The sequence below is a fragment of the Oenanthe melanoleuca genome, chromosome Z, assembly GCF_029582105.1.
Source record: "Oenanthe melanoleuca isolate GR-GAL-2019-014 chromosome Z, OMel1.0, whole genome shotgun sequence".
Taxonomy (NCBI): Eukaryota; Metazoa; Chordata; class Aves; order Passeriformes; family Muscicapidae; genus Oenanthe; species Oenanthe melanoleuca.
The window spans coordinates 7668366-7805301 of NC_079362.1; the positions used below are offsets into that span (position 1 = coordinate 7668366).

At 49.7% G+C, this 136936-nt stretch overlaps 11 protein-coding genes across 15 annotated transcripts; 5 read left to right on the plus strand and 6 right to left on the minus strand.

The window, feature by feature from the left end:
* Positions 1-4968: 4968 nt before the first annotated feature.
* Positions 4969-10833, plus strand: ANKRD34B (ankyrin repeat domain 34B). Its single transcript, XM_056513285.1, has one exon. It carries the CDS (start codon positions 5674-5676, stop codon positions 7153-7155), a length of 1482 nt encoding a protein of 493 aa, XP_056369260.1. The 5' UTR covers positions 4969-5673; the 3' UTR covers positions 7156-10833.
* Positions 10834-12460: 1627 nt separating this feature from the next.
* Positions 12461-22156, minus strand: FAM151B (family with sequence similarity 151 member B). 3 transcript variants are annotated; one of them, XM_056513291.1, is made up of 6 exons: positions 22093-22156; positions 21426-21551; positions 20321-20477; positions 16947-17155; positions 15491-15626; positions 12461-13869 (listed from the first exon to the last, which is right to left on the minus strand). In XM_056513291.1, exons 1-6 carry the CDS (start codon positions 22109-22111, stop codon positions 13716-13718), a joined length of 801 nt encoding a protein of 266 aa, XP_056369266.1. In that variant the 5' UTR covers positions 22112-22156; the 3' UTR covers positions 12461-13715. The 3 variants fall into 3 exon arrangements, with proteins under 3 accessions (XP_056369266.1, XP_056369265.1, XP_056369267.1); XM_056513290.1 differs by lacking the exon at positions 22093-22156 and having other exon boundaries at positions 21426-21881; XM_056513292.1 differs by lacking the exons at positions 15491-15626; positions 22093-22156 and having other exon boundaries at positions 21426-21892.
* A 746-nt stretch (positions 22157-22902) lies between these two features.
* On the minus strand, positions 22903-46826 carry ZFYVE16 (zinc finger FYVE-type containing 16). 2 transcript variants are annotated; one of them, XM_056513277.1, is made up of 19 exons: positions 46750-46816; positions 42113-42273; positions 40661-40769; positions 38320-40478; positions 35952-36048; positions 34911-35087; positions 33983-34131; positions 31774-32140; positions 31084-31206; positions 30835-30990; positions 30021-30245; positions 29119-29201; positions 27554-27658; positions 26968-27118; positions 26708-26788; positions 26007-26169; positions 25509-25614; positions 24944-25108; positions 22903-24680 (listed from the first exon to the last, which is right to left on the minus strand). In XM_056513277.1, exons 3-19 carry the CDS (start codon positions 40728-40730, stop codon positions 24519-24521), a joined length of 4539 nt encoding a protein of 1512 aa, XP_056369252.1. In that variant the 5' UTR covers positions 40731-40769; positions 42113-42273; positions 46750-46816; the 3' UTR covers positions 22903-24518. The 2 variants fall into 2 exon arrangements, with proteins under 2 accessions (XP_056369252.1, XP_056369251.1); XM_056513276.1 differs by lacking the exon at positions 42113-42273 and having other exon boundaries at positions 46750-46826.
* A 1001-nt stretch (positions 46827-47827) lies between these two features.
* CCDC125 (coiled-coil domain containing 125) lies at positions 47828-58175 on the minus strand. The gene is made up of 12 exons (XM_056513286.1): positions 58062-58175; positions 57497-57884; positions 56361-56419; positions 55639-55725; positions 54700-54777; positions 54087-54172; positions 52420-52502; positions 51788-51903; positions 51203-51310; positions 50069-50240; positions 48965-49098; positions 47828-48125 (listed from the first exon to the last, which is right to left on the minus strand). The coding sequence occupies exons 2-12, from the start codon at positions 57765-57767 to the stop codon at positions 47850-47852; spliced, it is 1470 nt and encodes a 489-aa protein (XP_056369261.1). The 5' UTR covers positions 57768-57884; positions 58062-58175; the 3' UTR covers positions 47828-47849.
* Positions 58176-58790: 615 nt separating this feature from the next.
* On the minus strand, positions 58791-61787 carry AK6 (adenylate kinase 6). The gene is made up of 5 exons (XM_056513298.1): positions 61705-61787; positions 61117-61209; positions 60394-60452; positions 60169-60314; positions 58791-59607 (listed from the first exon to the last, which is right to left on the minus strand). Exons 1-5 carry the CDS (start codon positions 61730-61732, stop codon positions 59418-59420), a joined length of 516 nt encoding a protein of 171 aa, XP_056369273.1. The 5' UTR covers positions 61733-61787; the 3' UTR covers positions 58791-59417.
* RAD17 (RAD17 checkpoint clamp loader component) lies at positions 61784-76344 on the plus strand. 2 transcript variants are annotated; one of them, XM_056513282.1, is made up of 16 exons: positions 61784-62100; positions 64008-64283; positions 64944-65027; positions 65738-65894; positions 66378-66514; positions 67632-67684; positions 67788-67913; positions 67999-68068; positions 68680-68791; positions 70741-70935; positions 71364-71449; positions 71718-71864; positions 72292-72438; positions 73170-73290; positions 74147-74204; positions 75231-76344. In XM_056513282.1, the coding sequence occupies exons 1-16, from the start codon at positions 62068-62070 to the stop codon at positions 75418-75420; spliced, it is 1992 nt and encodes a 663-aa protein (XP_056369257.1). In that variant the 5' UTR covers positions 61784-62067; the 3' UTR covers positions 75421-76344. The 2 variants fall into 2 exon arrangements, with proteins under 2 accessions (XP_056369257.1, XP_056369259.1); XM_056513284.1 differs by lacking the exons at positions 61784-62100; positions 64008-64283; positions 64944-65027 and having other exon boundaries at positions 65820-65894; positions 66365-66514; positions 75231-75975.
* Positions 76345-80197: 3853 nt separating this feature from the next.
* On the plus strand, positions 80198-82131 carry EXOSC5 (exosome component 5). The gene is made up of 6 exons (XM_056513296.1): positions 80198-80346; positions 80632-80745; positions 81389-81510; positions 81591-81731; positions 81798-81887; positions 81967-82131. Exons 1-6 carry the CDS (start codon positions 80241-80243, stop codon positions 82057-82059), a joined length of 666 nt encoding a protein of 221 aa, XP_056369271.1. The 5' UTR covers positions 80198-80240; the 3' UTR covers positions 82060-82131.
* Positions 82132-84137: 2006 nt separating this feature from the next.
* On the plus strand, positions 84138-85823 carry EMC4 (ER membrane protein complex subunit 4). The gene is made up of 5 exons (XM_056513297.1): positions 84138-84253; positions 84331-84430; positions 84765-84918; positions 85482-85642; positions 85744-85823. The coding sequence occupies exons 1-5, from the start codon at positions 84177-84179 to the stop codon at positions 85777-85779; spliced, it is 528 nt and encodes a 175-aa protein (XP_056369272.1). The 5' UTR covers positions 84138-84176; the 3' UTR covers positions 85780-85823.
* Positions 85824-89114: 3291 nt separating this feature from the next.
* On the minus strand, positions 89115-90504 carry TOMM5 (translocase of outer mitochondrial membrane 5). The gene is made up of 2 exons (XM_056513299.1): positions 90283-90504; positions 89115-89510 (listed from the first exon to the last, which is right to left on the minus strand). Exons 1-2 carry the CDS (start codon positions 90401-90403, stop codon positions 89476-89478), a joined length of 156 nt encoding a protein of 51 aa, XP_056369274.1. The 5' UTR covers positions 90404-90504; the 3' UTR covers positions 89115-89475.
* A 16633-nt stretch (positions 90505-107137) lies between these two features.
* Positions 107138-128958, plus strand: FRMPD1 (FERM and PDZ domain containing 1). The gene is given in 17 exon segments (XM_056513278.1): positions 107138-107262; positions 107664-107818; positions 109459-109561; positions 109643-109688; positions 110664-110771; positions 115322-115376; positions 115379-115413; positions 115604-115699; positions 117177-117302; positions 119770-119889; positions 120935-121071; positions 122068-122194; positions 122426-122521; positions 123880-124062; positions 124439-124586; positions 124869-125453; positions 126824-128958. Coding segments are annotated over 17 exon segments (4380 nt in total).
* Positions 128959-130314: 1356 nt separating this feature from the next.
* On the minus strand, positions 130315-133785 carry TRMT10B (tRNA methyltransferase 10B). Its single transcript, XM_056513289.1, has 7 exons — positions 133385-133785; positions 132955-133233; positions 132638-132790; positions 132211-132289; positions 131855-131922; positions 131619-131742; positions 130315-130975 (listed from the first exon to the last, which is right to left on the minus strand). The coding sequence occupies exons 1-7, from the start codon at positions 133535-133537 to the stop codon at positions 130782-130784; spliced, it is 1050 nt and encodes a 349-aa protein (XP_056369264.1). The 5' UTR covers positions 133538-133785; the 3' UTR covers positions 130315-130781.
* Positions 133786-136936: the final 3151 nt, after the last annotated feature.

Below are 136936 nucleotides of genomic sequence, written 5' to 3' on the forward strand. Positions count from 1 at the left end.
ATCTAATTATCTTCATAAAAGTGTTTTTCCAAGAGCTGGTTTGATACACTGATTTTTTTGGGGTTTTTTTTGGTCAATGATTCATGTTGGCTATCAAGCTCAACAGCACAATGCAGGCAAGGATGGAAGGAGGAATAAGAAAGGGGACATTTAGAGCTGCAAGAACTACAGAAGTGGTACTGTTTCAGCAGCAAGAGTGCTGGTATATACACAAGTGTACACTGCCTCTCCATCTCACAGAATTAACCCAACAACAGGACTGTGAAGAGCAGTAAACTCCTGAAGAGTGGGTGCTCAGTACACATGCCTTTCTGAGGCTGCATGGCAAAGAGAATTAAGAGTGTGGATGAGGTATAGAGGTAAAGAAAACAAAGATAATTAGAAGCTTGCCACAGGCAAAAAAAAACCCCAAAACATCTGTGGACATTCTCCCAACTTAGTTTTTGAAAGAGAAGGTTAAAGACTAACTGAGGAACCTGCCCTTGGTATGTTGTTTGTCTTAGTGGCTTATTCATACAATTTATCCAGCTCTTAGTCATGACGGTTTCTCATTGATCCTGACGTGCACTTCTAAAAAATAGCAAGGCACAAATCCCCTTTGCCTTGCTCCTGGAACCTTCTGTGTGCTGTGATGCCGAAATCAGTGCAGTGCAGCTGAGGCTGTGCTGTGCCTGGCTGCTCGCTCGGGGCCGTGCTGGCTGTTTGTCTGCCAGGTTAGCCTCACCTCCGTGCGGGCTGCTGCGCTCACCTGGTGTTCCTGGCCACACACCCTGCCAGTGTCACTGCGAGAAATGCCCTCCTGGGCACCGTCTGCAGTGCTGTGGCTCACAGGTGTGGGAGAGGGCACAGCACCGCCGGCACCCAGCGGCTGAGGAGCAGCGCAGGGCGGCCGTGGAGGCGTCGGGCTGGCCGCTCCAAGGGGCAGCCCTGCCTCAGCAGCCCGCAGGCCTGCCATGAGCACAGCGGCCCAGGCCATCTGGACTTCTGCCAGGACAGTCCACAGCAGCTCTGTCAGGAGTGGAGAGGCTCAGCCAGCTGCTCCCGGAGGAGGGAATGCCCAGAAGGGGCCTCACTGCTGCACACCAACACCTGCGAGGAGAAGGCGAACGCGGCATCCTTCCCAGCAGCGCCCGGTGACAGCGCCAGGGCCAGCAAACCGAATTAAGGCTTTCCCTCTGCATCCCAGGAAAGCCTTTTCCACTGTGAGGAAGGTTGTGGAGTCTCTACCCTTGGAGACATTAACTAAGTGGTGGGGGTGTTCTGGCTGTTCCTGGGGGATCAGGAGGCTTGGACTGGATGACCTCCAGAGATCCCCTCCAGCCTTAACCAGACTGCGTTTTTGTGAAGGTGTCCTAAGCTTGCATGGAAACCCACAAGAGTCTTTGACCATATTAACCAGGAATTACTGCAAAGTCAAGCTTGGTCACATCTGAGAGAAGCATCTCAGCTTCCTCTCAGCCCTCTGCAGTCCTTGCCCCGTGGCTGGAGGCAGCGTGGTGGTGAGGAAGGTCTCGGGTGTGTTCCGTGGGATCACAAAGTACAGCCAGGGGCTGCCTGTGTCCGGAGCGCCGGGGAGCCAGCGGAGCTGCTGCGGGCCGGGGCCGCGGGTGAGAGGGGCTGTGGTGTTGTGGGGCTGAGGGGCTGAGGGGCGGTGGGGCTGAGGGGCCGTGGGGCTGTGGGGCCGTGGGGCGGTGGGGCTGAGGGGTGGTGGGGCCGAAGGGCGGTGGGGCTGTGGGGCCGAGGGGCCGAAGGGCGGTGGGGCTGTGGGGCCGAGGGGCCGAGGGGCGGTGGGGCTGAGGGGCTGAGGGGCGGTGGGGCCGAGGGGCAGTGGGACTGTGGGGCTGTGGGGCCGTGGGGCCGTGGGGCTGAGGGGCCGAGGGGCTGAGGGGCGGTGGGAGCAGGAGGGGCGCAGGTGTGAGGGCACGGGGCACGACAGGAGGGCTGGGGGGTAAGAGCGGAGTGTGTGGGATGTGAAGGGCCTGTGGGTCTGAGCAGTGCGAGCAGGGAGAAGGGTGTGAGGGGTCTGGGGGAGATCTCGGGTGTGAGGGGTGTGGATATAGGGGAGGTGAGGGGGAGCAGGGTAGGCACCTGTGGAGGTGTGAGGGGACACACGGAATGTGAGGAGTATTTGGGGTGTTGAGGTGTTTGGGGACACACCAGGCCTGTGGGATGTGAGGGGTGTGAGGGGTACTTTGGGGTGCTGGGCTGTGAGGGGTACTTTGGGGTGCTGGTGTGAGGGGTATTTTGGAGTAAGGGGTATTTGAGGTGTGTGGGGTTCTTTGGGATGCCGGTGTGAGGGCGCCGCGGGGCCGGCTATGGGTCGGGCTGTGGTTCTGGCTGTGTGTCCGGCTGTGGGGCCGGGCTGTGGATCCAGCTGTGGGTCTGGTTGTGGGGCCGGCTTGGGGCCGGCTGTGGTTCTGGCTGTGGGTCGGGCTGTGGATCCTGCTGTGGGTCCGGCTGTGGGTCGGGCTGTGGGTCGGGCTTGGGTCCGGCTGTGGGTCCCTCTGTGGATCCAGCTGTGGGGCCGCTGTGGGTCCGGCTGTGGGTCCCTCTGTGGGGCCGCCGTGGGGCCGCCCCGCCCCGCCGCAGCCCCGCCGGCGGGGGCGCGGGCCGGGCCCGAGGGGCCGGGCCGGGGGTGGGGGCTGCGGGCCGCGGCGGTGCCGAGCCCGAGGGCGGTGCCGGGGGCGGCGCTCGGTGTCCCGGCGTTGCCGAGTGTCCCGGTGTCGCTCGCGCCGCCGGGAGCGCCAGCAGCGGCGGCTCCGTCCCGGGAGCAGAGCGGGCGAGCGGCGCTGCCGCCGGCAGCCACGGCGCGCGGGTAAAGTATTCAAACTAATTCTCACAGCCTTCATCCGGTGCTGCTCATCTGCTGCTCTGTGTGCTGCTGTCACTTCGCCGCGGAGAACTTTGCGGTCCTCGCTTTTCCCTTTAGAGCCGTCAGGTTGCAAGTTGTGGAGGAAACTTTGGGGTGGTGGTAGAGGAGCTCTGGCAGCGCTGGAATGGTAATTATTTTAAATCAAAAGTAGCTCGTATGTGGTAAATTTGAGCTAGGAAAAGTACTCCGACTGATTTTGCCAGGCTTAATGTGTATATGTAGAATCATAAAAATACCTAAATGTTTATGCTCTTTTAGTGTGTAAGCACGTCTTTTTTCCGAGATGAGAATCAATGACAATTTTACTGGAATGACTCTAGACTCTCTAAACACGGCTGTGAGAGCTCGTTTAACTATGAGGGTGCTGAGGCACGGAGGGCAGGGAATCTGGCTCTCACATCGAATAGGTGAGGAATACTTTGCAAGAACTCCTTCAATCGTATCATGCATTCATGACACTGTTGCCTTTGTTTATTTGTTATAACATCGATGGGCTCTTTCTCCCTCAGTGCTGTGATTAGGCTATTAGATTCAAAATCAGGTTTTCATGAGGTGCCTGGTGCTATTTTGCCTCAGAGTACTTTCCGGGACAATATTACTGCTTGAAAACAAAACTAAGCACTTTCTAGATGGAAAGCACAGTGGAGCAGTATTATTTGTACAAGAATAAGAGGAATTGGTGGGTCGTCTGACAGACCAGTCTAGGATTCAGTGTCACACACTGAGTTCCATAAGTTCCTCATTCCTCAAACTGCTTTAAAGCTCGAAGCTGTTTCAAAGTTTACCTTCACAGGTGAGAGGCAACGGTGTCAGTCAGTCCCGATAACTGAGGAACTCATGGAGTGCTTCTGACAGAGCAGTTAATTACATGTGGGAACGCTGTATAATCCCATCTGTTCAGCACCGATCTGCCATGAATTATCCAATAATTTACTGTTCTAGGGAGTCTGCCTGACCTGTGGTCTTTCACTCAAGAAAGCCAGCTGTGGGGTTTTGGGAGCAGGCTGCACCCAGTGCAGGTGTGATCCGATACACAGATGAAGTTGTGGCTGTCATCCAGCACCTGCCAGTGTGTTCTGCATGATGCTGTTCCACTTGTCAATCTGTAACACTTTCTTTTGATTGCGCAGTATCTGATTTTGAAGTATTTGTGGCTTTCTCTTCCCCATTTCATCTTGTCCTCACTTTTCTCTGCACAGAAACATCTCAGGCTTTCTCCAGGCAAGTCCATACCTGCCAACACCATTTACTCCTAACTTTCAAACTTCAACCATTGTCTTAGGTCAGCCCTCCACTCTCAGATCAACAGTCCTGCTGAAGTCGGTGGAAACAGCAAATTTAAGCAGCAGGAGGGGTTAGATGAGATGTCAGAGAAGCAGCTTCACCTTTAGCCCGGACCTGCTGCACCACTCCAGGTAGCATTATTCTCTTCTCATGCCTGTTAAATATTTAATGTTCTTTTGGTCATAAAAGGTGTTTCTAGAGATGAAGAGGTTTATGTAATAAGAGCTATATGCTGTCACTTAAGTAAAGGGAGCAGTTATGTATCAGAGGAGCTTTAGATAAATAGGAAAGAAATGTAAAGTCACCAATAACTTGCAGGGAGGTTAAAACCAGGGGAGAACATTATCAACATTCCAGCATGTGTGTTATCTATCAGATATTTCTCTGCAGTTTCCTCCTGGAAACCTAAATGCAGAGATTAATTGGATACTTTTATAAAAGACTTTGCAATAATCTTGAATACATTACTTGTCAAAAGTACGCATAAAAATCATAGTAATGATTTGCACTTCAGTGAAAGCTGGGATAGACAGTAGTGAGTCCTGTACTTTCAGCATAATGGAGCGAATCCTTAAAGTAATTTTGACACAGTTACCTTTTAAAAATATGTTATTAGGCAGAGGGGTGAAAAAAACCAGTCCACCAATCAAAGTCAGATTTCCTCCCCAGATTTCCAGGGAGAAAATGTGACTCTTTTTTTTTTGCTTGTTGGACTTTTGAAACAAAGTATATCAAGATCATCCCTCGATTTTGGTATTCAGAGTAAAATGGAATGAGATTTCTGCTTTTCAGTTAATCACCAGACCATTACTAGTGTCTTCAGTGATGAATAAAAATGATTAATTAATTTATTTTACAGCTCAACCCGTTAAACACTTTTATTTCTTTACAAATACATTGTAAATAAATGAATGTAATAATTTAATGCATATCCAATCTTGTATTGAAATAATATTGCTCTGCCAATTATTAAAGACTGTGTTGGTTGTTTTTTCTCTAAAGGTTTTCCACACAGGTAAGCAAGCTCATACAAGACATAGAAGAAGTTTTAGTTGCATGTCTGCAGGTATACATTCATATAAGACCTTATGTTATTTGTGCCACAAAACAACAAAATTATGCGCTTAATTTTTTTGTCTGAAACCTTCTGTTTCTCTTTGATGCTGTCAAATGTTTCTTTTTTTGTAGAGCTGGTACTGTCTGCTCAGGCAGAGGACTGTGTAAAGGACAGTCAAAAAGTGAGAAGGTGACAGTCATGCTTTAATCTTTCATAAATGCTGTAATTATATTGAAGTATTTTTAAAGTGCTTAATACATTTTCTGTAAGTCTAAAGGGTGGGAAAACCTTTTTTCTTTTCTTCCCTTTCTAGTTTGTTTTTTTTTTTCCACAAAATACGAGGGTATTTACAGGAGCAATTAGCACAGTAAAATCCCTTTTTTTTTCCCCTCCCTCCTTCCTTGTCTTTCGGCGGGGCCCGTGTGGTTTGTGGGGCAGGAGCAGGTGGGCAGAGCGGAGGATGGAGGGGGTGGACGTGCCGCCCGAGGGCTACTCGCTGATCAAAGCCGTGTACCAGCGGCGCCTGCGGCTCACCCGGCTGCTGATCGACGGCGGGGCCTACGTCAACGAGAGCAACAGCCGCGGCGAGACCCCGCTGATGATCGCCTGCATGACCAAGCACGCCGACCTGCAGAGCGCCAGCAAGGCCAGGATGGTCAAATACCTGCTGGACAACAAGGCCGACCCCAACATCCAGGACAAGTCCGGCAAGACGGCGCTGATGCACGCGTGCCTGGAGAAGGCGGGCCCCGAGGTGGTGTCGCTGCTGCTGATGAGCGGGGCCGACCCCAGCCTGCCCGACCACGCCAACTGCTCTGCCCTGGTGTACGCCATCAACGCCGCCGACAGGGACACCCTGGAGCTGCTGCTCAAGGCCTGCAAGGCTCGCGGCAAGGAGGTGATCATCATCACCACCGACAAGTCCACCTCGGGGAGGCAGAAAACAAAGCAGTACCTGAACGTGCCGCCTCCGGACCTGGAGGAGTGCATTTCCCCAGCCGATTGCACCTCCCCGTCAGAAATAGAGCCGGACGAGGGTCCGGAGGACCCGTTCAGCTTTAAGGAGCTGTACGGTGGGCAGCAGGCGGACAGCTCCTCTGAACGAGTGCCGCTGATGAGCAAAGCCAGCTCCACACCAGCACGGTTCAAGCTGACACAGGTGCTGCACTGTGATCCCTGGCTGAAGTGCTGTCCGCCAGTGTTCCAGCAGAGGAAAATGGCTTCTCCTCACGAGCTTCAGGGCAGCAGTCCCATAGAAGAGCTCTCCTGTAAAGCCACTGGCCTTGACTTGTGCACGTGTGTCACCGGCAGTCACGACAGCAGAGACAAGAAAGACTCTGCTCAGGTGCAGAAGACCTCTGATCAAACCTTGTCAAGGAAAGCATTACGTGATGCAGTAAACTATCAGACTCATTTCATTGAAGAGAAACACAACCCCAGTGAGATTCCCATGGGCATGGATGCCAGTTTGGGACAAATCAGCTTACTTTCCAATTTTGGCAGTCTTATCAAGAAAGGAAGTGGAGAACAAAATTACAACATCTCCAGTTCTCAGTTAACTAACAGTCTAATTCCTGCTGCTGATACAAAAGGCAGTAAGTCACCCAAAGTAAATAGGGAGATTCTTCCTACATACCAGACTTTGTTACCAAGCCCCAGAAGAGCTCTGGAGATGACTCCTGTTTCTCCGAGAGGCAGGAGGGCTCCTCTGGAGGGGGAGAGCTCGGGAGCCTTAGCGCTGGATCAGACCAGGCCAGGTTTCCTGCCACCACTGAGTGCGAACCCCCGGCCCCCAGGCCCAGAGCTCACTGTCATAAACACAGTTTCTGGAATGATCTCTTATGGACAAACTCACTTAGTGCCACCCGGATCTGCTTTCCCTAAGGGGACCAAAGACACGAATCTGATGCGGAGGAGGCCCTATGAGCAGATAACAGTCTAAGCAGATTCAGCAATTACTGCGTTTTTAACAGGAGAGCAAAGGGGATATTTGTAAATATTCACCGCAGTCATTGACTGTTATGGTATGTATCACAAAATAGAGCAGGTCTGTGATGTTACGTAATGTCTGCCTCAGGACGAGTGGAATAGCTCAGGAACTAGATGAGAAGACATACTTACCTAGTGAGGCTGTCTTCTGCAAGCTAAGGAAGGTTTATTTTGCTGGTTTTGTAAAGTTTTCAACTTGCCTGTGGCAGACCGAACCCACAACGGTCCATAAGCATTGCAGTTTTCATTGTAGGTTGTAAATACCACCCCCCTAATTTCCCCAGACACACACATTTTCCCATTTCAGCACCCGGACAGGCGTGCACGGAGTTTGCGAGTCTGAAGCATTGGACTGTGATGCTGGACAGCAGACCGGCTCTGTCCAGGTTGTACATATGCAGAACCCCAGAGACAGCAGTGGGGCGGTGGCGGCAGGAGCCAGCGGCAGTGTCTGCTGGCCCCAGCAGCCCCACGGCGAGCGAGCAGACACGTCGGAGCTGCAGAGCTGTGCTGCCCACGGGCTCACAGCCGCGGCTGGCGCTGCAGCCACGGCCGGGCGGCGCTGCCGGGAGCCCGCGTGTGCCACAGGCCAGCCCGGACCGCGCTGGCCCCAGGCACTGCACAGCGCGGGCTGCCCCAGCTGCAGCCCCTGAAATCCCTTCGGAAGAGCAAGGTGCGGCACAGCCTGCACCTGACCGGGCTCCGCTGCTCCCTGCGGCTCGGGAGGCCCCAAAAAGAGACCCCCGGGCCAGGCTGGAGCAATCTGCCCCCAGTCAGAGCCCTTCTCAGTGGGGTACAGACACCGGGACACACCCGTGAGCAGGGGCACTTCACACACAGACACAGACACGAACACACACACACACACACACACACACACAAACACACAGACACACACACGCACACACACACACACACAGACAGACACACACAGCTTGAGAAGCGGGGCAGGGCTCTGCCCTGCTCAGACCTATAAAACATAACAGCTATGGGGAAGTCGGGGCACTGGCACAGTTTTCCCAGAGGAGCTGTGGCTGCCCCGTCCCTGGGAGTGTTTCAGACCAGGCTGGACACTTGGCCTGGTCTTGTGGAAGGTGTCCCTGCCGGGGCAGGGGGCTCAGAATGAGACAGGCTTTTATTTCACATGGTTTCCAACCCAAACCAGTCTGTGATGGGTGAGTCTAATACAGAACTCACCTGGGCGATGGAAACCCACCTTTTGCCTAATTTGAAGCAGAGGACTCAATTTCCCACCAGTGGGAAGCAGTCCTCTGCAGCCTCCAAGCTACTGCGTATTTTTAAGTATCTCTATCTAAAAATCTTTCCTTTAGTGTCTTGTGACTCCAAGTATCTCCTTTGTCTTTGTGTGCATCCCATAGATGCTGGATTTCTGCTACTGCATTTAGCATTTAGATCTCATCTTCTAAATTTTGAGAAAAAGTGAATGTGTTCTGTTTGGTTGTAATTTACAGCAATTAGTTGTATTGAAATTGTGTCTGTGTAATGTGAATTTCAGTATACTGAATTTAAGTGGTTTTTTCCTGAAAATACTCAGTGGGTACTACCTGTCTTGTTGCAGCTTCAGTCAAAGTCCACCAAATCTGGCATTGGCTAACAAAAGCCTGTAATGTTATTTAGCTTTGCACTTAGTAGGAGACAATTTAACGGGGATCTTAACCTTAAAACAGTGCTACGGGGATCTTAAATATAAACCAACTTAAGGAGGATTGGGGACATAAGACAATTTGAAGGGGATCACAAACATACAAATATTTAATGGGGATCATCACCATAAAACAATTTAATGGGGATTCTAAACATTACACCATTTAAAGGGGATTCTACATACATACTCTCTGTAAATAACTTTTTGGGAGTATTTCTTTCCATTCAGGTTCTGCCTTTTCCTTCAGATTTTCCTGGATCAGACCCTGTGTACACCAGGTTAAAAAAAAAGATTATGTGGACATATTTTTATGATACAGAAATTATGTGGAACAACATATGTCAGTATTAATTGAATACAAATTAGTCCCTACACAGAAAACACTTTCCAAATGTTTTCATGATAGTATAAAAGGAAATGGCAAATTCTCATCTGTTCATCTCATAGTGAAGTTAAATATTTGAAGGGGAAAATAGATCTTTAAAAAAACACAAATTATTTTTTAGAAGACATTGACTATGACCAGGTGTTCTAACTGGTATCTTTGCTGAGGGTATAAAGCCCAATTTATGCTGTTTTAATTTTAAAATTATGTACATGGGACTGTGGGTCCCTTAAATGAAACCTTAATTTTTCTATGAAAAGCTCAGACAATGGAGGGAAGGGACAAGTGTCTTGTAAAGGGAAGTTTTTTGGTAGTGTTACCAGTATTTTGTGATTAATTGTGATGCAAACTAGTGTGAAGCGTTCATATTATTGCTTGTGTTACTGTTACAAGTGACCTTCAAATGAAAAAGCTTTGTTCTCCTGTTGTTGTTCTGCTGAATAAATAAAAGATATTTTTTCCCCCTCAGAGGGAACATGGAAATAAGCACATGCTTTTATTCACTACTCAGGAAATGATGAGTCATTGCGAAAGGTACTCACTCAGAAGTGTTTCTCAGGCTGCCTCTGTAGAAGAAAATGGGAGCAGTTACATCGATTTAATCCAATACAGCTAAATTTGTCCCAAGTACGGTGTGAGAGAGGCTCTTTCCACCTGCAGGAAGCTTCCTGTGGTTGCACTTGTGGAGCAGAGATGCACTTGTGCTGTCTCTGAAGCCGTAATCCATGACATCACCCGCCACGGCGCGGTCAGCCCGACCCCGGCTCGGTGCTGACCCGGCTCCAAAGGAGCCCTGCCAGGTGTCCCTGCGCGACACGGTGACACCAGCCACGGCCACAAAGGGTCTCAAGCCTCACCCGCCTGGTCTGCAGAGGGAAACAACCCGGGCTTCTCCCCGAGCCTTCATCCTCTCTGCAATATGCTGTGAAAGCAACTTCAAAACAAACAGTGGTGGCTTCACAAGAAGCAGTGATTATGTAAGAACTCCCATTATTTCGGTTTAAGGGATTTAAGAACAGCAAGTCACCACACAAAAACGTCGTAAACTAGCAGTTTTCAAGGTTGTGTTTAAGGTGCAACCTTCAAAATACAGGCTTCAAAATGTCTTTCCCTGCACATTTAATTTGGTTTTGCTCTTAAGGAGTAATTGCTTTGTTTTGATCTTTGTCTTTTACAGTTACACAGCACTTCCAAAAGAATATTGCCATAATTTGATGCAGCTATACAAGAAAAACTATGTAAGCACAAAATTTCCTTTTTTTCCTCATCAATCCCATGTAGGACCTTTATCTCTCTGCCTGTGATATACTGCAGAACTAATTACTTTTCCAACTGAACAAAGGGATTTATAAATACAGATTCCAGCATTTTCACTGGGAAGTATTACTGGCACTGCACTAACTGCAAGGAGAGCAGATTTCTTAAGGAAACACCTTTAGAAAGCTCATGGGGGTTTTCAGAGTCAAAGGGATAAAATTCCAGTTGTCATCACTACATATTCCAATGAAAGACCCAGCTGATAATCCTCTTGGAACAACAACAGGTTTTTACTCCTGTACACAAGTTGGCCTCTTTTGTAAAAAGCCCCTCAACATACACACACACACACACATACACACACACATATATGTATATGTATAAATATGCAAAATCCCTGTTTCTCAGCAGCACCTGTTACCTGAGCCAGGCATATCCTGGACTGATGACGCAGGCAGCTGCAGATCTCATGTTAATCCAGGGGTTTTGTCTCAAAATTTAAGTCCAGCTATTTAAAAATTATGTTGCGACCTTATGCTGAACACCAGAGATGCTTCCTAGAAATGTGCACAGGGCTATTTATTCCCAAGTTCCTGAAACCCAGACACAGAGGCATGCTGAGGAACTGCAGTGAATTCCTGTATTTTTCCCCGAAAGCATCAGCAATTTTGAACACTTTATGTGTGTTTCACAGACGGAGTGAGTTACAGCCTGCTTTCTCTCAAAAACATGTCGACTTTAAAATATAAACCTGACCTGTACATGTATTTTAAAAACACATGAATGGGAGCACCTTTTAAAAACTTGGGCAGATCCCCAGTGAGATTATGAACCTGTGCCTGCTCTTCTCTACAAGGAGAGAAAACGCAACCAGGCAGTGGAACCAACACTGACAGAAAGGATCACTGGAAAAGTCAAGGGAATCAAGGGAATTAGGCCAAAAAACCTGTAAAAGTATTATTTCAAGGGAATTCAAGGAATCAAAATACAACAACAAATACAAAACACAACTGGCTTTCAATTAAAATGTCAAGAAATTACATATTTTGGCTAGAAAAAAGATCTCTAATTAACATACGGTTATGGATCAATAAATCTTTCTTTAAAAAATTCTCCAAACAGTTCCTCCTACTGTAATGTGTCTTACTACATTAGTACCTTTACCATTATTAAAAGAATTAGTCTGAAAATTGAAAGACATTTTTAATCAAAAACTTCCAGAGGAACACTGAAATCTATGGAAAAGCCCTCGTCTTTCTTGGATATAACGTAGGGTACAATTAATGTGCTCCAACAGGCTCTCCCTAACCATTTTAAAACAAAGATTTTTAATTCCTGTATTTTTTCCTTAAAGTAAACAATAGGGCCATTTAATCACCACATTACTAAATGAGTTCCAAAGACCCTCAGCATCATTTCAGCTTTGAGGGTATGAATTGAAAAAAATTATTTGTGTGTTGGTTTTTATTTCAGTTAGTTTAGGAAATGTGTAATGTGTTTGCTGAACATGGAGAAGGGGAGAACATCAGATGGAGACTCATGTTTGGAAAATGTGTCTTTGGGGCACTGCATTTGATTCCAGAGCACATTTAAATTACAGAAACCTTGGACAATATCCACTAGGATGCTCCCCTGTCATGCATGGCGGGACACAATCACAACTCTCCTCTGCACCATGTTACCTATTTACTAATATCCTTCAAATTCAGAGAAATACAAGGCTTGAAACTGCAGTCAATTACAAATGGCTCTGCAGTACAAAAGCAGCAGATCCCTGAAATAAAGTAAAAGAAAAAATATCAAAATAAAAGACAGCTACAGCTGGAACAACAGAGACCTGCTGTTCCCACCAGAATAAAGACCTGACTTCTTCTGTCCTTTACTGTCTCACTGCTGGCCCCACAGCAACACGTTTTATTTTAGGAGAGCATTTGAATAAACACAGAGAAACAGAATCAAATTAATTTATTTATGTGCAAGTCAGCCTCGACTGATATAAACAACTTCACAGGGGACTAGCAAAGATCCATAGGTAAAAATTACATGCAGAAATTAATATATATAGGATTATCCATACTGAATAATCAAATTCAGCACACAGCCGTTTCCTGGTAATCCAGATGATGTGTTCTTTTAATTTAACTGATTATCCCTGTTTACTGACATCCACAGATATTGCTCAGACACACTTATTCCTTAAAAATATTTCTGGCAGCTGCTGATTTTTTTAACCTAATGGTTTAATGAGTTTTAACAAATCCCAGTACTTCAGGTGGGAACTGGTAAGTGGGAAGATTTCTAAATGACAGAAAAATGTGTCCCTGTGGTTCCCAAAGAGACCTACCACTGAGAGATGAAATCCTGCAAATCAATGAATGCAACTGCCTGCAACAAACCACAATTGAGAAATGAATCATTTCTCCCAACTCACTGCAGCAATCACACAGGCAAGCCTGACCCTTTGGTGGTTACTGCCACTCACTTCTCCTGGAGCTGCAAATTAGATCAAGTACTCTGTTCAGCTATCCCAAGTATAATCAGCTAGTTTTCTTCCTTATGGGGAAAAATACTTCTTAATTTTAGCCATGCACACCTGAGCAGATGACCAAAAAGAAGAAGTTCTACCCCTCAATAACAGAAAACAATTATTAGATAAATCTCTCAAAGGAGCTGTGGGTAACATAAAGGAGTCTTGAATTTTAACGTGAAGTCATCATAATTCAAGATTTAGGATTAAGAAATGTAACTAACTTTTGTATCACAGCTATACCAATGCCATGTAAGAACCAAAAATTACTATTATTTACTATATAATTTACTAGCAGCCTGTTGAATACTGTGTACAGTGCCTGAGTTAACAAAATTCCCACAGGAGCCATGTGAGAGGAACAGGAAAAGGAGGACAAGAAGTTGGCAAAGTAGTGCCTCTCAGGGCATTAGTTTTTATTGAAAAGCTAAAATGCCCTTTGTGATGGTGGGAGAAATCTTTGATTTTTCCTGAAGCGTCTGTGGTGTCTGGCAGAAGCAAAAACCTGACATTTCTATTTGAGAGGCCTCAAACACGAAAACTCCTCCAATAACCACAGGTGTGCTCAACATGGTCCTTCTGACAAGGAAAATGCATTTCCTTGAACAAAAATATCCTCATATTTAAAGGGGTTAGCAACATAAAGCATTACAGGGTCAGGCATTGCCTGCTTTGCATTTAACATTCTATTCCAATGGCTTTCTTGAATTCAGAATTTTGAGGCTCAAAAATATCATAATAAACCCTACTTTTATCAAAGTTTTCTCGGATGAGAAGCAAGTCTTCTACAGAATACACGTCCTCCTTTCCTGCCCAAACAGTGAGGCTGTATCTATGTCCAGAAAAAGGGAGAAAACAAACAAAACAAAGAGAGAGAGTAAGTTAGGACAAAGCATGTAAGCCAGAAAGACATTGCACTAATAGGCTCCTAAAAACACTCAGGATTACAGCATCCTAATTTTAGAAATGTAATTAAATACAAACAACTGCACCCCCATACCAATAGATCTGTGATTGTTCTGCCAAACCTTGGAAGGAGTTACATAAAAAACCTCAGGTAAATACCCAGCAAAGAAATTTACCAGACTGAGCATTTAAGGTTTGATAAAGTAATCAATAGGCACAAGCTGAGCCTCAAAACAGGAAATATGATGCAACCCCAGACGCAGGTGACTGTCGTGCTCTGTGCTTTGTCACATCTCTCTAAAGATGCTATCTAACTCAATCCTCATTAATTGCACAGAACTTCTCAAAAAACACCGAAATGCCCCAAAGCATTACTCAGTTAAAGCATTAATTCCTCATCCTCCACATGACATATCCTTAGTTTTCTCCCTCTGTTTAATAAAATTGTATTAATTTTAAAAATGGGTAAATCAGAATTCAGTTGTATGTGAACAAAACTGGCTCAGGAATTACTGTCTTCTAATCATGTCACTGAGAAACCCCCTTGAGTTTTATGCTGAGGTAAAAGAGAAAATCCTACTATTTCAGTGGGAATAATGTTTCTATCCGATGATATTTGAGGCTGGCACAATCCATCAGACATATTCTTAGTGCAATAATATTTTAGAACACACTTCCCAGTTTAAACAGCTTACTTCTAATTTCCATCTTGAGTCTTCATCCATAAAAAAGAATATCAGCACTTCATTTGTCCACCCTGTTGTTTCTAAATAATTAGAAATTTTTCAGAGACTCTCCTAAGTTCTCTGTTTTGGGCTCTGACCTTGGTTGGAACAATTTTATTAAACCCTGGGCAGGCAGACCAGGTGAAAAAGATGAGTAAACGGCAATATGTGGGAAGCCGATTATATTCTCATTCTATTACATGTGAATAATTTTTATAATGAAATGATTAGGAGTTTGTAAGAACGATTTTTAAAGGAAAATGTAAGTTGGTGTATGAAAACCACTGAATACATTTCAAGTGCCTCAGCAAAATTAATTAGCTAGGAGGGAAACACCTGACTTCCAATCTAACAATCAGCTTTGACATTTTTCAGGAGACACTGCTACAAGAAATATAAATAGTGAATCCAATACAGAGTCTTTGGACTGGATGAATTCCCAATTGCAACATCAAACTATTTAGTCTATTTAAATACAATCATCTCAGGAAATGTTTGCAGCAGAACTGGATTACACACCTACGCACCATTTACAAGTCCTTACAGTGGGTAATGAAGATTCTGGAATTTAACTACTTTATGGAAATTAATAGCAACCACTTGTGTTTGAGGACTCAAACTTTGGAGAACTGAGGGAAATAAAGTGCTGAGAGAAGAAGCATTTCCAGTGCTGCTGGATGAGCACGGGCACAGGACCCTGCTGTGTTTGACTCGAGCAGGCTCATGTTGGTCAGGACAGGTGAGGGCTGAGGGCTGGCACTGACCTGAGGGATGGTGGAAGGAGCAGCCCCAGGTGTGGGTTCTGGAGGAGGCAGCACTGACCTGTGTGACTGCTGCAGCAGCCACTGGAGCTGCGGGATGGAGCCGGGCAGCAGCGCCGCTCTGACGGCGAAGGTCACGGGCTGGGACAGGGGGTGGCACAGCTGGGACATCTCCTGCACCATGGGCCACTGGTAGCCTGGGGACACACAGGGCACTCAGAGCCTCCGACTCACAGCCCTGGGGAGCCCCATGTCCCCCCTGAAACACCAAACCAGCACACAAAATGTATGTCTGCCCTTTCTCTAACAAGCTCTGCTGCCACTGACTTCAACATGCCCTACTTTAACACTGTCAGAGACCCTTCAAAAATAAAAACATGAAAGAAAAATTAGGACAAAAAGCTAAATTGATCCACTAGGAATGAAGTCATACACTAATCAACACACACAGAAAAAAGCATTCTGTGCCTAAAAATGCTAAAATCAAGCAATCTAAAATACTGAAAGTGCTTTTGCTGAGATTTTTACAAGGACTGGAGCTATTTCAAACTACACCCAACTGCTCTTTTGTTTCTACAGACTATGGAGATCCTATAACACCAGTTTATAACTTTTTTCTCAATTATTCATATGGAATGTAGTGACTACAAAGAGTAAAAAAGCACTAAAAATTGAAAAAAAAAAGTTCTGTCAGGCAAGCAGCAACTTCTAGGTGAAATCATTCAAATGAGCTGGTTTTCTCTAGTTTTATAGTAGAACCTTACTTTGTATTTCCATAAACTGAAATTTAGAATGAAGATAAAATGAAATTTGTTTTCACATGCTACCCAGTATTTCTAATGCATTTTCCAGCAATTTCTTCCTGCACTGAAAATACTTGGGAGAAAGCACTGAACAGTTTAATACAATTACAGTTGATCATGTAACAAAATATTAGATCTTGCTAATGAGTAAGTGGCAATGGGAATGGTGTACAATCCTACCATGGTGGCCCCAGACAATACTGGAGGGGACTCAGCTTCTCATAATGAGAATTGCAAGAGGAAGCTGGTGAAAAAGAACCTATCATCATGAAAATTGGAAGCTTTACTGCAAAAATTCAAGTATGGAAGAGAAATGAAATGACAAAGATAAGGCTGACCAACAATTTGATTTCAGTGATTATAAAAAGCAGAGACAAAAGTTTCACATTTTCAGCTGATCTGTTTTTCCTCAGGACACGTGCCAGGATTCCAATCACCGAGCCAACACTCTCAGGATTCAGGGAGCCCTCCCTGAAACACAGGCTAAGGAGCTTGTCCCTCACAAGTGCTCAGCAGGTGAGAAGCAGTTGAGGTACAAACCAGCTGATTTTAAGAAGGGGTTTTCACCCAGCTGTGCTGCAGCACTGGACAGATTGCTGGACAGAGCTCAGCTCAGCGCAGGACAGGCTCCACAATCCCCGCCACCGCCAGCCCGGGGTGCCCTGGGGCTGCTGCCAGCTGCACACACCTGGAAGCCAAGGAGCCCCGCCTTACCTTGCCCTGGGTGGCGGGCCGTGGTCCAGCCCAGGGACAGGGTGGCGCCGGGGCAGGCCGAGGTGACGGCGCGCAGGAAGGCGGGGGCGTCCAGCGGCGCGCAGGTCCCGCGGGGCCCGGGCAGCACGTCCCCGTTCAGCCACACGGGCCGGGCCAGGGGCTGCCCCAGCCGCCCCAGCAGCTCCAGAGAGGGTCCCACGGCATCCAGGCTGTGCAGGGACACAGGGCAGGGTCACAGGATGGCAGTGTCCCTGCCGTGTCACCCCCACTGCCAGCTGCTGACTTCTCCTGCAGGAGCAAACCTGTAGGAGTCAGTGAGTCAGGGGTGTCTCTGAATTCTTCAGAGAGAAATCAGAGTGCAGGGGTTGAATTAAAGCCTTTGGATGCACTGAACTACATTAAGCCACTCACATATAAAGTAGACATTTAAGTAGAAGTAAGTCAGTAATTTCAGTGTGAGCTCTAATGCTTTTAGTTTCAAATGCCACAGTAGCAGTGAGAGTTCTAGTGAAGGTTAACAAACACACTGATATCTGCAGTGGAGGCTGCAGGCCCACAGTTGTAGACAGGACTTAGACATTACAGAGCTACAGTAAGAATATTGCTGACATTTCTTAAATGAACAAGATAGGTTGTATGCATAGTTTATATGTAACCTGGTGTGCTAAGAAACTACAATTCTAACAGGTTAAGGAGTGGTGGTCTGAGTTTGCACCTTAGCTTGTTGGAAAAATCCTGTATAAGAGTTGGTACTGGGGAGAGTTGGTGCTTTTAGCCTTTGTCTTTTGTCAGGGCTTCTGGCCATCTGCTTATTGCTGCTGCTTTGCCATTGCTTTTTGCGACTGATGTGCTTTGTAACAAGCTGTGCTTTGTAACAAATAACCTTTTTAACTATTAGCTGCTTTGCTTTTTTAGAGACTACCTGACAAAGTTTGTGCCAAGAGCACAGGAGGTTGTAACTTCACACAAACCCCAACTCACAGCCCTGCTCCCAGCCCCTCCTGCCTCACCTCAGCGCCCCCGACCTTGCCAGCTCTTCACCTGAGAAGGGTTTTAACAAAGGAAGCCACTGCAGTCTCTAACATCTGTGTTTCACCAGACCTGAAAGCCACAAATGCCGTGAATTCAGTCCCAAGAGTGAAAGTCATCTCTCCCCAGCTTAGCCATGCTCAAAGTGCCAGAGATTTTACCACTATGTCAGATCCAGACTCAAAGTTACCTTCACATCCCTGCAAGGTGGTGCACCTGCACCAGCAGAATAAAAATCCCAACGTGGACTAATTTCAGGCAATTAGAAGAGAGAAAAGGCACCCACTTGAACATTTAATGCCTGGCTGTGTTTCTTCCCACAGCTCCAAAGTGTGGCAGCACACAGAAGCCTGTCCAATGATCATCTGTCAGCTAATTATTAAATTGTTAAATATGAGATGGCATCACTTAAGGAGCCAGTGCAGACTCCCTGTGAGAATTTAACAAAATTTGTGGTCACATATTCTTACTGTCCTGTCAACCAAAAGAAAAAGAACAACCTGCTATTTTCTAACTCTAGCCTACCAAAACTTTCAAAGTACTGTGAGGGAAAGGAGAAGGGGAACAAAGGGGAAAAGAAATGAACACCAAGAAAATCTTCTGTCACAGCCATTAATTAATGCACCATGTAACATCAAGGAATTTAACATCACTATGGTCAGATTTTTTGAATTAGGTTAGTCCTAAAATCAAGAACTAGCTGCTTGTCTTCTTTCCTCTGTAAAGTCACTTCGTGTATTTTGCCTCTTGTGCTGTTGGGAAAGCTGCACAGAGGCAGGAATTCCACTCACTGGAGATGAGCTCAAGTTCTCTAGGAGAAACGCCAGTGCTGGCTAGTGTTTGTTAATGTGTGGGCTTCAGCATTTCTCACACTGTCTGGGCCCAGAACAGTTTGTATCCTCACATTTGCACAGGACTGTCAGGGCCAGCGGAAAGCCTTCCTCTGTACAGCAAAGTACAAGGTAATGCAGTGAGAAAAAAGCCCAAAGCAAAACAGCAACACAGGGGAAAAAAACAAAAACAAAAACAAAAAAACCCAAAAACCCCACCAAAAAAAACCACAAAAAACCAACCAACCAACCAAAAAAAAATCCCAAAGCAAAAAACAACAACCAAAAATCCCAACCCCAAAAACCAGAGGCCCTGGAGAGCACTGGGTTTGTTGGGCAGCATTTAGAAAATTCAGACACTGATGACTTCATGTAAAATGACTTTGGCATTTCTGAAGTGGGACACTGAAGACCTTTTGCAAATACATTAATTTCAGATGCCAAAGCCAGCAGGAAATGCAATTATGTGGTCAATCAAGCTGATAGAGCAGAGATATAAAAAGTAGATTTTTACAGGACATTGAAATCTCCAAAACTTCAGCAATGGCATCCAAATAAATATTATCCAAAGGAACATCAAATTCTGTTATTACTTATTTGACTCTATCTGCTCTGTGTGATGTATTTTTAAATGCTTTTATACAATCAGCTTATATAATGCAATATACTTTTAAAAGCTTTTTTGAATCACTGCACTGTCAGGCTGTAAACTCTTTTTGAAAAAAATCAAAGGTAGGTAATTTAAAATTAATTTAAACAATAATTAAAACAGAGGAAAAACCCCACCCAAACTCACAAGAAATAAGCCCAAACAAATGCCTACTGCTCATTTTTCCCTTCTCTGCCCAGAGGACACACACAGATCCTGTGACAATAAAAGGATTTAGCCTGCCCACGTTTTTTACTTTCATGACCTTTCACATGAAAACCATGACTGTGTTACACAGAACGACAGGAATAAATCACATTTTACAGCTATCCTGTGGGGTTTTTTTGCATTTCTACAGAGTACTTAATCACTGATGAAGCTCTTTGTAAGTTGCTGCCAAAACAGACTGAGCACATGGAACTTCAGACAAAGCCAGAGTTAGGAGCTGAAGGGGTGCATGTCTGGAAATCACAGCTCATTTCAAACTCTTTCAGGGCAATCTCATGGAGTTTTCAGGTGTGGTTTCCATTGGAGAAATGAAACAGCTAATGATTCAAACTGAGAATGAGCCTCTGAACAGTTTTTTAGTCAGGCCAGAGAAAGGAGCCTTCCAGAGAGGCACCTTCCTGATGGCAAAGCTCTGCTGTCATTACCTAATAGAATAAAAATAGAAAAAAAATCATTATTTGTAGTTCAAAACGCTTTTAAAGGCTTGGTTCTTGCCATGCTTTTGAGAATTGTGGACTATGTTTCCATATGGATTATGCTTCTGAACTGCACAGTGAGGAGGAGCCTGGCTGAGGATCACCTGCAGAACTGTAACAGGTAAGAATGCAAACAACGAAACAACCTTTTTGTTGAGATACCTCTTGAAGTCCAGCTTGATGCCTTTATCGGTGCTGGCCATGCATGCCAGCCACTCCTGCAGGGTAATGTCGCTGTCAGTGTCCGGGGGGTGAGCCAGGATGGGGTCCCCGTGCCCGCCCCGCAGCAGAACATCCACCTCCACCATGTGCACGTCACCTGGGCGTGGACAAATTACACCTCAGCTGTCAGTGCTTCAGGGCAGCAACCACCCACCGAGTCTGCCTGCACCAGCCCCAGCAGCCTTGCTCCAACGGTAACTGCTGTCTGTCACACAAAAGATGCAATTTTGGGGGGTCTTCAGCCACTAAACTCTTTGCAACCAACAACCACGTGAAATTTGATCTTTGAGAGTGCATTTGGGCAAGCAACCACACGGGTTTTTATCTTCATGGGAGCAGAAAAACAGACATCGAACACGTGAATCCACTCTTACTGAATTTCAGATCTTTTCCTCTTTTCCTGACAAAGGATTTAATGCTGGCAAAGCCTGGGCATTCCCCTTGACTCGTGGCCAAAACTGACCAGGAGAATGCTAGCTCACACTCAAGAAGGGCAAAGAGGGATCTTGTGAGTGCTCAGGCTCATGAAAACATCTTTATATCATGAATCTGAGCAGTGCTACCAGCTTTGCAGAGAATCCAATACACACTGAAGACTAAAATACGAATGAATGAATGAAGAAAAGAGCTTGTGGTGGTATTCAAGATAAAGGATATTATATATAAATTTATACAAGTATGTATTTGTCAAATATTTACACAAATTTACACACAAATTTGCATGCAATTCACAGTTGTCCAAGCTGGTGCACCAGGGCCCCTCTGGCTCTGCACAGAAGGGAAGAGCCAGATTTGGGATCTGCTCCCAGGGAACAGGGACAGGAGGAGAGGGAACGGCCTCAGGCTGGGCCAGGGGAGGCTCCGGGTGGATTTTGGGGAAATTCTACCCTGGAATGGGCTGTCCAGGTCTGGCAGGGCTGCACAGGACAGCGGAGGCGGCCCCATCCCCGGAGGGATTTAACAGCCGTGGGGATCCTGGAGGAGAGAGGGGACGAGGAGGAGGAAGAGGAGGAAGGGGAAGAGGAAGGGGAATGTCCGCACTCACTGCGCGCGGCCTCCGCCGCCCGGGCGCGGCTGTTGGCGGCGTGGAACCAGCGCACGGCGGCGCCGTCCCTGGCCCCGATGCTGCCGCTGCGCAGGAAGTGATCCACGGGCCACTCGCTCCAGGAGCCTGGGGGGACAGGCCGGGACACGGCGGGGACACGGCGGGAGCCTTCAGCGCGGCCCGCCCGCCGGCACTGCCCCGGCAAAGCCGGCATAGCCCCGGCACAGCTCCCACAGCCCTCACAGCCCTCACAGCCCCTATGGCCACGGCACAGCCCCGGCACACCCGGCATAGCCCGCACAGCCCTCAGAGCCCCCATGGCTCCCACAGCCCTCATGGCCCTGGGACAGCCCTCCCCAGCCCCTCATGGCCCTGGCACAACCCTCACAGCCTCCATAGCCCTTTCCAGCCCCGACAAACCCAGCACAGCCCTCACAACTCTCACAGCTCCCACAGCCCCCATGGCCGCGGCAGAGCTCTCACAGCCCCCAAAGCCCTCACAGCCCTGGCACAACCCTCACAGCCAGCCCTCACAGCCCCCAAAACCCCGGCACAGCCTCTCACAGCCAGCCCTCACGGCAGCGGCACAGCCCTCCCCAGCCCTGGCAAACCCAGCACAGCCCCTCACAGCCCCTCACAGCCCCCCACAGCCCCGGCCCCGGCTCACCCCGCGGCCCGCCCGCCATGGCGCGGCCCCGGCCCGCCCCGCTGAGGGCTGGTCCCGCCGCCTTCGCGCCGGGCGGGGCCGGGCCGCGGCACGACGGGGCGTGTGTCAAAATGATCCCCAGTTGGGATGCCTGTCAGGCATCAAGCGTAATCGGCAAGGAAAGGGCTGGTCCGTGGGACAGGCAGGGTCCGCAGTCACCGCGGAACCCGAGCGGTGTAGGGCGGGCTGTGGCCAGGGCAGGCTCAGGGTGGACACCGGCAGGAATTTCCCCATGGAAAGGATGCTCAGGGGCTGTCCAGCGGCTTTGGAGTGCCCATCCCTGGAGGTGTCCGAGAAATTTCTGGAGGAGGCACTCAGTGGGAACACTGTGGGGACCAGGGAGAGCTGGGACTCCGTGGGCTGGGAAGGATTTTCCATCTTAATGATTAATTCGTGACTGTGTGTGAAATCAGGACGTTGGTGTACATGCATTCCAAGTACGCAAACGTGTGCAGGTCTGGGCTCACAGATCTGGGGGCAATCCCTGCTCACTGAACACAGGAACAGATGGGGCAGGGACCAGCTCTGCCTTTCTGTAAGGAGTGTAAATCAGGGCAGGATAACTGGGGTAACTGGGATAACTGGGACAGTGGGGTGTGCTGAGCACCCTGAGCACCCAGGCCTGCCCAGCACTGACAGACACCCAGCAGCACACTGAGGGATGAATCCAGTTTTGGGGCAACATCAGGAGTCCCAGACAGCTGCAGAGACAGGACACACACATTCCAAATCTGTCTTTGCTAGTTTCATTACAAATAAAGAGGCCGACGGTCGCAAGCACTGTAGTTAACTTTATTGATCATTACTGAAAAGGAGTTAGTAGAGGTTAAGTGCCAAGAGGCAGCTGTTCCTTCAGGTGCCCTGGCCCTGTCACAAACCCAAAACACCGTTCAGCCTCTTGCTGGGCTCCCTCGAGGGCCTGGGTACAGCTTGTTTTCAACAAAAACACGTTTTGTTTGTACTGTGTGTGCGTTCAGCCCTTCTTCTCACAGCAGCTTCTCAGGAGAAGTCAGCACAGCAGCTTCTCTCAGGAGAAGCTGAAATGCAGCTCAGTTCCATCCAGGGTAAGATGTCAATGCCTGAGCCCTTCTAGGACTGGAGTGTTAAAGCACAGATAACAGCAGAGCAGATTAGGTTAAATTACAAATTGTTTTTGATACAAAAACATAAAATATCCCCTATTAGCATCAAGAAGGCATCCAAGTTTTAATACTCTCATTATAAAATTGTACCAGCATTTTTACTGAAAACAATATAGATCTTGTATATATTTAGTTTTGGTTCTGTTCTTGACAAGCAGTTGTGTGGCTGCTACCAAATTCCAACTGCAGTTCAATGAACCTCAGTACAAATCACATGCATCACAAATACATAAATAGATCTAAATGACCCAGTATCAAAAATACATCCTATGCAAGAACCTCAGGTATACTAAAAATCCCAGAACAGTTTGGGTTGGAAGGGACCTTAAAGAGTTCCAACCCCACCTGCCACAGGCAGGGACACCTTCCACTAGAATCAACCTGTTCGTGAAAATTCAGACTTAATACATCTGTTCTCCCTGAAAGCAAAGGTGGCTACTAAAATGTGGCAAAAGCAGTAGACAGGAGCAGAAAAAATACTGCAGAATTCTTGTCTTATTGCTACATGTAGATTACATGAAGGGTAATCTGTTTTTTCCTAATCCTTGAAAGGTCAAATTGTATATGGAATTCTGAACAGAGAGTAAAGAAAAAAGCACTTTTTATAAAAATAGCATCCATTTAAGTTAGATAAATCCTTATAAATACAAGAAAGAAAACAGTTACTCTATAAAATATTAATTGAGAGCATATGTTCCTGCAGCACCAGCATCACATCCCCAGGTTAAAGACCTCAGTGAAGTGTTTGTCCACACACCCAGAGTGTTCCCCCTGCACTTCCAGAGGTGCCCTGGCACACGGGGCGCCAGGTCTGAGCCCCCTGAGGAAAGGAATCAGCTTTGGGCCAGCCCTGCTCCAGTGCTCAGCTCTTGCAGGGGGAAGCATCTGCAGAGATCACAGAACCCCAGCAACTTTAGTTACACACTAATGTGAGGGTAAGAGGCAAGATCCTATGACTTGGAGTTACACCACACCTACCAAGTGCTACAACTGTGTGAGGAGTAACAAAACCTGCACTCTCCTGCACCTGTATTAAGTGTAAACTTTCAGAACTTCATGACACAAACTACAACTGTTTTGTGGCAGAGGAACCAGAGAGGATCTGAGGGGCTTTAAAAAAAAACAACTGTTTGAAAAGCTATTAAAACATAACAGGTTTAGAAACTTTAACATTTTTAGTGTTTGTAGCATTACAACTTTGGTGTTCAGATCTAGCAAATCAGTATATGCATGAAATCAGCCTCATCAAAGCAGGTGCTCTATAATGAAAAATACTAATTCCATTTTCAGTGGTAGAGCTGCAGGGTCTGACATTCCACCGTGAATCACAGGAATCAGAGCACTGTCCAAGTCATTCAGGTAGTTCTGTGGAAGAAGGTGCCCTCCAGATCCTGCTAAGTATTCAACCTGGGAGGGAAACATATTGACATTAATTAACACTTTTTGCATTAACATAACTGCAGAAAGTGCTGTATCACAGTAAAATAATATTTCAGCTACCAAGAAGTGAGAAATTGATGACTAAGGCAGCTTCTTCCCCAAATGTCATCCTCAACCTGGAGCTTGGGTAGGGAAAAACTCTCGAAATATTCACTGAGAGATCCAAGGTACTTAGAAGGCAAGATACTTCAGTGGAAATGGAGTGTTTGCAATAAAAGTTGAAAGCTTACCATGTCTGAGTCAATGGAAACTCTGAGTCCTATCTTATTCATCCCGTTATTTTTCAAGGTTTTAAGGTGAGGGCAAAGAGCAGTGCTGCAGGCAATGGCAATCTCTTTTGCAAACTGGTGGGCAACAGCACCGGATAGTTCATGATCCTTTACAAAATAGTAAACCTGAGACCAGAGAAAGGGAAGGGCATCAGCAGCCTAGTACATCCCAAAGTTAGAAAACAGAGTAGTTCAGGTTCACCTAACACCAAACAGGGCAGGCTTTGATGCTTGTCTGCTGGGAAAGCACCCAAGTATTTCATGCACATAATCAAAATCCTTCAGGAACCACGGGAATGCCTGCTTTAGGCATTTACAGAGCTGTCCCTGCTAACAGACTATAGTCTTCTTCAGAGAAGAATGGTAAGTCTGTAAACTCACCAAGGAGCTGCACAGAACATTCTGCCTGGTAGGGTGGCTACATGTAAAATCAGCTCATTTTAATAGTATTACTTAGAATCATCACATCATCACTTAAATACTCAAAAAGTGCAAAAGAAGCTCAAGAATGATAAAATGCACTAACCTCAGTGCACTTCATAACTTTTCCCTCTCTTTCAAAGTCTTTGTATTGTGGTGCTTTTTCACTCTGAGTTCCTTCCATTGATTTTCCATCAACTGGGCTTAAAATTCTATGGAAAACAATAGTATGATTAGTAATTTAAACAACATTTATAGTTTAGATACAGTAACTTCCATGAAAAAATATTTACCCATCCTTTAAAGCTATTTAAACATCTTCACAACAAAATACAATTCAGGACTTGCACTAGGAAAATACAGATGGTACAAAAAGAAATATCCTAAACAGGGAACTAACAGCATTAATAGAAGCCTAATCTTGCAGGTTTAAGACTATAACAGGTTTAAGACACTATGAACACTATGAATAGTGTTTAAGACACTACATACCAAAGATAATGTCAAAACAATACTTCAGAATAATTTCAAGAAACTAAAGGCAGATATTTGAACACTGAGAGTAAGAATTCTCTCAGATGTTTGACTGTGGTAGTACATTTACCCTTGGTTTGTTTTCTCTTCATTTTCTACCCAGCAAATATCTACATATTCTTTCACATCCCCTGCATCCATTTTTCCACAGGTTATTTTGAAGTCCTTCTTGTCTCTTAATGCCTGACGTAGGCTTTCCATTGTTTCTCGTGTTATTTGTACCATAAGTCCATCTAGAAGAAAACCAGTTAAAATTCCTCATTATCCACAGGAAAAGCAGCAAACTTTTTATAGAATCTTGGCCTAAATTCTACTGAGACCAGCCATCTCCTACAACTAATTAATAAATGCATAAAATGCACAAATGTACTCCATCCCCCACCTACAGCACTAAATGTTACATGAAAGAGGAAGAAAACATTTTTTGTCAACAGAACACAAACTAAAAGATCATTTTAAAGTTAATTTTGAAATAATTTTTTTGCATATATGTGCCAATATACTTATTTCAGCAATATGGCAATGAAAATAGTTCCATAAAGGAAAAGACCTGCACTGATTAAACCGAGTTTAAATTTTAATGTTTTAAAACAAGTAGGTGAACTATCATGTATTTTTATACAGCATTTGTTTGCAATAGGTTTCATACAAAATTTTAAAACCTGAAAATAAATGTTTTGCTTACTGAAGCATGAAGCCCTTACACTAGACTGCTGCTACTTTTTTTTCTTCATTTAGTCTCTTAAGAGGAGAACAGAACAAAATTCTTACCTTCAACTATACTGGATTTAGCTAAAAATCCTGAAGATGTTTTTAAGGCTCCATTAAACACCACAAAACTTGCACCTGTAACTAGAAAAAGCAGAAGGAAGTAAGCACCACTTCGTGTCACTCCAGTTGCAACTGACATTAAACCTGCACTCCTCTTAAAACACAATTTAATGTAACACCAGAGATGCATTTCCTGTGCAACCTAACACTGAATGTCCATTTCTGCTGTAGAAAGTGATTTTTGTCCCCAGACCTCTTACCTTTCCTGGGCTGTCCTGTGGCACTGATAGCCTGTGTGTGATAGAGGCCCTGCTTGTTCTGCACACACACCAGGTGAGAATCTGCTTCGGTGTTGAAACTTGCTCCAATGCTAATTACATATTCATTAGAGGAATTGATCACCCTCATCACCTGCCAACACAAAATTTGTCAACACACTGATAAATTTCACTAAGAAAGGTTTGGTTGTTGTTTGTTTGTGTTTTTTATTTTTTTTTAATTACTAAGCAAAACATCATCAGAAGAAACCTGTAGGAAAGAATGTTTGAAAACACAAGCTGAGAGGTGCTGAAGAAACTGCTAATCTTTCAGTTTCTTCAAAACTGAAAGAAGAAACTATCTTAAATCTCCTATCCTAAATCTCCACTGCTCATTATCCACTTTCCAGCTATCAAAGAAGGAAGCGTGTGCTCATGTAATTGCATGCCCTTCCCATTACACATTTAGGTCAGTATAAAGTTCAGAGAGGGTTTATTCAAAGAACTGATTGTAGAGGTGTGACTGGTATGATACAAAAAATGAAGACCAAAGCAGCTTGGATTACAAAGCTAAGGTGGGTGTACTCACCTCATTATACTTCCTTAGAGGTATTTTAATACAGCTTCTACCCATTTCCACATGAACAAACAGGTTGTCTATGGTATGCAATGTATACTGGTAATTTCTAAGGTCCTATAACAGACAAAGTATTTATGTTAGCAGACAATTAAGTATTATTTTCTTATCTTTTCCTTACCTTCATCACTTAGATGAAGGTACTCTAAATATATCTATAGGACTTCTAAAAAACAGCAATAATAAGAGTGGCTGAAGACTCAGGGATCCCTTTTTGCCACTGGGTGTGTGTGACAGGCACCTCAGTGAATATATTGACAAATCCACAGCACTGACAAATTATCTCTATTAACCAATGCATTATTAACTCTATGGCTGCTTCACACACATTAGAATCCCAGCATTTTAGGGAAAGGAAAACTTCAACATCCTCCCTCTGATAGAAAAGTGAAGCATGGAAGCCACTACAGATGAGTTTGTTTCCAGACTCACAGCCTGTCCCCTACAGCTCTAACTTGCTGATTTACAGATTGAACACTGCACAGTTTCTTAGCCCTTTCTGTGACAGAAGTAATCACCCATCTCCTCATCCACTTCTGCAAAATTCTGTTTATTTCCACAACATCAGGAATGAAATGGTCTCATTTGCTTTTACTGGAATAAAAGTATAAAGAGGCTTTTTTCATCTGCACAGAAGCCCCACTCAGCAGCAGGCTGCCCAAAGTCTGAGGGTGCACTGGCACATCTCAGTGAGGCTGGGAGCTGGCTCATGAATTACAGTGTGACTCCTACAGCAAGAGGAAATCTGCTGTTCTTAGATTCACCTCCTCCAGCTGGTTCCTTACACAGTGCTCTGCACACCTGTGCTGGCAAAAAGGAAAAGGGGGGCAAAGACTGCAGTTTCATCTCAGCTATGATGGTCCTGAGACCCAGAGAGGATCCAGTGATTGCCTAAATGAGACCTGTTCTGCTTTCCACATCCTTGCCCTGAATGTTGGATGGAAAGAGCTAGAAGCTCTATCTAAGTATCAGAAGAGGAAGGTTACTGGTCAGGAACACAGGCTTACTGCAATCTGAAATCAAATTATTTGGGCAACACAGGGAAAGCTTCCACAGGGAATGGCATGAATTCCAGACTTGATTTATGATTTTGCCAAAAAGTCCTTCACAGTCAAGATGAATAACTGTGGCAAAGTTAAGTTTGTCTGATAAAGAAATTACTACTGCAGTTAGTCCATAGCATCTGCCTATCAACCGTTTCTTCACATTTAAAATTGTCACATTTAAGAGAAGAATCCCTGTACCACTGTGCTCAGAAGTGAAAAATGCACCTGAACAATGGTGACTACCAGCATCAATGCAAATCCAACATCTCCTCACTCATTAAAAGCCTTTTTCCACCACCAGAACTAGAGCATAACAATACAAGGTGGAACAAACAGCTTTTTGAACTCCCGCACCAGTTTTAAGTATGAAGAACACAAACATTAGCTGTGCTTTCAAGACTCAGAATTTGTTTGGAGGATACTTTATTTCTGATTACAACAGGAAGGGAGGATAATAAAGCATTTACTCACAACAAGTAGATTCATAATCGTGTGTCCAATGTCTCCAAAGAGCGGCTTCCGGTGCCTGACACTTACCACAGGAGTTGGATAGGCTAGGAAGAAAAAAGGTCATGTTTACCTGTCAACAACTCTAAAACTCGCTATTCCAAGTCATTTTACAGTTTTTTTCAGCTATAATCTGTCTCTAAATTTTAACATCTGACCAGCCAGAGGAAGCGGAGCCCCTCTCTAACTCTCAGCCACTCTGTGGTTCCCCCCCGGCCCCTCCATGGTTATATTTGACAAAATTGGTTTAAAAAACAAAACACAGCAAATGGTTTGGTAAAAGAAAGAACAACAACAAAGCAGCTGTCACCCTTGTTATCACCAGACAGGATGTGGCTGGTAGAGGTCCACCATGGGCTCCAAAAACCCATGAACAAGTGACAGGTACATGTTTACAGACTTGCAGCTTCTACAAGGGGGGCGTACAGCCTTTTTACATGCTTAGATGTTTCCAATGTATTATTAAGTTATCTTTAAAAGTAATCAATATCTTTCTTCAGTTTATGAAACAGTAGTATTTTGCCAATATACTTAACTCAAATAATTTAATTGAAATAATCATTGTATCAGAGTTGTAAACTGGGCTTGTGAACATCTCTTCAAACCTTTCTCCTACAACCAAAAAAAAAATCTTTATATTTCACTGTCAATTTTGGTTTCTTAGCTTTCTCATCAGCTAAGGAAAAAAAAAAATCAAGGAAGTCTAGCAGGACAATGAACCATGTGGCTCTGCATGTTGGGCTTATACAAGTGTAATATAAAACACTGCAAAGATTATTTTAAAATAGCTTGCTTGTCTAAAAACCACTTGTATTTTCCAAAGGGAACTTGACATTTTGTACAGCTAGTGAGCCATTAAAACTCACCCCCATATTCTGCTCCCAGTCTCAGCATCAAACGGATTGGAAACACTTTTGCCCAGGGTATTTCCAGCTTATGGATAAGAATGCCATAAAGAAAAGGGTTATCTGGTAGAATCTGATCATCAAGTTTCTGAAAAGTTGGTGAAACAAACAGGAATCCTCCGTGCTCTTTGCTGCTGAGAAAGTTTTCTGTAAAAGTAATGTTCTCCATATTTTTTATGAACCTTCCTGCAGAAAGAGGAATGGAGAGTGTTTACAGATCTGGGTCAGTCACACTTCAGTGCCAAGAGAGCTGCTCTAGGCAGTGATCTCTGAAAGACTTGCAAGCCCACCACTTATCTCACAATTTTCCTGAATTCTGTCAGGCACCTAAACCCACAGAACAAGAACTCACAGATAATAAATCACTCTGATTATGAAACTAAGTTTCTCACACAAGTGCCAAAAGTCCTAAAAACATCAATTGATGAGTTTTGATCAACAGACCTAAAATATTTACATTTATGAGCACTTTACTTCTACAAATGAAGTGCCAAGTGTCCTAAAAAAAACACAGACTTAAGGGCTCATACCCAGAATCTCCACTGCAATATGATTAAACAACAAAACAACCCTGCAAACAGGATATTTACAGAAGTATATGAAACAAAAATAAATTCTTTTGTTTCTGTTATTTAGAACTCTAGTCTAACACTGCAAGCTCTTTCAACAGAATCATTACACAAATAATTCCGGAAAAATTACCTATCAACTTTAGGTTTTAAAGATCAGCAAGATTACACCACACAAGAAAAAGTTAGACATTAAAATGACACACCTTTCATTGCATCTTTATAGATGTCAAGAAATAATTTGAATATTTCACTAGGGAAAACATCTTCATCTGGCAAACGCTGCAACAGAATGACAATTTCTGCCTGACCCAAACCATGCAGTCCATTTGTTGAGAAGCACCAGCACTTTTCTGAGGAATCTTTAAAAAGATAAGATACCACAGTAATGCTGTTTTACGGACAGAAGAAAAAAAAGGCTTGATTTAATGGAAAAGAAAATGTGCAATACTTACATGTTATTAGCTTCACATTGACAAGCAAGTTTGCATTTAGAATAAAAGTCAATGGGTTAGGACCTCCTTCCCCAAGCAGCAAGGTGACCTTTTGGTGAAATGGGTGGTCCTCCACCAGAAGATCTACATAAATTAACACATGATTTGGTTCAATATACCAGCCAATGACCAAACAGAGAATCAGTTCTTTATGACAGTCATCCCATCCTCCTACCCTGGTCATTATTCCCAAGATTTGAATAGCTACAGATCAACCAGGGAACAGCTTACCCTAAGATTCAAGGAACATACAGAACTGAAGCAGAAGCTTCTAACAAAGATCAAACCAGGGCCACTGTTCCTTTAGAAACCCCTGAACATGTGCTGACTCTTCATCCATACCCTGATTCTGTCAGGTACCTCTCATGAGCACAGCCACCACCATATTGCCATTAAGGTACTGATCTTGTTAAAAATGCACAGCAATTACCCAACAACTGATTTTTTAACAAATTAATTACATGAAAATTATATTAAAATACAAATTGCATGCACATGTGTGTGTATTTACAAATCTGGGATAGTGGTAGATGTCCCTGCCCATGGCAGGGGGTGGAACTGGATAAGCTTTAATGTCCCTTCCAACCCAAACGATTCTAGGATTCTGTGAGTAAATATTAACAATTCTCTCAAAATGTTACCCCATTTTACCTTTCCCTCTTTCACCCAGTGCAAGCAGAAGTGGTGGCAGCTGATCACCATCAGGAAGAAGGCTGATCTCTCGTGGCACCCAGTTTTCCACCCCACACAGTGCTCTGTAACTTGAAGCAGTGACAGGCACACCCTGTGTGCTCTGCTCCACTGAACTGGGACTGCTCTCCTCAGCTGCTGCAGGGGAACACTCTTCACCTCCAGATTTGTAACCAGGTGCCACCTCACTCTGGCCTGGAGTGGCTTGCTGTGTGCTATCTGAAGGAACAGAAGGATGTAATTCCTCCATTCTTGGAATCTTATCTATTTCTTCCTTCAGTTTTTGATTTACATCAGTTATCAGGTCATCTTCCTCTGGGTTTGCAGCCTGTGAAGAAGAAATAATAAAAAAAGTCTACACTATCTCATTACCAGGTAAATTCCATTATTAGCATTCTAGAGGCAAAAAGAGAAAGAAATCTATCACAAAAGTTGAGAATACATTTCCTCCTAACAGGAAAGCCAGCAAATCTATCCTGGATCGTCCTTTTTTTTTTTTTTTTTTAGGAGTTACACAGTGAAGATGCACAGTTAATTTATTTGTTTGGTAACACAAACTGGATCAGCAGTTGAGCACTGCAAGCATATTTCTACTCTATTTCTACTATTCTACTAATAGCTGAATGTAGCTTTGCTCATCCTGATTAATTTCTAGCTTGGAGTCCAACCCAAGCTGCTCCCCCAGAAGGACAGATATAAGCCATGAGCACAGGCATGGTGGGATGTCAGCTGCCACAGAACAATAAAATGAAAAAACCAACACCTCAAGACCCCTCCAACAAAAACAGAGATGCACATTATCTTCCTTTAGACTTGCATCCTATATCTAGAGGGAAGACTTTGTCCAAACAAAAAACACCCGACACCTTTATGCTTGCCTTGTAGCAGTTCCCCTGGTGTCCCATCAGCTTCCAGCAAATCCTCCATCTAACAAATATGCTGCCACAAAATAAAAATAAAAAAAAAAACAAAAAACCACCGACCCCAAAGGGAAGACTCCACAAAAACACAGACAAAAACATAGCTAAATTGGCTAATAATAAACCTCTTCCCTGAATCTGCTTGCTGGTGTATCACATCACTTGGCATTTTTGCCCTTCACAGCACCCTGTGGTAGCACTTTCAGGATTTTGCCTCTGCTTCAGAGATGCACTGTGCTGGTTTTGTCTGGGTTCTGAGGCTGTACAGAACTATCAACTAATTCCACTCACTTTGTCAATGCTGCTTTTAGTTTTAGGCATTGCTCATCTTCTGCATGTGCAAATACCCTACTCTTTCCCCAAAATGAGAAACAGGCTATATCTCTTGATTACTCCAACTCTTTTTGATTTGATTACTACAGTTCTTCATGAGTAAAAACTGGTTTAAACTCTATACACTTGATAAATCTTCAAATCATCTATAAACAAATAATGATCTGGTTTTTTTAGCTTTAACAATTTATTTTAAAAACTCTTGTGTGCTGTGAGAATAATGGAATTTATGTTATTACTTGAGACAGCGTTTCAGTGCTATGTTTTATCTTAAAAAGGTTTCACCTGAGGAACATCTCTAAGCCTTTCCACAGCAAACTTACACCTCTTCTTTGGACTTTCCTTTTAAAATGCAATTCATTCAACAGTATGCATGTGACTCATGATAAAAAAAAAATCCCCCTCTCAATTCAATATTAGTTCACACTAGAAGCAATACACAGATTTTGTTGCACCCTATGATGTAGTATTGCAGGGCACTAAGCAATTTGGTTACTCTAATCCATCAGGAAAACTACAGAAGGCCACCGGAAATAGAAACAACCAACCACAAATTTGTACTGTAAGCACATTGCTAATGACAGGCTTAAAAACTGTGGCTGAGATCACCTTCACAAAAGTGGTTCATCAAAAAAAAAATTTTTGTACAAAAAAAATTTCTTTGGCCAATTTTCAGCCACACCAGTTTGGAAGTTCACCTCAAACCAAACAAGGCTTTCCTTTGAAAGCTTTGCTCAAATTGAAAATTACTTCAGTGTTTTCCATCCGAGGACTTCATGGCCCTTCACAGCAGTACTCAAATACTGTCTCAGGTTGCAGAGGCTGTGAATCAGAAGCCATGGTGCGTAAAGGGCCCCATCAGTGGCTAGCCAAGGTCTCCCACAGGTAACTGGTATCTGAACCATCCCGACTCCCACCTTGGGTGTCTGCGGCAGCTCTGGGGTCACGGGGCTGCAGTCCTGAGACCTCTTGGCTCCTGAGGACAGCTTTGCTGTGTCTGCCACCTCCCCGTTGGGCAAAATGCCATCTGCAAACCAAACCCTCTTCTGCTCTCTGGGGCACAGCCCTGCAACAGGGTGAAACAACAACTCCACGTTACCGCACTGCTCCAACGTGTGAAAGGACAGAAATGAAACCCCTTCTCCCATGTACACAGAATCTTTTACTGGAACGAAGCACAGGCAGAGGCTGACATTAGCCAGTCAGTAGTGAAGCAAATACATGCAACAAAACCTCTCACTTGCAGAGGAAGCTGCCTTGCTACAGTGAAATCTATCAATTCACGTTACTGAAGGCTGTGTTTCAATCTTCCCTCTGTAGTGATGTAAGAATGAAAAACGTATCACAACCAAAAGATTAAATATATTCTAAAAATCTTGATTTATCACTTTGTTTAAAAATGTGTTTTTTTTGAAGAAGGCCAGATGTCTAATAAAAGGGGAACAAAGACACTAGCTAGCCACTAATAATTTGTATTTACAGAGAGAATGAACCTTTGCTCCTCCCTTTTAACATCCCCCTGAACTGCTACTTTTTGTTTAAACTCCAAGACTGGCAGTCCAACACAAGCCAGAGATCTCCCAAAACATGTAAAAATTATAAAAATAACAGCTCCACAAAAAGATTTACAATATAAACAGAGAGGGCAATGAAGAAAGTAACATCCACAGTTCATAAACGGAGATTTAGTGCCAGCTTGGGCCTGGCACAAAAACTGGGAAGTGAAAGTGTTTCCATGCAGAGTGTTCCTCTTTCACACAGAAAACACCAGCCATAAATCCCAGACATGATAAGCAGCTCATTCCAAAGAGACTCTCAAGTGTTAGACATATTTAGCATCTGTACCTTCAGGACCAGGCTGTTTAAGGGCTGAGGTAGGCAACAGTGCAGAGGGTGAAGGAGAGCTGGCACCAGCTGGCACCTGGCCTTCCTCCACAGGTGGAACAGCAGAAGAATGTTCAGAGGAAACACTGGAATTGGGGACAGGACCAGTTGGACTCATCATCCTTTCAAATGCCTGTGCTAAAATAATGTGGTTAGTTTTTAAGATCTCACAATTGATTAAACTTCATTTGCAGAGCAGTACTGTGGGTGGGTGGGGGTTTTTTTGGCAGAGGCAATGCACAGTTTGTGATCTAGCTATGAAAAATAAACACTCACACTGTTGTATGGAAGAAAATTTAGATTTGTTTTCTACCTGCATAATTGCCTCATTTCTCATGAGAGAAAGAGACCTCCTGGCAGCATTGCAGTGACTACACCACTGTGACCCCCAACCCTTGGGGCAAACACATCTGGTCAGACTGAAATCCACTCAGGTGGCCTATTAAAAATCTGACATGTTTTCAACTTGTTATTTACATACTCATCAACAGACCTCAATTGTTCCTCCTGATGTTTTCACAAGCATCCATGCTTAGCCTCCAGTTAAGAAAAGGTTACCTGATGAGTCATTTACTGCAGCCCTGGTAAGTGACTTGTAAAAACACCAGGACAGGAAGCAACATAAAGTGGGCAAACAACATGTGAGAACAAGCAGGGATGTGGCCTTTAAACACGCAGAGGGCTACTGTGGAGGGAGGATAACTTCTGCTAGATTCCTGACACAGGTGACTCAACACGATAAATTGCATTCTTCTAAAACGTCCCATTTAGTCCTAGAGAGTTAAAAACTACTTTCATTTTATTTTTTAATAGAAAAAACAACCAACTTGAGAGTCAAAGTTCAAAATGAGAACTGGAATCCAACTAAGATACAATTATTATCTTTATCCCTCCATCTCAGAAAGAGGAAAACCCACACCAATTAATGAAGCTCCCCCAAACGAACAAAGGTAAAAGAGATACTTCAATTATTACTGCAATTACTAAAAAAAATCTCTTTACCTTTATTAATATCATCATAACAACCAGTGCAGACTCTTGCTTCTTTCTCCATGTACTGCAGTTTGCATTTTCGTTTGCAACAGCTACCACAAAAAACCTGAATCAGAAAAGGATTGCATTAAATATTATAGACACATTGCACAGTGAATAGGAAACTCTTCCAAAAAATACACTTGCTTCATTCTAAACCATCTGCAGCCTTGTATTCACATCTGTATCTTGATCCCTGACAAAGAAATCCTCAGGAAAAAACAAAACAAAACAAAACAAAACAAAAAAAAACCACAAAAAAAAAAAAACAAAAAAAAAAACCCAAAAAAAAAAAAACCAAAAAAAAACAACAGAGAACAAAACCCACAATATATACCCAGAAGAAAGCAGCAGAATGGAGGACCCAACTGAAATTATATTAAAATTCTTAGTTGGAGTGGTAAAAAGAATTTCAGGTTGCACCACCTACCCCAAAATCACTCCTGGTTTTGGTGTAAAATTTTGTAAGCATTTTACATTAACCACCAGTGCTTGGGCCAAGGGCTGAGGCACAGATTTGCTGTGGTGTTTAGGAGCAGCTCTGCAGCACCGTGAGCTCTCAGCAAGCTGCTCTCAGCCTGTCACACACCCCAAGCTGCCTCTCCCCCTGGGCACAGCAGAGCTCTCTCTGCTCCAGGCTGCTGGGGCAGGCTGGCTCACTGCTGAGGCTCTCAGAGGCTCTCCTGCTCCCTTAGCAAGAACAAGCAGTGCTGCCTGCATGGGACAAGTTCCCTTCAGACAAGTATTTTCAGAGAACACTGCTTGGGAAGAAAGGAATATGCTCTTCTATTCCAACAGCATCTATATCCTGTCTATTTTTGAGCAGAAACAGAGGGAAAAGTGTGTCTTATTAGCCTGGACAACTTCTACACAATCCCTTTCAAAGAATTATGTCTTTAGAATAGCTGGTGTTTTGCAAGAGTTGCCATAAATATCTGGAGCTTTTGTCATTTTCCCCTTATGCTCTCAAGGATGATCTGCAAGTTTTTAATGAATCACACCATTCTTGGGTATATGCAGACTCTGGAGCATTTACAGAACGTGCTCTGAAACCCCTAAAGATCTCCTCTACTCCTAATTGCTCCAATCCAGAAAAACAAAGTTGATCAAGGGAGGGGGGGAGGAAATCCCAAACAGTAATGAAACAGGAAAAAAAAAAGTTATTGCAATGAACTCCTCTAAGCTGTAAAAGCAGAGATTGATCAGTGTAATATGAGCTAAAAAAAGGAACTATTCCAGCTGCTTCTGGATTAGTGCCACAGGTAATCCACCTCAAGAGGAAACACGCATGCTCAGTACATGTTAAGAATGGAACTGATGAGGACTAATTGCTAATCCATTATAATCCACTTCAGGGCTTCAAATGGCAAGCAGCACAATCCCCTGCCAGGAGTATTCTCCTCATACCCTTGGTGACACTGGGACCTGAGGGGATTGCACGAGGATTAATCCTAATGCACCCAAAAGGTGAAGGCAAACTTGGAGTGAACAGCAGGCTGTGGAGCAAACAGGCAGGTCCAGGTTGAGCCAGGAAGAAGGGTACCACAGGAAGAGACAAACACCTGGACAATGGAACTGCAAAGCTGTTTGGGTTTGTGAGGCTGCAGGTGGGAGAGAAAACAGGGAGCATTAACTGCACACTGCCCTCCAGCACAGAAGCCAGAGTCCACAAGTGTTGCTATCTTCATTGATAAAAAAGAGAAAGGATCATGGGAATCCATACAATTGTCTTCTAGAACATCCACAGAGGACAATTGTGCATTCCTACTAGTTTTCCCAACAACAGCTTCACAAGGAATGTCTTATTTGGGACAGCTAAACACACTGGAAGACAGATTTGGACCATAAATCCTTTTGCATTGGTACTGCTGCTACAGCTCCTGAAAGAACATAATCCCTTCAGGTTTGTGGGCAGAGCTATAATCACTAGTAAAACCATTGGATTCTTATCATCACCACCTCAATTTTCTAAAACATAAATACTTAAAAAAATGATTAACAATTCAATATGATTATGATGAAGTAGTCCATCATCTCATCTCCCCTACTCTATGCAAAGCACATCAGCCTAGACAGTAATGGCAGGTAAGAACATACTTAAGTACTCCCCTTTAATCACAATTTCCACAAAAAAGGTCATACGTTTCTTAATTAACATCAGTCTTTCCCAACAGTCTTTAGGTTCCTATGGAGGGAAAATAAAAACTGGTCCTTGTTAAATGAAGTACTTTGAGCCTGGAAAACTTCACAATATTCTTTCCCTTCTCAATCTTGGCTGTACCTATATGAAAATCCCCATTTCCTGCCAGCAGCACAGGACCCCTCTGCAGGAACTCACCTTGCCACAGGCTCGGCAGTGGTGTCGTCTCTTGGTGAAGGTGAACTTGGCCTGGCAGCTCATGCAGTTGGGTGCCTCAGAGTCTGGGACCCACAGGGGCTGTTTCCACGACAGAGCTGGAGGAGTTCTACGTGATCCGGCGTTTTCAGATGTTTGATTTCCTCCAGCTTCACAGCTGCTTTCCCCAGCGTCAGAATTGTTACCAGAATTTACACTGATGCCTGAGAGGGGAGCTTCTGCAGTAACAGAACCAGATTCCTGGTTTTCTCTTTCAGGCTCACTTGTTCTATTCAGTTGTTTCTGACCAGCAGCTCCTTGGGAAAGGTCAAGCAACTGCTTTGGTCTCGCACCTTTAATACAAACATCTGAAGCTAGAGCTCCACTGCCACTCTCAGTCACGCCCTGACCATGAGACATGCTGACTTTTGCTGCAGCTTCCACTTCATTGTCAGGAACAGATGCTTTAAGGTTACTATTAATGCTCATTATCTCCTCCACTTTTGTTTGCACAAGCTCTTCACTGACCTCCATGAAAACCAGGTTGTTCAGATCTGTTAAATCCCCACCATCTGCATCAGCTTCCATCAAGTTACCATCACTGTCTGATGACTTCAACACACTGGACTGCAGACTTTGTCCATACAAGAAATCATCAAGCTCAGCGTCGCTTATTAGAATATCACTTTTAATAACATTCTCCTCAACAGTAAAGTCAGCCATAACAGAGCTCATGCTCTCATCATAAAAGGTGTCTACACCAACACCGTATGGCTCAGCTCCAAGATCTAGAAAAGCTTTGATTTGCTGAGAATCACCATCATCAGTTACGTTCTCAGTACTGTACTTCTCTCCACCGCTACCTTTTTCTGCAATGCCTTCATGGATTTCAGCTAAATCTTCCTGCTCATGCCAGTTAGTACTTTCACAGGATTCCCTGCCAGGGAGATGAGCTTTAGACTCTCCAGCATGAATAGCTACAGTATCACTAATAACCTCGGCCACTGCATTCTGAGGTAGAGGATTAACCTTTTCTTCTGTTACAACTAATGAACCACACATGGACACAGGAAGGGAAAGACAAGACAGAGATGTCTGGACATCCTCAGCTGACATACACGAACTGGAAACACTGCTTACTATCTCACTGCTGCTTACTCTCTCACTGCTATTAAGTTCTTCACTATCTACATTATCTTCTGCGCCTTTATTTTCCAATTCTGCTTCAGCTCCTATCTGACACGAGGAGCCTGGTAAGACACCATTTCCAGGTGATGCTGCATTGCTGTTGTGCAAGAGTTGCCTCTTTGGCAGATCTGAAGGCATGGAATCAGCATGACTCCCATCATTTGGGTCTACCTTTCCTACGGCGTTTCCTCCGCACACTTCTGTGCTTGCTGCAGAGCATGCACTGTCATCTTGTGGTGCAAAAGGCAGTTTTTCACAGGCTTTCTCATCTTTGGGACTGTGTGCACTCCAACTCTGTGGTGCTACAGTGACACATTCAGTATCCAGGGCAGCAGTTTGTTCAGGGTGGTCAAGTACTTCATTGCACTTCACAGGTTCTGTCCTGTGTGGATCATCACACAGACCCAGGACAGCTCCTGCAGTGTAACACTCTGATTTTAAAGCCAAATTATTACTTTGCTCTGTTGTAAGATGCCCTGAATCTTGTAGCACTGAGTCCCCATCACTGTGCTTGGTGCTGGCAGCCCCAGAGCAGCCAGGTGATGCCACACAAGCAGGAACAGGGACACAGGACACGCCACAGCCAGCTTGGCTGCACTGCAGGTGATCCGGCTGCAGCTTCTGAGCCCCCTCAGCAGCAGCCACCGAGTGCATTAAATTCGCTGTGTCACTGACGAGATCACACACAGGAATGCTGCACCTCCCCAGCTTCAAAGACTGAGTTTCACTGAGGGGACCACTGTCCACAGTGGACAAAAGGTCAGGTCCAGCCACACCCTTCTCTCTGGGTGGTGAGTAACTGAGCACGTCGACTGTGCCTGCAGAGGCACAGAGAGAGCTCTGCTCTGGGGCAGGACATCTGACAGGATCCTCTGGCTGCCCTGCTCTGGGGTCTGCATGCTCCAAGCAATCCAGGACTGAAGAAAGCTTTGAGTCATATGGATTTTGAGGTGTTCTGAAGCACTCACATTCATCTATTTTAAGCAAGAAGAGATCAAAAGCAAAGTTTATAAGACTCCTCTCTTCCACAGAGCACTCCCTCTCAACCCCATCTATTCATCAATACAAGCTTTTACTTAGCAGATGCTACTTTCAAACACCATGGTAACAGTCATTTGACCGTGTACTTCCACGAAAAGGCAGCGCAGAAACCAACCTGTATTCTGCTCAAATTCATCAAGCAGTTTGTCCAAGTCACAGACTGCAGCTTTAAAGTAACTGTCCATTCTAGTCACAGTTCGAGTGAAGCTTTAGCCTTCTTAAACCTACAGAGAAAAACACAGCATTTAATTCAAAGCATTTTATGTTTACAAAGCCCAAGGGTTCATATTAGACAGCAGTTCATATGAGGTTGTGGTTTTTTTTTAATTTATTAATACTTTGTTCTCCCTCTTGTAAACAAGCCCTAAGCACAAACAGGGCTGCAGCCTCTAAGTATTCTGGATATTCTCAGTGTAGTCAGCACTATGAGCAATACACCCCCAAATTCACTTCAAATTGCAAAATTGAGGCTACTTATCAATAAAAAAAAGGCATCTGAAGGTATCTGCTTTGGCAGTACAATGTCAGCAAGTTTAAAACCAGAAGGAATATTAGGATATTCTAGTCTGACCCCATAAACATTTTACACCACACAGTTCACAGGCAAAAAATAAAATAGGTCATTATTACCTTTCAACACAACAGAACTGTGTAAATAATATTAATTAAAAATCCAACATTTCTGTTCTACACAAAACACATAAACAACTATACTTCTGAGATCCCAAGAACATAAAACTCTTACTATAGACTTACCAGCTCACCAGAAAGCTATTTATTAATCAATCACATTCCCCACTGCAGAACACCCCAGTTTATTTGTTTAATGAACCTTTCCAGACACTCAATTTTATGCCTTTTTGGTCACTCAGAATTGCTTTCCAACTGCACATCTTTTTTAATGGCTGAACAGCCATACAGTGGAACTGCCTATCAAAAATCAATATTTACAGTTCCTCTGAGCAAACTGGAGGGACTGAGATCCATTTATTCTAATGCCTGTGAACTACACCTGCAGAGAGCTGTCTAGTTTTCCTTCTGCTTTTACCTGTGCATTTAGCCTGACTGCACACACTACCCCAACCCAACTGGTAGTACTGTCCAGTCTTTCTCCTAAAAGACTTAGAGCTCAAACAAACACTTAAATCCTCTCACACCACCCAGGCCACCCTGCTGCTGGAGACCTAGATTTTATGCCTTACTTCCCCCGCTAAGCTCTAAGGTTTTCCCTCCCTGAAGAGTCCAGATCAGGAGCTTCAACCTGTACTAATATGTAACCGTTCACCACATGTGATGCAATTATTTACCACATTCATATGCACGGAACAAGAGCACTTTAAGGCAATGAGCAGTTCAAACAGAGGCTTGCAAAAGCATAAGGAAGGTGGAACACACACACAGCAATGCAGAACTCTGTGCCCATACACAAAAATGGACACTGAATAGACTCTGTTTTGATATCCATGGCCATTAGAGACAGCCAAGGTTGTGAGGCTGCACTCTAACACAAGTCTAGAGGGCTCAAAGAGCAGCAAGCCCAGACTCAGTGCCCCTTCTCCTCATCCACCTGAACACAGCTCTTCCCTGAAACAATCACGACCTCCTGGCAAGGGGGGATGCAACAACATGAACTGGAAGTTATTCCAATTAAGAACCTTACACGATTAACAGCTTTTGGTGATTCACTGAAAGACATCAAAGTGCAGATCCCGTCCCTAAAGCACGTACCTGTGGACAGTCAATAGCCAGACAGACCGCATAAACAAGAAATATTGAAGGTTACAAGAAAAGGGGCCATCAGAAGATGCTTAATGCTGATCTGTGCTCTCTGTAGGTATTTATTATACAACCTCACCCCGTATCACAGATATCAATAACAGACACCAATAAGAACCAAAACCTTTCTCCATTTAAAAAAAAAAAAACCACAGAGGAGAACTAATTACTTCCTCTACCTTTGTCTTTAATTAAAAGGCCTAGAGAATATTAATTGTGTTCCACTCCTGAGAGACACATACAACAAATTCTGATTTAAGCATAAGGGTATTATTAGAATACAACACTATCTATTATTAGATTATAATGCTAATTAGAAGGGTGCATTGATGCTGGACAGTGTTGGCCCACTAAAGTCTACAAAAAAAGGAAGAACTCAATGAAAAGAACTAAAATCATATGCCAATATTTACATCTATTTAATACAGATTAACTCACTTCTACAGGGAGCTCAGAAAACTATCATACCTCAGTCTACCAACCCAGCAACATTGCTTTGTTTAGTTAAATCTATTTTTTAAATAAAATTATTATTTGACTTCATAAAGTATTTTGAATAACCTACCCTTGAAAAAGCAGCATATGTTATTCCAAATTTCATTACTCTTTCCTCAAATTTTCATAGGTTTTCATCTTTTCTACAGTGTGCCTACAAGCAAAAACCTGAAACCCACAACAAAATCGAAACCCCCAAAACAGGGCAGACCAGCAGTAATCCCTTGTCCCCCTTGCACCTCTCTGTCCTGACTCCAAGTGCCTGCATCACCAAAGAATTGTAAGAGCCTTCTATTTTCTCCTGTTTCAAATCCTCTTTCAGCAAGAGGAAGAAGTTGTATTTTCTGCTGCCTGGGTTTGCCCGCAGCCTGTCCCAACGTTTACATTAAGGGATTAAAACTTATGAAAAAGCTCTGGTGACACATTTTTATTAAATGGCTGCTTGTTTCCCCAAGGGAAGGGTCTGCAGGAACCATGTGCTTCAGCAAACTGCATTTATTCTGAGCATATTCTTTTAAGACCTACACTTGTAACAAAAGATTTACACTATACTTTAACTATCAGAAACCAGGAGCACCACTGCTGTATACAATTTTTTAGGCACAACTGTTGTTTTCTGAATATGTTTTGTAGGACTCTGAATGCAGTCTAAACTGGCCACAGATCAGTATTTTTTAAAATAAACTTAATGCTTATAACTTTATCTGAGGCAACAAGTCTCTGATAGTGCAAGGAGACATACAACTTAAGGCTCTCACCAGCTCCATTTTATAGATTTTTTAAAAACTTTTAAATTATATTTAAATCACTGTCTGTTAAAGACCATATGCTTTCAGATAAAGATAGATTAAATATTCATGTAGGAGAAGACTTGAAGATAAAATAGCAGTCCATCTCAAAATAATAACCAAAGCACAAAAGGTACTACAAAAAACTGCAGAGTGGACATGTCACTTCTCCAGATAAACCTTTGTTGTCTCCCTAAACAAACTCATCTTAGATCTCCAAAAAATGGTCTGACACACTCCCCACACAGAGCTGAGAAGCAGAGGCAATAGTTCTACCACGTTAAAACTGTTAACTATTAACTGTGGAATGCAAACCCTGGTATCTCGATGACTGCACTGCCCGCAAGTGTGACAGGGCGTTTAAAAACACTTCACGGACCTCAACACTTCTTTCATGTCCTTCATACATTACTTATCCCTCCTAACATAGCAGGCACATATTCCAGAGTTCAGAACCAACATTCTACTGGGGATTTCTCAGCACACTCTTATTCAAAGGAGAAAGATAACACAAGGCTGCTGGGACACTGAGTGGCCAACTTACAGGATGGATTTTTTCCAGATGGGTTTTTTTTCCAGATACACTCTATAAATGGAGACAGCTAGCAGCTTTCACTGGTGATAACTTGTAAAACAGAACAGACTATTAAATATTAACACCTGACCAATTCAAGGTCTGAAGCCAAGCTACCTTTTGATATCTAAGAAGCTCTGAAAACCATTCTCTGTAGTGTTCACGCACAACTGCAGTCTTTCTGCTCGCTGCACAGTCACCTTGTTTCAGCTCCATCACCGTGTTTAATCATTACATTCAGCCTGAGCAGAAAGCTGCACTAAGGATTGTAAGAGGATTGAAATGGTTTTTTCCACCTTTCCACCCCAGCAACTGCCACAAGCAGAACAAAACCTACAATTTAAACCCAACCACTGAGCACTAAGTTCACAGTGAAATGCTCATGGAGTAGCATGCCCTTCTCTCACACTAAGGGTGATGCCACGATGACTTTTGCCTTTTCTTTTCATATACCCTTCATAAATTCTCAGTACCCTTAACATACATACTAGTAATTCTTTAAGCCTAGAATCTTAACATAATCCTGGTATTCTACTGAGCCAAAAGACCAAGCATCCTAAAAGCCTCACAGTTTGAAGCCAGAAAACCTTACAGTATCTTGAGAAACCAAGACCCCCACTAAAACACATCCTGTAAACTAAGGTCAGACCCATCTAAGAAAAAATACTTTAAAATAAAAAAAAAAAAAAACCACACTAATTATTTAAACATCTCATTGAAATATCTTTGTTAAATATACTAATTTACAAAATCTATAAAATTGTATACACCATCTACCATGTGTATGCACTTTGGCATGTTCCACTGCAACAAATTGCTACACCATAAAAATCCTTATTAAATACCAAAATAAAATCCCGTTTATCCCTTACCCATGTCTAACTCTTAATTCTAAGGCCAAGGAAAAGGCATCAAGGGTACTGAAGGAATTAATTACTAGCTTTTTCCTCCTCAGCACCCCCAATGCCCCAACACCCACACACAGGCCTGAAGCACTGCAGACAAAAAGTTTAAGGGAGCAGCTGCTCACAGAGCTCATCAGCAATCAACCTGATGGAGAAGTTCAGTACAACTGAACAAACACTGTGAGAAAAATTTAAATAAAACCAAAAATTATTCCCACTGAGCAAAACAACCTATTGTCCAAACCAAAAGCTGAGGTGGCTGCTGCCACAGCAAGTTTAGGAGCTGAATCATAGGGGAAGACAAAAGCTGCAGAAGTTTTCAGACAAATAAGGACAAGCTTACAGGACACAGCACAGCAAATTGTCTTGTTTGAAGAGTGCCATTCCGTTAGTTTAACACAGGCTCTTCAGAAGGACTGAACTCCACCAGAAGTGAGATGACATTACCACCCTCACAGCTCCATCCCACAACAGCCTCTGAGCATTTTCGTTCATTTGTCCATCCTGCTCCTCTGAACTGAGAGCAGCGTTACTCACATCACTCAGAGAATCCCAGAATCCCTGAGTTATAGGATTGGAAGGGACCTGTGTGGAGCTCAGCCAGCCCATCCCCGTGCCCAGGCAGGTCCCTGCAGCGGTGACACAGGAGCGTGTCCAGCCGGGCTGGGGTGGCTGCACACAGGGACACTCCAGCCCCCCCTGGGCAGCTGTTCCAGGGCTCTGCCCCTCCATGCACACAGGTTCTTCCTCCTGCTGGGCTGCAGCTGCCTGGCCTTTATTTTATGGCCACTGCTGCTGTGCTGGCACTGGCAGCACCGGGCAGAGCCCGGCCGCATCCTCTGGCAGCCCTGGAGGTGTTTGTACGGGCTGAGGGGATCCCCTCTCACCTTCCCTTCTCCAGCCTGAGCAGCCCAGCTCCCAAAGGCTGTGCCCAGCACAGAGATGCTGCAGAGCCCAGATCATCTCTGGGCGCTCCCCTGGATCCTGCCCAGCAGATTCTTCTCTTTCCTCTGCCATGAATCCCAGAATTGGACACAGTAAACTGGAGCCAGCTGTGATTCCCAGCAGTGTCGGGCACACCAGTGGTACCAGCTGGGGAGGGACTGGCCAGCAGCCCTACACACACTGACCACTTGTGCCACCACCGCCTCTGACAGCACTGGTGACTCGTGACACAAAACGGGCCTGGAGAATGGCCTGGCAGATCGCTCCCCAGCGGAAACCAGCACTCCCTCGACATCCCATTTCCTCAGACTGGCATTTATCAGTGACCGAGGATCGTGTCACAGCGCCCCGGCCACAGAGCACTGACCTGGCTGTGGCAGCCAGCCGGACCCTCTGCCCTACTCCCTGGAACGTGTCAGTGACCAGCTCTCTGCCATTACTGCTCCTATCTAAACACACTCAAAATGTTTTACACTCTGCTCATGCCCGTAAGTGTGCAGTGTAAGATTGTCCATTACACCCTATATACCATATATGTATTCTATATAACCTATAAAATAATCTCATATATTTTATTTTATATACTATATATTCTCCACATACCCTACATAACACTCTTTGTATATATACTATACTGTATATACCGTATATATAGACAAATGGAACAGCAGTAAGCAATAATATCACTAACACCCCCAAACCTCCGGGGGCAAACACCCACCCAGGCAGCCTCAGCCAGAGGTCAGACACCCACAGCCGCGTCGCCCCGACCTCACCCGGCCGGTTCGGGGCCGTCTCCCCTCAGGGCCCGCCCCGGCCCCGCCGGCGGCTCCGGGCGGCGGCCTCGACCCTCCGCTGCGCGCCACGCGCCTGCGCGGCCACACCCGCGCGTGACGTCACCACGACCGCGCCCATCCCCACCCTGCGCGTGCGCTTCCCGCCACGGCCGGAGTGGGGCGCAGCCGGGAGAGGGGCGGGGCCACACGTCTGACGGACAGCGTGAGGGGGGGCGTGGCACCAGGAAATGGGCGGAGCTGTGTTTGTGATTGACAGCGCAGGAAGGCGGAGACGCAGACCGAACTCAATCCGGGAGGGGCGGGGCCTGGGGAAGGGGCGGGGCCTCTCGTGCAGGACACACCCCCTGCTTTGTCCCGCGCCCCGCCGGCAGGGGGTGCTGCTCCCTTCCGTGTCACGTGATGTCACACCCTTAGACCCCCCGCAGTGACGTCACTGCTGTTCCATCAGCCCCCTCAGGCCCTGCTCCCTGTCTGTTCCGGTGACATCACACTCCTCACAGTGACGTCACTGCTGCTCCATCAGCTTCCCCCTCAGGCCCTGTCTGTCCCAGTGACATCACACCCTCACAGTGACATCACTGCTGCTCCACTAGCACCCCTCAGGCCCTGTATGTCCCAGTGACATCACACCCTCACAGTGACATCTCGGCTGCTCCATCAGCTTCCCCCTCAGGCTCCGCTCCCAGTCTGTCCCAGTGACATCACACCCCCGCAGTGACATCACTCCTGCTTCACCAGCCCCCCTCAGACCTGTCCCGGTGACATCACACCCTCACAGTGACATCACTGCTGCTCCACCAGCACCCCTTAGGCCCTGATCCCTGTCTGTTCCGGTGACATCACACCTGCACATTGTCATCGCTCTCCCCTGGCACTGGACACCATGGGCTCGGGGCAGGCTGGGCAGCCAGCACACCCTTCCCTGGTGGAACTGCCGAATGCTGCCCCTCTCCCCTTGGGGCTGTGCCATCAGCCCCACAGCGGCGCCATCACAGCACAGTTCCTGGTTTCCACGAGAAGTTCTTTATGACAAACCACGCCGCCCCTCCAGCGAGAGCTCACACAGCCCCTCACGGGGCCCGAGCGCCGAGGGCCAGGAGCGCGGCCTGCGGAGCCGCGTGCAGGGCAGGCCGGGAGCACAGCTCGGCGCCGTGAGGTGATGGCCGTCGGCCTGAGGGGCGGCCGGGGGGCTCAGGGCTCCGAGTGGACACTGTCCTGCCGTGTCCTGGGCCTCGGCCGCCCGCGCCAGCATGTAGCTGACCTTGCGCTGGTGCGCCAAGGCCTCCTCCTTGTCGTTCACCTTCAACAGAAAGGAGAGCGGCCATCGGTCAGCTCAGGGGTGCACACCCAGTGTTATATATGTGATTCGTGATAATTAAATTGTAACTGTATTAGCAAAATCGTTGCTTTATATTTAATATAAAAATTGTATTTAATTGTTATAAAGCAAAAAGGTGAGGTGGTTAAACAAAGCAGATTGAATCATGCTCCAGATGTCAGGTGGCAGAAAGGATAGGAAGAGTATAGATCTAAGAACAAAATCTAGAAATAAAACTTTCAACCTTGAGTTGGGCCAAAGCATTGGACACTGGACTAAGGCCTGTTGTGGGAACATATATTTAATTATATAACTTTAAGCTCAGTGTGCCTGCGCTACCTGCGAGGTCACAAAGCGAACACTGAGGAAGACCCAGAGCCTTCATCGGAAACAAGACCCCGAAAGGAGGAGAGACCCCCGATCACTGCTGCAGCATGTGCAACACAACACAGTGACGTAGATTTTAGGAATAGAAACTAGGAGGAGCTTTCTAGAGATTCTGTATTAATATGCATTAGTAAACAGTATATAAGTGAGATTTGTTGCTTGACTGATTTGATACAGTGAGAGGAATGGCCCTGCCCGTACCCCTGGTCGGTTTTGCTCATGCTTTATTCAAACCTCAAACCTCAATTCTATACTAGATACTGCCAAATTTTGTATCAGTGTAACTAATATACTTTGACTGCATTCATTTATATACAATTGCTGCTAAATTTAACCTCGTTGTTCCAATTAATTGGACAAATCGAACATATCCAAAATCCATTTATAACACCCGGCAAATGTGCACGTTCCGCGGAGTGGAACCAGATACTGACCAGATCTATCAGCATCCGCAGGATTTCGTGGGGATTGTCCAGCTTCTCCACCTTCCTGCAGTCCCCATCTGACGACAGCAGGCTGGACAGTTTCCGCCCCAGGTTGTTCTTGTTCCCCAGGAGCTTGACGCGCTCTGAGGAAAACAGAAACGCATCAACTGCAGAATTGTTCAGGAAGGGAAAAACGACTTTGGGATAAAGTAAACCGGGATCTGGACAATCCCAAAAAGGGCAGTGCAAGCTGCAGCTTCTCCCTCTGCATGGGACATGGCAGCACTACTCTTGCTGTCACATAAAGGCTACACAGACCTTACATGTGGGAACTTGAGAATTCCTTTCACTCTACAGAAAATACACTTTTGGCACCCTAGTTAAACAGTAATTCATGGTCATTTGTTTACAATAGGTAAGTAGCTTTAAAAAACCCAAAGATTCACTGATGCATGCCACTTACAAATTTGTAGGATTTCCAGAAATTATAAAATACATTAAAATTATGGAACATATATGCCAGGTAGAGGAGCCTGAAAGCAGTGGTGTCAGCACAGGGGAAACAGCTGCTCAACGTTATGCTGTTGTAGTGCTACACCCCAGGAGTGCCCAAGGAATCTAGGAGATACACCACATTTCTGAGCCTGGCAGCTACTGGCCAATGGCCAAAATAAATATATTATGCCATTCTTAAAGTCTGCAGTAGTTTCCATCATGATGTAAGCACTTAAATACTTCTCTTTATCTTTTATTTTTAAAGAATAAAAGATTATTAGAATTATTCCTACTTTACAGATTAGAATTCTTCCTCTTTTACACAGGGCTTTGTAACTCCGTATCAGTGTAAGGACACTAATAAACACTAATAAAGCATAAAAAAGGCTAAAAATGTTTAAAGAAAATGAGACAAAAAATCTAGTACTCCATTCATGGAATGGCCTGGGTTAGATGAAACCTTAAAGTTCATTTTGTTCCACAACTTCCACTAGACTTCAATACCCCATTTGGAGCTAAAAAAGCTCCAACTATACTTTTTTTTTTTTTGCACAGGGAGAGGAGCTCCTGCTGCCTCCTGTGCCAGCCAGCCCCCAGACACACAGACTGCCCAGCTACCAGTGCCTCGCAGGCGTCTCCAGTTTGCAAATCTGGTTTCCTTCTTCACGTTTATCACTTCTGCCAGCCTCAGGGCCTGGTCCTTCCTCTGCATCAGCTGCTGCTCAAATGCAATTCTGAAGGCATCTGCCATGATGTATGCTTCATCCTTACTCTTCTTCAGATTTTCAGTCTGGTTTTAATTCAGGGAAAATTTAAAGCATATTAGCTAATTTAGAAGTAAAAGCAGATTTAAAATTAATACTAAGACACAGACATCTTGCAAGTATATATAACCAAGGAAATAGCAGGAACCAAAGAGTTTCCTGACATGTAAATAAACATATTTTGAAATGTGTATTGAAGTCCTTACTCTTCATTGTCTGCACATGTTCACACCCCCAGCCAACTACACAATCATCTCTGTGTATTTATTTATCTCTGCACATGTACAAGAGCTTGAGGAGGGAAATCATGTCACATTACATTTGGGCCAGGAAAAAAAGGAGCAAGAGATGGAATCCATATCAATGATGATAAGGGCCAGGCCAGAACCTATTTTCAAAACCAGTTAGTCACCTGGAAGTTCTGCAGCAGGACCACAAGGATGGCTACCACATTTGCAGAGTCAAATACAAATTAGAAGAAAAATTTTAATCTGCACAATTTCACTAAATAGAAAAAAATTGGAGCTTGGAATTCCTGTCATTGATTCAAGTGTGAGGTAAACAGGTATTTTCCAGCTTGCTGACTGAGCTGGGTGAGCAGGCTGTGGGTGCAGATGCCAGCACGAGGGAGGGGTGAAAGGCACTGCCAGGAAGGAAGGAAAAGGTTCAGTGCCAGTCCACATGCACAGTGTGCACATTCATGCAGGGCATACATTTAGGCTGTGTTCTTTTTTTCCAGATTAAAACATACAGGGAGAAGGGAAAATGATGCAAAAATTACTTTCTTTTAACTAGTAAAGCTGAGTAGATATAATCACAATTTTTTCTACCAGCAAAAATCATGGCATTGTAAGCATCACAAACAAACTCTGCACTATTTCTGAGATCAGTTGTGAGTTTGTGTAAGCAGGGTTTGGGTGTCCCTGGCTTTGTCAGGATTGGTGCAGGAGCACCCCCTCCCTGTCCCCACCCAGCCAGGCCATGTCACCTCTTGCTTGAGCTGCAGGAGCTGCTTCCGAGTGAGAGCTGCCACTCTGGCACAGGGACAGGGCTGCCCCTCAGCAGGACTGCAGGTGCAGGCTCCCAGCACGGCCAGCTGAAAACCCAAAACAAAGCACGGGTCAGGAGCTGCCAGCACTGACCCACCCTGAAAGCACACGGGGAGCAGGAGCAGGAGGCTGCTGAGTCACACGGAGAGGTGTGTTCTCAGGTGGGTGTGCCACACCCTGCAGCCCTCACCTGTGCTCAGCACAGGAACACACCTATCCTCACCTAATCCTCACCCAGGACACTGCTGTGCCCAATAAAGCACGAGGAAGCAGCGTTTAAGTGCTAGGAAGAATAAAAATAAGCCTGTGAAATACAGCCTGATGCCTCCTTCTGTCTGATCTTTCTTTGCAAGGCGCACCAGGAAGAACAACACTGATTAACAGACACTGATTAAAGGCATGTGCTAATTAGCTAAAAATAGGTTCAAATGAAGGGATATGTAATGAGCAGTGATTTCTCTCTATGTATTTTGAATACATATCTCTGAAGCAGCCATTTGGAAAAACACATAGGCAATACTTACTTCAAGACCTGTAAAATCAGTAACGTCACTTTTGTTCAACGACATATTCTCCTGAAAAACTTTCTGCTGTTTCACATCCAGCATTGCAAGGAATTCCAAGCACTGCTGGTTCAGGGCTACAAAATAAAAAACAGAAAGAGATTACAAAACCCTGCTGTCCCGATTTCTTAATTCCTGAGTTCAACTACACCCGAATGAAGCAGTTTTACAGTTCAAGCATCGGTTTGGGAACAAGATGAGAGTGTAGAAGTAGAAACTCATATCCCAGTTGTTCCTCCTTCTGTGTTCTCCCAGAAGTAATGACCCACTTAGAGAGAGACCATTTCCTGTATTGCTCTGCCTCAGGACTGAGTGCTCATCTCTTTGTACACTTGCAAGTCAGGCAGCCTCTCATTCAGAACAGCACAACACTGGGGAAGTAATTATTTAAGTCAGCTGTTTTAAAGCTTTTTTGAAGGCAAAAATAAAGGAAAGGGACTGCTTTCCAGTTTAATTTCCATGCTTCTGCATATCCACTGAGATCAGCTTCCAGTAACAAGACACTGATCCCCACAAGAAGTTTCCATCACAGCTAAATCCTTAATTATTCCTGGAAAACAGTGTATTCAGAGGAATAACTGCTGCTGGCTTACTTGCATTTTCAGCTTTAAGTGTTTTAACTTCTTCTGTCCTCAGCTTCAATGCTTCTTTAAGAGCTGCATTTTCACAGTATATCCTGAAGAAGTTAGAAAATAGCTTTATTTTATTTTTAAAAAACATTTTAAGTAGGCAATCAATAATTTAAAAAATAACCTGCTAAAGCATGGTATCTAATATTTCTGCAAATTAAAATTATGATTACTTAAAAGATGGAATTAAAAAAATCAAAAGTGAAAGGAGTACTAGCTATAAATTAAAAAATGTCACATGTAAGTAGGCAGTGCCCACACCTTTAAAAAAAGATGACTTTAAGTGCCACAATTCCATTAAAAATGCAAAGAAATTGGTAAATATGAACTCTGAAACACTTGCTAGAAATTTCTTACTTCCTTGAAGGAACAAAACTGCTATTAGAGGTGTGACAGCTCTTGTCTGTAAACTTCCTATAGTCTGAATCCTGTTTTCAAGAACAGCTGTGCCTTCAGGTGCTGCAAGGTGAGAGCACACAATATGCACTGGTAATGCATTTTTCCTTGAAGTATTTCCCTCTTGAACAGAACAGAGGCAATCTGACGTCCTAAATGTCACAGCAATACAATTTGTTTGGTGCAAATGCAGCCTAGTCTGAACTATTCCACTCAGAAAAAAACAATGGAAAATGCACATTCTTCTTGTCCTGCTGCCTCAGATGCCAGAAAACCATCAGAAAAATATGAGATGTTTCACAAAGCAGGCTGTCAGTTTTCTGAAGTTGTGTCTGTACCTTCCATCAGTCAACACCAGTTTTGTGGCTCCAAACTGCCCAGCCACACTTCCAACCTACTCAGACAGGAAAGCCAGGCAGCTTTTCAAGAGGCACCCCTTGACAAATGCACCTACGGAATGGTTTGTAAGCTTTTGGCTTATTCTTTGATTGGAAGTGGAAACATATTTAAATAAAAGCATATGCTGAATTGTTAAAACAACAGCAATAATAATAATAAAAAATAATGACAATAACAGCTCCTCTGGGCAGGCTTCAGAGACACAATTTCCACATGTAGATGAGTGACTCTGCTGGCCCCATTTCTCAAGGTCTGTTATGTATTATCAGTTTAGTGCCTCTGGCACATTCTGCTTGCCCAACCACACCTGCTGTCCACCCAGAGTGACTCTTATTTAACAAAGAACCTCTTGATCAGCCTCTCTCTAAAGCACTGTATTTTACCTGCACTCATGCCCAGATGTACAGTGCAGGACAATAAAGAAATTATTAACCAGGAAATTACATTTCCACATGCATGCATATACCATTATTTTCCCTGCCTCATCTACAGTTAAGGTAAATAAGGATAATGAGTCCCCAGCTGGCTAAGGTCATATGATGAAATAAAACTCAGCCTAGCAAAGCCAGCCTACAGACGCCTTAAAAAAAAAGAAGAAAAAGAAAGGTCAGGACAATAGATCTAGAAGTTTTAACTGAAAAATACAAATGTGACTAGTGTGAAAAATCAAAATCTTCCAGAATTCAGAAGGGAATTGGGAAAATGCAAAACCCTCAAAGAACCTAAGGAAGCAAGTTTGGAACACAAAACAGATGGCACAGAGCACTCAGTGCAATTAAAAAAAAAAAAAAAAATCAAACAAAAACCCCAGTAATACACAATGTAAGTCAAATTACCTGTCATATTTTTCTGTCCAGGTGTCTTCTATGTTTTTAAATCTGTCCTGGTCAAATTCAATCTCCCATTGCAAGATATTTATTTCCTGTGGAAACAAAACAAACTTGCAGCAGCTGATTTGAGGGTTCCCATCAGAAGGATGCCAGGGGTGCTGGGTTTGGCAGAGAGCTCAGTGACAATCTGTGACACTGCTAACAGCAAATTTGGTAAAAACCAACGTGTTTTAACAAGGGAGCTCAACACCACCTCCCTCCTCCTGCACACCTTCCCCACCCAAACTGGGCACCCATTTCTCAGAGGCCCTGGGAAGCCTCAGCTGAACACTGAGGAGCTGTGCAGCTCACTCTGAGCACCTGAAACCCACAACAAACACCAACTGAAAGTACAGGAAGAGCTCTGGCAATTTTCTGATATTCCCATTATAGCATGAAAACCAAAATAGATCAAAAGAGTGATAAATTAGTACTTCCCTTCCTACTGAAAAGGAGCAGGAATTCCCTTCACAAAACCCCTGGAATTAATGTCAGGCATACCCTGGTTTAAATAAACAGCCTGATAACCCCTGTGTAATAGCCATGGGCTTCTCTGTGAGAAGGAAGCTCCCACACTCACCTTCTCTAGAGTCCTCTTCTCTTCCTCACTTTTCTGAAGCATTGCTTTTGTATGGCTCGTGGCTTTATCAAACACTGCCTGCAAAATTAGCAAACAACCAAACCAAACCCCAAAATGCAGCTCTGTCAAATACTGTGATTAATTTTCAATTAGTTTTCAGTTTCACATATGGAGATGTTCACTTCCATAGTTAAACAGCAGCGTGCAGAGTTTCAAACACCAGCAACTTGCTTGTGAGCCCCAGAGGGTTCTGATCTCAAGTCTAACTTGGATAACAAACTTGTGCTTCAGTCCCATAACCTCTGGTACTGACAGTGTAGCATCATTTAACCCAAAATCATGTTTTCTCCAGGGCTAGTGCAGGAAATCACATCTCAAAAAGCTGGGTCACAACACCCCTAAGCTCTGATCCAGGCCTGACTTGCTACAAATATGTGAGGGTAGAAACTAGACAACTAGAAATGGGTTATGTAAGTAGGCTAAATCCCAGGAACTGATTTTCAGCAGAATTTGTTATGAAAGAGAATAAAAATACTACAAACAAAAGAATGACCTGACATTTTAAGGCACAACTGTCCTCTGGGTCAGCAGGTGGAGGAGTTAACATACTCATGCTTTGCAGCAGGATTCCAAGCACTGGCAAAATCTTCATTATAAGGGACTGGAAAAAGGCCCTAATTTTATATTTAGTACATAAATCCTCAAGGATCCTCAAAGGTAAAATTATAAGAATTGCTACAACGGTAAATTCCTCTTAAATAACACACTAGCTCCAGCAAATTGCAGAGGCAAGTCCTTAGACACCTGCAGACTCAATGATTCAAATTACACCCCTGGGAAGGCTGTAAGGTTTTTGAGGTTCTGGTGAGGACCAGCAGAGGATTTTGTCTGTATTCCTTGCTACCACCCAGTACCAAGTGATTTCTGAGCAGCTCCTACCATGCTCTGCAGGATTCTTAGGGCTTCATCCTTTCCTTCAAGCTGTCTTCGAGATGCTTCAAGCTCAACTTTCAAATTTTCAAGTTCCTGAAGTAAAACAAAGTGGATACACTGAGTAAAAGCCAAGGTAATCCTGTTAAGATTCAACTGTAAAACCAATGCAAATTTGTCCTCCTCAAAAAACAAACCTCTGTTTTACCTGTGTGATGTTCTTTCATGGGCTCACCTGAGGTTAAAGAACACAGGGCAGAGGGAATCTGTATTTTTACAGCTGAAGCTGTAAAATTTTACAGCTGTTGGCTGTCATGCCGACACCTCAACACATTTAACCACAGAAAAATCAAAATGGACTGTTCACTACCTTTCAACAAAAAGGCAGACTAAATATCCAAAGGCTGTTTACCCTGCAGACTCTCAAGACCCAAAGCTTAATAAAACATAAATATCTACCAGGAAAGTACAGCAACACCGACAATATTCTCTACATCTTTAAAAATACTTTTTTGCTCCCTCAAAAAAAAAACCACAAACAAACAACACCCCCCAGAATATAAAATCCATGTCACTACGATTTCCTGGCATAAAACTTAATGAAGTTCCCAGGTGCCATTTCAGTTTTGAGAAACTGGGTCCATCCAAGTCTCTCAGCATGCCAAGATCCTCCTGCTACATTGAAAGGAAATGCAGAATTGGAGAGCAGCACCCTGGGCACTGTTACCAACCTCCAGAGCTTCCTGAAGTTGTTGCTTTAGTTCTTCATCTGACACTTCAGTCCTAGATTCTGTGGGATTAATAGAGGATACTAAATTATAAGATATCGTGATATTTAAAGAAAAAAAAGAAAGTGAGGATTTTACCCTCAAAACAGGTAACATCCAAAGGTGGATTTTCATCTTTGTGCTGTGGGGTTTTTTTCCTTGTGTTGCTAATAAACAGATTTTAAAAACACATCAACTCAAACTTCAAACACGTGGCTTTACAGCTAAAGAAGTGAAATGGGGGGGAAATGTCTGTTGTAAACAGACATAAAGCAAAGGCAAACATTTTATAACTTCCTTTAAAATAAAGCCAACAAAATTGCCATCTTGATTAGAAAAAAAAAATTTTTTTAGATTCTTTTCTGATTGCAACTTTTCAGCATCCACAGTCAAAACAACAGGCAGCACTATTTAGTAGTAGGGGCAATTTTCAAGAGACAGAGATAATTCAGCTTTCTGTGGAAAGGATAATGGGGAATTGTTTAAAGGAGGGAAATAAGCAAGTTACACAAAAATACCTCAGTCAAAATATTAGAAATTGACAGGAAAGCAGTTGGACTGTAATGAACAGCACTCCCTACACTTGATTGTTTTTAAAGCAGCATTGCCTTCACAAAAAGGAAGATGAATGCCAATGCAGGTTCTAAAAATTACTTCCTAACCCCTAAAGTAAGCCAATTCACTAATTTCAACTAAAGGGCAAGTAAGATTTTGAATATTTAGCTACAAACTTTAGATGTCACTTTAGGAAGACTTCAACTTACTCAAGCAAAGCAGAATCCAAGCAGTGTCACTCAATTTCACACACCTATTCCTACCTAGGTGCTCCCACCACGGGAACTCTGCTAAATGTCCCTTTTAAATGCAAAATTAAACACTTCAAACTGGACATTTTACACTAGGAGTGGTCACTGAGAAGCAGTTTTGCTGCTCATGTTCTGGCAGGAAGGTGGAGGATCCCAGCAGGCACTGAGCCCTCCCGCGATTTGGGCAAGTGGTTTGGATTAAACTTGATGGCACTTTGCGAGGCAGCTGAACGGCTCACTTCCACTAATAAAACTTTTCTTAGGGTGAATAATTAGGTTCCGAATTGCTCTTACCACAGCTATTCTGCCGTGTGGAGCTAGAGGCAGGTTTTTTGAGGGATCCCTCGTAAAAGCTGTTTCGCTTTGGAGCAGGAAGAGCCGCAGCATCGCTTTCTCCTGCTGCCTTTGCTGACAGGGGGGAATTACAGGTCTTTCCGGATCCCTTCCTAGATCTAACCGAATAGTAACTTTGTAAGTTCTCCCCTTCATAAACACCTCCCGGTCTTCTCCCAAGTCCGTTTCCCAAGTCGCCGCATGTCATGTCATCCTCTTCTGCTTCCTCCATCTTCTCCTTCTGGTTCTTCTCGGGTTTTTGGTTGGTTTGGAGTTTTTTTCCTGACTGAGGGCCCCTCAAGCCCCTCACCTACCGGCAAACAGCGCCTCCCGCAAGCCTGGATTCTCCCTGAAAAACAGGAAAGCAGTTTACAGCAGCAGGACGAGACCCGAGCGGGGAGCGCTCCGCCGGGAAACCGGGGCTGCCCAAATCGCCGCGATGAGACCCCGGCCCGGGGGGCACCTCGGGGACACCCCTGGGGACACCCCTGGGGACACCCCCGGGTCCCCCGAGCCCCCGACCCACCTGCGCTCCCGCCGCGGGCTGCTCCGGGAGCGGCTCCAGGGACGGGCGTGTTTATTCCTGTTTTTTTTTTTGCACCGCAGCCCCGTGCCCAGCACAGCCCGGACGGCGTGGGAGCACCAGCTGGGGGGAGCAGGCGTGGCCACTCCACGTTTCAGCAGGGACATCCCACACAACACCTTCCACCTGTTTCCTGCTCCAGCCCAACCCGCCACAATGCCCGGGACAATTCTCCAAGGAAACACTCAATTTTTCACCATTTTGGTTTATAATATCATCAAACTTCTGTTGCAGTATTGTTCCACAAGTGTCACAAAAAAAAAAAAAAAAAAAAAATAGCAAAAAAAACCCCAACAGCAAATTTGGAATAAAAAATAAAGTTGTGTGTAACAACACTCCTCACAACAGAATTTTTCAAGAAAGTTGTTTTACTATCCAAACTCATGTATACAAAGGGTTCAGAAGCAAGCACTTCCTGCAGAAGCGTTCATAAAAAGAAAGTTTTTCTTTCCAAGCAGCTTTTCTCTGAAGAAAGGTTTTCTCTTCCTTGTGCAGCCCTGCCCCCCTGGGGCCCGGGCTTTAACAGCAATCAGAACAATCCCTGTTTTATCAGTGGCCACCCTCAGGATCACTGCAGGTCTACCCTGACAAGAGATGGATGCATTTCCTGGCTAATCTTGCAGTGATGTACACATTCCATGACTGGGACAGAGGATGGGCAAGACAGAGAAAAAAGGAAAAATAAACTTTATTGTTACACACACCAGACCAGGGCTCACACAACCGATGTTTCCTTACACATGAAGGAATCCCCAAAGCTCCGTGCAATCATTTTACAGCAACTCTCACATCACTTCTTTTCCCTCCAAGGCAAAGGACTCACCTCCACCTGTACCAAACCCTCTCACTGATGACCCCCACACGCCCAAGGCCACAGTGGAGTGCAGCAGGGTTTGGTACCACAACTCAGCATCAAACCAGCTCCTTTCCAGGACACTGTTCCACCCTCTGGAAATCAAAGCACCTCAACTGCCACCTGTTAGCAGCTCTTAACAGTTTTCATGCAGGGAATTCATGGTTTGGTTTTAATTGTAAGGTCCAAGGAATTCTCAGTCAGTGAACACAGCTCCTGCTACTCAGGACAACCATCTATTTTCATCCTTTCAGTCACTTGTATCAGTTCTCCTGTTGTTTCTCAGGGTGCTGTTACAAATCCTCACAACCTGGCTATTCCAAAGCTTCTTCTACTCCCCAGCCAGTTACAACAAAATTTATGTTCATTTATAATACAAGAATTATGAATATCATTTATTAAACCCTCCCTCCCAAGAGATCCAGCAGTTACTGTTTCACCAAAAGTCAGTTGTTGTCCTTCATCCATTGCTCAATCCATTGCATAATTTGATCCAAATTCCTCTCTAGGTCCTCTGGAGTGTTGCTGGGTAACTGATGTACAATTTCCTTTTTATATGACAACACAGCTTCCTCATATAGAGTCTGAAAAATTTCACACTGAATGTTGTCCTGCAGCTTCTTCCCCGTGTAGCCCCTAGAGAACAAGAGCACCAAGAGGCAGTCTGAGGCACAGAGAAAACAGAGATGTTTTTTTGAAAATCAGTGACTTATGCCCTAAGTGAAGTTCCACTGATGCCTGGATAGGCTCCCTGGAGCAGAGGCTGGACAGAGTTAAAGGAATAAAGCAGGGATTTATTAAAAGCCCTTCCAAGGATTCACCTGGGGCAGTGCAAGAACCTGGTGGCTACACCCAAGAGGGACCCCAGGTCACAAATTTTCACACTTTTATCAGTTTGGGTCCATTTCCACATTGGGGTTAATTGTCCAATTCCAGCTCCAAGTTCTGCAGTCCCACCCTCCCAGATTCTCTCCTCCATTCTCTCTGTTTGCACTTTTTGGGGCTGGAGCTGCAGCGTGTCCTTGGTTCTGGGCTGAAAAAGGATTGTTTGGTGTGCCTGAGCTGGGAGGAGAAATTGCTGACAATTTATATGGAGTTCAGAGTTACTAATGCAGTGCAGAGTCTGGAAATTGTGAAAGCTAACCCTCAAGGCATCCCCAGAGGAGCACCCCAGGGTCCTGCAGCCCAGAGACACACCTGCTCTCCAGCCTGTCGTACAGACACGAGTTGTCCGTGCGCAGCACAAACACGATGTGGAACCAGCGCTCGGGGAAGAAGTCGCAGCCGTGGTAATCCACAATCACCCCTCCCTCGCTCATCCTGTCCTCCAGCTCGTCCACCACCTGCACCACAGCACACAGGGCAGGCTCAGAGGCACTGCCCAGCCAGAACACACGGGGCTGGCTCCAGGGCGGCGCTTACCCTGTCCTCATCCAAGATGGGGCAGTCGTACTCCTCGTCAAAGCCCTCATACAGCTCTCCTGCAGCACAGACAGTTCACATGTTTGTGGGCAGCACAGCACCACCACAATCAACTTACCACAGTTAATTCACATTGTTATGCTTGTCTCAGGAGATTGCAGGCAAAAGGCAGAATTCAGGGTAGGGAACATTTTGCTTACAAACCCCTGTAAGGATAAGTTTGTTATTTATTACTTAGCACCAAGTGTGCTGCTACAGACAAGCTTGCTGAAGTAAATTCATTTAATACACAGAATCACAGAATAGGTTGGGTTGGAGGGATTTTAAATCCCACACAGTCCCACCCCTGCCATGGCAGGGACACTTCCACTGTCCCCAGTGTCCAGCCTGGCCCTGGGCACTGCAGGGATCCAGGGGCAGCCACAGCTGCTCTGGGCACCCTGTGCCAGCCCTGCCCACCCTGCCAGGAACAATTCCTGCCCAAATCCCACCCAGCCCTGCCTCTGGCAGTGGGAGCCATTCCCTGTGTCCTACATCCCTTGTCCCCAGTCCCTCTCCAGCTCTCCTGGAGCCCCTTTAGGCTCTGGAAGGGGCTCTGAGCTCTCCAGCCCCCTCCTCTCCAGCTGCACCCCCAGCTGTCCCAGCCACCAGGCAGCTGTGCACCCAGCAGCAGTCACACCGAGCAGCGTGTCCCCGTGCCCGGGGGCAGCTGTGACACAGCACCTTCCCGGGCCAGGTCCCCCACGTTGACGTAGCTCAGCCCTGCTCTGGACGCCAGCTCCTTTCCCAGCGTGGTTTTCCCGACTCCCGGCGTGCCTGCAGACCAAACCCACAGAAAAAGGTAAGGGGAGAGCTGGCGTGTCCCCTCAGGCACCCCAGCCAGGTGAACGGGAACCTTCTAACAGATCACATTGGAGAGTTCATGGGATGGAAAGGGGGAAAAAAGCTGCAGGACAAAGAGAAACAGGCGGGGGGAGCGGAACAGGAGAACAGGGAGAGAACTCTGAATTGTGCAGCAATGTCACTCACGCCGCGAGGGTTCGAAGGGAAATCTCCATTCACTTGAAAACCCTCGGGTAAAACGAAGGAGCCCCACGTTCTCATGAAGGAGTGGAGCTGCAAAACCACCCCGAGCTGGGACCCCACAGCCAGATCAGCCAGGCTGCCCCTCACAACCTAAACCACCCCGGGCTGTGATGGGGCGCGGCCCCAGACCCCAAAATCCCCCCAGGCTGGTCTCCCCACGCCCCGAATCCCCCCGGGCTTGTCCTCACAGCGCCCTGCGCGGGACGGCGCCGCCGCGGTGCCTACCGGTGATCAGCACGTTCGGCCGCCTCATGGCCGCCGCCCGGCGCCGCGGACACACGTGTGCGGGGGCCTTCCCCGCCGCGGCGCGCAATGATGGCGTCACCGCGCTGCCCGGCGCGGCGCGGACAGCTAAGAGCCGGCGGAGACGAAGGGCCCCTCAGCGCCGTGTGAGGGGACGCGGCCCGGCCGGGACCGGGCGCCGAGCGCTGTCCGAGACCCCCCGAGCACCGCGTCACACCGAGAGTCACACCGCGGCTCTCCCTTCCCCCGGAGCACCGAGGCACGCAGAGTCCCGCCAGGCCCTGCACCGGATCTCCGCCTGGGCCCGGCGGGGCTCCGCAGGCGGAGGGCTCCCCCCGGCCCAGCATGTCCGGCAGCGGCCCGGGAAGGCCGGCGGAGGTGGGTCCGGGGCTCTCGGCAGCCCAGTCGTTTATCCTTCTCCAGTGGGAGTTGTTCTGAATTTTACTAAGAGAGAGATTTGGTTTGGTGTCACTGCTGTGGAAGGGACCCGCGCTTTCACGGGGGTCTTGCAGGTGACTGTATAAATTCGCAGCCTGTGTGGCAGTAGCGGTGCCGGTGCCGCCGCTCTGTCACGGGCACGGTGCGAGCGTCAGAATTTGTCAGAGAAACTCCCGCTGCGTCACAAGGTGCAGGAGGGAAAAAACCTCCCGTAGTCCCGCAGAGTCCCTCAGAGAGGGGTGTGGGTGCAGCTGGGTCCGGTCCGAGCCCCAGAGCTGGCTCGTGTGGACAGGATTGTACAGATGTCACTGAACCTCCCATGGCCTTGGCCTGCGGGATTGAGAAGGCCAAACCAGATACGTTTATGCAAAATGTGTTTAATAATGGTTTGACAAAGAGATCTTAATCAGAATTATTCACTGCACAACGCAGGCAGTATAATCACTGCTATAGTGCAGTGTGGAGCAATAGCTGAAATGTGAATATGCTTACATGAACGGTGGAAATATAAAGTAAAGGCTGGCTTTGATGACCTTGGAGGCATTTTCCAGCCTATTCTAATGATTCTGTGATTCCTAACATGGAGGTAATCATATTAAAGCCAGCAAAAACAATTACAGGATGGAGATTGGTGTTACTCACCCAGGCTGTGTGCATTGGGCTCAGCCTCGAGTGCTGACCTTGAGATCACATCATCCCCACTGCAGGAGGAATCCCCACACCCCCAGTGAGGGAGATGTCAGGAGATGCTGCCACTAAAATTTGGGACAGTGCTTTTCCAGTCTGAAGTGCTGCCCTGTCAGCCAGATGTGCCAGCTGAGCAGCTCTGCACAGGTTCTCAGTGCTGGCACTTGCTTGTTCCTTTCTCTGGGGATTTTCCCAGCTCTGCCACAGCTTCAGCTCCCTCCCAGGGTGTTGAGCTTTGGGGTGGTGGAGTCAGGCTGGTTTCAGCATTATTCACCCCAAAAGCAGCCTGACCCTCTCCTTCATTTCCCACTGGGGTTTGCAAACAGAGCCTTGCTGGAGTTCCAGGCAGAGGCTCCTGCCACCTCCAGCTCTCATGCCCTGTCTGCCAGCACTCTGCTGTGCTGGTTCAGAGTTTCACAGCCCTTTTGGGGGTGCTGTGTCTGTGCTGTCACTCACATGGTCACCGAGGCACCCAGCCTGTTACCCCACACCGAGGGGCTGCCCCGGGACCCCTGTGGTGTTATGTGGGGATGAGTCTGCTGGGATGTTCTCTAATCCAGAATTAAATCCTGGTGCTGTGGCCAGCATTGTTCTGTGTCCTGGCATAGACTCTGGTTCAGCCTGGCTGCCCAGAGCAGCTGATTTTAGTGTGCTGCCCCAATAACTGTCCTCTGCCATCTGCTTCTAACTTTTATGCACAAATGATTGCATTGTAAATATTTTTGAAAAGTGACACTGAAAACTACAGAGAGACAGCGTGAATGTTACCATCTTGTAAAAATGGCCTGAGTAAGCTGACACTGCTTTTCCATTCTTTTTTAATTCTTTAGGTTAGATGTGTGTTTGTGGAGTTATGAACTTGTTCTGATTCACCAATTTGCTGCAAAATGCTCCTGGCACAATGATGCAGTTTGGCTTTTTTTTTCACACAGAAGAGTCACAGAACCCCAGGTCCATGAAACCACCCAGTGCCATCCCTGCCATGGCAATGACACCTTCCACTGTCCCAGGGTGCTCCAACCCCAATGTCCAGCCTGGCCTTGACTGCCAGGCATGGGGCACTGTACACTTGTTAAAATCTCCCATTTCCTAGGGGCAGCTGTGCCCAGCCGAGGGGAGGAGAGCACTGCATTCCTACCCAGACATTTGTGTTCCTGCAGGTGGCAGAGTGGCTGGCACGTCCGTTCGATGACTTGCTTGGAAGCACAGGCACTGCCCCCTGCGCAGTTGCTGCGAGGAGAGGCGGCTCTGGCAGAAGCCGTCGGCAGGAGCAGAGAGCCCCGAGCCCCGGGGCGGAGAGCGGCAAGGCCGCAGCTCCTCCCAGGAAAAGAACAAAGCTCTGCGCCGTGGATCCGCCCCGTGCCAAGCCCGGGCGGAGGCGGAGCCAGGCCCGGGAGGAGCTGCCGTGGGTGGAGAGATACCGACCCGAAGCCCAGGTGGGAGAGCTGCTCCAGGGCCGTCACGGGGACGTGCCTCTGTCCACAGCCTGCACCCTCCAGGCTCTCACCAAACCCTGTCTGGTGAAGCACAAGGCTTCTGGGTTGTTGATTCTCTGTGAATGCTTATTGATTCACTGCCAGACTCCAAAGAGCACTTTTTCTGTAGGACACACACGTTCCCCCAGGTTTCCTGAGCAGGAAAAGCTGCTCAGGAAATGCTGTTTCCTGTCAGCCCACTTGTAAACTCTTGAACCTGTTACTGAATTCCAGACACAGCCAATATTCCAAGCACTGGGGAACCCAGCTGTGTGGGATTTGCAGAAGTTCCAAAAATCTCTGCCAGTATTCAAATAAAAAAAGTAAAAAGGACTAGCTGCTGCAATAGTTATGAAGTATCCTGACTCAGACAAGACTGTAGGGTTACTACTTAAAGAATAATAAATAGCTTATTATGCCCTGACTGCAAAGAATGGAAAACTGAGGTGATTGTCCTTAACTGTGGCATTAATTCTGCACAGCATACATGTAACTGCAGCACACACCAGCATGCCTGTTGATGTTTTACCCAGCATTTGCTCTATTCTTTAATTTCATCATTGGAAACCAGGAGTTTAAGAGTTTAATTTATAACTTTCACGTATTTTAACCTTGTTTCAGAATGATCTTGCGGTGCAGAAGAAGAAGATTGAGGAAGTTGAAACCTGGTTAAAAAAGCATATATTTCAGAGGCAGCCAAAGCAGGTAAACTTGCTAAAATGAGCAACTGGAGGCATTTAACCGCACAAACAAGCTGAATACAATTTCAAGTTCACAGAAGAGCCTCAGCTGAGAGAGATATTGATTGTGTATCTTCTTCATTGTAAAAAATAGTCAAAAGACATTGGTTAGAGCTTTTATATTTATTTTGGGTTTATGCTCATAAGAGGTACATTCTGATTCTGCTCAGAATGCAGCACAATCAGAAAACAGAAATAGTGTTTTCTGGCACCCAGTCATAAATCACAACTCTTCAGTTTGTGCTTGAAGCTGCATTTTGTCTCTGCCTGGTTAATTTTTAAGTCTTGTGACAAACTTCCAGTTGCACTGAGCTGGTATAAGGATGGTGAGGATGTTTATAATTTTGGTTGGTAAGAGGCATTCTCAGACACAAATTGCCAGCCTTGCCTCGTGTTTTGCAGAGCTGGTTCTCCAGGTGAGTGTCTGTTGTGTTGGCAGTCACGTGCAGTTCATTTACCAGAGGCATTAGGAACAGAGCAAGGCTCTCAGAGTCCTGGCCTGGTTCTCTCTGAGTATTCAGCAGATAAATTAACAACACAAAGTGTGTGGCTGGGGTTTCACTGGGAGAGAGGATCTAGAGAAACTACAGGAGAAATTCAACCAGTATTCATCCTTAGCCATCTGTCAGTCTTTATTTGTCACAGTTGTGATTATGTTTTGTATCTCTGTGTCAGGGTGGCTCTGTCTTGCTGCTGACTGGCCCTCCTGGCTGTGGAAAAACTGCAACTCTGCAAATTCTAGCCAGAGATCTTGGCCTTCAGGTGCAAGAATGGACCAACCCTCTCTCTTTAGACTTCACAAAGGAGGATTTGAGAAATATGTTTGGCCATGGTAAGTATGTTGAGGGCTTTTCTTTTTATCCTTTTACCTCCCAGTTACTCTTGTGGGTTTTCTATCTTGTAGTTTTGCTTCATTTCTATCTATCACGTATGAAAACAGATCCACATCCATGTAAGTCCATACCTTAATGTTTATTGAGCATCTTCCTGTTGCTTTTATCTGGAAAGGGATTTAGTTTTTTTTTTTTACAGTGTTTAGTCCAAAGTAATTGACAATTCAAATCAGCATAGAGAGCTCTGTAATAGCCTGAATGTAATTTGAACCAAATAAATGAAAGCAGGTAACTATCTTTGTCTGCGTCCTCAGTTGAATCACCCCCCTTTAAAAATTCTCCTGTGTTTGTCACATGTTTGCCAAAGGGCTTGTTCAGTTTTGCTGTCAGAAAATAGCACGGGTGGGTTTTGGTTTGGTGGGGTTTTATATTTTACTTGGTATAATATAGAATACCTATTTTTAATTAGTTTTCTTTTTCAGACTCAAATTTTCATACGTTTCCGAGTCAGGCCCAAGCAGCTCTCTTTCAAGATTTTCTATTAAGAGCAAATAAATATAACAAACTTCAGATGCTTGGGGAGTCCTCAGAAAGTGATAAAAAGCTTATTCTTATTGAAGTAAGTGAAAACCTGTGAAATGTTGTGTTTAAAACAGTACCTTTTGTTGTAATTCTGACATGCTGACTAGCTAGATATTAGATTGGTGTTTCCCAAAGTTAGTCTGCTTTACTGCAGATGAGATCTTCATTCCTTTTGTGTCTCTACAGCAGTCTAGAGCCACAGCCTACCTGTAGTTAGTTATGCCACAGAAGCAAGTAGTCAGGCAGAAATGGGAGTCTGGTTTGGGCACAGAAATATATAACAGAGTATCAAAAAATAGAGCAAACAGTATTGAGAAGTCATTCCCATGTTTCTGGATGATTAAGTTTATAGAAATGTGTATGTGTATAAACAGGAAAAGTGGAAAACACACCACTATTCCTATTCTTTAACGATGCAAGAGAGTGTAGGGGACACATGAGAATGAACACAAGCAGGAACAGTTGAAATTTAGCACTTTCTCACTGATTTTACACAGGTGGAGGTGTTCAGGGCACAGGTGTGAATGGAGGGTTTGTGGCCAGGTACAGGACAAGGTTTTATCTGTACTTTTGTAAAGTGTGTATAATAGCAATTTCTTTCTGAACTTTTCAATACTTTTCATGAGAGAAATTTTAGAAGTTGGTAGTGATTTTCTGTAAACTTTCAAGACCAAAACAGACAGAAATTCTGGCAGGGTAATGCAGTGTGCTGTGGACTTTAGGAAACAGAGTCTCATGAGAGAGTCTCATGACTCTTGTCTTTAAAAAGTCACCTTCTTCACATCCTGTCACACTTGACATGGGTGTCCTGCCTCTCTTCCTTAAGGGATCTGCTTCTTGGAGTGTTTGTCCTCCGGGTAAAATTCTTTTTCAAGGCAGTGTGGTCCCCCAAGGCTGTGCCTTGGGAAACTGAGACAGCAAGAAAACAATTATTTGTAGGCTGTCATTTTCCCTGATGAGACATGCTGTGCTTTGGGTTTGTTTCCCCTACTGCTCCTCTGGCTGACTCCAGTGTTAGCTGTGTTTAAATGTAGCTGGCAGCAAGCAAACCAGGAGTTACAAACGTGTGGCAATGCAGTATACCACGACAGTCAGTCGGTGGAAGAGAATATTTACATCTGAGTGTAATGACTGCAGCTCTTTGTTTTGGACAGGATATTCCTAACCAATTCTACCGAGATCCTGGCAGCCTCCATGAAATCCTCAGGTCAGTGACAAATAAGCTGTTAGTTGTTAGCAACTTGCAGAGCTGGAGTTTGCTGTTCATCATTGCTGATCATCATTGTTCATTTTGGTGTTTTGCGATGCAGGAGTTTCGTTCGTATGAGCAGGTGCCCCCTGGTTTTTATAGTCTCAGATAACTTCAGTGGAGACAGCAACCAGAGGTCACTATTCCCCCCAGAAATTGTAGAGGAGTTGTGTATATTCAATATTAGGTAAGACCTTCTATCTCATTAAAATACGGCTCAAATAGCTGAGAGCTTAGAAACTAATTTATACTTTTTTAATGAAATTCAACAGTTTCAAGCCCATTGCACCAACAAATATGATGAAAGTTCTCAATCGAATAGCTGCAGCAGAAGCCAGTATGGTAAGTTGGCAAAGCTCATAACTTCTGTGCAGTGCATGGACCATATACAAATATATTGTTTTTGTTACTGTATTTGATCTTTGATAGCAGAGCCCCACATCTCCCCAAAGAAAAAATAAGATTTTCCCTGGGGGACACAGAAAGCAAGGAACAAGCTGGACAGACACCTTGTTTTGAAGATTAGTTTCACTTAATCTGTGGTCCAAATCTGCAAAATTGCTTCTGGAAATTACTCTGGTTATTACAGTAACTATAAAAATGAAGCAAATAATAGGAAGAGATGTAATCTTTTGTGTATCCAGCAGGGCCAGAAGAGGTCATGAACATAAATCCTGTGTTATTCCTGAACTGTTTTGATTACAAGCAAATATCATATCGGGTGACACCTTGCAAGGAGTTGTGTGCATTTTTCTCTTTAATATTCTTATATAAATGGTGACAGTGTGCTTAAATGGATTAGATTTTTTAAAGTTCACAGTATTCTGTGATTTGAGCACAGGGTGGATACTCGTACCTGTTCATGGTGTGTGTGAGAGGTAGGTTCCCAGAGCCATATTCAAATACTTCTTTTCCTGCTCTTCCGTTGCTTTAAATGCTGTTTTTCCTTGTAGAGCAGAGAGAAGAATTACGCTTTTGATAGAGCTTCTCTGGAGTTGCTTTGCAGAGGTTGTTCAGGTGACATAAGAAGTGCAATAAACAGCCTTCAGTTTTCCTCTATGAAAGGTAAAAATTAAGGTTTTGTTAAGTGAAGTGATATTTTGGCCATTTTTGCTGAAAACATGTTCTGTTCACAGTTGCAGCACAGATGGGTGAGTTGGAAAAACATTCTTGACATGCTTCTGTGGAGCAGGAATAAACACAGGGCGTGTGGGGGCGTGAGTGGGGCTCAGCTGGTGCAGGCTGGGGTTCAACCATGGCATGTGTGCGTGTGCTGATGTCATTTGATGAAATGCTGTGTTTGCTGTTCAAAGTTTCTACCATTCAGCCTTAGTTTGAAGGGGATGCTTTCATTGCTTGGTTTTTGCATTTCCCAAACTCCTTATTTCAGGAGCATTTTACAAGTCATAATTGTTAAGGAACCAGTGCATATGAGTTGCATTTTTAAAAGCAGTACTCTGGCATGTGTTGTTCATTCTCAGGACTGTGAAATTAAATTAAATGTTAATCATTGAACCAAAGGAAACAGGCTCATCAGTTTTCTTCTGCTGTATGTGGTACAGCTAGTAATGGTATTGTTTCTGTCACTTTTTTTTTTCCTCCCATTTGCTTTGCAAATAGAAAATGTGCTCATGGAATACAAAAATTTAAGGTAGTTTCAAGTTCATTTTTTAAGAGGGAATGTTATTTGTACTTTGAGCTTTAGGGTATACTGAAAGTAGCTGGGCAGTGTTAGTTATATTACAGAAGGCAGGAAGTGAAGTTTTTCATTTAACTTGCACAGTTTGAAGGTCAATTATTCTGGTGATGCCTTCAGGTGTACCAAGCTTGGATTGTTCTGTGTGAATCAGAAAAACAGAAGATTGCTGTCAGTGTGGTGATTGTGCCATTAGTATGAGTGGATATTAGATTGGTGATATCTGAGAAGAGCATGCTGGACACATCCTCCAGAAAATCTAAATAATGTTAAAATAACCAGTGTGCGTAATTTGTAATAAGTTACCTTGGAGAAATGTAAAACTATGAGAGTTAGAACTGGGGAGAATACAGAGGGATATGACTTTAGAGCTTCTTGTGTGTGGACTATGGGAATCACAGCACACTGAACATTCCCCTTGCACATTTTCTCTAACACTGAGAAGGTATTTGAACAGAGCATCTTTAGCTGTGCAGGTGTTCCAGTGAGGTGAATGATTGGCCCCATCTCCTTGCTGGTCTCCTGAGCATGCAGCATTTGTTTTTATGTAGCTAAAGTATGTTTCTTCCTGTGTGTGTCTATGTAAGCACAATTGATACTTTCACTTTGTAACGCTGTTAATGGGTGGAATGGATCCGTGGTAATTGTGGGAGAAAAGAAAAATAAATACCGGAAGGATAATTTAGTTCAGTAAGAAACATTCAAATGCCACAAAATGAAATTGAGGGTGAAACCTTTCAAATTTTTTAACTTAGAGTAAAATAAGGGTTTTATTTCATGAAGCTCAAAACTTTGTGGAAGATAGTAGGCAGTTGGAAGAATCACCTAAATGAAAGGTTTTCTTTGCCACTTTATATTTGGGAAGTTATTGTACAGATAGTGCCAGTAGAAGACAAAATTTAAAGTAAACAGGATATAACTGAAATAACAGGATGTAATTGAAATATAATTTACATACTTTTGTACGTGTTCTTTATAAACATGAAATTCTAAATGTGGTCAAGTGGGGAATGCATCAGAGCTAGAAGGGATAAACCTGAATGCTTTTTTCAAAGACAGCTATTTATTGTTCAGGAAAGTACTTGGTACCTCAGCTGTGGCTTAAGGGACAGAAGTGGAATGAAGCTAATGAAAGATACTAATTTAGATGACTAGATTGTGTTCCTAATAAATAATTGTGCTCCCATTTTATATAGTCTCCTCTGTTCCTTTTTTTAGTACTGTTTGTTCATACAGAACATCAGCAGTAGCAGTATAATAGAAAACTTCTGCAGAATCATGTACTCTGTCTTGATTTTATTTTTTATTTTATTGATAGACTGCTCATTGGAGAAAGAATTTTGGTCGAAGAAGAAGAAGAGTAGTTCCACAATAAAATGTGAGGAAGCAGGGGTATCCAAAGTAAGAAAGAAAAGTAAATGTGATACCTCGGAATACGAGATACAAGCTATTGGTGGCAAGGACGCATCCATTTTTCTTTTCCATGCTCTGGGGAAAATTATTTATTGCAAAAGTAAGAAAACTTTTATTTATTCTCTGCTTCAAAGTGGTCAAAGCATGTCAGCTGCTACTTATCTGAAGTAAGGCTTCAGGTGGCCTCTGTCTGGATGTTTTGCCAGTAACAGCAGTATAAAATCAGATAAATCAGGGTCCCTAATGCCACTGGCTGTGCATATTTTGATAGTAATTCACAATACTGGCTCCCAAACCAACTGAGGAGAAGTAGTGAGGTGAGGGAATACAAAAACAATTTGATTAGATTTGTTATGTGAAGCTTATTGCACTAATTGTGTGTTGATGACTGTGTGATATTGACTGTCATAATTAAGTACCTGTGCCTGTCCCAGAATGGAAAATGCTATAATTTAGGTACTGATGGAGCTGAGAGTTGGTAAGAACATTTCTGAAGATGAAGACTAAAGCCTGTGCAATTCTTTTCAGGAGAAGCAGTGTCAGAAGCAGAGTGCCCTCAGCTGCCTGCTCACCTGTCGGAGCACCACCGGGACACCTTGCTCATCCAGCCCGAGGTGAATCCATCCTGCAGTGGCTCCACGAGTTCAGCTGGTCCGGGGTGATTGGTGCAAATCCTTAATCACAGGGGTTTTGTCACTGGTCTTAGCTGGTGTGCATTCAGCCTGAGTTAGAGAATCACTCGTCTGGAAGGGAGCACAGGGGCATTGCTTGTGTCTGGGCATTGCTGCACAGACCTTGTGTTCCAGCTCCCTGACCTAGATGTGTCACAGGATCCTTCTCCTTACCCACCTGTAAAATCCAAACTTTTCTTCTTCCTAACAGGATATTGTGGAAAAATCACATATGTCTGGAAGCATGTTCAATCTATACCTTCACCAGAACTACGTGGACTTTTTTTCTGATATAGATGATGTAGTGAGAGCTAGTGAATACTTGAGCACTGCTGATGTCCTTTGTAGTAACTGGAGTGTAAGTGTCATCTCTTTACAGGCACACACTTGTTTTTGAGTACTTTGACATTGAGCCTCTTGACTTTTTGCCGCATTTTGGAAAGTTTGCTGCAAACTTGGGGTGTGAGTGACATGAATTGTAAATTAATTCCAAAGTACATCAGTGGCAGAAAAGATGCATAGCCAAAGTTTTGTCCAGTTTTGACAGCATTTTATTGTAGTGGGTTGTAGTGTTTGTAGGATACTCTACAAAGTAGTTTTGAGTAGAATATGTTTGTGCTGAGAAGGAATCCAACTGTTCCTTTTTTTCTCAGCTGCTTGGAATGCAAGTTTTGCAGCAATCTAGACTTTAAAGTGGTGTGCATGTTGTGCCAGTGCAGCTGCTGAGTGTGTTTCAGTGCAGATGAGCTGCTTGGAGGTCACAAAATGCCCCATTTCTCTCTCAGACACGGCCTGTGATGGAGAGCTACAGTGCCTCCGTGGCTACCCGGGGGGTGATCCACTCCAACACGTCCAGAGCCTCTGCCCAGCAGCAGGGGGGCATGGGGTTCCGACCCTTGCATAAACCCCAGTGGTTTTTGATCCATAAAAAGGTAAATCATTGATTTTATTTCTTCTTAGTTGTCTTTTCTCCTAAGGTGTGACTGTTGAGTAGTACGGGTGAAATTGGATCACACTGCTAAACTTGTCAAACACCCTATTTTGAGATAATCTGGTTCTATAAGGCACTTGCTGGAAGAGCAGTTTGCATCACTGCTTTAATGTAAAAATAAATTGCAGGCCTCAGACAGAGTCTGATGTCTGTGTCCAAGCTGGCATGTTCCTGGGAAGGTCTTAACCCTAAATTAATAGAGAGACGGTTAGAGTTGGAATACTGTTAAGTATTTCTAGAATTGAGTTTGGTTTTGTCCAGTTTGAAGCACATTGAACTGTTGTATAAGTGTAAGAAATTTCTGCTGTTAGGTTTATGTGTTTATCAGAAATAACAGGTGATACATACAGCAGGTCTTGGCATTTTTTTACATTTGCACTAATATGTTGGCAAAAAGCATTGGCCTGGGTGGGCTGGGAATTCTGTAATCAAGGAATAGGTTTGGTTTATTTTAATTTTAATGTGCAGTAAAAGGCAAAGGTGAAAGATTCCACCATTTTTATGATTGGCGTGGTAACTGCTTGCCTTTTGTGTATCTGGTCTCATTTTTCAGTAGCTCCCTGTGGCAGACAGGAATAAAGTCTTGTTATATGGTACAAAACATTTACATTCATAATGGTTTACCAGTTTTTTTTTACTTGTGGTTCCCTCCCCACTTCCCAACTCTTACAGTATCAGGAAAACTGCCTTGCTGCAAAATCTCTGTTTTCAAGCTTCTGTTTACCACCTGAGTGCCTTCAGACAGAGCTACTGCCTTATCTTGCTATGTTAGCAAACCCAATGAGAAACCAAGGTAAGATGGGTCAAGGTAACTCTTGATCTTGTGTTCTTTTTACAACTGAAACATCCTGACAAATTTCATCAGCCAAAAGGTCAATACTGTTTATACTTCTGCCTCAGTATAAAACAATCTCCTGATAAATGTTATGTAGGTAATACCCAAAGATGCTTCTAGTACCACAGCCAAAATTAAAGCTGCCCTGGTGGGTTGGTCAAACTTTAGTGATTAAGGTGCTCTCTAGGCTTAGGGCTTTTATTTTATAGTGCTGGAGGATTTGATAAGAAGAGTTAAGGAAACCTAGTAGGCAATATTGACTAGATTTCATTGCTTGCTGATCCCTTTCCAGTAACAGCAACAGACTTGTAACACCTCAAAAAGCCTTTCACAGATGAAAGAAGCAAAATTCAAGTTTGAAGTGCATTAAAAATTAAGTTAAATCTGAGATAATCCACTAGCAAACCAGTCATGCAGCAAAACTTACTTTGTGTGATACATGATGCAAAAATTAGTATTTGGAGATCTAGGTCACTTATACTGTTTTTAATTGTTACTAATAAAAAGTATCATGTCTTAACTAAGGCCTTGGTAACAGGATAAGTGAATTTTGTAGGCTGTGGGATAATAGCTCTACATGACAAATACACGGGATGAATGTCAGGGATTTGAATTTTGTCTGTAGGCCATCAATAAATGTGTTGTGGTAAATTGGAACAGTTTGGAAAACAGTTACATGCATGGTGTTTTGCTATGTAAAATATTTTAAATATATAAAGGAATACTCAACTTTTTATTGTTTATTTTCCTGTATGTTCAACTGCCTGTTTGTTATGATCTACCTAATATGATAGTGGTGGTTCTTTGTTCTTAGCTCAGATTGCTTTTATCCAAGACGTGGGGAGGCTGCCACTGAAAAGACATTTTGGGAGGTAAGCTGAACTTCAGCCTGCAGTTAGAAAAGTGAGACTGTGTCATATGTGAAAGGGAAGAACCCTTTCATTAAGTAAGTCTGTGATGTGACATTCAAAGACAAATTCAAAGTATTTTTAAACGATTATTAAATGAGCTATTTAATCTAAAATTGGATAGCTGCACTGGTTTAATCTTGTAGAAGTTTTGCCTATAAGGTTACTTAGAGTAAACCTTGGCTCAGAATGCATGTTTTTTTGTCAGGCTATAGCTACTGATTGCTGAAAACCCAGGGCTTTTCCTGTGAGACTGCAGTGGCCTCCTCACAGGCTGGGTGTGCAGCCAGAGGGGTGACATGGCATGAGGAGTTCTGTTCTGACTCTTGTGAGCCCTCTGAATCAGAGCCCTCATTTACCCCAGCAGAGCCTCACTTACACTTTATAGCTGTGATGCCTCTGGAATTTAAAAGGTGTTTTATTAATTGGTGTGTTTGTAGCAAAGAATCAAGTTCACAGCACACTGAGACAAACTGTCATCTCCTAGCCAGGACATAGTTTGTTATGAGGCATCTGACACAGCATCTCCTACTTGTCCCTGGTGCTGCTGCTGAGTTAAACTGGATTTCCAAGCTGTATTTCCAAGAACCACCCTGTTCCCCAGCTGTTGTATGAAAACTCATTTTGGTTGTTAGGGAGGAAGGAGAGGGTTCCTAAGGGGTGTATTTCTTTGTAATCCCCCTGGTCTGCGCCACTAGGTGATTAATTGTAACTCCTCATCCCTTTTAAGTTTTCCTGCAGCATGCCAGTGGATACTGACATTTTGCATCTGCAGTAGTAAGTCGGTGGGGTGTCACAATGTCTGCTCTGAGGGGCGATTCCTGCTGCAAACACTGTCATCCTTTTCCATCTGTTCAGTGTGCAGCAGTAGAGAGAAATGCGGGTGTTTGCTTCCCGGGGGTGCTGGCAGAGAATACAGTGTGTTACTGAGCAGTCCCTGCAGGAGGCTGTCCGAGCCCCTGCCGCGGTGACCGCTCTGCTGCTCCGCAGGCTGCGGCTGGAAGCGCTGGGCGACAAGGAGCCCGGGCTGCCGGAGCTGCTCCCGGGGGACGATGGCGAGGGGCCGCCCTCCAGCCAGTCCAGCGGCAGCGACCTGCCCGGCAGCCAGCCGCAGCCCATCGCGGCGCAGGCCGTGCTGGAGGAGGAGGAGCTGCGGATCGAGGAGTACGACAGTGACTGAGAGAGGGGGCACGCCTCTGCCGTGCCGCGGGGATCCGGGCGCTGCAGGGCGAGCGAGCTCTGCCCAGCAGCGTGCCGAGCCGTGCTGGGCTGGGAGCCCAGGCCGGAGCTGCGTGAGCAGCCTCAGCAGGGCCAGCCTCAGCCCAGCGCTAAGCTACAAGCTATTTCCTGAGCCATGAAACCGCCTCAGGGCGGTCACAAGAGAGAAATAAAGGACTGAAATCAGTTTGAAAGAGACTACAGTCTCTGAGCAGTCTCAGTCTTAAATTATTTTTATGTTTACACATTTTAATGTACTTGGCAATTGTGCAGTGTGTTTCCTGAGGACACATTACATAAGTTGTCAGCATTTTAAGGGTTTATTAAAATTCACACTTGCAAAAAACCTGCTCTTTGGACGTTTAGCCCTTCTGGAAAGAAGAGGCTGAAAATTACACCTGAAAATCTGATGTCCCATACTCGTGATGTTAAGAAAACTACTGTAGCAACTGTTTTGTATTCTGACTTACAGAAATAAATAAGAATTTCATGTCTTTATACAACTAATGTTGTATCATGGATTATTTTGTATTCCTCTTGGAAAGATATTTTCATACCTTTTAGAGGGGAGAAGGCAGCAATTAAGCAGAAGTTATACTTTGTAGGAGGTTAAATGTGTAATGTGAAGTCTTTCTCCTTGGCTGGCAGTTGTGCTTGGGGAAACACTGATCCTATGTTTGGTAACTGACACCTGATGGAGTGCTGTGGTTACACAGCAGGGAGGAAAACAAGTCAAACAGCTCTATGTTGCACATTTGCATTTCTGTATTGCTTGCAGCCAGTTTAATGAGGGAAAACACGTGTTTATCCACCCTGACCTTGGATTAATGCTATTAAAGAGTCTGCATCTGTCCTCTCTCAAGGGACAGGTGTAGTCTTTTCATCTACACCTATTGCTTGATTTTGAAGGGGGACATTTCTAAGTCTAAAATTCTGTTGGAGCTGTAGTCATCAAATCAGCAAATCAGAATGTCTTTGGCTGTTCATGACCATTAACCCTTTTCCTCCTCCCCAGGGTGCTTTGGATGGGGTGCCTCCAGCACAAGAAACAACAAGGCACAAAATACTGTTTTTTATCTTGCAAGCACACCCCCACCCTCCCTTGTTGTATCTTTTCAGCTTTCTTTACAGTAGCACCAGGTAACTGCAGCTGCTGTGTTGGCCTTTTCCTTGTTGGGGCAGAATTCAGTGCTCACCTGGCCAATTCCTCCTGACACCAGGAGCTGCAGCTTGCAGAGCTATTGAGCAAAACCTTTGTCACATGAAAACACACCTGGGCACTCACACAAAACCCCCATTATTCTGTTTGGAGCCTGAATGTTTGGCAGTGCTAGTGCTGCCCCACGAAAGGCAGTGTCCAGTTAACACCACGCCAGGTGAGGCTGAGGTCAGGGCTGGCAGCACAAGAACCAGTGTCAGTGCAGCCCCCTGCCATTTTGGCTCCCTCAGCACTGTGCAGCTCACAAGGTGGGGAAAGAAGAGAACTGGGCTTCAGGCAGGGGTGAAAGGGACCTGGGGGTGCTGGTCAGCAGCAACTGGACATGTGCCAGCAGGGTGGCCAGGGGGCCAGGAAAGCCAGCAGCATCCTGGCCTGGATCAGGAACGGTGTGGCCAGCAGGAGCAGGGCACTGGTTCTTCCCCGTACTCAGCACTGGTCACCTTCAGTGCTCTGTCCAGTTCTGGGCACCCCAATTTGGGATAGACATAAAGGGTAGGGCATGTCCAGAGGAGGGCAGCGAGGCTGGTGAGGGGTCTGGAGCACAAGTGCTGTGAGGAGCAGCTGGGGGAGCTGGGGATGTTTATCCTGCAGAAAAGGAGACTCAGGGGAGACCTCATCACTCTCTGCAGCCCCTGACAGGAGGGTGCAGCCAGGGGGGTCAGGCTGTGCCCCTGGAACCACTGACAGAACCAGGGGACACAGCCCCAAGCTGTGCAGGGGAAGGTCAGGTTGGACATCAGGAAAAATTCTTCACAGCAAGTGACTGGGCACTGGGTTGGGGAGGAGGAGTCACCGTCCCTGCAGGGGATTGAAAACAGACTGGATGTGGCACTGAGTGCCTTGGTTCAGTTGGTGAGGAGCTGTCAGGTCAGGCGTTGGACTTGATGGTCCCAAAGGTCTTTTCCTGGCTCATTCTGTGATTTTGGAGCATCCCCAGAAGAAGGGCATGTTTTCCCAGTGTGATTGGAGAGCTGAAGCTGCTCTGTGTGCCCTTGGGGAGCCCCATGGCTCATGCTGGAACCACCCAGCCCTGTCTCCATGTGAAGCTGTGACTGGGGTGGGCTCGGGGCTGGCAGTCCCCACCAGGCTCTCTCTCACAGGGTTGGGAACAAGACACACAGCAGGGCTGCAGGTGGCTGAGAGCAGCATGGAAACACAACAGCTGAACAGAAGACGCAGTATTTTCCTTGTTCCCCTGAGGCCTTGTGGGGGCCATTGTCCTGCTGTGATGTCACCTCCCCGCTTGTATTAGGCACTGGCAGGGCCAGCGTGACTCCAGCCTGGGCTGCTGCCAAGCGAGGCTGTGAGGCCTGGGGAGTGGAGCCGTGTCCGGGGCTGGGGGCTGCCACTGGGGATTCCCTGGAGCATCGTGCTGAGCCCTGCCCGGTGCGGGCGGCCGGCAGTGCCGGCAGCACTGGAGGTGAGCTCCGCGGGGAGCTCCGTGTTCAGCACAGAGTGCCTGCGGGGCGGGGAGCGGGGCTCGGGGAGCAGGGAGGGTGTTCTCGAGGGGTCTGCGCCTCTCTTCCTCCCCTCCGTGCCCCAGTGGCCACGGCCTCTCTCCATTCTGCAGCGCTTCGGAAGCGCTGCAGAGCCACAGGACCAACGAGGCTGGAAGAGACCTCGGAGATCTGCGAGCCCCGCACCACCTGCAGCGCCAGCAATGGGGAGCCTGCTGTCCCTGTCCCCGCCCGCGGCCCCGCCGGGCGACAGCAAAGCCACGCAGACCGAGTGGAACTGCCCCGTGTGCCACACGGTGCACAGCGACACGGCCGCCGTGCCCTGCGGCCACCAGTTCTGCCTGGGCTGCCTGCTGCGCCACTCGGCCAGCAGCCCCACGTGCCCGCAGTGCGGCAGCCCCGTGCTCAGCGCCCGCTTCTCGGCGGCGGGCGGCAGCGATGTCCTGCAGTGCATCCTGACGCCGGGCGGGCAGCCGCCGCAGCCGCACAGCTGGGCGCGCAGGGCGCTGTTCCACCTGGTCTACACGCGGCCGCCGCCCGCGCCGCCCGCGCCGCCCGCGCCGCCGCGCCCCGAGCCCGCCGAGCGGTTCCCGGCCGAGCTGTGGGCCGAGCTGCTGCACGGCCGCGAGCAGCTGCTGGACCCGGTGCGGCCGTGGCTGCGGCAGAGCCTGGACGCCATCTACGGCCCGCAGTGGTGGGAGGCGCGGCAGGTGGAGAGCATCGCGCTGTCCACGCTGTGCATCTGCGGCCCGGACCGGGAGGGGCTCACGCACATGCTGCAGGGCTACCTGGGCGAGTACACGGCGCCGCTGATCCACGGGCTGATCCACGTCACCGTGCGCCGCTGCAGGGACGTCTGGCTGCAGCGGCGAGCCCAGGCTGCCCCCGAGGAGCAGGGCGAGCGGGGCGAGAGCCCCAGCGAGCCAGAGCCCGCCCCGCCAGAGCAGTACGAGCCCCGGGCCTGGCTGGAGCAGCACCAGCCCTGGGCCGGAGCAGAGCAGCACCAGCACCAGCACCAGCCCCGGGCCGCGCCGCTGGAGAACGCGCCGGCTCCGGGTCCGTCCGCGCCCCGGCGGGGCAGGAGCCCCCGGCCCCGGGCCACCCGCCGCTGTCAGAGGAGGAGGGCCGACAAAAGCCGGAACCCTTGGATGGTCAGAAGGAGAAAACCAAGGAGGAAATAAAAGGCTGTTTCCTTGGCACAGTCTCGCTCTCCCTTCTCCTGGGCGCCTTTCCACCTACAGCCCGGGAGATCCTGCGTGCGGGAGTGACTCCCAAGTGCTCGTGTATAGAAAGATTGCCGTGTCCTGTTTTGCCAGAACTTCCCATTTCCTTTCAGAACCCTTCAGTCAACACGTTGTTGACATCTCTCAATTTTTGTGACGGGAGATCATCAGTCCTTTCCAAGCAGGCAGCTGGGAATTGTCCAGGAGCTCTTGTGGGGGCAGGAAAGCCCAAAGGGCCAAAGATGCTGTCCCCGGGTCGCTGCCACAGTGAGGCAGCCCCTGCTCGGGTGTGGGGCTTACAGGTGCCCTGGGCAGCTCCCACGTGGATGGGCACTCTCAGGAAAATTAATCCACAACACCAGAGCTTTATATCCATAAAGGAGACAGAGGAATCCTTTTACTTTATTCCAGTAAAGGAGAGGCCATGGGGCATCCCCTGGGATATCTCAGATTTTTGGAGGCTGCAGCCTCCTTTTATCCCAATTTCCCTCTCTCTTTCCCCATTGCTGAGGCACTTGAGCTGCACAGACTGCCCAAACACCTGATACCTGAGATTCCCTCCAGTGTACAACCCTCCCTTTTCATTTTTAATTCTTATAGAATAAATGGTTTTCCCCCATTTCTTCTTTCATCTTTCGATATCCAATTTAATTTATCAGCAAACCTACAGTTTGTTTGTAAAGGCAAATCTCCTTTCCCATTCACCAATCAGTGGAATCCATCCCCTTGTTCCTGCCTGTTCCCTCGTGTCCCCTCCCTCAGCCGCGATTCCGGCCTCATGTCCTGAGGGGGGCGGACCAGTCGCGACTCCCGGCGCTGATTGGCTGTCGCGTGGCCCGGAAGCGGAAGCGACGTTGGCGGCGGGAGCGGAACGGCGGCGGTAATGGCGGTGGAGCTGGAGGCGGCGGGCGGGCAGTGCCGGCTGCGGCCCTTCTCCTGCGAGCTGGGGCTGCTCTCGCGGCCCGACGGCTCGGCTGCCTTCCTGCAGGGTCTGTAGGGCTCCCATCCTCGGGGCTCCCCATCCCGTCCCGTGAGGCCCCCTTCCCGGGCTCCCCTTCTTTCCTTCCCAACCTTCCTCTCCCGAGACTCCTTCCCAGCCCGTGTAGGCTCCGCTTCGCGGGGCTTCTCATTCCTTCCCAGCCATTCCTGCACGTCTGTGGTGCTGCCCGTCCCAGGTCTCCCATTCTGTGCTTCCCGGAGCTCCCGTTCTCCCCTGGCCGGGTTCCGCAGGGTTCCCGGGTCTCCTCACCGTGACCTCTCCTGTCTGTCCCCAGGTGACACCTCGGTGCTGGCGGGGCTGTACGGCCCGGCGGAGGCCAAGGTCAGCAAGGAGCTGCCGGACCGGGCGGCGCTGGAGGTGCTGCTGCGCCCCAAGGTGGGGCTGCCAGGTGGGGACCCACTGTCCTGTCCCTGCCCCAAAACGGGTTCTTTCCCCCAGAGTTGAGGTGTTTGCTTTATTTAAAGTCTGTATCTACATTTTTCTGGGTGGCAAATCTACAAATCCGGCACAACCCAACTCCTTCATTATGTATACATTTTAGCGAACAAAGGATTGGTGTTCATTGGCTACAGTTACCCAGTTCTGTCATTAATTAGTGCTCTCCCTGCTGCTGGGTAACGATTCCCTCTGTGCTCCCATCCCCACTAGTGCCCTGCTCAGTCTGTCCCTGCTGTGGGTCACTGTTCCTGGGGTCACTGCCAGGCCCTGCCCTGCTGCAGTCGCTGTTCCCAGCCCAGCCCAGCTCGGTTACTGAGCTGCCTTGAGGAGTTGTGCCCAATGTCCCTGTGGCCCCTCAGTCCTGCCCTGCCCGTGTCCAGTGCCAGGGAATCCCTCTGGACATCCCCCAGGCCACTGCAGCCCGGCCAGCCCTGGCCCTGACCAGGATTTGTGCTCCCAAGGCCTGGGCACACTGAGAGCTCGCTGGCTGCTCGGTTTCAGGGTTAAATCTCCTCTCCTGAGGCCCAAAGTGCCCAAAGCTCAAAGGCCAGAGGGGGTTCCTGGGGAGCTGAGACGCTCTCCTCGTTGTGCAGGCGTGCTGGAGCGCAGCAGGGAGCAGCTGCTGCGGCAGACGTGCGAGGCCGTGGTGCTGGGGGTGCTGCACCCGCGCACCGCCATCTCCCTGGTGCTGCAGGTGCTCAGCGACGCTGGCTCTGTATCCTTCCCTTTGTGGGGTGGCTCTGGGGGGTCTGGGGCAGGGGGCTCGGGGCTGTTGGGTCCCTTGACACGCCCCAGCTGCTGTCCTGCTGCCTGAACGCCGCCTGCATGGCGCTGCTGGATGCGGGGCTGCCCCTCGCCGCCCTCTTCTGTGGGGTCACCTGCGCCCTGCAGCCCGACGGCACCATCCTGCTGGACCCCACAGCCCGCCAGGAGCAGGTGAGCCCTGGGGGGAGAGCAGCTCTGGGTGTGCCCTCCGAGCCCCCCTGACCCATGTCCCCGCAGGAGGCCCGCGCCATCCTCAGCTTCGCCATCGCCAGCAGCGACAGGAAGGTGCTGATGGCCACCACCAAGGGCAGCTGCTCCGTGGAGGAGGTGAGCAACTCCCCAGGGGGGTTTGGGGTGTGGGATTCCCTCACAGGTCCTAACAGGACCCTTCTCCCTGCTCGTGCAGATGCAGCAGTGCCTGGCCGCAGCCCAGCGCGCTGCCGACACCATCTTCCAGTTCTACCGCGACTCCGTGCGCCGCCGCTACTCCAAGTCCTGAGCTGGGCACTCCCCGCGGGCAGCTGGACTGCCTGCACCCCCTGCACTCAGTAAAGGACTGTTTTCCCCTCCACTCTGCCTCCTGAGTCCATCCAGAGCTGTGGGGTCTCCTGAGAGGGGCACAGTGACCGGCCTGGGGATAGTGTTGGAATCTGCTGGCTCCAGGGCAGGGTGGGGACATGGGCATGGCTGGGGCATGGTGCTGGTGGGACACCCCACATGCTGCTTCCTGGGGTGACAAACGTGCTGTGAATTACCAAAATAAGAGTTTTGGTCTAATACCAACACTCAACTGTGACAGACAAGACTCTCTAACAATTCAAAGTTACAAAGCGTGTGTTTATTCAGCGCTGGGCAGCAGTGAGGTAATCCTCTGATACACACTGCAAAATCACAGGTGATCACAGAATCTATTTACTGACAAAGGATTCAAACAAATACATATTCATAATAACAGCCCCTCCCATGTCCCCTTCCTATGGTAATTAGCTAGAATAGCTATTAAGCATTGATTGACTTCTTAAATTAAGTCTGGGGTCGTTTTTGTGGGGAGGGGTCTTAAAAGGAGGAAGTAAGGGGAGTCTTTCTCACGTAAGCTCTTGACCTTTTCTATCAATGACAATACAAATGATTTCTGGGGATAGTCCAATTTCCCAAAGAATGGGTTTCTGGTTGCATTGTCCATGTTCCTTTGGATCTGCTCACTAGTTTCGTCTTTTCCCATTGTAAGCACAGCTGGACAAACATGAAATGACAGACAATCAATTATTTAAGTTTCAGATAACTACTCCTTTCTAAGTTTTAATTATTTTCAGCAAGGTAACTAAAATAGTAATTTTCTAAGATTAGTGTTCTACTGGTACACCAAACATGGCGGCTGCCGGGGTGTCACACGCGTGCAGGTACACCAAACATGGCGGCTCCTGCGGGGCCACACATGTGCTAGTACGCTCAAGATGGCGGCGCAGCCGGTGAAGAGGTTCTGACGCCCCGCTGTGACCTTCCGAGCATAGCGGCGTCACCCTCGGCCCCACGCGGTGACGTACTTCTTGTCCCCCTGGGCGGGGCTTGAGGCTCCGCGACCAATAGGAAGGCGGTATTGGGTGGGTCACGTGGTGTAAGGGGCGGTGCTAGCGTGTCTCGCCGCGCAAGAGCGATGGATGTGCGCGGGGGAGGATGGGGAATCAATGAGTAGGGGCAGTGTGGGCGCGGGGGGCAATTTCGGGGGGAAATGGGGGCAATAACGGCTCCGAAGGGAGGCTACAGCGGCCACCAGTGGGGGATATGGGCCGGGATAGCGGGGTTCGATGGGATTTTGGGCTCCGTGATGGGGGGACAATTAAGGGTGCAATGGGGGGGGTTCTGAAAGACGTGAAATGGGGCCGGTACTAGCGGGGGAAGCCCCTAACAAATAAAAAATATTTTAAAAAACTAATTTTAAAAACAAACAAACCTACACGAACTGTTATAAATGAGCGCAATGGGCCATTAAAGATCAAATAACAATTTAAAAGATTTATTGGTTACAGAAAGCAAAAGCAAATTCAGCGCGCTGGACAGCAGGGGAGTCTCCACTCCACCACCTGCTGCACCCACCCCCCCTTAGTCTGTTCCTTTTAAGCTGTTAGGTTTTTGGGTGACGTGCTCCTCCTTTAGTAATTCTGCGCATGCTCCTCCAGTTGCTAGGGGGTCTTTTTCTGCCTTCTGGTGGTCGGGGGATGAGGGCGAGTAGTCTTCCTCAGCCACTGACTCCTTTCTTGGCACTTAAAACAATATGTGATTATGCAAGCAAAAGCAGAACACATTTTGTCTTTTTACTTTAAGGCCTATCAAGCAGAGCAAAACTATTAACAAGTTCTAGCGATATCTTTTTCAAGGTCTGTCTGTCAGAGGATCAAAGCAAAACAATTAACATCCTGGCCTCATAAGTCTTGGCAAAATTCCTTCAATGTCAGGGAGCGAACAAAAGGCTCGTTATTTATTACACGAACCATGCCTCCCGCACTACGAAAATCCTCATTACACCCAGAAAAACGAACCAGGGGAAACGGGGGGGCGGGGTCTTTACGTGCCCCGCACGTGACCACGCACGCACACCCCACGTGACGCGGCGCAGACATGGCGGCGGCGGCGGCGGCGCTCCGCAGCCGGCGGTTCAAGTGGTCGCTGGACCTGGGGGCGGCACCGGGGGGACGGTGAGGCGCGGGGGCGGGGGGGCACGGGGCGGCCGGGGCGCCGAGACCTCCGCGCTCACCCGCCCCGCTGTCCCCAGGCCCCGCGGAGCCGCCGAGGGCCGCGGCCCGCTCGGCTTCGCTGACCGGCAGCTGGGGGAGGGCGGCGTCCACGAGAGCGACAAGATCCTCATGGAGAAGGTGTGAGGGGTGGGGGGGTGTGCTGTGGCCCCGCACGGCACGGACCGCTCTGCAGGAGTGGTCACTGCCCACCGGGGTGGTCCCTGGCCCGGTATCCCCAGATCCCGGGTCCCCAGAGTATCCCTGGCCCAGACACCCCGGGCAGCTGCAGGGGCTGGACCTACCTCAGGCCCCCCGTGGGTCCCCCGCACCCGGCTCCCTGCGGGGGTGGTCCTTGCCCCGGGTCCCTGTGGTGCTCCCCCGGCCCCGGGCACGCATGAGGGGTGGTCCCCGCCCTGGTTTCCCCCCAAATGCCGGGTCCCCATGCGCCACACCTGGCCCCCTGTTGTTGCAGCGCTGCTGGGACGTGGCTCTGGCGCCGCTGAAGCAGATCCCCATGAACCTGTTCATCATGTACATGGCTGGCAACACCATCTCCATCTTCCCGGCCATGATGGTCTGCATGATGGGCTGGCGCCCGCTGCAGGCCCTCATGTCCCTTTCTGCCAGTGAGTGCAGCCCCCGTGCAGGGACAGTCCCCTGGGTGTCCCACAGCCCCAAGGTCCTCTTGAATTCCCACAGCTCCCTGAGACTCCACACAACCCCACAGCACCCCCAGGTGTCCCCACAGCTCCTTAGGTGTCCCCACAGGCCCCCCCAGGTGTCCCCACAGCCCCCCCAGGTGATCTCACAGCCCCCCCAGGTGTCCCCACAGCCCCCCCCAGGTGATCCCACAGCCCCCCAGGTGTCCCCACAGCCCCCCCCAGGTGATCCCACAGCCCCCCCAGGTGTCCCCACAGCCCCCCCAGGTGTCCCCACAGCCCCCCCAGGTGTCCCCACAGCCCCCCAGGTGTCCCCACAGCCCCCCCAGGTGTCCCCACAGCCCCCCAGGTGTCCCCACAACCCCCCCAGGTCTCCCATGGACACTCAGATGTCTCCCACAGCCCCACAGCCATCTCTACATCATTCCCCCTTGCCCAGCCCTCTCCCTGTGGTGCTCCCCACCTCTCACAGCCCCTGTGCCGGCTCTGGGGGTCACTGTCAGGACCCCAGTCCCCTCTGTCCCCCCCAGCACTGAAGGCCCTGGAGAGCTCAAGCCGGCGGGCACTGCAGGGTCTGGTGTTCCTGGTGGGCAACGGGCTGGGGCTGGCACTGGCCCTCTACAAGTGCCAGGCCATGGGGCTGCTGCCCACCCGCCCCTCCGACTGGCTGGCCTTTGTCACGCCCCCTCAGGTGAGCCTGGGGTCCTGGGGCACCCCACAGAGTCGGGGGTCCTGGGGTGTCACACACCCGGGTCCCCCCACTCACCCCTCCTCTCTCCCCTCTCTTGGCAGCGGATGGAATTCACTGGGGGGGGCCTGATCTTGTGACCCCCTGCGCCCACCCACCAATAAAGGCATTGGCAGGATGGTGACATCGTTTCTGGGGGGATTCTGAGGGTCTGGGGACTCAGCCCAAGGCAGCACTGGGGTGGGGTGAACCAAAAAATGTTTATTGGGCTGTACTGGGACCACTGGGAGTGCACTGGGAGCGTTGGGACCTGCAGTGGGAGCACTGGGAGGTTTGGGGCCTGTACTGGGACGTGCACCGGAGCTACACTCAGAGCCACATTGGGGGCCATACTGGGAACACCGGGAATATACTTGTGGAGAGCCTCAGCCTGAGGCTGGCTCTGTACTGGAAGCCCTGGGTTCATACTGGGAACACTGGGGATCATGTCAGGATCCTGATTTGACTATAGGTCATGCTGGTGTCATACTGAGATCCTGCTTGAGGAGCTGTGGCTCACTGGCATTGTACTGGGAGTGCTCGTGGTGCACTGGGCACATACTGGGACATACTGAAACTGTGGCAGCCCCTACTGGGATTGTGCCAGAAGACCTGTGGTGAAGGCCAGTATTGCACTGGGAGCACTGGGCCTACATTGGGATGGTGCAGGGTGTGACCACCTTGCTGGTTTCTGCCACATTTCACCATTTTAGTTCGGTAGTTTCCCCTTCTGATTGTTTTTCTCACCATTTCTTGCCCATTTGTGCCTCATTTTTGTCCTCTTCCCTTGTTCTTTCATACTTTTCTCCCTCCCTTTTTCAGTAATTTCTTCCACTGTTGCTCCCAGTAGGCCCAAACCTCTGCTCTCCAGTATGGACCAGTGCCTCCCAGTATAGCCTCGTGCCCTCTGCAGGACTCTGAGTGTGACCCAGGACTCCAGGATGGTCATCATGGCCCAGAGCCCAATCCCAGAGTATCCCACCAGCTCCCAGTGCCTTTCCACACCACCCCAGCTGCACTGGGGGCCTGGGATGGGGCAGGGCCTCCTCCTGGTGCAGCCAGTGGGAACATGATGGATGTCACAGCTCCCTCAGCTGAGCTGGCTGTGGCATGTCCCGGGGTGTCCCTGGGCATGGTGACCCCAAGCACAGCATTTCCCACGCCACACCTCCCACGTGAGGCCCCCACACCTTTCCCAATGTCCTCCCACAGACTCATCCACTTTGGAAAATCCCTCCCAGCCCATGCAGTCCCAGCTGTTCCTGATCCCCACCTTGTCCCCAGCCCAGAGCTCTCAGTGCCACCTCCAGGTGACACCTCCAGGGATGGGCACTGCAAACCTCCCTGGGCACTTGCAATCCCTGAGCTCCCTTTCCATGGGGAAATTCCTGCTGCTGCCCAACTTGAGCTCCTTTACCCAGCCTGAGCTGTTCCCTCTCCTGTCCCTGTTCCTGGAGCAGATCCCAAATCTCCCTTGCTGTCCCCTGCTGCTACCAGCAATCATTAAAAATAAACTCCCTAACAGCAGTGCAGCAGGAAGCAGCAGCCATTCTTCATCCAGCTGGGGGCATGAGGGGCTGTCTCCTCTGAAATTTTGTGCAAGCTGACCACAAGAAAGGCTGCTGATCCCAGGCTGTGTTTTACATGCACGTTCGCAGGTTTTCCCAGAACAAACACATATGTGGTAACTATTTCCCTGGAGTCATTAACACACCTTCCCTCTCACCAGCACATGCATTCTCCTGGCCCAGGGGTGTCTTTAGTGGCCTCTGATGTGACCTCACAGCACTCAGTGAACCGGTGCCCAGGTAGGAGAAAGGCTGACATAGGTGGCTTAGCTCATTAATTTGTGAGGCTTTGAATCAATGAAGTGTAGTTTCTTAATCCTTTCCTTGGTTAATGTTTATTGTACTTTTGATTGTGCACTTGCACAGTCTAACGATTTTGCTAAATGATCATTGTATTAACTCACCAGGTGCAATCAAGTTTTCAGCTGGCAACATTGTCAGGTAGTTGTGCAGAGCCACAAGGGCCCCCTGAGCCTCCTTTTCTCCAGGCTGAGCCCCTTCCAGCTCCCTCAGGAATTCTGCAGCCCCTTCCCAGCCCCATTCCCTTCCCTGGACACTGCAGCCCCTCGGGCTCCTGCCTGACCTGAGCTGGACACAGCCTGGAGATGGAGCCCAGCAGTGCCAGCACAGGGACAGTCCCTGCCCTGCCCTGCTGGCCACCCTGTCCCTGACACAGCCCAGGGGCCACTGGCCTTCTTGGCCACCTGGAGTCATGTCCATGAGCCACAGCTCTGGTCATTCCTGGTAACTTTCCCTGTCTTCCCAGCTGTAGTGGCTGCCTGCTCCAGCTGTGTCTCCAGGGACACTGCACACCAATGCCAGTTGGAGGGTCTCCTTCCCCGGGTCTGCCCCATTCCCCAAAGCTCCTGCTGGAGCTCAGACACCACTGATCATCCTGGCACAGCAGTGGGGCAGGCACAGCAGGTGACAAAGTCCCTGGGAATGACACAGCCTGCCCAGGGAAGGAACCCCTGTTAGCAAAACCAGCAGCCTGTAAGGCAAGGAGACACAAATGTGGGTTACAAGGGGGCAGTTTGTGAAGAGATGCCTGGCTAGTGCTGTAGAATCATGTAGAGCTTCCCTGCTGGCAGGTGCACAGAACTGGGATGGCTGGATCATTTGTGAGAGCACCTCCAGCTGCTCTGGGGAGTGCCTGGGGATCCCACATGGATCCCATGTGGATCTCACAAGGATCTGGCCTTGTGCTGGACCTGGGAACACCTTTGAATTGTTTTACCTCCTTTCTCCAAAGTCAGTGTGTAACCCTTACACCACAGCCAGACCATCAGAGCCCTGACCCTGCTGTCAGGACTGTCCCCAGCATTAGGACCAGGACTTGGCATGGACATCCCTGGGCCAGAACAGAAGGAAAATTCCTCTTCTGAGACAAGAAGGGGAAAAGCATCTTCCTCCCTTTAGCCACCAGGTCAGCTGAGCTGAGAATGGCCTGGATTTCATTTCCCAGGGGGATCCAGAGCCACATGTGGATGGCTAATTTTCCTGAATACAGAAGGCACCTGCTCCCAAATTAACACCCTGTTCTCAAACGTGAGCTGCACTTCCAGGACCCCCTGGCCCGGGGCTGAGGCCCCACCCATGGGCCAAGGACAGATCCCCCTGTTCCCGGGCCAGGCAGAGCTGGGAGGCACCCAGAGCTGCCCTGGTGTTGCATTATCTTTCTCACCACTCCTACAGCCTTAAAATGCAATACTGGCACTGCTCTGTGTTCTGGCTCCCTGTGGGAAACACATCCCACCCTCCCTGCCAGGAGTGGTAAGCTCAGGGTAGCACCCAGGGAAATCATCCCAGCCCACTCCATCTCACCGAGTGATTATGATCAAATATAAAATGTGACCAGGGCGCAGAGACACAGCTGCTCTCCCGTTTATTTGATGTCAAACTGTTTGTGAGCTGGGTGCAGGGCAGACCGGACATTGCACAGGGACAGGTGGGGGGTGGGCAGCACATGGACAGGGGCTTTGTTCACAGCACAGGGAATGTTCTGTCACGAGTCACTGCCTGACCACACTGCTGAGCATTGCACGGCCAGAATCTGCTGCAGGGCCCAGGGGTGCTGTCCATGCTGCCAGCCTGGCGGTCACTCCGGCTGGACGTGCCGGGCTGAGGCGTTTGGAGCCATCTGGCTGCCTCTGACACCACATCTGGGTAGCACCCGGGGGAGAGCAGCTGCAGCTCGATCCGCAGGCTGGGGCACTGGGCCCCCAGGGGTCATATACTGTCCAGCTTCTTGAGCACGAAGGGAGCTGAGGGAGAAAACAAAGCGAAGTTGAACACGGGCGGCGCGAGACTGCAGCACCTCAGCGTGATAACTGATAAAAGATTCGTGTTAACCACAAAAGTACTGGGGTTTGTATAAACCAGAATACTCAGGTCTGAAATGAAGCATGACACTAAAGAAAGGAACATATATGATTAAATCATTTTACTTTAAATCCCCCTATTATGAATATTATGTTTCTAAATAAGTTGTATCTACTGACAGCTTGCAAAACAAGGCTTTCACACAGCCCAACATATCCTGGAAAATCAGGGTTCCTGCCTTTGTGTGATCAATTGCAGCCTATCCCTGAGACCAGACTGCCTGAATTCTGTCATTTATCTACCAACACCAGATGGTTATCTATGGGATTGACAAATTGTCTAGAGACTCACATTGTCCAGCAATCCCAGGGACCACCACTGCTTACCTGGCAGAATTATGACAGCAAAACAATAACAATTATTCATGACTACAAGGAAACCATGCTGTAAAAGGGAGCTGCAAACCAAAGTTGGGTGGAGCATGGAGTGGGCAGTGACCCCTCTGCCTCCCCAGCGCTGCATTGCCCTGTCTATATAAAATAAAGGAATCTAAATTTTACTGAATATCGAGACTATTGCTTCTCATTTATAACATCAGACACCCCAATCCCGGCCGAGACACCGCCCCGCTGTGCCCGCGCCCCGGCGGCTCCGGCACGGCACCGAGGCGCGGCACGTCCCGCGAACGCGGCCCGGCACACGCCGGTCACTCACTGATCCGCAGCAGCGCGACGTAGATGAGGAAGTTGCGGACGGAGGCGAGGACGTCGCGGCGCATCTTCCGCCGGAGCTCCTCCGGGTCCATCTTGGGTCCCAGCCCCTCGATGCGGAACATCCCGGAGCGCGTCTCGGTCTCGGTCTCGGTCACGGCCCCGGCGCCGCTGGCGGCCACGCGCGGCGGAAACGCGTGACCGGATGCTTCACTCGTCACGTGACCGCTGCGGGCGCAGGCGCACTGAGCGCGGGGACGGCGCCGCTTCCGCCCGGGCGTGAGGGGAGCGGAACCGGGGAGCGGAACCGGGTCCGGGACAGCGACACAGACAGCGACAGCTCCATCCGCAGCTTGTGGGGAGCCCTCCGCGGGCACGGGCAGGGCTGGACGGCACCACAGCTCCCCCAGAAGCCCCCTCTGGCGTTGGAGCTTTGGGCACTTTGGACCTCAGGAAAGGACATTTAACCCCTTGTTATAAATGAGGAACAAAAGCCTCGATATTCAGTAAAATTTAGATTTCTTTATGTTATTAGACAGAGCAAGCAGCACTGGGGAGGCAGAGGGGTCACTGCCCACTCCATGCTCCACCCAACTTTGGTTTGCAGCTCCCTTTTACAGCATGGTTTCCTTGTAGTCATGAATAATTGTTATTGTTTTGTTGTCATAATTCTGCCAGGTAAGCAGTGGTGGTCCCTGGGATTGCTGGACAATGTGAGTCTCTAGACAATTTGTCAATCCCATAGATAACCATCTGGTGTTGGTAGATAAATGACAGAATTCAGGCAGTCTGGTCTCAGGGATAGGCTGCAATTGATCACACAAAGGCAGGAACCCTGATTTTCCAGGATATGTTGGGCTGTGTGAAAGCCTTGTTTTGCAAGCTGTCAGTAGATACAACTTATTTAGAAACATAATATTCATAACAAGGGATTTAAAATTATTTAATCTTATATGTCCCTTTCTTTAGTGTTATGCTTCATTTCAGACCTGAGTATGCTGGCTTTTACAAATCCCAATACTTTTATGGTTAACACGAATCTTTTATCGATCATCACACCCTGAAACCGAGCAGCCAGCGAGCTCTCAGTGTGCCCAGGAGCTGGGAGCACAAATCCTGCTGGGCACAAATCCTGGTCAGGGCCAGGGCTGGCCGGGCTGCAGTGGCCTGGGGGATGTCCAGAGGGATTCCCTGGCACTGGACACGGGCAGGGCAGGACTGAGGGGCCACAGGGACATTGGGCACAACTCCTCAAGGCAGCTCAGTAACCGAGCTGGGCTGGGCTGGGAACAGCGACTGCAGCAGGGCAGGGCCTGGCAGTGACCCCAGGAACAGTGACCCACAGCAGGGACAGACTGAGCAGGGCACTAGGGGATGGGAGCACAGAGGGAATCGTTACCCAGCAGGGAGAGCACTAATTAATGACTAGTAACACTAGAACACTAATGAATGAAGGAACTGGGTAACTGTAGCAAACAGGCCCCTCAGTCCCAAGGCCTGGACACACTCAGAGCTTGCTGGCTGCTCAGTTTCAGGGCTTAAATCTCCTTTCCCGAGGCCCAAAGTGCCCAAAGCTCAGATGCCAAACACATCCTTCCTTGGGGGAGCAGTGACACCCTCCAGCTGTGCAGCACTCGGAGCACAAGGAATGCTGCCCTAGGTGGACACAGGCTCCAGGGCTGCCTGAGAGGGGCAGGTGAGCAGGCAGAGCCCTGTGGCTCCACTCAGCATCCCCACAAGATGCCCAGGCTCTGCAGCCAGCCAGAGAAAAGGAATTCTCTCACCCAAGCTGCCTGTGACCCGAGGCAAAGGCCATTCCAGAGCAGCTGCTCCCACTGTGCCAGTGATTACAGGGCTAATTGAGCTCTCCTGGCTGCAGGCCTGAGCCAGGTGGGCAAGGAGCAGCATTCCCAAAGCACAGCACAGCCTTCAGTCACAGGATGTTCAAGCCCAGTGCTCCTGCCAGCCTGTCCCAGCACAGGAGGTGTAGCAATGCCCTCCCAAGAGCTTTCCAGCCGAGTCCTGAGGGAAAGCACAACACAGCTGCCCAGGTCCCCTGCTGACACACGCTCGTGGCTGTGCCAGCTCCAGGAAACCTCATTATTTGCTCTGACAGGTGGCTCTCTCCAGTGCTTGCCAGCAGGAACAGGCTGGCAGGGTCTGAGCCCACTTTGGCAGAAGACCAAGGAGTCTCATTGTGCATTTTGTGCCTGCTGTTCCTCCCAGTCTCAATTTCTGTTGGAAAAGTGGGAGAGGGGCTGTTGCTGGGGAGGAGATGAAGGAATGTGAGCAAATCTGGGCAAAGCAGCATGGAGCACGATGCAGTATTGAGCAGGAACTGGAGCAAGCAGGGGACACAGCTGCTGCTAAGAAGCAGGACAGGTGGGGCTCTGCCAGGACAGGGACTGGGGAGTTCTGCCACTGGAACCATCCCATTCTGCTCGTCCCTTGTGAGATGGAGGGATGAGAAACATTTCCAGTGGGAGATGTTCCCACTGGATGGGCCAGAGACTTCAGGTGTGAGGTGGCTGGCAAGGCAGAGAATGCCTCAGCTTTGAGTTTTGTCCTGCTTGAAATGTTTGTGGCAAGTTTCCAGAATTCCCCCAAACCTGCAAGCTCCAAGGCTTGGGGAGTGCATACCCTGTCTTCAGTCCCAAAATTACAGGAGAATATTGCCTTCTATTCCCTGGAGCTGCAGAAGGATTGTGACCTGCTGACTGAGGTCTCTGATCAGAGCCTGGCACCCCCTGTGCGTGGTAGATGACAGCATGAGAAGCTGGCAGAAGGTGCAGACATTGCCACAGGCACAGCTGGAGACACTCCTGTTATGGAGCAGTGGTGTGAGGAGAGGCCAGACCCAAGAGGAGCTGGATTAGTAAGTACAAGACTGAGAAGATAAAGGTAGGTGTACAGCTCTCCAGAAGAAGCCATCCTTTTACCCTGGGGTCTGAAACAAAGCACCAAAACGTACAAAACACTTTGGTTTTGTAAGGAGAAGGATTCAACCATCTAAAAATAACTGTACCCAAAATGCTTCTAGTGCTGGAATACCAAAGTATTGGTATGAAGATGATGAAGTGCAGCAAGCCCTTTTATTAAGGGCCACATTGCTAATTTCAAACAATGTTTTATTTACATATTTCAGAAAGCGGAAATAATTATTTTCCTAATGCTAATGTATTCTTAAGTTGAGTAATTCCTGGCCTCCAGGAGCAAGGCCAGAGCTTCTCAGCAGCTGTGCCAGCTGTAGCACAAAATGCCCAGATAGTACCAAGGCAAAGCTGTCAGAAATACCGAATTAGACACAGATCTTAAAAAAACCCCCACATGATAGCAATGGGGAAAAAAGAAGTTATAGACTGGCTGTTCGTCTGGGAGCAGACTGAGCAGGCAAAGGAAGTAGAGGGATTGGAAAAAGGATCAAGGAATGTGCAAAGGGATTGCAGAGATCTGCAAATGCTGAGCCAGTGCTGTGATCACACTCTGCCAAGCAGCCCTGTGTGCATTAAACCACAGCTGTTTTGGCCATGGTGGTACCAAGATCAGTTGAACAAATCCCTAACAACAATGGAGCATTAAGAGCCTGCTATTCTTTATTTGGCTAGGTACATGAGGGGACATCTCTGAAATACTGTGCATGTTGAAAAAACTCCTGTTTGGTTTCTATATTTTACTGACATAGTCATTTATTTTCCTGGAATAAGCATATATAGGATAGTGATTTCCCCAAAATCATTAAGTTATATTCCCTTCCCTTGTGGATTCTTCTGGGGTCTCTTGGTGGTCACAGACCCCAGAGTTTCAATTGCTGAGCAATTGAAACACTTTGATGTAACTTTCCAAATACGGAGCTGAGCTGGTGTAACTGGGCTGGTGACTCTCCCGTTGCTCTTGGTTAATGTTTGACGTGATCCCACAGAATGAGCATTGTGTGGTTCCATAGGACAGTGGGTTTGGAAGAATAACTATTGTGTGAGCCCAGTAGGTGTGCAAGCAGCTCTTCATGGGGCACCAGGGGGATGCACATCACACCTGCTGGCCCTGGGGGACAGGAGGGGAGCACGGAGCACTGCTGTCCCTGGCAGCCCTGAGGACACTGTCCTGGTTTGAAGGACAGGTGTCTGCCAATAAAGGCAGAAGCTTCTCTTTGAAATGGACAATGTAAACCCCTAAATCCAAATTATTATTATTTTGAAATGAAGGGGCTCTCAGGCAAAAATATGGGAATTAGGAATAACAGTTCTTTCCTAGGAAAATTCAAATAGAAATGCAGTATTACACAGAACAATCCCAACCCTGCCAGAGTCAGAATCCAAGCTGACACCCGTCAGTCAGTCAGGGTGTTGGCACAGTCCCATTCAATGGTGGCTGCATCCTCCTGCAGGGGCAGATGTGGTTCAGCTGGAGCAGTGCTCCTGGAGAAGGTGCAGTTTCCTCTGAAGCTCCAGGGATGATGTGGAAAGGTCTGGCTTTCCTCTGGAATCCAGTGGAAAGAAGGTTCCCTGGTGTCCCAAATGTCAGTTTTTATCTGGGTAGGAAAGGCTTGGTTCCTCCCCTGGCTGGAGCATCTCCCAGTGGGATGATGGAATTTTATCAGTCATGCCCTGGGACTCATGGCCATTAACAGGAGATATCTCCTGGAGGGAGGATGGGCTGTGGGAAGATAAAGATGATTGCCCAGCTGGTTTAAAGATGGCCCATGAGCAGATAATGTGTGCCAGGAGATCAGGGTCACTGCCCCAGCTGGCTGCAGCAGATGGGACAGAATTCACATTGCTGGGATACACAGAATTCACATTGCTGGAATACACAGAATTCACATTGCTGGGATGCACAGAATTCACATTGCTGGGATGCACAGAATTCACATTGCTGGGATACACAGAATTCACATTGCTGGGATACACAGAATTCACATTGCTGGGATACACAGAATTCACATTGCTGGGATACACAGAATTCACATTGCTGGGATACACAGAATTCACATTGCTGGGATACACAGAATTCACATTGCTGGCCACATCAGCCCAACACACACACCCAGGGGAATGGGCCAAACGTCCAGCAGGGTACTGTGTGTGCATCTCTTGTGTGAGTGCTTTGGCAGCTCCCTGTCCCTTCCTGGCATTGTTTAGGAACAGGTTCACCATTTTCTAGCTGAGAGCAGATTGACAAGGTGACACAGAACATGAGTTTCTGCTGGTTTGCAGACCTGCCTCACAGGTTCACTCCACGTGGCAGTGGAGGACCACCTGAGTCAAGGAGTGTTTCATGTGTGGAGGACAGGCACAGTCTGTCTGTCTCCTCACCCCAAGGGCAAAGCCAGCAGGCTGCTTCGGTTCTGGCTCCTTCTTGCCATTGCTGCCAGTAATCTTTCTGGAAAACTGTGGGGTCTAGGTGGAAACAAGCTCCACTAGCCAAGGGGTGGAGCCTGCAGGCGACAGTGGCAGGGCTGCATGCTGGGCGGGACAGAGAGGCAGAGCAGAGGGGATGGCTGGGCAGAGCTGCCTGGGAATCTGGCAGGGCCCAGACACTGCAGCTGAAACTTGGGCTTCTGTCCCCACTGGGTTCCCTTGCTCCCATGAAGTCCTGCAACTATGCTAGGACACAGCTGGTGCAGACAGCAGGAAATAAATACCCCAGAGAAATTCAAACTGTCCTGATAATTGTTTTTGAGTCCTCAGTCAGGTTTCTAGGAGCAAAGAACTCAGCACAGTGGGCTGATTCTCCTCGATAAAAGCATTCTGTGGAGTGGCCCTTCAGGCGCTATCCTGTGGTGTTTCTGCAGGTTCTCCTGCATTGTGGGGATGGCTCATCAGACAGCTGGAAGGACAGCATGCCTTCCTCCTGGGAAAGGCAGTGTTAGCCTGGCCTGGCCCTCGGCATCCACTGCTGAGAGGTGGAGAGCACCAGGGACCTGCACTCCTGAACTGACAGGGGTGTGTGTCAGAGATGCAGAGCAGAGGCTTTGCAGAGGGCCTGGGCAGCAGCAGCACAGAGAGGCAGAGCAGGTGGTGCTGGAGCCGTGGTGCTGCTGCCACAGCTGAGGAATCGATACGGGTACAGCACTAATGGCAGCACCTGGCTCTGTGCCCACGGAGAGGCTTCCTCCCTGTCTGTCCAGCCAGGTGCAGCTCGTCCTCCTGCCATCCCCAGGGCTCCAGGCCCATCACACCAGAGCAGGGACGGCTCCTGCCAGCCCACAGGTGCCTCCAGCTTCCCAGGATGGTGTGGGGGCACAGCACAGTCCCTGGGCTGGCAGAGGAGAAGGAGCAGCAGGACAGGGCTCACTGACAGCGCTGCTCCAGCTCTGCCCGCAGCCCCTCCACACATCCAGACACTGTGTGTGCCACGGGAAACCAGGGGCTGGTCATGGGGAGGGGGTTCCTTTATCCTCAGAGCCATCCCCAGACAGCCCCTGCTGCCCTGTCCCTCCCACTGGCTGGAGCCCACCTCTACCCCTCTGCCTGCACCAGGTCCAAGCAGCAGGGCGTGTCTGCTCCCCCAGGATCACACTTCTGCCAGGAGCTCACCTGCTCCTCCAGTGCCCCACTGTCCCCGTGGCAGCTGCTCCCCACGGCTGGGTGAGGTGGCACAGCTCCCCAGGGTAGCATGGAGGGGCTGTAGCAGTGGTTCTGCCTCCTCCACTGCCCCTGCCAGGCTGCTGGACTGCCCTGGATGGGGCATCCAGCCCGGGAGGGGCAAGCAGCCGGGCTGAGCAGGGATGGCCAGAGAGCCTCGGCTCACAGGGTCCTGCACACAGGGCCTGGGTGCTGTGTGTCCCCAAAGCCACTCTGCTGCTGCCCTCCCTGGCTGGGCAAGAGAGAAGAAATACAGCAGTACAACCACAGGCTCTTGGGTTGAGATAAGGTCAGGCAGGGATTGCTCAGCAAATCCTGCTGTGGGCAGGGCAGGCTCATCAGGGTCACAGCCTCCTCTGGGCATCCCTGTGCTCCAGTGTGGGATCCTCCAGGATTGCAGGTGTGTCTGTGCCCTCCTCTGCCCCTCCACAGGCTGCCAGCAAATCCCAGCTCCAGCGCCTGGGGGACCTCCCCTCCTCCTGCACTGATGTGGGGTCCTGCAGGGCTGTGTCTCATGTTCTCACACCTCTCTTCTCTGGCTTCAATAGTCCCTGTGAATTAAACTGTTCTTAACTCTGTTGTCCCGAAGGTGGCAGTGCCACTGGTGGGCTCAGCCTAGGCTCAGTGGTGGCTCTGCCACCACAGGATATAGGGGAAGCTTCCAGCAGCTTCTCACAGACGCCAGCCCTGCAGCCCCCCTGCTCCCCAAACCTGGCCACACATACCAGCACAGACACAGCAGTGCCAGAAACACATCAGTTTCTGATGTGTAATGAAGGGCCTGCTGCCCTTTCTGGCCTGAGAGGGCCAGGAGTAGAAGTAGTGTCATTGGACCAGCCAGACTGGAATGTGCCCCATCCAGCTCAGCTGAGGCCAGATGGTTTGAATTCACCCATAAGTTCTCAGCTGGGGCATCCCAGGGGTGTTCTCAGCACCCCAGGTTGGTTTTGCCACACACTCCTGGTGGTCTGGGACTTGGAACTTGTCATCACAAGGGTGCATGACTGATACTCCAAGGGAAAATTTCTCTTCCTGCTATTTCCTCTTCTCTTGGGAGAGGTGCATGTGGCCCTGTCACCTGTGGAGCTGCTCCCACTGCTGTGGTGAAATCACCTCCAGAACTTTGAAGGTAAAGATTCTGTAAAGCAATGTCAGAGCCTTGAGGGAAATATTTCAGATTTGTCACCCATTTACCTGTGATCCAGAACAGGGAGGGACAGAGACAAGGGGAAATGTGAGCTTACAAAAACTGTGACATATAACCACAGCATCTTCTGCACCAGCACTAAGGTTGAATGTGACTTCTGGTGTCTTCAACAGGTTCTGTGTGCTGATCTTCATGATGAGGAGAACCAGAATCATTCAAGCATGTGGAGGGTGAAGGTGTTCCCTGTCTGCAGCCCCACCTGTGGAAGTGCAGGCAGAGTGCCTGGAGCTGGAGCTGCTCCTGAAGGGCCCCTGCAAGCAAAACCCTGAGCACAGAGGCACCTGAACACACCAGGGAGCCCTGACACACCTGCATGAGGAGTCCCCAGAAGGGCTGGCTGACCCTTTGAAAGTTCTGGTTTTCTGCTGTGAAATGTGAAGGGATTTCCTCCTTCACAAGATCTTGGCTGAAGCACAGCCAAGTTTTCCAGAGTCAGAGTTTTCCAGGTCCTTAATCCCAGTCATTCCAGAGGCGTCATCTGGATCACAGGACGTGGAGCTGAGTGGGTCCCCAGGCTCAGCTCACAGAGGGGAGAGCTCCCAGAGGCTTCCTCCCTCATGGACATGGCTTGGCATGTCAGCAGCCACAAGCCGTAACTTTCCAAGGAGCTCTGAAATGTTTCCCAGGACAGAAGGCTTTCACAAGTCAGCTGTGACAGGATCCAAACGTGAGTGCTGATGAATGCTGTTTGGAGACAAAATGTCCTGTAACTTTTTGAGTTATTGTTCCTCACACTTCTGGAACTGTACTTACTCAGAGGGAATAAAACCGTGTGCTCCGCCCCACCCACCCAGCCCCAAATCTCAGGTTTCATAGGTCAGTGTGGACTGCAGATGTGTCTTGCTGGTGGGTACCAGTATTCACCCCTGGGATAAACAACCAGGGCTTTATTTCTTTTTTAATTAAGCATTAGCTTCCTGTGTGGATTGCTTTGGAAACATCACCCACGTGGGAAGGGAGATGTGATGCCCGTTGCCCAGGGAAGCTGCATGAATCAGCAACTGATGCAAAGCCTTTTTCTGAGCACTGTTTAATGTTACATTAATTTCAGATGTCAGGACCCAACCTCATTTTTTTTGTCAATTTCAGTGGCCACAGGGGTAGTACTGTTTGTGAAAGGTGCCAAACTTAGTTCTCACGTCAGCAGAAGAGAAAAATAACCCTATTTTCTATGAGCGAGCTGTTTTGGGAGAGGAACAGTTCCTGGAAAAGGGGCAGAGAGAGCAGGGCAGGCAGTGGCGGGCTCGGGAACGCTGCGAGGGGCCGGAGGGGCGAGGGGAGGCTCGGAGCGGAGCCGATCGATGCCCCTCGGCGGGCGAGTCCGCGTGTGCTGAGCTAAATGCGGCGCTGCGGCGGCGGCCGGGCAGGGCAGCTCCGAGCAGGGCACCTTGGCTGCAAGGGCAGAGCCGGGGCGCCGAGCAAGAGCTGCTGACGCTGGGGATGTGGGTTCCCTGTCCGCAGGGCCGGGCAGTGTCCGGCTGTCCGTGTCCTTGGCACTGCCCGGCCGCGGGACCGAGCCCGCGGGGCTTGGGGGGCACAGGGGGAAGGAAACCCAAATAACGCCCTGCCTTGCCCGCTGCCACCAGCCCGGGAGCGCACAGAGGCGGCTGGGACACACAAATTAGGGACTCAGAGCAGGGGAGTCCCGCCCGCAGCTGTCCACGGGAGACTCAGCCTCCTGTTTCAGGGGTGGCATCTGTCAATAGACAGATTGTCAACCCCTGCACGCCCTTGGACCATCCGCACGGGTGGACAAACCGTGGGGCACAGGGTTCAGGAGTGCACAGGGCTCACCGCAGAAAGCTCGGGAAGGAACGGAATGCAGGGAAAATTCATCGATGAGCAAACGCGGGGAGATGGAGGGTCAGGCGGTGAAAGGGCCGAGGGCACCGGGTCAGCACTGCGGTGGGGAGGCTCGGCCGGCAGTGGGGTCTGTCTGTCAGGTCTGTCTGTCTGTCCTGCCCGCACCAGCCCCGCTCCCGGCGGTGTCCGCTCCAGTCCGGCCCGTCCGTGCCCGCGGGCAGCCGGCGGTGCGGGGCGGGGGGCTCGGGGCCGAGCCCACCCGGGGGCGGGATGCGGGATGCGGGCGGGCCCGGGGGCGGCTCCGGGGGCGGCATGCGGGATGCAAGATGCGGGATGCGGGATGCGGGATGCAAGATGCGGGATGCGGGGGCGGCTCCGGGGGGCGGGATGCGGGATGCGGGGCGGCTCCGGGGGCGGGCCGTGGGCGGGCCCCGCGGGTTGTCGTTGGGATGCCGCCCGTGCCCCGCCGGCGCGGCAGCGCTGCGCTCCCGGCCGCAGGTAACGGAGATCGCTCGGGATGCGCGGGGGGCTTCTCCGGGCGGGTCGGGTCGGGTCGGGTCCGGTCCGGTCCCGGCTGCGGGAAGTGCCGGTGCCGCCGCTGGTCCCGCTCGCACCGGGTGTCTCCCGTTCGGGGCCGCGGGCTCCGTCCCCCTCTCTGTGCCTTGGGGTGATGATTTAGCGCTTTCTGCCCGGTCTCGCCCAAACGCCGTGGGCTGGTTTCCTTGTCGGTGCGAGGGAGCCATACACGTGCGCCCTGCTCCTCCTAACAACAAAACAAGCGACCGAAAATCCTCCCCTGTTGAATTCACAGCCAGTGATTCTGAATGGGGGGAACGGGGAAAATATTGTGAGAGCTGGGGGGAGCAGGAGGCAGAGTGACTTCAACCTGTGGATGTCAGGGGCATCGGTGTGAGCATCCCGGCCCCGGAGGTGCCCGCGGGGCAGGTGGGGCACGGAGCCCCAGAGGGCAGCAGGCAGGCAGGCAGGCAGTGCGTGCTCTCGGGCGGCGGTTTGAGGTTTGTACCATTTGCTCCGTTTGTGTGCGCTCACACGGCTCTCGAGCAGCCGAAACTCACCTGGGCTCCTGCTCCTCGTGTGTTTGCTGACCCGCACCTCCCTAGCACCGTGTGCTTTTACTGACAGTCTCACAGCTTCTTGTGGCTCCTTGTTGCAGGTGTGTTTGCTCCAGCCCTGGGAGGCTTCCTGAAGTTTCTCCTTCCAGGCTTCCAGGTTTGGGTGAGACTTAAGCTGCCGGTGGGATGTGTGAGATAAGTGTGAGTGGTCTGACGGGGCTGTGAAATAGGAAGCTTTAGATCTCCATTAGGCACGGAGCTCTCGTTCCAGAGGAGCAGTTTTGCTGGCCCAGGAGACTCGGCAGGTTTAGAGACGGAAATGACAGTCGTGTGGGATAGGAAGCCCTCAGTGAACCATTTCCTTCACTTTATCTCTTTCTGTGATTCTGTTCTTGCTCCCATGTGGGTTTCTCTGCAGCAAGAAGATGTTTGGAGAGCTGTTGTACAACCTGAAAGAAATCTCAAGCTGGGAAAGAAAAGAATTCTGGAAGTCTGTGGGGCAGCATTTAATTCTCCCTGCTTCAATTCCAGCTGACATTGGCTAGAGAGGCACTTGTCTCATTTTCCCCATCTGTGAATTGACCTGGCCAGACAGATGAGAAACCTCTGGGGCCAGGCTGGGTGGGAAGGCCAAGGCAAGGGCAGTGTGAGTGATAGTGAGGACATGACAAACCCTCTGCCCAGCCTGTGAGCTCTCTGCCTCCCCTGTTCAATCCAGGAGCATGCAGATGGCACAGGTTTCCACGTGTGTTGCTGTGTAATTTATCATGGGTTTCTCTCCTGTCAGGTTTAGTGAATTACCCTCTAAATTCTTGCTGAGCTATCTGCTGTCAAACAGTTGCTTAATGCTGTTCAGTGCTCTGGGCTCTCTCTCTTTGTGGAAAGCATGACTTTGTAGAGCTAGAGAGAAGCTCTGGGCCCTTCTGAGATGGCTCTGTATATGGGCACAACATTCCCGAATCAATATTTCTTAAGTGTAGGTATTTTCCTTTTGTCTTGTTCTTCCTTTCCCGACATTTGCCAAAAGGCCATGCCAGAGCTGCTTCCCAGCACATCAGGATCACCTCAGCTGGCAGGTGTGGAGGAGCCTGCTGGGGTGCCTGCCCTGAACTTGAGATTTTTCCTCTGTGGAGAGTCCCAGGAAGGCCATGGGAATACTCCAGAGTGCTGAACTCCACTTGGTTGCACTCTGGCAACCAAGGCACTTTGGCACTTTGGTTGGTTCCAGACCTGCAGCAGGACACAGAGATCAGTGACGATATGTGGAGTTCTGCACAGAAACACAGACCTTTTTGGTTTTTTTTTTTGGAGGGGGGGTGGTGGTTTTTTGTTGGTATTTTTTCCCCTGTTGTGCAATTTCCCAGTGACATGACACTGCTGCTCAGAGGGTGAGCTGCCTGACTCTGGCATTGTGTGTGCAGGGGATGGGGAGGAGGATCCATCCATGTGCAGCTCTTTCCTCCACTGTGAAAAGGAGCTGTAAGTCACTGGAGCAGAAGGAAACATTCCTTCTGTGCTGGCATCTCTTGTCCAGGGAGATGGAGCTGGAGGGAGGAAAGTCTTCACACACTTCCACACCAGTCTATTTTTAGGAGTGAAAGCTATTCAGGAGGGAAGTATTGATTTTCCTCCTTTCCACCTTGGACATTCTGTTTATAATTTCCTTCAGTTTGTGTGTAATGCACCATGCACAAAGCTATTCTTGCTTCTCCCCTCGTGCCCCAGCCAGTCCAGGGTGTGTGGCCTTTGCTGAAACCATTTTTGTTTGGCGCCTGAAGTCTTTGCATACCCAGAAACTCGTATTTTAGAACTAATTCTGCTCCTTGGGAGCCAGAGTGTGCCTGTGTAAAACCTCACTGCTGTCAGCTGGGAGAGGAGAGTGGGGACATGCAGGTGCAGAATCTCTCCTGCCTCCCCTGGCCTGACAAGGGCCAAATTCTCTTGCTGTTGGTTCTTGATTTACAGCAGCTGCATGGAGCATGGGGGTGGTTGTTGTTGTGGGGGTTATTTTATTTTATATATATTTTTTAATTTTTTTTTTTTTTATTTGTGGAGTTTGTTTGCTTCTTTTGGGTTTTTTGGTTTGTTTTTTTTTCCAGGTAACATCTGTTTACAGGGGGAAATCTGGGTCTCAAGTAGTATTAAAGAGCAACAGTGCTTTTTAAAAATTTCTTTGAGGAGAGGCTGTGGTGCTCGTGGGTATTATTTGCCTGGTATTACACAGAAATTCTTAACATCACAGGTTTCTGGCACATCACAGGCTCTTTGTGAACCAGGGAAGGCCAGAGGAGTAGCTTGGCCACCCTGAGGTGCAGAAGTAGTTCTGCTGTGGCCCTGGCAGTGATCAGAGGCAGCTGACCTGAGTGTGGGGGGATAAACTGGTCTACAGGGAGCTCAATCCCATTAATGACGTTTGCCAGTGTCACACAGTGACACACAGGAGTGTTTCCTGTGTGCTGCTGTGCTGGGTGAGGACACACACACACACAGATACTGGTGTGTGGTCCAGGACTCTGCTCTGGACCCTCCTAGGGCAGCAGAGTCCCCAGCTGTGCCTGTGACCCTCGTGCAGCAGCAGCAATGGGTGCATGGCAGTTTGGGCTGGCCTTCAGTCTGGGCAAGCCTCCAGGAGTGCAGCTCATCTCCTCAAAAACCAGATATCACAGCTTATCAGACAGCATGGCCATACTGTTGTTTTTGGTTTTTTTTTTTTTCTGTTTTCTTTTTTAAAATTTCCTTTTTGCAAGTATTCTATTCCTTGTACATGCACAGCCAATGTGGTGTGGGCACAGAGTGCCACGGGAGCTTTAACTCTGGTTCCTGGGCTCAGCTGTCTCCCTGGCTGAATCTCCAAGAACATCTTTAGAAGCTCTGTGGAAAATAGGTGAGTTACTGTTCTGTCCTCATGTCTCACCAGACCTGGCTGACCTTCAAAAGCTTTGCTGCAGAGACGCTCAGTCGTGCCAGAAGAGTTCTGGTGCAGCTCAGAGCCACGTTTGTCAAGAAAGAGCTCAGTTTTCTCCTCCCTGCCTGGGAGGACAGGGATGTGCTGACCCTCTGGGCAGGAGCAGACCATCCCTGGTGAGCTGGGGTGCCTGGGCAGGGACCAGCCCTGCCTCAGCTGGGAGCTGCACAGTGTGAGGGTGTGTCACCAGAGACACCAGAGGTGCAATCGTGGAACCACAGCATGGTTTGGGATGGCAGGGACCTTTACAGGCCATGTGATCCAATCCCCTGCCACGGCAGGGACACCTCCCACTGTCCCCAGTGTCCAGCCTGGCCTTGGGCACTGCCAGGGATCCAGGGGCAGCCACAGCTGCTCTGGGCACTCTGTGCCAGCCCTGCCCACCCTCATTGTATATTGTTTTTTTTGCTTATATGTAGTATCAGTCTGGCCTCTTTTACTTTAAACCCATCATCCCTTGTTCTGTTATTACAGGCCTTGCTAAAAATCTGTCTCCATCTTTCTTGTAAGTTCCCTTTAGGCACTGGAAGGGGCTCTAAGGTCTCCCCAAAGTCCTCTCTTCTCCAGGCTGAACAACTCCAGCTCTGTCAGCTCTCCTTCTAGCAGAAGTGTTCCACACCTGTGGTTTTTTTGGGGTCCTCCACTTCTTACCCACCAGCACCAACAAGTCCTTCTCTAGGGCTGCTCTTGATCCATCCCTCCCTCAGCCAGACCCACCCAGCTCCCTGCTGATGGGCATCCATTACAAGAATTGCTTGCAGAGATGCTTCCAGGAGCCCCTGTGAGGTTACAGTGGACAGCATCCAGAGCTTTACAGCAGCTCATGGCAATATCTGATCAGGCATCTCAGGTGCAGGAGAGCTGCTGGTCCCCTCTGCTGCTCCTGCTGCCATGCTCTGCTGCGAGCTAATACCCTAAAACAAAATGTAATATCAAAAGTCCCAAAAATAACCCCGTTTTGCCTATCCAAAAATTTCAATTTGATGACTTAATTCTTTCTGTGAGATATTGAAGTACTCTCCTTGAAAGTGGTTTTTCCCTTGCTGGTCAGATCTGTGCTCTGACACTGCTGCAGGTGTCTGCACACTCTGGTGTGGGTCCTGACCCTCAGGTCTGCCTTGCTCCTGAAGCTCCAGAGCCACCCACCTGTGTTTCCTTCCAGACACTGAGCTGTGGCTCTTCAGAGGGGTCAGGTGGCTGTGAAAATCCCCTGGAGTCACAGCTCCCTCTGACCAACAGAAGGATCTCTGTGTATCAGGATCCCAGCTCAAGCTGGTTAGTGCTGTGCTCAGGGGCTTGGCTCAGCAGCAGCTGCAGGAGGGCAGGTGGGAGCAGGGCGTGGGACATCCCAGGCTGGGGAGAGGTGGCTGTGTGTGCCAGGTGAGGGGCCCTGGTGACCCTGCTGTGTGAGTGCCCCGGGGAGGGGCTGCTCCTGCTGCTGTGCATTGTTTGAGGGAAATACCTGCCGAGCTGCCTCCTCTAGGACACCTGCTGTTTGCCCCAAACACTCCAGGTTCCTGAAAGGACAACGTTTGCTTTCCTTTCTATTCCATCTGGGAGTTTCAAATGTTCGTGCTTGTTCTTCAGAATTTTCCTCCTTATCCCACAGGTTAGGAGACTTCCTGTGGGAATTCTGTTTCATGGAGCCCAGATGGAAAAGCCTATCCTTTCTGCAGAGCAGTGAAGGGGAGGGGGTGAGGGGTGGAGCTGCAGGTGGGGAGGAAGCACCTGAGAAGGACTGACCAGGGCACACCAGCAGCAGCCCCTGCAGGCAGCACCTTCCCCTGGCTCGGAGGGAGCCGTGGCCTGTTTGCAGGGGAGTGGGAGGGCTCTAATCAGCTCTGATTTCTGGGAGCACAGCTGGAACACGAGGTCCCCATTTGTGGTTCAGAGGTGGTTCTCAGGAGCGGATGTAGGAGCTGAAGGAGCAAGCTGAGCTGTGTTGTATTAGGAAGAAAGCCCAGAGAGTAACCAGTGCCAGAACTGCTGAAGGGCTGAATTTCCTCCATTTTCTGCCCTTGGCTGAACAGGCAGGGAGCATAACAGGCTGGAGTGGCTCCCTGTGAGGAGCTCATCAGCAGCTGTGAGTCTTGCTCTTTCTTGGTTAGAAAATGTGAGCTGAGGGAAAAGGTGCTGGGTGGAACAGGTCCAGGTTTTGTTGAGACAAAATTTTCTGTGCCTCATTTCTGTGAGTTTCCAGCCACCTTTGCTGTTCCTAGGTTAACTTACTGGTATTTCTGTTACAGCACCACTTCTGCCATGGACCAGCAGCCCGCTGTCCCAGCATGACAGAGCATGACCCTGAGGCACAGAACTTCCAGTCCCAGCAGAAGACAGGAGGGAGGCGGTCAGGACGTGTGGAGCTCCTAGGCTGGTCAGAAGGCACACTGTGAAAGGTGAGTATAACAGTTTTGGGGTTGAAATACAAAGAGCTGATATTCTTCACAACTTCTGGCAGATGCAGGCATAATTGGTTTCGTTTTGTGTTGGGTTCTGTCACAGCCCACGGTTCTTCCTGGGGCTAGAGCTCAGAGTGTTGGCAGTGGTGCTGGCTGCCTTGCCAGGCACACTGTCAGGCTGTGCAATTACCACTGATGTTGGTAATTACAAGTGTCAAACCATTTACCTGGCTTGCCTGCAGACTCCTGGCAGGCTCAGTTTGGGGGTGGGGAGCTGATCTAGCCTTTGCATCTCGAAAAGAAGGCCACAGACCCATGAAATCCATGGAAAAGGAACGCAGATGTCACTGTCTGCTGTGGAAGGATAACCATGTCACAGGTGACCAAAAGCACTGAGCAGGGGAGGCTGGGTGGGCAGGGGGCTCCCATGAGTGTCACAACAGGTCACAACCCTCTGTTAGAGCTCTGGCCTCCACGAGGTGCCAACACATCTCTCTGCATTACTAATGGGCTGTGAATTAATGTTGGTGACTGAATTCTGTCCAGAATTCCTCAGCTACTGCCACCCTGCTTTCCTGTGATTTCTGTCGCTTCCAGGTAAATGGGAGATTTGGAGACTAGCTTAATCCATACACGAAAATCATGTAGAATAGAGCAAATGGTAGCAAAATGGCTTCATCGCTCTCGGGACAGCACAGCCAGGTGAGTGTGGTTTTTGTGGAGGGAGCACCTACGGTCACCTTTGATCAGAGGCACGAGGCTGCTCCAGAGAGCAGGGCTGGCACAGCCTGCACACCTTACTCACTGTTCCCGTTGTTCTTGGGAGATATGCACACAGAAAAGGAAAAGCAACACCCCTGGCTTCCAGGGACAGATGTTCCTGCCTTGCTCTGCTGAGGGTTTGTGAGGAAGAAATGCAGCATTGCTCCATGTGAAACTTGCTCTTCTTGAAGGTGGGGTCATGCTTCTCTTTGTGGGGCCACAAAGACTAGGTTGCATTTAGCAGGGATCCTGCTCCACAGCTGCTTTCCTTCCCTGAGGTCTGAGAGTTGGCGTTAGGGTGGGGTGACCATAGAGTGGACACAGAGTGGACATCCATGGCCGAGAGCTGCTCTCGCTGCCTCGCTGGGTCAAGGTGCTGCTGGATGGAGGTGGGGCACACCTGGGCCTCTCCTCCTGGCATGGCTGGGAATCTGTGATCACGACCAGCCTGGTGTCCTCAGCTCCCTGCAGAGCCCAGGGAGTCGCTGCTGGCTGCAGGGCACAGCGCAGCCCCTGGGGAGCAGGGAAGCGTGGGGATCCCTTTGCACAAACTCTGGCTGTGTCGTGTGTGATGGGCCCTTGTGACCCCCAGGAGCAGCGTGCCTGCGATGGACAGCGCTGGGGACAGCGGGGCGCAGCCCGGCCGGGCCCAGGTGACGGTCACCGTGTACAAGGACCTGGTGCTGCAGCACTACGGCTTCGAGATCTGCCCGGGGCTGCCCCTCACCATTGCCTCCGTCACTGCAGGTGTGTGCTCCTGCCTGGGGGCGAGCTGCTGGCAGGTTGTGGTTCCTGAGGTGCCTGGTTGGTGTGTCAGCCCTGCCAGAGGGCCAGGACATCTCCCAGTGTCCTAGCCAGTGTCACTGTCCCCACGGGTTCTTCACCTGACCTTGGTAATGCACTGAGCTGCTCGAAGTGAAGCTCTTCCTGGTGTTTTATCTGCAATGCAGAGGATCAATTTAATCTTATCTTAGAGAATTTCATCTTATTCCACTGTGGTTGTGGTGATCTGTTGCTGAACAGACCCTGTAACTCAGAGAGGTTTGCTGCTGAAATCAAGGAGATCAGCTCCTCTAGCTATAGAAGGGAGGGGTGCAACTCAAAAACTGTGATTCTGTTTCTTATTTATATTTTATTTCTTTTTAATGGGTGTGGAATACCACGTGGTTCTCACGTGTTGGTGTGAGCGTGGCAGCCCTCTGTGGGGTGGCTGGGGCTCTGGGCCAGGGCATGTACCCTCTGCCCCCTTCCATTTCTCTTTATGCCCCTTCCCACATGGAACATGGTGAAATTATCTGAGAGTTGTGGGTGTAAGCAGTGGGTTGTTTTTTTTCTGCTGTGCTTCCATTCTTCTGATCAGAAAGCATCAACATTTCACTAAAGCTGAGGCACAAAGACAGCTGCCCTTCTGACCCTGTCCTTTGCTGATGCCTGGCCCATGTTGGGATCCTAGTGGGTTTGGGGTGCACGGTGACAAGGGGACAGCATGTGCTGGAGGGTCTTCCATGGGGCAGAGGGAGGCTCAGGTGGAGAACAAGGACACCGGCAGGGACACACCAGGTGCTGTCAGCACCCAGCTCCCCTCAACCACTTTTATTTTGCCATCCAGGTGTGGCTGTTGAGGGGAGCAGTGCTGGGAGGGAAGAGGACTCTAGGAGCTGGTGGTGGACAGTGGTCAGGACAAACTCAGGCTCTCTGTATTCTGGTCTTGAAGTTTGCAGTTTATTGCATAGGCCATGGGTGAAAAGGGCTCAGCTGGGAGCTGCCAGCTGCAGCTCAGAGCAAGGCAAAAAGAGAGTGGGGGTTAGGAAGAGTTCTAAGAAGTAAGAGTGGTAAGAGAGGGAAGTAAATGTGTGATATTCCTGTTTACAATACAATAAATCTTCTATGTTGAATATTCTAATTTTCACTAACCAATCCAATACAAGATACAAATCCTATAGCATTTACATACAGCCTATAAGAATCATTTATACTTTAAACTCTAAAAACTACTCTTTGGAGCCCTTCTGCCAAGCTAGCCGGGTCTTTTCTGACCTTTGGACCATTGTTGCATCAAGAGGGGATTACTTTCCTGGCCATCCTATTGTCTTCTTTTTATTTAGTAACTAGGTTTAGGTATCTCAAAGATGGCTTTCATTTCAATCTCGCTCATGGTTTCTATATTCTCAAAATCTTTTGCTGGGCACTCATATTTATAAGGTTCTCCTGATTCATGCTTCCCAACGGAGGAGCTCACCCTGGGTGTCCCTGGGCATCCCCAGCGCAGCTGTGGCACCTGGGGACAAGAGTTCGCGGTGGCCCGGGCAGCGCTGCGTTAGGAGATGGTGCCGGAGGGGTTTCCAGGGTGGGAGGCGGCCGTGGCTGACCCTGTGCCCGTCCCGCAGGGAGCACGGCCGACGGCAAGCTGCAGCCCGGCGACCAGCTGCTCGCCATCAACTCCAGCACGGTGGAGGGCACGTCTGTGGAGCGGGCAGCCAGCATCATCAGGTGCGCAGGGGGCACGGGGGACATGGGGACACGGGGACACCGGGGGTGGCGGCCCCGGCTCACCGCGTGTCCCCTCTGCAGGGACGCTGGAGACGAGCTGGTCCTGACCGTCCTGCGCTGCAGCTCCGTGAGTGGCACCCAGGGGCTGGCTGGGCTGGCTGCGGGCTCTGAGGGGCTGGTCAAAGCCGCGACGGTGGCCTGAGCGTCCTCTGCTGTCACACACACCCGTGGAGGGCGCTGGGGAAGGGAGGGCAGTGGCTCCTCACTGCCCCTGGTGCAGGGCCGGGCTGGCTGCTGGCGTGGGCTGCGGGGACACACTCAGCACCCTGGTGCGCTCGGGAAGGTCTGGATGTGCCTGGGGGCTCCTCCCAAATCCCGTTCGCTGTCCCTGCCCCGTGTCCTCAGGGCAGGACGGGGCTGTGGCAGGCCAGGAGACACGGGCGATTTGACGGGTGAAGGAATGGCTCTGCCTGGAAGCTGGGGAGGGGGACACTGGGGGATTCTGCTGTATTCTCAGGGAGCATCAGACCTTACAGGGAATTACTGTGTGACGTGTGCCGAGCTCCTGAGCGCACCTGTGTGCCCTGCCATGGTGGGAGCGAGCTGTGTGACAGCAGCGCAGCGCGGTCACCTTGTCGGGCTGTGCCCTGGGCTGTTTTTGGAGTGGTTTTGGGAAACCCAGGAGCGGGGAGGTGCTGCCCCGTGGGCGGGCAGGGCTCTGTCCATCGCTGCCCGTGCGCTGCGCGGGTTTCAGCCCCGCTGGAGCCAGCTGTGGCCAGATGCCCAGCTGTTCTGCGGGGTCCCAGCTGCCTTGCATGGCTGGGCACACACCTGAGCAGCAGCTGGCTCCCGGGCGGTGACACGGGGACAGTGTGTGGCACATGCCGCGCCCGTGTCCGCTCGCTGGGCAGCCGGGGGTGGTTCAGCAGCTGCCCAGGCGGGTCCGAAGGGCCTGTGGAAGGCTGGGGGCAGGGAGGCTCCCCAGAGCTGCTCTCCATGAGAGCAGCCCCAGCACGGGGGTGAGCTGCGCCCCTGCCCTCCCCGGGGCTGTGCTCGCTCCCCCCGCGGCTGCTGCCCCCACCCAACCGCGCTCTCGTTCCAGGGCGGCCCCAAGTCGTCGTTCCTCACGGCAGAGAAGAGGGCGAGGCTGAAAACGAACCCCGTCAAAGTGCGTTTTGCGGAGGAGGTGCTGCTGAACGGGCACTCGCAGGTGCGGGATTGCGGAGGGAGGGGGCGCGGGGCTCTCGGGCGGGTGCGGGGCTGGGGCCGGGGCTCCCCGTGCCCTGTGCCCCGGGCACGGTCCGGGCAGCGCTGCCCGCTGCTGCCCGAGGCCATCGCGGCAGCCGGGAGGCACCGGCACCTCTGCAGGGTTTTGTCTTTGATGTGCTCGTTCGGGCTGATGGAAAACACCCACCCGCGCTACCCCCGGCAGCCTCAGACCCTTCACCGCTGCAGAGGCAGCTGTCATCTCGGGAAGGGCTGATCCACCCGTGGTGAGCCCGCACTGAGGCGTGGCCGTGACAAACCCGGGGTGCTGAGCGCTGGTGTGTGTGCCAGGCTCGTGCTGGAGTCACTGGGCTGTCCCCTCCTGGGGACAGGTCACACCTCCTTCAGAGCGTTTGCCACCGGTCCCTGTGCTTTGCTGTGAGGTGTGGCAGTGTTCTCAAGCCGGCAGGGTGGCTTGGACCCCCACATCCCTGCAGAGGGTTTGCACAGAGCACCCAGAGCTGCCTCTGTGCCTGCCTCTGCCAGGTGAGCTGGTCACAGCTTGCTGGAGGTGCTGCAAACCCATCAGGGGCTCCTGGTGCTCCTGGCAGCTGGCTGGGTGCACACAGCTCTGTCTGCAGCAGGGGTGAGAACACTTGTATCCTGCCCAAAGGCTGAACACTGTGAATGTCTCCTTTTCTTTCTCTGTAACTTTCTCAGGTCACTGGGGTGAACTGGGGCCAACTGGGAGTCATTAGCTGTGTTGACCTTTACTTTTGTCTTTCAGAACCAAAAAACTTTGCGCTCAAAATGCCCCTCTCTGGCGTCCTGCTCATTAGTGCTGCTCAGTTGTCCAGGTCTGACCAAGCCTTTCTGCTTTGCAGCAATGGCAAACTACCCACTGAGCCCTTTTCCTTTTCCCTTCCTGTCTGTGTTTTGTTTCCTGTGGCTGCTGGAACTCTCCTGAGGCAGCCCAGAGCCCTCCCAGGGCAGGTGCTTCCTCTTTCCCCTGCACCATGGGCAGAGGTGCAGCTAGAGGTGCCATGGGTGTCACCTGCCCACAGGGTGCTGACGGTGTGGGTGCACCTGGAGATGCCTCTCCTCCTCCCTGCAGGGCAGGGAAGGCCAGCTGTGCCTCCAGACAGTGCCAGTGTCTCTCTGGACAGCCTTCCCTTCCTGGCAGGCAGTTGGCAGGTGCTCGTCCCTGCCCTCACAGGGCTCAGTTCACATCCCCAGGTGTGGGGGACACAGCTGTCTGGGGTCCTGCCTGGGCAGGGGGCCCTCCCTGGGACAGCATCCAGGCAGAGACCCCTCCTGCTGCTGGCAGATGTGGCACCCAGGGCACCAGGCAAGGGCAGGATGTGCCCCCAGGCAGAGATCTGGGCAGAGCTGGCCGTGGGACACAGGCAGGCACGAAATCACCAACAGCTCAGCTTTTCTTATAGCTGGGGCTGGCTCAAGTGTCTGCCCGGAGGCTCCAGGAGCTGGGCACGGTGTCACAGCCCCTCAGGTCTGTGCCAGCCACTGGCTGATCCCAGGGCTCAGTGGGTCTGTGAGTGGTCTCTTCTGAGAGCCTGAAGAAGGCACCTGTGGAGGGAAGGCTGCACTCTGTGCCTCCCTCTGTGCTCAGCCTTGTGCTGAGCTAATCACAGCTCTGCGAGTGCAGAGGAGGAACACAATCAGTGCTTAGATTGCTATTCATGTAGTGACAGCAGGAGAAATTAATTCGGGTGCTGGGGTGCCACTGGTGTTAGGTTCCCTTTTCACCATCTGGACATGTAACGTGTTTTGAGCAGGGAAGCATTAGCACAAAGGAAGAGTAAATAAATTTGTTGCATATTTATGATTTCTTTCTGGAAAAGCACTATGCACCGCAGCAGCCCTGAGTGCTTGAGGGCTGCTCTCCTTTCCACGGGCTGACGTACTAAGGCAGCCAAAATGGGTATTATGGCCCTGAAAACCGTGCAGCCTCCAGTTTCAGTAAATATACTGCTCTTGTCATCCTAATGGAGCACGGCTAAGTGATCCTTGTGGCGACGGGCAGGATCCCAGCGCTGCGTTCTGCAGCTGAAACCCGAGCCGGCAGGTCGGGAGCATGAATTGTTAATGCTGCCGTCCTGCCTCCGCTTTCCGCAGGCTGGTGATGTGTTTCTGTAGCCCGGAGCGATACGCGAGGCACAGGTCCCTGGGGACACTGAGTTATTAACAGCAGAATCAGCCCTGCCCTACAGGACAGGAAGGAATGGCTGCTGAAGCTCCCAGGGTTAATTCACAGCAGCTTCTGACAGCCTTGGCAGGAAGGGAGGAACCTCTGCGGGTGTCCTGGGTGGGGAATTGGGGCTGGTAATTCGGGCAGATGTTAAGTTCTGCCGTGTGCTGGCAGGGCAGGGCCCCCCTGGCAGGGTGAGTGTGGCTCTGGGGGCTGCCAGGGGAGATGTGCAGCTGCTGTAAAACAGCATCACTGTCCTGGAGCTGGTGGAGTGAGTGTAGGAGCTGGGGACGGTGGTCAGGACAAACTCAGTCTCTATATTCTGGTGTTGAAGTTTGCAGTTTATTGCCTCGGGTGTGGGTGAGAAGGGCTGAGCTGGGAGCTGCCAGACACAGCTCAAACAGGCCCAGAGGAGTGGGATAACAAAGGGGGTAAAGCAAGGGTGAGGGGTGCAGGGACAAGAGCAAGGGAGCCAGAGGGTGTCTGAGGGTGTCAGAGCAAGAGAGTGTTGTCTCCTTTTACAAAGTCTTAAATCTCCTTCTATGTTGGATATTCTACTCTTCCACAAACCAATCTAGTACAAGATACAAATTCTCTAACATTTACATAAAACCTATAGGAATGGCTACATTACCATGTTTTACTGCTTTCTTATCTCTAAACCTTATCTTGGACCCTTCCTGTCATACCTGGAGGGGGTCTCTGCTGGCTTTTTGGTATTTGCAGCAACTGGCGTTATCTTAACAAAGGGAGATAGACCTCCAGGCATCCACATTGCTGCTCTCCAGCCACTCAGTGGAACAGTGCTTTCATTTCAATCTCACCTACAGTTTCTATATTCTTAGCATCTTTTGCCAGGCAATCATATCTATAGGGCATTCCTATTTCTTCCTCCCCTACAGTAGACGTGTTTGGGCTGCTTAGATCCCAAGAGCTGGGCTAGAAAAAAGAGCAGCAGTGTTCTCTTTTTTCCTCTCAGTGGTGACTGTAGGCAGCTTGGACCCTACGACAGGGGTGTGAGGGGAATGAGGAGGGGTTCAGAATGGGTTTGTGTTTGCTCTGGCAGCACTTCCAGGGTGTGTGGGCTCTCTGTCCAGAGGGCCCCAGGCTGTGGGGCAGTAACTGAAATACAGCAGAGATCACCTTAGAAACACCACTGTTGACCCTGACTCTCTCCACAAGCAGATGAGCCCTTTAAGTGATGGGTAGAGTGCTGGCCCAAGAAGGTGAAAGGACAGGCTGGATAGGAGCTCTGAGAGTGGAGCAGCAAACCTGCTCTGCACTGAGCAGCCAGAGGAGCAGTGGCACCAAGGGGCAGGCATTCTCTGCCTGTGGGTGAGGTGAGGGGCTCAAGGGTGACCAGGCTACCCCAGCAGGACACAGCCCACGCCCCCAGACCCTGCTGAGCACCCAGCAGAGATGCCCTCATCTTGTTGTGGAGGTTCTTTGGACCTCCAGTGCCCTACAGGCACCAAACTCTGGAGCTCTTGGCTCCTACTTTGTCAGGTTATCTTAAATAAGCAAAGCAGCTAATAGTTAAAAAGGTTATTTATTACAAAGCACATCTTATCACAAAGCACATCAGTCTCAACAGTACACAGACAAGCAATAGCAAAAAGCAATGGCAAATGCAGTAGCAATAGCAAAGCAAAAGCCTGGCAAAGAGCAAATGGCTAAAAGCACCAGCTCTCCCCAGTACAAACTCTTATATAGGACTTCTCCAACAAGCTAAGACACAAGCTCAGACCACCACTCCTTAACCTGTTAGAATTCCAGTTTCTTAGCACACCAGGTTACGTATAGAACTACGCATAAACTTTATCTTGTTCTGTCTGAGAAATGTCAGCAATATCCTTACTATAGCTCTATTATGTCTAAGCACTGTGTACAGCTGTGGACCTGGAGCCTTCTGTTGAAGATATCAGTGTGTTTGTTAACCTTCACTAGAACTCGCTCTGCTACTATGGCATTTGAAATTGTTTACTCACTAAAAGCATCAGAACTCACTCTAAAACTTATTCAATCCCTGCACTCTGATTTCTCTCTGAAGAATTCAGAGACCCCTGGCTCATTGACTCCAGCATCTTGTTCCACGTGTTTGGGACCCACCTCGGGACAATCTGGTGGCATGACCCCTGCTTGGGCAGTGCCAGGGTTACAGATCTGAGGGCAGGGCTGGGCGGAACAGCTCTGTGTGTTGGGCAGGCTCCCCGAGGCAGCGTGGAGGGTGTGGGCAGCTCATGGTGTCAGTGTGGGGTCCCTGCTGCCTGGTGATGGGGAGGTGCCTTTTCTGGAGGCACTGGGGGGTTTGGTGGTGAGCAGGGAGGATGACTTTCTGCTCCCAGTGCCTGCTGGATCCTTCAGTGCCACAGGGAAGGGAAGGGAAGGGAATGTGCTCCCAGCCACGTGCCGCTGCTGTGCTGCCCGCAGTGTTACAGTAAAGACATTTGCTGTGCTCTCCTTCTGCCATTCCCTGCCAGGAGCATCATCAGGAGTAAAGCTTGGTGCCGTGCAAGAGGGTTGCCAAGGCAGAGAAGGATTTTCCTGGATGCCAAGACTGGCAGTGCCAGGCAGAGCAGGCTGCAGGCTGGATGGCCCAGGGTGCAGCTGCTGCTCTTGTTCCGCAGGGGAGCTCCCTCCTGTTCATGCCCAATGTTCTCAAGGTGTACCTGGAGAATGGACAGACAAAGGCGTTCAGGTTTGAGAGGAGCACCACTGTGAAGGTAAGGATGCTTGGCAGGCTGTTCCCAAACACCAGCAAATCCAAAACATCAGCAAAGGTGTGGGCAGGGCACCTGCTGGAATTGCTGGCTGGTGCTGGCACACTGGGTTCCCTGAGTTCCAGCCTCATTTCTGCACTGCTGAGGATGTTCCCCTCTGGAGACATTTCACCCCCTCAGGTGAAACAGCAGTGTCCCATAGAATGATCCTCCTGAACCAAGAGTGATCTGCCTCAGGTCACTTCTGCTGAGGGCATCACAACAGGTTCCCATTATTCCCCTGAAAACACAATGCTGCTCTGCAGAGCCTTGGATCCAGCCCTTGCCATGGCTGCTGTGCTTGGACAGAGCCTTACACATCTCCCATTTTCCTGGCCTGGTTGTTGTAGCTGCTCAGTGTTTGTATTGGATGTAGTAAGAATTTGGCCATGGCCAGTGGTTGGAGGTCCTAAATTGCTTAAAGGACAGGGGGGTGCAGATGCTGTGGGAGAGATTCACAATGGACAGACATTCTGGGGCTATCAGGCTGAAAGTATATTAAGGGGAAACACAAAGAGAACTTCATTTATCATGCAGTGAAAACTTTACTCAGAAAAGGAGGAGTTTGTCTAGCTCATTCCAGCTTCACAAAACCGTTGTGGTCTCTCAGGGAAGTGTCTGCAAGCCTTCTGACATGCAGGGTCTAGAAAAAGAAAATAGTGAAATAAAGCAAGGAGGTGGAAAGGACAGGAAAGGTAAGTTGTAAAGAGATATTTGAATGCTTGTTCCCAAGGGTTTAATTTCTAAAGGATGGATTAGCTCTTTGTCTTTGACTTGAGTTTCTCAGCTCTGGCATGGAATAAGTTTTCCCAGTTTTTGAGAGCAGCTCTCAAAGAGGGCCCTCCAGAAACACCTAAAAGAGTAAAATGCTTCCCAAGTTAGGTGTTTGCAGAAACTCCTCTGTGTCTTGAGGCACCCTGGCTTAAAACTGAGGTGAGTCAAACATTTATGCTTGCCTCAAGAAGCTTGGGTGAGTCCAAGGGCTTCTGTTTCAATTTATGCATCAAGCCTGAGGTGAATTTTCGTTTTGCCAAAAGTAAACCTTGTTACTTTCATAGACCTTAGAGACCATTGCCAGGGACACCTCTCACTTGTTTCAGTCCTGTCCAGTCTGGCCTGGGACACTTCCAGGGATGCAAAGGGTTACAGAGTTCTAGAGAGCCAGAATAACAAACACAGCAGACACGTGGGTCAAGGGTGGCAGAAAGTGCCCAAGACCACCCAGGTGACAACTGTAAAACTTTGAGTGTGAGGCAGCTGAGGACAGGCAGCTCCAGGCAATGGATTTGATACCTGTGACACCCTGGGGCTTGCAGAGCTGCAGCTCCCCACCTTGTCCTGCTGGGCTGCTGGATGTGCTGTGCTCTGTCTGTCAGTCCTGCAGGCTGCAGTGCCCCCCTGGTGGGTGGATCTGAGCTCTGTGTGGCCCTGTGCCCTGCAGGACATCGTGCTGACCCTGCAGGAGAAGCTGTCCATTCGCAGCATCGCCCACTTCGCCCTGGTGCTGGAGGAGCAGTACAACCTGGCCAAGATCCACCTGCTGCACGAGGAGGAGCTCATTGCACAGGTGAGCACAGCCCTCTGTGTGTCCCACTGCCCCCAGGGGCACAGTGGGGCACAGGAGTCAAACACTGCAGGTCACCAGAGGGCTGAGCTGGGTGATGCCACCCACTTGTGCCACGGTGTTCACCCGTGTCAGGAAAATTAACCCACAAACTCCAGAGGTTCATGTCCAGAAAGGAGACAGAGGAGTCCTTTTACTTTATTCCAATAAAAGAGAGGCCCTGGGGCATCCCCTGGGATCTCTCAGATTTTTGGAGGCTGCAGCTTCCTTTTATCCCAATTTCCCTCTCTCTTTCCCCATTGCTGAGGCACTTGAGAGGTACAGACTGCCCAAACACCTGATACCTGAGATTCCCTCCAGTGTACAACCCTCCCTTTTCATTTTTAATTCTTATAGAATAAATGGTTTTCCCCCATTTCTTCTTTCATCTTTCGATATCCAGCTTAATTTATCAGCAAACCTACAGTTTGTTTGTAAAGGCAAATATCATTTTCCATTCATCAATCAGTGGAATCCTTCCCATTGTTTCTTTTATCTCTTAGTGGTGGTTTTATCTACGAGCAGACCTCCAGCTTTTTGTAAAGACAAATTCCTCATTCCTCTCACCCACTCCCTGGGGAAGGGGCACTTTGGGAGCATCCTGAGTGTCCCCACACACAGAGCAGCACCCATGGGCTGGTGTTGCCTGGGCCGTGGAGAGCAGTCATGGTGCCATCCTTTGTGCCTTCTGCCACATCAGCCCACCTGCCTGAGCCTTTAAACAGCTCTAAGGCAGCTGTACCTGACCTTGCTGCTTACCATTCCCTGGTGTCCTGTTTGCAGGACAGGTGTCTGCCAATAAGGGCGGAAGCTTCTCTTTGAAATGGAGAATGTAAACCCTCTCCCTCCAAATTATTATAATTTTGAAATTAAGAGCAATCTCAGGCAAAGAGATGGGAATTAGGAATAACAGTTCTTTCCTAGGAAAATTCAAATAGAAATGCAGTATTACACAGAACAATCCCAGCCCTGCCAGAGTCAGAATCCAAGCTGACACCCGTCAGTCAGTCAGGGTGTTGGCACAGTCCCATTCAATGGTGGCTGCATCCTCCTGCAGGGGCAGATGTGGTTCAGCTGGAGCAGTGCTCCTGGAGAAGGTGCAGTTTCCTCTGAAGCTCCAGGGATGATGTGCAAAGGTCTGGTTTTCCTCTGGAATCCAGTGGAAAGAAGGTTCCTTGGTGTCCAAAATGTCAGTTTTTATCTGGGTAGGAAAGGCTTGGCTCCTCCCCTGGCTGGAGCATCTCCCAGTGGGATGATGGAATTTTATCAGTCATGCCCTGGGATTCAGTGGCCATGAACAGGAGATATCTCCTGGAGGGAGGATGGGCTGTGGGAAGATAAAGATGATTGCCCAGCTGGTTTAAAGATGGCCCATGAGCAGATAATGTGTGCCAGGAGATCAGGGGCACTGCCCCACCTGGCTGCAGCAGATGGGGACAGAATTCACATTGCTGGGACACACAGAATTCACATTGCTGGAATACACAGAATTCACATTGCTGGGATACACAGAATTCACATTGCTGGAATACACAGAATTCACATTGCTGGAATGCACAGGATTCACATTGCTGGGATACACAGAATTCACGTTGCTGGAATGCACAGAATTCACATTGCTGGAATACACAGAATTCACATTGCTGGGATGCACAGAATTCACATTGCTGGGCACATCAGCCCAACACAGCTGGGCAGTCAGAGCATTCAGCCAGGCAGAGGCCACCTGTGAGTCAGTGCTTTGTGTCCTGTAAACAAGAGAGCTGGTGTGATCCTGCTGCTCTGACACTGCTGGTTTGTCAGCAGGTGCCTGCTCAGTCTCAGCTCCTGAGGCAGCAGGAGTTGTGCTGATGGGTCTGTTGGCTGGCAGTGCACTGCAGAGGGGTTTGTGGAATCACACAGAATATCCTGAATGGGGAGGCACACGGGGATCATTGAGTTCAAGTCCCTCAGTGGCTGATGCTGTCAGACCACTGAGCTCACGGGTCAGAGGATTTCTGCTGGGCAGGATTTGCCCAGAATAAAATGTGCTGATGTATAACTCAGAGTCTTGACATCCTAATGACATTACAGTGATGATTCAGGGGTCTGTTTAGGGCTGCTGTGTCTTGTGACTGCACTCCCAAGCAGAGCAGCCTGCCCCTTCCCCTGCTGTTATCACACAGCCCCAAAGCCTCTGTCCTGGTCACACTGCAAGGCAATGGGATCAGTGGGTATTTAATGAAGTGTTGCTCTCAAAGGGCTTCTGAGCTACTGCAGGAAGAAGGATCAGATATATAATGACAAACACTAGCAAAGCCTCCTTGTGTTTGTAAGGACAATCTGCACCACCCCCTTGCCAGTGGTGCTAAACAATTCCTGAGGGTTTGCAGAGCTCATTGTGCACCTCTGGAGGGGGAGTCTGTGGTGTGATGCCCTCTCTCTGTTGCAGGTGGTCCAGAAAAGAGACTCTCACGACTACCGCTGCCTCTTCAGAGTGTGCTTTGTCCCCAGGGACCCCTTGGACCTCCTGCAGGAAGACCCTGTGGCCTTTGAGTATCTGTACCTGCAGGTGACACTGGGGCATTCCATGCTTAGCAATCCCTTCTGGCCCCATTTTCCTTTTTGCTTTAAACCAGAGTGTGCCTCAGACTGGGTCAGCTGTATGGGTGTGTGTTGCATCTGGTGTTGCTCGAGGTGAAAGCAAATAAATGAGCAGGAAGGGCCTTTGCAGGGGTTTCACAGAGATGTTTGTTTCAGCCACGCTTGTGCATCATCCAGAGTTCAGGGAACAAAGGCAAAGGGGCTTGTGAGGGTCCAGGTTTAGTACATGGGATGAGCAGGGTGGGAGAGCATCAGAGACCAATTACCAGGGGACAGGGGGGTGGCACAAGAGAGAGGTTAGGGCATGGGGGACAACAGGGAAACAGGGTGGGAGTGACCAGAGACTGAGGGACAGGGAGGGGGCTGACCAGGGAACGGAGCAGGAGTGTCAAGAGAAGGCAGTGAGAGAGGCCTCTCATGCTCCCTAACTGGGAACACCTTTCTGGATCTCCACAACTCCCCATTTCTTTATTAATAAAAAAAGCTTCTTTGAATGATTTTAAAATCAAATGGTTGAGGTAACTAAAGAACACAAAATGACAAATACAATCAAAAGCATTCATAAAACAATTTTCAAAATGCAAGCTATTTTTTGAGTCCCCAATGTCTGAACAGATTTTTGGAGCACCTTGAAGCTGGTAGGAAGGGAGGTGAAGTTTTCTTGGCATGGAAACTGAGTCAGGAAAGGGATTCTTCAGCATGGACTGGCACTCTGGTCACTGTTAGCAATGTGGTCAGCTGTGATTGAGCTTGTACGAGGTAGAATGGGGGTGGAGTACCTGTTGAAATCTAAATAGAAATCATTAATTTTGAAGAAAAAACAAAGGTTACCTTGGGAGATTTTTCTTTCTTTCCCCCCGGCCCCATAGGTGTGAAATGCAGAGCACTTAAAATCAGATAATTTCGATTCGAATTCCCCTAAATCCTTAAATCACGGGGTGTGCTTTGCTGGTGCTGTCCCTCCCGGGCGGGTGTGTGTGTCCCTGCTGAGCTGCCGTGCTGTGTGTGCCCAGAGCTGCAGCGACGTGCTCCAGGAGAGGTTTGCAGTGGAGATGAAGTGCAGCGTGGCGCTGCGCCTGGCGGCCCTGCACATCCAGGAGAGGATCTGCGCCTGTGCCCAGCCTCACAAGGTGTCCCTCAAGTACATCGAGTAAGTGCCCACTGCTGTGCTGTGCTGTGACAGCCCAGGGAGGGTAAACGTGGCACCAGCTGGCTGCTTGCCCCGTGCTTAGCTCTGCACAGGAGCCCAAAGGGCACTGCACCCTCCTTTTGGGGCAGGGAGGGCTGGTGAGCCCCATCCTTAACCCACTCAGCTACCTGAGAACTGCACACAGTGAGCACCTGGGTGTCCCCAGGGTCTTGTCTGTCACAGGGCCAAGACCTGGAACTGCAGAGCTCTCACAGTGATGGTTACCCAAGCTGCTCCTGCCAGTACCGGGTGCAGCACCTGGGGAGAGAGGGTGTAACCATCAGCTTTGCACACCAGTACATCTCTCCATCCACCAGATGGAGAAATGCCAGAAACACCTGCTTGGGGCAGTGAGAGATCCTGTGAACTACTGACATCTGTGGGGAAATGCTTTCAGGAGGAGCAGGTGTGCCTTGCTGCATGTTGGTGCTCTTGGGCTGCACCTGCCCTAGAGAAGCCCCTGCTCCAGGAGCTCATCTCCAGGAGTGGTGATGAGCTTATTGTTAATTCCTAGGCACGGGTGTGGTGACCAGGTTAATTTCCAGGCATTGTGTGCAGCCAGATGTGCCCAGCTGTGTGCAGGCACTGGGGACGAGGGGCAGCTGCCCTGCTCTCACCTCACAGGAGATGAATGCTTGGGCTGAGCAAACCCCAGCAGCACACATGGCCCACCTTCTGGGTCCAGGAAACTGAACTGGAATGTCACAATCCTGTCCCAAAGCAAGGACAGAATCCCCATCCTCTGGATTGTGGGGGCAGATTGGAACTGTCCTGCTAATGAAGGCTGTGAATTCCCTCCTGTGAAACCCTGTGGAAATGGTCATTCTGCCCTGCTCCCTACCCTGGCAGGTGCAGGAGCAGTACACTGGAGTCAGTGAGGGCACTGGGTGTGCCACAGCCCCCAGGGCTGCCTGGGGTCTCTGCCCTGCCCAGTGCTCCCTCCCCTCTTTCTGCCAGGAGAGACTGGGGAATCGAGAACTTCATCTCCCCCACCTTGCTGCGAAACATGAGAGGGAAGGACATCAAGAAAGCCATCAGCTACCACCTGAAGAGGAACCAGGTGCTGTTGGACCCTCGGCAGAAGGTAGTGGCAGTGCCCCAGGGTGGTGGCAGTGTCCTCCTGTGTGTCCCCTGGGGTCTTTCCCTGCTGCCCACGCTCCCTGAGCTCTGTGTCCCCCTCTGCCCTTTGCTGTGGGTGCCATGTGGGATGGCCGGTGGGCACCCCTGCTGCCTGCCCAGGCTGAGCTGGATGTGTCAGACACCAGAGGGTCCCTGTTGCAGTTCCTGAGCCGTGTTTCCTTCCCTGCCACACCAGCACACGCTGACGGCAGCCCAGGTGCGCCTCAGCTACCTGCAGATCCTGGGAGAGCTGAAGATGTACAGCGGCAAGATCTTCAACGCCACCATGATGGTATGAGCTCTTTCCGTGTGTGGTTGCTTCTGGCATGCAGTCCTGCTGGCCACCCTGCTTCTCCCTGCCCTGGGATGGCGTGGTAGATGTTGATCTGCTGGAGAGGCTCAGCATAGATCCATGGAAGTGTCCACACACAGACCATAACTACACAGTAGTTATGCACCTCTTTTCTAATTGAAAGCTGTGACTCTTGGTCCTCAGATAAACCCTGTCTATATTTTGTGTGTTATAAAGTACTTGAGAAATCTGGGGAGGCTTCGAAACCCTTGAAAAAATACGGGAAACCCTTAAATCACTGCAAAAAATAACTCTTCTATTTGTACGAGAGTTGTTGGTTTTCCTGCCTGTCCCCACCTGGGTCTCTGCTGAGCTGCAAAACACAAGCTGTGTCACACAGGGAGCTGAGCAATGTTGGTGCAAGGCTCACCCATGGGTCACAGTAATACTACATTTACACCTACGTGCAAATTGAACAATGTCTGCCAGATTATATTGCATTAATCAAATTTTTAAGTGTCTCACCCTAACAGAAAGCACTGGCACTTCTTCCAACCCCAGAAATGTCTTGGTGAAGTTTCTACCCTGCAGGGATTTACCAAAATAAGAGTATTGGTCTAATACCAATACTCAACTGTGAGGGACAATAGACTCTCTAACAATTCAAAGTGTGTGTTTATTCAGCGCTGGGCAGCAGTGAGGTAATCCTCTAATACATACTGCAAAGTCACAGGTGGTCATAGAGTCTATTTATTAAACTCAAACAAATACTTATTCATAATAACAGCCCCTCCCATGTCCCCTTCCTATGGTAATTAGCTAGAATAGCTATTAAGCATTGATTGACTTCTTAAATTAAGTCTGGGGTCATTTTTGTGGGGAGGGGTCTTAAAAGGAGGAAGCAAGGGGAGTCTTCCTCACCCTAAACTCTTGACCTTTTCTATCAATGACAATACAAATGATTTCTGGGGATAGTCCAATTTCCCAAAGAATGGGTTTCTGGTTGCATTGCCCATGTTCCTTTGGATCTGCTCACTAGTTTCGTCTTTTCCCATTGTAAGCACAGCTGGACAAACATGAAATGACAGACAATCAATTATTTAAGTTTCAGATAACTACTCCTTTCTAACTTCTAATTATTTTCAGCAAGGTAACTAAAATCCTAATTTTCTAAGATAAGTGTTTCAGCAGCAGGTCTCATTGAGTCCCTGTGGGGACACCCTGGGCTGCCCTGCTGGCCCCTGTGCAGGGCCAGGAGCTGTGTCAGCCCAGCAGCAGAGTCCGTGCTGAGATCCCACACGAGGTGGGTCCCGGGGTCCCTGCTCCCGGTTTGAGCAGGTTCGACTCTGCCCCTGCAGCTGCAGGACAGGGAGTCGTACGTGGCCCTGCTGGTGGGGGCCAAGCACGGCGTGAGCCAGATCGTCAACAGCAAGCTCAACATCGTCAGCAGCCTGGCCGAGTTCCCCAGCATCAGCAGGGTGGAGCTCAGCGAGGAGTCGGAGCGTGTCAGCAGCGTCAAGATCTACCTGCAGGACCTCAAGGTGAGCGGCTGTGCGGGCACGGGGCAGCCACAGCCCCTCCCGAGGGCCGAGCCTGTCACGGGATGAAGGGCTCAGAGCAGGCTTGGGCGACAGCTGTAGGAGGAACAAAAAAATTAATAGAACAGCGATTCTTCCTGCTGAGGAACAGTGATTCTTCCTCCACCAGTGAGACTCACCAAAGCACAAAAGGCAAGAAAAATAAATCTCTCTTCTTTGTGCCTCCTGCAAATCACACTGAGGGAAGTGTGAGACAGAGGGGGGTTCCTTGGCCTTGTGCAGCCTGTTCCTGCAGAATGTGGTACAAACAGTATTTGATTTTTCTAATATTTTCTACCCTTTCCTCCCCCACGCCAACAAATAAAACAAACCACAAAAGGTGCTCACGCTGCTGCTGGAATCAAACAGCGCCAAGGATCTCGTCTGCCTCATCGTTGGGTACTACCGACTCTTCGTGGATGCGAACGGCTCCATATTCACCTGGGGCGAGAAGCAGCAGCAGCTGCACCGTGTCTCAGCTGAAGAAGGTTTTGAAAAACAGCGCTTTCCGACCGAGGGTGGGGAGGGAGCGGGTGGATGGGCATAGCCCGGGGCTGTGTGGTGGCACCGCCGCTGGTGGAGGCTGGAGCTGATGTTGGGGGCTTTTCCAGCATTCCCGGGGCCGGGATTCTGCGCTAGCTGCTTGGGGCCAGCCTCACCCCGCGCCTCGCCTTGCTGGCTAGCGACCTGCGAGCGCTGAGCCCCCGAGGGAGGGTCTGGCTGCCCCTGCCCAGCCCCAGGATGGGCTGACGGGCTCCTCTGGATCCCAGGGTATGAATCGCGAGCCTGCAGCGACTCCGAGGATTCCTGCGAGTCCTGCTCGGAGCGCGGCCGGGGCAGCCGTGCGGAGCGGCGGGGCGAGCCCGGCAGCCCCGGGGCGAGCGGCGCAGAGCCCCGGGAGGGAGGGGGCGACCCTCGGGACACCGCCACCGACAGCGCCTCGGAGGCGTCCGACTCGGCCAACAGCGAGAGCCGCGGCTTCAAGACGAGCGGCTCCAGCGACTCCGTGGACGCGCTGGAGGAGGATGAGCTGGAGGCGAGCTCTTCCTCCCGGCCGGAGCCGTTCCGCCTCTACACGCCCACCGTGCAGGAGCTGAGCGGCGCCGGCGGCTATTTCTGCTTGCTGCAGCTGCCGGGGGCAGAGCCCGGGCCGAGCCCCGCGGGGCAGGGCCAGCCCGAGCCCGGGCCCGTGGCCGTGCTGCCCGGAGCGTCCCCCGGCTGCCGCAGCCTGTCCCCGCCGGGCCCGGGGCACGGCCACCCGGTGCTGCGGCCACCGCCCGGCTTCGGCGACTCCAGCTCCGAGGAGGAGTTCTACGACGCTGCGGACAGGCTCAGCCCTCCGGACGCGCTGGCAGGTAAAGGCACACCTGCGGGCTGCAGGTGCTTCCTGCCGGGGGCTGCCTCTGCTCCCAGCTCACCTTCCTTTGGGGGCTCACCTTCCCTTTGGGGGCTCACCTCCCGCTTTGGGGGGTTCACCTTCCTTTGGGGGGCTCATCTTCCAGCTCTTATCAGCCCCTGCAGGACTTGTGAAGGTCTTTTGTGTCACCGTAGGGTCAGGTGTAACACACTCACACACACTTGAGCAGGATTATGGCATCCTCTTCCCTCGTTATTCTGCGTGTTCTCCAGTTTATATACTCTTAACAAAGCGTGATCTTAATTGCATCACAATGAGTTATTGTATTCATCGGTGCAAATCAATTAGCATCAATATATTTGGCAAAAGTTTTGCAGGAAGTTAATAAGGCACGTGTACACCTTTACTTATGCACGTAGTGTAGCTACAAAAATCCTTCATGTTTTTTTTTAAATCGTTTTCCAAGCTGATGTCCTTGCCTTCTTCCTTGCTGTGGATACGCTCGGGATTCATCAATTGCTGCTTCTCCTGACTCAGTTTGGCTTACAGGCCAGCTGTCAAGCCCCCCACACCTTTGAACATCCATTCTCCCCTGGCCACTCCTCACACAATCACAGTGACATTGCAGGACAATTTCTTACCACTGGCTGTTGGGAAAAGTCAGTTTTCAGAGGAGTGGCATTCTGGAATCTCTACTCTCTGTCTCTCAGCTAAGGAGACCCCAAACCTGTAAAACATTGTTATGTGAACCCCCAGGATCAAAGGTTTTGTTCAGGTCAGAGGCTGGGTCAAGGATTCCCAGGGCTGGGCAGGCCCCTGACCATTGTATTTTCTCAGAAACAAGAGGATTCTTGTTTCTGAGGTAATCAGCTCTTTCAGGATTAACTGAATCTTTTAAGAATTTCATTCATACCATTAGAACAGTTTTGGCTTTTATAGTAATGCACAGTCACTGTACTGTGTTCAGACAGAAAACTCATCTCTGGAAAATGTTATAATCTAAACATCCAGTTGGGAACCTCTGGCCATGTTTTATTTGGTGATAAGCCTGCAGCTGTGGGCAGTGCTGTCCCCAGATTTACCTGGGGAATTACAGCCACACCTGCCTTCAGGTGAGTCATTAACCCTGGGCTTCAGTCCCTGTAGCCACACACCAGGCTCTGCCCATTCCTTGACATCCACCCCCAGGGAGGTACTGGATCACAAGAGACCATTTCCTTTTGTCCTCAGGAGCCAGGCATTGCTGCTGTGATTCCAAATCCTGTGCCAGGGACTTTTTGGCTCACTGTGTATGTGTGTACTCTGTATATGTGGGTATTCTGCTGCCCGGGATTACTTCCTGATTTCCATGTTTTTCCTTGCCATCAGGGTATGACACAGCATCCTGGGAGGGTGGAGAGAGCTCCTCCTGCATCCCCAAGAGGCTGAGGTGCTACAGCTTGGGGGAGAAGCATGGGCAGGAGAAGGAGCTGGCCTGCACCAAGAGCCTGAGGAAGAGGAGGTCTTTCCTGGAAACTGATTACACCTCACAGGTCAGTTTCCCTGCGGCTCCTCCAGGCTCTCCACAGCGCTGCTGCTCCTGGCTGCCCACTCAGCCCTCCCCAGAGCACGCAGGGAAGGACACGGAGATGGCCACCACTCCTGTGGCCACCCAGGGACAGAGGGACACTGCTGGCACAGACCCCTGCTCTGAGCTGATGGACACCACAGGGACAAAGCCGGCGATGGAACAGCTGCTTCCCCCTGTTTCTGACATTTGCCATCCTGGTGACCACTGTGGGGAGGAGGACAGCAGCCCCCAGCCTCAACAGCCCCCCGAGCAGCCCCTTCCCCGAGGGCAGAGTGGGGCTGCCCAGGAGAGCTCTGCAGAGCAGACAGGTCCCAGGTGTGCCAGTGAGCAGAGCTGTGCACCCACCGGGGGCTGCCAGGCCCAGGGGGCTCAGCAGGAGGGGGCTCATCTGGTGGCCACCCAGCACAAGGCCAGTGCTGTCCCCTCTGCTGTTGCCTGCCCCTCTGACGAGCTCCTGCTGCTGCCACCTGCCCAGGAGCTGGCCCAGGAGGAGCTGCTCCCTGCGAGTTTGGAGCCTTCCCTGGCTCCCTGTCAGGAGGGCAGCAGTGGCCAGGGCTGTGCCAGTGGCCAGGGAAGTGCTGGTGGTGTTAATCCTGATGGTCAGCGCTGTGCCCACAGCAGCAGCCAGGGCGCCGTGTCCCGGGCCAGGAGCCCCCAGGTGCTGCGTGGGGACACCCTGAGGAAGGTGCACCAGGGCCACTCGGGGTTCCCAGAGGCAGCCCAGCTCCTGGCAGAGTGCAGCAGGGCCCCGGGGGTCCTCACCCGCCTCTCCTGGCTCTCGTTCGGGGTGAGGACAGAGCCTGTGTCGCACAGCCTGCTGCAGGACAGGCTGCAGGACCCGCCTGAGCCTTTGGCCTGCCTGGCCACCAGCAGGGCCGTGGGGGCGAGTGCTCGTGGAAGGAGGATGCCAGCAGCCCCTGCTGGGGCAGGCTTTGGCCAGGAGCTGGCGAGCAGCTCCGGGCTGGGTGCAGAGCCCACGGGGGATGCAGATGAGGCTCAGCAGGAGCCACAGCCTGCACAGGCTTCTGCTGCCAGAGAACAGGGGAAGGACTCCTGCCCGGCTCCCTCCGCAGGGATCTGCATCTCCCCAGCCCCAGCTGCCCCGGGGAAAGCAGCAGGAGCCTGCGGGGCTGCAAAGCCCTCCCTGCTGTGTTTCCACCCCGAGGAGGGGGAGCAGAGCCCTGCACCCCCCGTGCCCCGGGGCTGCTCCCCGGCGCCTCGGGGCTCGGGCGGCTGCGGCTGCCGGCTGCCCTACATCAGCTGCTTCCCCCAGGGCCAGGGCCAGGGGGAGCGTGAGGCCAGCCCCCCCCGGCTGCCAGGGCCCCTCACCACCCCCCCAGCCAGCAGCTCCAGCCTGCCCAGGAGCCCAGTCCCCACAGCTGGGCAGGCAGGGCAGGACCCCCACATCCGAGCGCTGGGGCAGCTGAAGGACCAGGCGTGGCTGAGCCCTGCGGATTGCTCCCGCTTCCTGGCCTACACCGTGCAGCTCCAGGAGGTTGTGGGGAAGCTCTGCGGGAGCCAGGCGACCCACCTGCACGACCAGTGCGCAGAGCAAGGTGCAGAGAGCAAGGGTGCCCTGGGCTGGGCTTCCCAGGACCTGCTGTCCAGCTGCCAGGCGCTCCTGAGCACGGAGCAGCCTCTCACAGAGGTGCAGCGCGCACTGAGAGCGACGTTTGACCGCCTGGTGCACCTGGCAGTGACCTGCTTCCAGGTGACACACTGCTGGCAGTGCAGGCAGAGGCAGCAGGAGCTGGGAGCTGCGCTGGGGGACGTGGTGGGCACCTACCAGCAGCTGGTGCAGGCTGTGCACCAGCAGCTCCACGGGCAGGTGTGCCCCGAGCTGGGCACCAAGCTCCTCGCCCACCAGCACACGGCCCTGGCAGCTGCCATCCTGTGTCTGCTGCAGCAGTTCAGGGCATCCCCCTGGCTGTGACAGGCAGGGTGGGGGCACACAGGGCACTGAGGGGGCCAGAGCCCAGCTGTGTACCCTCTGTCCAGCTCGGGCTCTCCCCCAGCTGACGTTTAGCCCAGGTTGGCCATGGGAGGACGTGCCCACGCTGCTGCCTGGGCTCCCTCTCCAAGAGCAGCCGTGCCCCAGGTGCTCCTGCAGCCCCTCAGCGTGTGTGTGTTGCCCAGGGCTATCAGGCTGTGCAGGTGTCAGTCTCACGGTGTTGTCTCAGCTGCCTTGGTCACCCATGGGGAAGAGTGGGAGCCCTTCAGCCTGCCTTTCCCTCACCCTGCTCTCCAGGCAGGCCCTGCACTAAAGGGATACCAAACCCCACCCTGGCCAAAGGAGGAGCCCAGGTGGCCTTCTCCACCCTCTGTGGCCAAGGGAACACAGTGATCCCACATTCAGCTGCTTTTCCTTGGCTGGAGAGGGTCATCCCAGCCAGGGCAGTGCTGCTCCTGCTCAGCTCCTGCTCTGCAGCCACGTGCTGGTGAGCAGGACAGGCCCTGGCCAGCTCCCATCCCCTCTGGGGCAGCTCCTGGCTCTGTGTGTGCCAGCAGGGTGAGCCCCCACACCATAATGCTGTGGTCAGAGCTGTGCAGAGGCTGCCAGGGGCTCCCCAGCCCTGTCCCACTCCCAGCAGGGCTCACCCTGGCCAGGTGTGAGCTGGAGGGTGGTTTGGCTGAGCATCCCCTTGGATGGAGGGGCAGAAACTGGTCCCTCATTGCTGGGGGGCAGCCTGGGGATATTGGGGTTGGCTGCCTTTCCCCAAGGAGCTGCTGCTGCTCTGGGCAGCTGAGGGGCACAGAGGGGCTGGAGTGATGGCCCCACCTGTCCCCAGGCACTGTGGGGACAGCACTGTCCCTGGCTCTGGGACACTGACGGGGATCACCTCCACACCCAGCTCGCCAAGAGCCCCCAGGGCACAGCAAAGGGCACTGGCCAGCACTGACACCACTGCTCTGGCTGAAGCTCAGGGCCACCCCTGGCTTGGGTTACACCACAGCAGCCCCCACTGCACCTGCAGAGCCGTGCCACACGCACCTGGACGCTAGCCCCAGGGCTGTGACAGAGGAATGAAAACACATAACAAAACTTACCTCAGATGACCTTCAGGTCCTGCTGCCACTGGCCGTGAGGTTTTTGGGCTCCTTTGGCAGCAATGGCTGAGGTAAGGCATCGACTCAGCTGCACCAAACACACTCCCTGCTGTGGCTGTGGCACTGGCACTGCTCTGAGCAGGCACAGCCAAGCCCAGGTACCTCCCAGCAGGGACACAGGGGTCAGGGACCTGTGTCAGGTGGGACAAGGTTCCACTCATCAGTAACTGTAGGTACACAATGGGGATCTAAACCTTTTATTTTGTATTAGATGCATTCAACTAGCCAAAGGCTTCAACAACTCACCACATCTTCACTGGGTTAAGTTGTTGGGACATAGTCCTTGGGAGCTGCTCCCCATCCTGCCTTTTCCTGCAGCAGCAGCACTGTTCTGTCCTATGGTAGGGGGATTTCCTTGCCCATAAGCTTTGCAACCCTAACCTCACCTTACTCTCTGTTTCAATAAAATGAAGAAAACCCCTTAAAGCTCTTCTCCCCATCCCAGAACAATTGTAGGTGCAGCACTCACAAACAAACAGCTGCAAAAGAAACAAAACTGAATTCCTGTCAGTTTTGATCCCAGGCTCCTCCAGGCTTTTCTTTCCTGCTCAGGGGCAGGGGGGATGTCCAGCACCACATTTCTGAGGTAGAAGGTGTTGCTCCAGCAAGGTCCTCACACTGCTGGGAAGAGCTGTCTCCTGTGCACAGTCATGCTGGTGCTTCCTGCCTGTGCAGCTCCTCACCACAAAATAAAGAGTTTTCTTGGGCAGCAGTGGTGCACTGGGCTGTCTCCACCTGTTCTGCTGTCTCTCGTAGCACGTAGCCTTTCCCAGAGGAAACCCCAGCCCTCAGAGCTGCTGGCCAGCTCCTCGTCTCGTAGTAGGTGCACAGGACATCAAAGACTGTCAGGAGCAGAGAGGTGTTGGTCACAGAGGTGCTGTGGCAACGGTGCCAGCAGCTCTACACACACCCACCCAACACGAGGGAGCTGATGACAGCAACCAGAGAGGGTTGCCCCCTAAACACCTGAGCTGGAGCTTGAGGCAGCTTACCTAGGGGCAGACAGGTATTTTGGAGAGGACTTTAGAGTTCTGGGCAAAGCAACTACAGTGAGGTGCCCCCACTGCTGTTTTGGCTGACATGTGTCACCTGTCAGTGTCCCTCTGCAGCAAGCCACACCTGCTGTGCTCCCACCATCACTCCTCCTGGGGCACACAGAGACCCCAGGCACCCCCTCTGCCCTGTGTCCATGGAGGGCAAACACAATCCTCACGCCAGGAGAGAAAGCTTTGATGAGCTGGCCTGGGTCATGAGCCTCTCTGCAGCCACGAACAGTGACCAGGAGTGCCACCCCCCGGGGACACAGGACACCAGCACCCCTCCCTGCCTTGTCAGCTTGGTCTCAAAACTGCCATCCCTCTATGGCCGGTCCCAGCAGCATCCGACTGTCCCCTGCCTGGTGCACACTCCCCGGGCAGCAGGGATCACCCCAGCCTCTGGGTCACACCCTGGCATCCCCCGGGACCCCCAGCCCCTCGGGCTCACCCTGGTTGATGGCCAGAGTCTCGCAGTGGTAGTTCCTGGCGTTGGGGGCCCTCACCATGTACTCGCGGATGGGCAGCCGGGCTGTCTGCAGGCGCTGCTCGCGCGCCCTCCGCAGGGTCAGCTGCTGCAGGGACACACGGGCTCGCTGCCACACGGCCCAGCTGCCACGGAGACAAACCCTGCCCGGGGCAGCCGCAGCACGGGCTGTCCCTGCCCACGGGACGGGCACCACGCACCTTGTGAATGCTCTCATCCACCAGCCCTCCCAGCACGTACACCTTGTCCGGGTCGATGTCTTCAAGGACTGGAAACAGACAGGCACTCACCACCCGCAGCAGCCAATGCCAGGACAGTGCTCTCCCTACACACCCACTCCCCAGGACAGCAGAGGGCAGAGCCTCCCCACCCCGGGGCAGACGGTCCCCAGCACAGATTGAGCACCAGATCTGAGCACACTGCGTGCCTCAAGCAATGTGAAACAGCCCACGGCACGAACAACTTGCCTGAACCATGGGATGGCCTCAAAATGAAATTTCTAAAAGTCAGCCTTTTCCCAAGGTTCTCTCTTCTCTAAAGTATGTGAAATATTTACCGTTCTCAGAGTCAGGAGTGAGATAAACAATGGTCTCCAAAGGAAACAGGTCCAGGTAACTCTCTGGAGTTGTATCCATCTCAAAAACAAAAGACAGAGGTGAAGTAGCCTAAGGTTCATCTGCCAGAACAAAGCCCCTCCCAGACACAGAGATATCCCGGGACTGACACTACTGCTTTGGACATACCAACTGCTAAAGCTCTGCTAGATCCTACAGATCTCAAATGATCTGGGATTTTTCTTTTTCAACTGCACAACGTTTCTGTTCTGGGCACTGACCAACACACCTAAAATCTCCATTACATTTCCTCCTCACCAAAAGCTCTCGGGCTGCTTTGAGAAAGGCAGAGCAGCAACAATTGTCTAATCTAAGGCAGCTGCAGAGCCCAGGGCAGAGCTGCGCCCCGTCCCGCGGGCAGACCCTCACCAGGTACCCGGCGAAGCCGTCGTTCATGCGGAAGCACTGCTCGTAGATGGGCGTCCCCGCCGCGAACTCGGTCAGGCACAGCCAGAAGGGCCGGGCGGCGCGGCGGTTCGCCCCGTACAGCCGGCGGATCTGCGAGGCGAGCCGCCCGCTCTCCTGCGGGACACGGTGAGCCCGAGCCGGGGCTGCCGCTGCCGCCGAGCTCCCGCTGCCCCGCCCGCAGCGGGGACGGGCACACGCGGAGCCCCAGGACCCCCGAGCATCCCCCAGGACCCCCGATTATCCCCCGAGCATCCCCAGGAGCCCCGGTGCCCCCGCACCTTCTCGCTCATGCCGCCGCCCACGCCGAGATCCACGCAGAGCCGCGGCCCCGCCGCCCGCGCCCGCAGCAGCCGCTCCGTGGCCAGCGCGGCCGGGACCCTCCCGCGGGGGGCGGAGGGCGGCCCGGGCCCGGAGGAGCCGCTGCCCAGCGCCGTGCTCGGTGCGTCCCGGTGCGCCGCTGCCCGCCGCTCCCGCCGGCGCTGCCGCTCCTGCCGCCGCTTCCCGCGCCGGGCGGCGAGAACGCGCTGCCAGCGCCGCCGCTTCCGCAGCGCGTTCCTCTGCGGGGAGAGCGGCCACGGCGCTCAGCGGGTCCCGCCAACGCACCGAGCACCGAGCCCGGCACCGGGCACGGAGCACTGAGCGTCGACAATCGAGCACCGAGCCCCGGTACCGGCACGGACCCCCGGCCCCGAGCCCCGCCGCACGCACCGAGCCCGGCCCCGCCGCGCCGCTCGCCCGCCCCGCGCCGGGATCGCCCGCGGCCGAGGGCTCGATCCGCAGCAGCCGCAGCGCCTCGGCCGCCGCCTCCGCCTCGCTCCCCGCCGCCGCCGCCGGCCCCGGCCCCGCCGCCCCGGCCTCCATCGCGCCGCTGCCGCCGAAGGGGCGGGCCCGGGGCGGTACCGGGGCTGTACCGGGGCGGGCCCGTCCGTCCCCGCCGTGCTTCTCCCCGCTGCTCCCGGTGCCCGTTCTGCGGCTCCGGTACCGGTCCGTACCGGGGTCAAGGCTACCAGCGGCACCCAAAGTTCCATGATGAGGTCGTTGCCTGTTTCCTGCTGGAAACACCGAATTTCCTTCCCCGTGTGTCGCCGTCACACAGCAGACGCCACAGGCCCGGTCAGTCTGGGGCAGCTTCCCGGGATGCTCCTCCATCGTGCACCGCTTGCTTTGTACAGTCTAATTATTTTATCGTTACTCTTCCTTTTCTATCACATTATACTGTGTCTAAGAGATAAGCATAAGCAGATGCGAACTATTTACCGTCCTCAGAGTCAGCAGTGAGATAAACAATGGTCTCCGAAGGAAGTAAGTCCAGGTAACTCTCTGGAGTTGTATCCATCTCGAAAACAAAAGGCAGAGTGAAGCAGCCCGAATTTGCATAGCCAGTGAATCACAAGAAATTACTTCTGATTCGGAAGAGGTGGCAGAATTTCACGAGCAGCAGAAACTTCTGGCTGTAACTGGAGGAAGGCAGCTGAGTGGTGCCAGGCCCCAGACAGCTGTGATGGCCTGGAGATCTGCACCCACACTGTAGGGCATCATACTCACTGTGTGAAATCGGGGAACCTAAAGGGAGGGGACAGAAACAAAAGCTGCCCCAGCTTTTATTGGAGCTGTTGGAGTGTGTAAAATAGAAGCCTGAGTCCCTCACAGAGAGAAAAGAATGTGGAGACTGAATTAAAGCCTTTACAGAAATTAAAACATATTAAGCCACACAGATATGAAGTAGAAGTGCAAGTTTTAGTTTTAAGTAAATAAGAATATACTTTTAAGTGTCTTAACTGAGTAAAAAGCCCTAAAGCCTAGTTTAAAGTTCAAGCCCTAAAGCCTAGTTTAACTCCAGACATAACAAAAACATAACATTACTTGCATTAGTAAATAAAACAGATAAAACCATTTATGTGAATAGATAAAACTACGGGTGTAAATTATGTGTAAAGACTGACACTACTTTCATACTTTAAAACTGAGCTCTAATAAGTGTAAAAAAAAACGTTTTAGAATTGTATTTTTAGCTGATTGGATGATTTATGAATAAAATCCCCTATATTGGAGTGAGGAAAAAAAAGGAAGAAGAAAGGAGAAAAGAAAAGGAAACAAGGAGGAAGACAAAAAGGCAGAAGAGGATGAAAAAGAAGAAGAAAAAAGAAGAAGAAAAGAAGGAGAAAGAAGAAGAAAAGGAAAAAGAAAAAAGGTGTGGGAGCTGCTGCAGCTTCTGCTCAGGACTTTATGCCAGAAAGTTTTGGCATAGACTTTAACACCCTGAACTCTGTGCCTTCAATACTGATGTACTCATGCAATAAACAACTTTACAGTAACCAACAATTGCTCCTATCTCTTTGAAGACCCAGAGCCATGAAAAACTCAACAACTCTACTGGCTGTAGCCCCCCAGCCTGCTTGCTGTCAGGGCAGAGGAGGCTGAGAAGCCTTGGCAGGGTCAGCACTGCCAGCAGCAGCCACACATCCACGTGTGATCAGCAGTGTCCTCACCCAGAGTGCAGAGCATGGCACTGCCTTCACTCCATCAGGAAGGACTGAACTCACCCCAGCACCAATCAAGGCATCCAGTCAGGTCCAGCACAAACCTGGCTGGGCACTGGGCAGGCAGCACTTCTTGGAAACCCCTCACAGCCCACAGGACAGGGCTGTGCCGGAAATCCCTGCCTGAGGTAACAGGAGCAAGACATCCATCCAAAAAACACAACTAAAAATCCTTTAAGCCTACAGCTACACCACACAAAAGCAACAACTCCAACAGATGAACAACAACCAACTATCATGGGGAAAACCCCAAAATGCTAAAGAGAAAGCATTTTTGGTGCTTGCTACAAGGAACTTCTGCTGTACCACAGTGACTGAAATCCTGCTCATTAACCTGAACAGGGCTCCAGGTAATGCTGCACAAACTCTGTGTGCAGAACAGGGTTTAGTTCCTCTGTGTCAGACTGACACACTGTAATCCAGCTCTCCTGACAGACAGACAGCTGATGTAAAGCATCAGTCTTCTGTAAAAAACAAAACCAACCTGGGAAAAACATCAACTCACCTGATGAATGTGGCACCCCAAATCATACTTGCCTCTTCTGAGTGATATAACTCAGAATGTTCTACAGCTTTCTTGGTGTTTTTGTTTCAGTTTAGCTCTTGGTGTGTTTGCAGGATGGGTGCCTGTCTCAGGGCTGTGTCTCACTCACCCCTGGGTTACTGCAGCACTGACTCCTGCTTTGTTTCTAGGCAGCCTCTCCTGCCCTGAGGCACTGCTCCATTCCCCGGAACTGTTCTGATAACAAACTGCTCTCCAAGCCCAGGGCAGCAACGCCACCCTCTGTGCTGGTGCTGCTGCAGCTCCTGACTGGTTTCTCCTGAACAAACCGGGGTTCCAAGCACGTCCCACCAGCCCACTGTGATAACTGATAAAAGATTCGTGTTAACCACAAAAGTACTGGGGTTTGTATAACCCAAATAAGTCTGAAATGAAGCATGACACTAAAGAAAGGAACATATATGATTAAATCATTTTTTTTTTAATTCCCCCTATTATGAATATTATGTTTCTAAATAAGTTGTATCTACTGACAGCTTGCAAAACAAGTCTTAACACAGCCCAACATATCCTGGAAAATCAGGCTTCCTGCCTTTGTGTGATCAATTGCAGCCTATCCCTGAGACCAGACTGCCTGAATTCTGTCATTTATCTACCAACACCAGATGGTTATCTATGGGATTGACAAATTGTCTAGAGACTCACGTCGTCCAGAGATCCCACGGACCACCACTGCTTACCTGGCAGAATTATGACAGCAAAACAATAACAATTATTGATGACTACAAGGAAACCATGCTGTAAAAGGGAGCTGCAAACCAAAGTTGGGTGGAGCATGGAGTGGGCAGTGACCCCTCTGCCTCCACAGTGCTGCTTGTCCTGTCTATATGAAATAAAGCAATCGAATTTTGCTGAATATAGAGGCTTTTGTTCCTCATTTATAACACCAGTGAACACACTCTGCTCCTCCTGGTCCCAGACTCTGCTGTGGCCCTACTGTGCCATCTCTTGGCTCTCTGTGGTCACCAGGGTCCTAGCAGGTCTCCAGGAACAAGGTAGACATGACTGAGCTGGCAATTTTGTGGCAGAAGTGCAGTAGTCAGTAGTAGACGGGTAGAGAAAATTTTGGGATTAGACCTGAGGTAACACACAAGGGACAAAGAATATTTTGGAGTTCATCTGTAATGGACACAAGGAACATTTTGGGGATAACACAGA

Excerpts from the sequence above, each read along its gene's own strand:
- ANKRD34B (XM_056513285.1), top strand. The coding sequence starts at position 5,674 with ATGGAGGGGGTGGACGTGCCGCCCGAGGGCTACTCGCTGATCAAAGCC.
- FAM151B (XM_056513290.1), bottom strand. The coding sequence starts at position 21,762 with ATGAGGGCTGTGGGAGCCATGGGGGCTCTGAGGGCTGTGCGGGCTATG. Across the intron at positions 20,478-21,425 it reads GGCGGCGGAGGCCGCGCGCA|GTGACGTGCACATGGTGGAG; the intron begins GTGAGTGCGGAC and ends GTCCACGCCCAG. Across the intron at positions 13,870-15,490 it reads CTGCTGCAGCAGTCACACAG|ATACAGCCTCACTGTTTGGG; the intron begins GTCAGTGCTGCC and ends TTCTGGACATAG.
- ZFYVE16 (XM_056513276.1), bottom strand. The coding sequence starts at position 40,730 with ATGGACAGTTACTTTAAAGCTGCAGTCTGTGACTTGGACAAACTGCTT. Across the intron at positions 35,088-35,951 it reads TTATGATGATATTAATAAAG|CACAGGCATTTGAAAGGATG; the intron begins GTAAAGAGATTT and ends ACATTATTTTAG. Across the intron at positions 25,615-26,006 it reads GAAGAGAAAACAAACCAAGG|AATTTTAAGCCCAGTTGATG; the intron begins GTAAATGTACTA and ends TGTTTTCCATAG.
- CCDC125 (XM_056513286.1), bottom strand. The coding sequence starts at position 57,767 with ATGGAGGAAGCAGAAGAGGATGACATGACATGCGGCGACTTGGGAAAC. Across the intron at positions 52,503-54,086 it reads TGGACAGAAAAATATGACAG|GATATACTGTGAAAATGCAG; the intron begins GTAATTTGACTT and ends TAACTTCTTCAG. Across the intron at positions 51,904-52,419 it reads ACTTAAAGCTGAAAATGCAA|CCCTGAACCAGCAGTGCTTG; the intron begins GTAAGCCAGCAG and ends TTTATTTTGTAG.
- AK6 (XM_056513298.1), bottom strand. The coding sequence starts at position 61,732 with ATGAGGCGGCCGAACGTGCTGATCACCG. Across the intron at positions 60,453-61,116 it reads GGGGGACCTGGCCCGGGAAG|GAGAGCTGTATGAGGGCTTT; the intron begins GTGCTGTGTCAC and ends TCTGTGCTGCAG. Across the intron at positions 59,608-60,168 it reads TACGACAGGCTGGAGAGCAG|GGGCTACACGGGGAAGAAGC; the intron begins GTGTGTCTCTGG and ends CTTGTTCTCTAG.
- RAD17 (XM_056513282.1), top strand. The coding sequence starts at position 62,068 with ATGTCCGGCAGCGGCCCGGGAAGGCCGGCGGAG. Across the intron at positions 68,069-68,679 it reads CTGCAGCAGAAGCCAGTATG|AGCAGAGAGAAGAATTACGC; the intron begins GTAAGTTGGCAA and ends TTTTCCTTGTAG. Across the intron at positions 71,450-71,717 it reads CCTTGCTCATCCAGCCCGAG|GATATTGTGGAAAAATCACA; the intron begins GTGAATCCATCC and ends TCTTCCTAACAG.
- EXOSC5 (XM_056513296.1), top strand. The coding sequence starts at position 80,241 with ATGGCGGTGGAGCTGGAGGCGGCGGGCGGGCAGTGCCGGCTGCGGCCC. Across the intron at positions 80,347-80,631 it reads CTCGGCTGCCTTCCTGCAGG|GTGACACCTCGGTGCTGGCG; the intron begins GTCTGTAGGGCT and ends GTCTGTCCCCAG. Across the intron at positions 81,888-81,966 it reads GCAGCTGCTCCGTGGAGGAG|ATGCAGCAGTGCCTGGCCGC; the intron begins GTGAGCAACTCC and ends CTGCTCGTGCAG.
- EMC4 (XM_056513297.1), top strand. The coding sequence starts at position 84,177 with ATGGCGGCGGCGGCGGCGGCGCTCCGCAGCCGGCGGTTCAAGTGGTCG. Across the intron at positions 84,254-84,330 it reads GGGGCGGCACCGGGGGGACG|GCCCCGCGGAGCCGCCGAGG; the intron begins GTGAGGCGCGGG and ends CGCTGTCCCCAG. Across the intron at positions 84,919-85,481 it reads CCTCATGTCCCTTTCTGCCA|CACTGAAGGCCCTGGAGAGC; the intron begins GTGAGTGCAGCC and ends TGTCCCCCCCAG.
- TOMM5 (XM_056513299.1), bottom strand. The coding sequence starts at position 90,403 with ATGTTCCGCATCGAGGGGCTGGGACCCAAGATGGACCCGGAGGAGCTC. Across the intron at positions 89,511-90,282 it reads CGTCGCGCTGCTGCGGATCA|CTCCCTTCGTGCTCAAGAAG; the intron begins GTGAGTGACCGG and ends TTTCTCCCTCAG.
- TRMT10B (XM_056513289.1), bottom strand. The coding sequence starts at position 133,537 with ATGGAGGCCGGGGCGGCGGGGCCGGGGCCGGCGGCGGCGGCGGGGAGC. Across the intron at positions 131,743-131,854 it reads TGGATGAGAGCATTCACAAG|CAGCTGACCCTGCGGAGGGC; the intron begins GTGCGTGGTGCC and ends GTGTCCCTGCAG. Across the intron at positions 130,976-131,618 it reads GACTCTGGCCATCAACCAGG|TCTTTGATGTCCTGTGCACC; the intron begins GTGAGCCCGAGG and ends TGCTCCTGACAG.